The sequence below is a fragment of the Vigna umbellata genome, chromosome 6, assembly GCF_029865625.1.
Source record: "Vigna umbellata cultivar VRB3 chromosome 6, Vumbellata_1.0, whole genome shotgun sequence".
Lineage (NCBI taxonomy): Eukaryota > Viridiplantae > Streptophyta > Magnoliopsida > Fabales > Fabaceae > Vigna > Vigna umbellata.
In genome coordinates this window covers 6884641-7028819 of record NC_142170.1, presented here as the reverse complement: position 1 = coordinate 7028819, position 144179 = coordinate 6884641, and the positions used below count along the sequence as shown (strand labels likewise).

Below are 144179 nucleotides of genomic sequence, written 5' to 3'. Positions count from 1 at the left end.
AACTCCACTTTACAAACTAGCTAGGTTAAGCTTAGAGTCCATTTTCATGTGCTCATCTTCTCTTCATTGGAATATTGCTGTTGATAATGCAGATAGTTTTATTGCCACATTGATTAACAAGACTATTCTCAAATATTATGACATTTTATGGTGTATTTAAATCAACTTCTCACTTTAAACAATAATTCTTTTTCTCACCCTTTTAATCAATTTTTTGCAGAAAAACATCATTGATGGGGTGAGGGTCCTTGACCACATGCCATGTGCTGATATAAAACCGGATTCATAGAGCTCAGCTACCTAATTAGAAACTCTGAACATGAAGAGGATAGAGTAAATGTAAGTTATGTTTAATAGCCACATAATAGATTCTTACATCTATATCTGAATGAAGAATGAATTCATCTCTTCCGTTTTGACCATTTTATGATCTTTTATCCACCATGTCACCAAAAGTTTATAGTTATTTCTTCAATTGTTACTTCTGATATTAACTTAGACTTCGCAAAAGTTGAGTTATATTGAGCACACACTTATACCCTCATCTCAGAAGAACCAATACTGTTCAAAAGAAATTGCATCTTGTATTGATGTTTTTATTAACTGTGTTTCAAGTTCTTGTTTTTACACACTACCAAGTTAATATTTTGAATCTTAGCATGCATTCCTCTATGTATACTGTTGCTCCCTGTATTTATTTATGCTAATGTTGTGATGCTACGTTGTAATATTTTTGGGTTTACATAAATACAGTTTCCAAAAACTGAATTATGTAATCAAGATATGCTACACTATAATGTTGTGAAAGCTTGTAATTTTATTGTGATCGTATAAATCCTTAACGTTACAGGTGAGCTTAAATCCATTGATACCGCAGAACAGCTTGAATCAAGTCAAGGCTATTCTTATCTTATCTGAGTACTTAGGCCACATGGGCAATTGTCTGAGGCTCTTGTTATTTATGGGGAAATCAACCAAGCTGGACGCAATCTGGAGGCAAAAGATGTTCAGTCTCATTGTAAGGTTTTGAATTCATCAGTAATTTATGTAATTTTTAAATTGCAAGCCTTCATAATCAAGCCATTGGACATTCCCTGGAGCACACTCATTCCGAGGTGAGTTGATAGGTTGCGTCCTTCTACTTGAGGAATTAGGTGATTCATACAGACAATTGAAAAGATGTTTGCTGCAGAATCATCTTTGTATTCTATTTCGAATAAGTATTTATTTCTTTTCCTTCACTTTATTGAATTTCTAAGACTAAAATGTATTGGGCAATTTACTTTATGTTCATTGTATTTTGTGTCAGTTTTGCAGTGAAGTTGTGCAATCTGGCCAAGGATAAGTTCCAAAATGATGAGCAAGTTATGGAAGCTCTCTATTATAATGTTGGCTATGACTTCCTTTTCACTTAATTTGTACAATTCAATGATACAAGAAACATAGTTGACTATGTTGAGTTATTGTTGTAGTTTGTGCAAGTCTGAAACTCTTTCAAGCAGCTATGTTGTGTTTGGACCTTGAAGTATTGTAAGTAGGTTGTGGAAAGATTTTCAGGGTTTTCCACCTTCATTATGATGCTTGTTCCATTAGTCCACATTTGTATTGATAACATTTGTCTTTAAGTGTGTAGGTATTTTCTCTGATTGAAGAGTTAGACTCCAGTCATTTGCACACTTTTAGGTTTCAAGGATAAGTTTTGGCTTTTGCCTTAACAGAAATGTCATGATGATTCTTTTTTAAGTGCCTGACAGTGATTTACATAATGCTGACAGTAGAAGCATGTTTGGTGCTTTTCAACAAGTTTGCTTCTAGTACAGAGGTTGAAGGTTTTAGCAAATATATATATATATATATATATATATATATATATATATATATATATATATATATATATATATATATATATGCATGTGTCTGTGTAAAAGTATGTAGACAGGGAGAGAAGGGTGCAAGAAACAGAGACTTTTTTTATGAAAATATAAATGTTCATATTGAAAACCTTGATAGTAGATGCATGCTCAATTCCATCCACAAATGACAGATTCGTCAGAATTTCGGTCCCTAATTCTTCTATATGCTGAGATTAATTAGAAGACCACGTGATCTCTACTGAAATGGATTTTTATAATATTTATAATTTGAAATTTGCTTAGAATAACAAGGCAAATATTGGCCGGGAAATTGCAGTTACCTGTATACTAATTAGACATTTACAATTTTTTCAGTTTTAAAATAAAAACTTTTCTGAATCGTTTATTAAAATAAAATTTATTGACTTCCGTAATTTTGATATTGATTCACTTATCTCGTTTTTAATAAAAAAAATTTTAATTTTATATTAAGTTACATTCAATATGTTATTTTTGTATAAAATAGGAGAAGTGAAATTTAAAAAAAATATACGATACATTAGTGAAATTTATCAAAAATTAAAAAATATGAATGTCTATTTTAAAATTAAAAATATAAGTGTTAATCATCAGAATATATGTTAGGTAGGAGCAATTTTTCCGATTTTATTTATTTACTCATGTACTTTTACTACTAATAAAAAGAAACGAATTAAACAGTTGGCATTGATTCATAATTAAACATTGAAATAGTTTCATAATTAAAAAGAAACTAAAAACTGTTAATAATGGCGATTAAATCATCCTTATCACCTCATTTAAAATGAGGATTTATTTTTGTCAACAAAAATGGATTCAGTAATCCAAACACACACCTGACATCTTTGTGTTAAAAGAATGTGATTGGTATTAAAATTTCAATGGGGGCAGAATCGAAGAAAAGAAATATATATGATTTGTTTGAAGTTGTTCAGCACTGTAACGCTGTGTATCTCTAATGTGACAGAATCCCCATGAAAGAGTTCAAAAGGAATAAGCAACAAGTATGGCTTGCCTGCACCTTGCCTTGGCCTGCTCAAGCCTTTCTTCCAATGTTTCCTCCTTGACAGCAGCCTTAACCATAGCCAAATCCATCTCCATCAGCTTCAACACTCTGAACAGTTCTGTCACCATTCTCTCCTCTACTTTCCCTTCATCCATCAGAACCTCAGCCTCTTCTCTTGCCCTCTCAGCCACAATTTCTCCCACCTTTACCAGCAGTTCTGTTGATCCAAACTGCTTCCCCATGAGGGTCTCTAGCTTCTCCAAGAAGTCAGCTATGACATACCCAACTGGCACCTCTTGCTTTATCTCTTTCGTCCTCTTCCATCCGATTTCAAAGTTTGGAGGCTCAGGCTGCACAAGTTTCTTTCCCCTTCTCTCCCTCACTATCTCTGACCTCCTTCTCTTCTCAATGGGAAAAGACTCTTCACTGTTCACTGTGCTGAAGGAAGGGTCCGGGGTTAGAAAATCATCCTCAGGAGGACTGGATTCCAGAGATGTGCATCTAATGGAAAACTGCTTTCTGGGTTGGCTGTGGATGGAAAACTCTGATGGATTTGATGCTTTTTGTGAGTGGATGTGAAGCTGAAGAGAAGGATATGTGAACACTGTGGAAGCCATGCCAGTTTGAAACTGAAGAAGAATGAAGATAAGGCTTTGTTTGGATTATGGTTGGTTTGGCGTATATACATGCACAGAAAGTAATCACTTTTGAGATAACAGAGTTCAGTTTACTGTCCAATAAGCAAATGATATCTATAAACTAGAAATATCTAATGAGGAGTCAGCTGTAAAATACAAAACACCTGTTATTATTATGTAGCTGGCTGGAAGGGTTGAATCCTATTGTCAAAATGCTTCGAATTTTACACATTAAAGTTGTCATAAATCTAATATTTTGATACAAAGTTTATTAACACGGCAGTACGAAATCAAACAACAAAGAAAACTTTTATAAATCTAGTTTTTCTTTTTTTTGAAAAAATAAAATTAAAATTTCAATGAATAATATTTACAAAAAATAAAAATCTAGAGTCTAAATTTAAAAATTTTAAATGTAAATTTTACTTTATCGATATATATATATATATATATATATATATATATATATATATATATATATATATATAAATGAAATTACAACGTTATATTAAAAGCGTAAAATATACTATTAATACTTATCTTACATTATAGTCAAAGTTATGTTGTATAAATATTGGTATATTATATTAAATTTGTAACTTCTCATTTAGTAATATAATTACTATACAAAACATTATAGATATAAAGAAAACTTTGATATAACTACTATATTACAATTATCTATAGAGTACATAGTGCATATAAATAGTGATATAACTAAATTAATAAAATTAAAGTTTTTTAAAAAGAAAAAGATTATACATAACAAGATTGTAAGGGCCTGAAAAGTGTAGGACTATTGGGCTTTAGGTTGAGATAGCTAGGTCCGTAGAAACTAAGGGCATCATGATCTTAGAAGGGACCTTTCAAAATCTGAGTTCATTAGCCAACTTTCTCTTCTCTCTAGAACTCTTATTTTCCCTAACCTTGCTCTGTCTTCTCTCTACATTTCCAGCTCATTGAATCGTAGGATTTTGATTTAGGTGCTGCCCAAGCGTCCGCGGCATAGAGGGCTCCATTTCTACCGAACGTTTTCTTCATTCCGACTGGTAAGTCGTTTTCCCCTTCTCCTCCACTGTCTTTGAATCTAGGGCATGCCACTTTACTGGTTGCATGCAGCTGATAGCTTTTCCCTTTTTTTTCCTTGTTCATTCTAGCTTTAAGAGCTGTACTCTACCCCAATTTGGTGGTTTTGTAGGTCCTGTTGAGCTTGTTTCTGTGCGAGGGTTATTGTTTTGGGGCTTCTTCTAAAGTGTTGTGATTATAACCACCAAGGTAAAGGGAGCTAGGCTACGTTTATATAATTTTCTATATGTTAAGATGTATGGACTGATTTATGCTTTATTTTGCTATTTGGGCTGCATTTGAGTTGTGAGTGTATGGCATGTTTGTACTGTACTGTTCATATGTGAATCTGTGAAATTGAGGCTCGTGAACTGTTGTAAATGGGATGGTCGTAAACTATTTTGGACTCTTTAATTTCCGTAAATAATCATGTTGGGAGTGCCTTGGGTGAGAATCTGTGGTAATACTGATAAAATAGAAAACTTAGTGTTCTGGTAGTGTTTGGGTCACTTGAGAGGAAGTGAGGTAGTGATTTTTGGAAGTAGGGGTTTTGGGCACAATTGGGCTGTTGGGACATCTTAGACAAGTCAATTGTGACTTGATAGGATCATAAAACTGGACTAGAACATGTCAAAAGTGGAAAAATCAAAATTGGGTCCTTAAGTTGTGGAAAATGATGTTTCAAAAGATAAAATTGATCTTAATCACTTTAGATTAGTAATAGGAAGAGTTAGGATCATCTAGGTAGGTGTAATTGAGCTTAATACACGAATTGGAGGTCGTAGAAGTTGGCCAAGAGGCCTAGAAACGGTAAGGGCTGGAGTGAGTGTGTGATTCTGCAGATGATGCAGAGTCGCTATGCGAGCTGTCTCGCATAGTGAGACCCTATAGAGGGTGCTCACTGTCTAGGTAATTCGTTGTGCGAGCTGGTGCACTGTGCGAATTACCAGAGGGTGTTGCTCTCTGTTTGTGGATTCGCCTGGCGAATCCTGTCGCTATGCGACTGGTGATGGTCTGGAACCACTGCCCATTTATTTCGAAAGGCGAGTGGGGCGCATAGCGAGAGTTTTAGGGGGATTGGTCTCTGTCTGGGCTCTTGCATAGCGACCTGGGTGCGCTATGCGAGAGGTTTGAAGTCTGATGCATGCTACGAGTTAATTCGCTATGCGAATTAAGGGGTGCACTGTGCGAGATCCTCTTGTCTCGCCTTGCGAACAGGGTGCGCGGTGCGAACCCTTTGAGTCCAGTCTTCTATTTTGCTCTCTTTTTGGGTTGAATCAAGTGTGTGGAATGGTTGAAATGCATAGTATGATGTGGTAAGGTGATTATATTGAAAGTATGTTTTTCTTTTGCAATGATCATCCACTTGGATGTGAGCAGAGGCGAATGAGGTGCCTCTAGAGCAGGCTTTGGAGGAAGACGATGTTGTTGCTTAGTCTCCTTAGGATTCTCTTAGTATTTCTTGTATTTTAAATTACTATTTAGTTGTTGAGGATTTCCCTGTGATTCCTATCCTTTTGAAATACTCTATTTGCGTTTAAGTTTTAAATTACGACTCATTTTGAGATGACTGTAAGCTTAACTACCTTATTTACAGTCTACTCTAACTGTTCTCTTTTATTTAAATGTGGACTTACTATATTATATGCTTCTATATAATCTGGGATGTTACAAAGATCATCTAGAACTATATAATTGCACTATCATTGTTCTGCATTAGACCATTTGCTCACACCATTAAGGTGATTATTACAAACAAAAAAAACACACAAACAAAACAAACATAGAAGAAAAAAAGGTAAGCTAATGTGCAAAAAGAACAATCATAAAACAAGTATAGATGTTGGAAAAAATGCACTAATTTCATATGATTGTTGGTAATATTAAACTTGTTCAATGAAAAGACAAGAAATGAGTGAACTGATAAAATTTTCACAAAATTGGTTAAGTTGCTTAATGACATGCTTCCTTATAAGGTAATACATTAACGACATTTGATTATAATACGAAAGAGATGTGGTGTCCAATGTATACCGAGTATAAAAAACTCATGCATGTATAAATAACTACATGATGAAAGGAAGGAATTTAAAAAATTTCATTAGCATCCACAACGTAGGATATCACGATATAAGCAAAAAAATGGTGACTATCAATATGACATTAGGAAAGGTCTTCCCGCAAAGGTGTTGTCGTGTCTTCTTATAGTTCCAAGGTTCAAACATTGCTCACTAATGCAAAACTCATTAGGTGGCATGCAGATGGACGTAAAAAAGATTATCATTTAAAACATGATAAATGGTTTGCAATAGAAGAAAATTGATTTCATGTTCCCAATTTTTTGAAGAGGTCTAAGAAATGTTAGGTTGGACTTCTTATAGATAAGATGAATTCATATGGTAACTTGCCCATTAAACACAATTCATAACCTATGTTGTTTGTGATTTATATCTTAACTTTGTGGTTATGCATAGAACAAATATGCATGATCTTATCTTTGAAGATCTCAAATATAAGACGATAAAAAATGACATTGATATTTGTTTAAGCCTACTGGTTGAAGATTTAAAGATATTATGAGATAAATGAATTGATGAGTTTGACAAGTAGCATTTGACTCTATTAAGTTAAGTGTCATTCTATTTTGTATAATCAATAACTTTTTAACATATGATAACTTGAGTAGATACAACATAAAATGATACAAAGTAGGCCTTATATGTAAAGCAGTCAAATGTCACCATCAACTATAACATGGAAGGAAGATAATCTATCCTAGACATCAAATATTTTTTTAATTTTAATAATCATTTCATAAATTGAAGAAGACATTTAATTGATGTTAGAATATGAAATAACTCTATTTAATATGTCATAGTGTGACTATCAAACACCATTAACTCTAATTTAATGGAATAGAATAATTTAATATTTTTAAATAAAAACGGGATCAAATTGAAACCTTTAGAAATAGTGTGACTAAGTTAAATAAATTTGAAAACAAAGGGACAAAAAATATATCATTTTGCAATTTGGAGGGTATGAAAAGTTCTTAATATGAGACATTGTATATATGTCATGTAGAGAAAAAAATATATAACAATATTATAAAAAAACTTCTCAATTTTCAAGGCTAGACAAAACGTTGTATCAATGCTTATTTGCACTAGGGCTGGGAAAAATTTACTGAACTGTACTAAACTATAGTTATCTATACTCTATTATACTGAAAAAAAAAACTAAACTAAAATATACTTAAAATAATTAACCTATTCTTTAGTTCAGTTTTAAAAAACTGAACTTTATGCAGTTAACTGTTTGTACTACAATTAACTAGTTAACTGTGGTTTAGGTTTCTTATTCTCGGTCTCTCGTTACATTCCATTCTCACTGTGTCAAAGGCTCGCTAATGTTGAAGCATCGCCGCCCTTGAAGGCTCACCGCCGTCGAAGGCTTTGCCGCACTCAGCCGTAGCCAAACTGTCGAAGGCTCTACTACCATCATCGAAGGTTCTGAGAACACTTGGAAACAGAAGCAAAGGCATAACACTCTGCAACCTAAAGGTACAAATCTTTTCCTTTTTCCCTTTCAAAAAGGAAAAATAAGATTGGAAAATGATGTACTGGAGGTGTATTCATCTGGATGATCCAGTGGGGGTAACAGTTGATTTTCTTTTGAGTAACAGTTGATTTTCTTTTTGGATTTTGTGGGAGCTGTTTAGGAAGATTTGATTTTATTTGTTTTTTTTTATAAGGGTAGATTTTATTTGTTTAATTGTCAATTTGTTCTTATCTGACATTCGTTTATTCGCCTACGATTAGGTAGGGTTTCTTCATTTTTCATTGATTTTATTTAATTTTCGTTTTCAATTTCATTTTCACTTTGATTTTATTTGGTTTTCAATCAGGTGTAGATCTTTGATTTTATTTGTATCATCATTATTATCATGATCTGAGCTAACTTCTTTGCCAATAATTAAGCAATTTGAATGAATAGAAACAAGAGAATTAGTTATTTGTAATTCAATCCAGAAAAAACCTTAGAGTCCAAAGCAACCTTCCTTTTTGTAGTGAGCTTTAGGTCATTGTATTTCTTCTTCATAGCATCATATATTTACTCCTAAAATCATCATTCTCAAAGAGTTAAAGAACTCAATCTTGAATTTCATAATCTAGGAATCTTTAGCTTTTATTTCCTTTTGGATTTTTAGCTACTTCATCTTTCAACCCTTGAATAATGGATGAAGTTAAACTGTTGTGCAAAATTCTTTTATGTTGTTGTTAGCTGTATAGGTCACAAGAATTTGGCACTTGTTTACAGGGAAAATTATATTTTAACATTAGAATTTTGTAATTAAAATGATATTTCCAGAATAGTAATCAATAGGTTGTGTGAACTTGGATGATTAGGTTACTCTATTTTCTAGAGGCAAAATAAATCATAGTTTTGAATGAAATCTGAAGGGAATTGGTTTTGCTGTTCAGAATTGTAATAAAACAAAATTTTGGTTCTTGGAAAACTTGGAGTCAGGTGACATTTGTTCCTAAAGAGTAAAAGTCACTCTTATTGTCCTGAAAAGATGAATAATTTTGAAGCACTTTTTCTATAAGCATTTGATAATTCTTACTTTTGCTTTATCAGAGGTCAAGTTATGGTTACTCTCACGGAAGTATACTCATTTGTAACTATTTAGCTAATGGGACATTACAGGTCCATTATTTATTTCCTTTGATTTTCCTTATTTACTTCAATGTCATTTGGTGTTAATCTTCAACTGAAAATACTATGCAGGATGTGGTGAACTCATATCTGGTCTTAGGAAAATCCATGGAAGAAGTGTTATGCATTTATTACACTATTGAAATTTTATACATGGTTGAAACTTTGGATGGTGTTGGCTTGATCCATGGTGATTTCAAGGACATGTTGTTTAATGTACTTGAGAGAAAATAAAATGAGATTGATGCGATTTTTCTATGTTTAGGTTGAGTTCTTGAGTTTGTAAAGACGTGATGTTATTCAACATGTTAGATCTGTTTTATCACTTCTGCTATGCTTTTAATTATTGTGTCTTTCATTGGCTTTGTAAATGTTCTTTCTGAAGAAATTGATTTTCTAATTTTGGAAGTTTGGTGACTTTTTTTCCTGTTCTGGAGTGTGATTACTGGATTTTTATATTAGTGAAATTCATTTCAGATGAATGTGATGTCAACAAATGGGCATTGGGAAGGGATATTTAAAGTCACTAGCAAGGGAGAAGAATCGATGCGATATTGTATTAGAGTTTTTAGTGCAGTTCAGTTACTTTGAACTAAAAAATAGTTCAGTTCAGTTACTCTAAACTATTTTTTAGTTCAGTGCAGTTTTCTTGAAGTAGTTTATAGTTAACTATAAACTTTTACAGTGAATAGTTTGCCCACCCCTAATTTGCACATGGTTAAAATGGGTACAAGAAAACAATTAGTTCTATAATCTCATGGTAAGTGATTGTACTTGTCACATATAATCTAAATAAGAGAAAATCATTCTGTATGTTTTTATGAGACATGATATGAGGTTACTTTTTTATTATCAATAGACGTGTATCCATGAAAGATTTGAAATTATATGACTTAAAATATCATGATTGTTATATTATAATGCAACAACTTCTATCCATAGTTATTTTTTAGGACAATGCATAAGAATGTTGCCTTGACTTGACTATGTCACTTTTCTAATACAATATTTAGTAAGTTATTTACCTTGAGAAGTTGGATAAGTTCAAGAATGAGGTTGTGGTTATATTGTGTCAATTGGAGATGTATTTTCTTTTTGTTGAGACAAGATCGTCTGAGCGGTGGCGTGTGATGTGTCAAAATTTGCCTGTTTAATCAAGTTCTCTTGAAGCAAATCGGGTCTTTGGTGCTTTGGAGGCACAATTTCATTACTTAGGGCTTATGAGGGCTGATTGGGGCTTATGGGAACATCTTCTTCCTCCTTGTGTCTCCTTCTTCTTTCATCTTCCATTTTGTAAGTTTGACGCTCTCCATGAAAATGGAAAGTCAAATCCATCTTGTTAGCAGTATTTTGTAGCCACTGAACTCTCTTGTACTATGTAAATGATTCGAATATATATATGCCTCTTCCATTGATTAAATAAATGCATTGCTTATGTTTTCAACAACTTTAATGAATCATATCTTTAATATCTGACATTGTTTGTTGAGATTTATTATATGAGCGTCTTACTCTCTTCGAGAATCAAGAATTCATACATTTTTTGGATATTTTCATCAAGATTCTTTGAAGAATTGAAGGGCTTACATTGGTTGATCACTTTATGCACATCAAGGTGTACTGTACCAGATTAGTTTTCTTTTGCAATCAAGTATGATTGTTGTTCCCTGTTGTTGTTGGCCAAGAATAAGGACTTAAAGGAGTTCTTGTGACTTAGAGTGGGGTATCTCGAAGGGTTGACAGCAAGAGGATTGTTCTTTATGGGTGTGTCGCAACCGGAATCGCGACGGGACGACGATCCAAAAAGAAATCGCGGTTTAGAAAAGAGATTTGGAGTCGCCACCATAGTTTATTATGGAAAACTACGGAAAAACCATAAAACGATAAAGCACGGTCCACGAAAACCAAAGATTGGGTTCGGGAGTCGGTTACGCGTGGGGAAGGTGTTAGCACCCCACAACGCCTGCCCTAAGGCAGTACCTTTAACTAAATGCACGAATATGATGTGATTTTCAAAATGTTTAACTATCCCCTAAAATAAAATTCTAAAATAAACTAAACATATTTTTTTAGTTTTTTGGGCCCGACAAGGATTGACCTTGCTCCTACGTATTCTCATTCAAAATGAGAAATCAGGGTTACGTAGTTCTTTTAGAAAACTGCTTGAAAATTTGCTTGAAAATTGTTTAGAAAATTTTGTTTGGAAAATGATTATGCATAAATTTGGATTTTTGGGAAAGTGAACCTGACAAGGGCTAGCCTTGCTCCTACGTATCTCCACTTTTGATGGAGAATCAAGGATCACGTAGTTCTGGGTGAAAGATTACTTGTAGCTGGGAATATTTTAGTATTTTTAATAAAGAAGGAAAAGGTTTTCTAGCACAAGGCCTACGCGAGCGGTCGCACGTGTGCTTAAACCTTTTCAAATATTTTTATTTGATTTTGAACTTTTGTAAAAGGAAAAGGTTTTTTAGCACAAGGCCTACGCGAGCGGTCGCACGTGTGCTTAAAACCTTTTCAAATATTTTTATTTGATTTTTAACCTTTGTAAAAGAAAAGGAAAAGATTTTCAGCACAAGGCCTACGCGAGCGGTCGCACGTGTGCTTAAACCTTTTCAAAATATATTTATTTGATTTTTACTTTTTGTAAAAGAAAAGGAAAAGATTTTCAGCACAAGGCCTACGCGAGCGGTCGCACGTGTGCTTAAAACCTTTTCAAAATATATTTATTTGATTTTTCACTTTTTTGTAAAAGAAAAGGAAAAGATTCTCAGCACAAGGCCTACGCGAGCGGTCGCACGTGTGCTTAAACCTTTTCAAAATATTTTTATTTGATTTTTAACTTTTTTGTAAAAGAAAAGGAAAAGATTTTCAGCACAAGGCCTACGCGAGCGGTCGCACGTGTGCTTAAACCTTTTCAAAATATTTTTATTTGATTTTTAACTTTTGTAAAAGAAAAGGAAAAGATTTTCAGCACAAGGCCTACGCGAGCGGTCGCACGTGTGCTTAAACCTTTTCAAAATACTTTTATTTGATTTTATTATTTATATATAATTTTCCTTCTTCTTTTTTATTTAAAGTGCAGTAAATAACCGAGATAAAAATAAAAGACAAGATCTAGGAGTGGGGTTATCATACAAGGGGTTACATACAGTAAAGACTAATAACTAAACAAATACTAATAAAAATAAAGAAACAAAAGCATAAAAATGAAGCAAGAGAAACAGCCCAACAAGAATAGGGGTGTAGAGATTAAAAACCAGGGGTGCGAAGAAATGAGGCTCCTTTGCTTGGGCCAATGCTGTCAGGAGTGTAAGAATGAGAAATAGGAGGTGCATCCCGAAATATATGTTCAAGCCCAATTCTCTTTGTTTTGTTTGCAAAAACAGAATGGGCTTAAGCCCAAATGGAATGAGGGTGTGAATGGAGTTATGCGTGGTGGCAGGCAGAGAGAATGTGGCCCAAAAGCTAGGTCCAAAGCCCTTTAACCCAAATCAGGAACATTAGGGGTTCTACACAATTCCCCCATTTCAACATCTGCACTCAATGCTCCATGGCCTCCTTCTCTGATCAAAAGAAACCAGAGACACTCACTTCCGCCGCTCACGGGCACGACCCAGCCTCCACCTAATAGGCCACCGTTAGCTGCGGTCTACAGCGTCGGTAGTGAAGACACTCGCCGCAGAAGCCATCGCCAGCCACGGCACCAGGCTCCCTTTCGTCTTCTTCTCTTCGCGTGAGCGAGAGAAGTAAGCTCCGACACCGTGAAGCGATGCCAGCGACACAGTTGCTCGCGCCTCTGTTGCTCCTCGCCGCAACGACCTGGACCGGTGAAGTTGCCGGCGTCGTCAATGTCGCTGTCCTGCGCAAGTCGCCGCTGCGACCAAGCTGGGGCCGTCGCTTTTCCTCACCGGCTAGGAGCGCCGCCGCGGACCACCATCTTCGTCTTCTCTCGCTCAGACCTTGCCTACCCCAAACCAAACACCACGGCGATCTTCAAGCTCAGCTAAAAGATGTTGCCACGGGTCGTCGCCAAGACCATCGGCGACGTTACTCACGACAAGAGCGTCGTCCCTCTTCGTAGCGTTCCAAACCTTTCATTCTTCCTCAGTTTCTCTTCTCCCTCTGTTTGGTTGCTATGGACGCAAGGATGGTTCGAAGAGGAGGATGAGGATGGTCTGGCGAAATTGAAAAAGAATTGAAGGGTTCACAGTGGTTTAGTCATTTCTGGTTTTGTGATTTTCTTCTTGCAGGTTTAAGTGGATAAACAAAGATGCCTGTGAAGTGATGGTAGGGAGGTATGATTGATCTCGAGTGTTGAAGATGAAAAGGAAGAAGAAAGGGATGAAGATGATAGGTGCTGGCCGTGGGTGAGACAAAGGTTGGAGTGGACAGTGATTCTGGAGATTGAATCTGGTTTGGTGAGGAATTATGAGGGGTGACAATGAAGACGCTGTGTGAAAAGAATAGAGGTGTTCCTCCACTGAGGCCTGGGATGAAGGTGATGTGTATTGGAGGTAATGGAGGATCGTCCCCAGTGAATGATAGATCTGTTGGAGGTAATGGAGGATCGTCCCCCGTGAATGATAGATCTGTTGGAGGTAATGGAGTTGGGAGTGAAAAAGAAAAGTGGTTAGGTGGTTACGGGTGTGTGAATGATGGTGCTGTTAGAAAACGTGGTGGAGGCAGAGGTGTTTCGTTAGAGGTGAATCATGGATCCTTCTCAATGGAGATGAGGAATTGGGAGTAAAATGGAAAAGTTGTTGGGGTGGTTACGGGTGTCCGGAGCAGAGGGTGGTCGAGAGCAAAAGGGCAGTCCGTGTGCGTGAGGGAGTAACCGTTTTTTCCTTTTCTCTTTTTTTTTCTTTTTTTTTTTTTTTTCTTTTTTTTTTTGCTTTCTTTTTACAATACTTATATGAAAAATCAAATGAAATAAAAAAACAAAATAAAATAATAAAATTCATAAAAAACATAAAATAAAATAAGATGCAATAAAAAAAAACGAAAGACCTATATTATTTAGTCATCCGGACGAAATTGGGTGTTGACAGCTGCCCCTCTTTACTTAGATTTTACTAGATAATATGAAAAGTTGATATTTTTGTATTATCAGAGTAAAAGCTAAGTAAAGAAAGAAACACTAATTTCGTCTGGATTTCCAAAAGAGAAAGATGGAAGAAAAAAAAATTATCCAAGCAGATACGATAATTGAATTCAAAGAAAAGTGTCTCGATGCAACACAGAGAGTTCGACCATTGCCTCGCAGAGGGCCAAACTTCACAAAATAGAAATTTAAAAAACTGACCATTGCCATGCAGAGGGCCGATAACAGAAAACTAAAACCTGGATTTGACCATTGCCTCGCAGAGGGCCAAACTCACAGAACAGAAATTTAAATCCGACCATTGCCTCGCAGAGGGCCGTTACAAAAAACTAAAACCTGGATTTGACCATTGCCTCGCAGAGGGCCAAACTCACAGAACAGAAATTTAAATCCGACCATTGCCAAGCAGAGGGCCGTTACAAAAAACTAAAACCTGGATTTGACCATTGCCTCGCAGAGGGCCAAACTCACAGAACAGAAATTTAAAATCTGACCATTGCCATGCAGAGGGTCAATAACAGAAAACTAAAACCTGGATTTGACCATTGCCTCGCAGAGGGCCAAACTCACAGAACAGAAATTTAAATCCGACCATTGCCATGCAGAGGGTCGATAACAGAAAACTAAAACCTGGATTTGACCATTGCCTCGCAGAGGGCCAAACTCACAGAACAGAAATTTAAAATCTGACCATTGCCATGCAGAGGGTCAATAACAGAAAACTAAAACCTGGATTTGACCATTGCCTCGCAGAGGGCCAAACTCACAGAACAGAAATTTAAATCCGACCATTGCCAAGCAGAGGGCCGTTACAAAAAGAAAAAACATGAGTTTAGGGTGCCAGGCGAAACTGGGCTTATGGGCCAGTATGGGGACCGGGCTGTGTGGGCCAATGTGAAAATTGGGCTTTTGGGCCAGTGTGGAAACTGGGCTTTTGAGGGCCAGTGTAGAAACTGGGCTTTGAGGGCCAGTGTGAAAACTGGGCTTTGGGACCAGTGTGGAAACTGGGCTTTTGGGGCCAGTGTGGAAACTGGGCTTTTGGGGCCAGTGTGGAAACTGGGCTTTTGGGGCTAGTGTGGAAACTGGACTTGGGGGCCAATATGAAAATTGGGCTTTTGGGCCAGTGTGGAAACTGGGCTTGGGGGCCAATGTGAAAATTGGGCTTTTGGGCCAGTGTGGAAACTGGGCTTGGGGACCAATGTGAAAATTGGGCTTTTGGGCCAATGTGGAAACTGGGCTTAGGGGCCAGTGTGAAAACTGGGCTTTTGGGCCAGTGTGGAAACTGGGCTTGTGGGCCAGTGTGAAAACTGGGCTTTTGGGATTTGGAAATTCTTGAAACTTGTAGTTTTGTGAAATGGTTTTTTTTTTTTTTTTTTTTTTGACAAAATTTTGATTTTTGAAAAGGTATCAGTGACCATTTCCAAAGAGAAGGTCCTAATATGAGGATAAGAGAAACAAAGTATAAAGACCATGGTAGAATGTTGAAACACTAACTTAAAGGCGGTGAATAGAGTGTAAAGATGTGGGTGTCAACCCTAAAATGAGAGAAAAAACAATGATCAACATGAAACAACATGACTTGAAAGAGAAAACCATAATGTTATTCTTTTTGTATTTTCGAAGAAGGATTCGACAACCATTCATATGAATGAAGAGGGTTTCGATTTGAAAGATTTTCTTTTGATGGATGAATGCACACATATGGAAAACATTTGCTTTATTTTGTGTTTTGTCTCTCTTTTTTGCTTGAGTCATTCATCTTACTTGCAATCATCATCAAACTGATCTTTATTTTCAGTGTTTTGTGAAATTGAGGAATGTCATACATTCAAGGTCTAATGTTTGATATGATTACATTTTGACTTTTTCTTTCGTGACATCAGTGCACGCATGCTTGAATTTACTGGCAAGTGAAGAATAATGACAGATGTTTAGGATGGTTTGGAGAAGACTAGGACAACCACGTGGGCACATTATTCCCCATATACTCCTCGCCGGAGATGTGATATGTGAATGTTAAAGTGAAACGGGATATCCCGAAAGTTGCCCCAGTTCGGTGCTTGGGAAAATGAGCATGGGGTATGGATCTTTGAAAATTCGGGTGAAAAATTCAAGTGAGATTCGCAAAGCTGCCCCAGTCTTGAAATTATGGGTTGATAAAAAAAACTCTTGGGAGACTCACAAAGCTGCCCCAGTTTTTGGCATGGGATTATGTTTGGAAGAGGTAGTGGGCATGAAAAGGATCGGTTAAAAGGATGACCCCAATTGGTTTGATTTTCTTTTGCATGCTGCTGGCTGGTTGGCAAAGAGATCCCTTCTTCATGAGACATTACTTTTTCTTTTTTTTTTCTTTTTCATTAATTTTCAAATTTTTTGTTTTTGTTTTTTTTTTGTTTTGTTTTTTTTTTTGGACACATTGCAAGTCATTTAGTCTTATAGCAAAATTAAGCTTTATGAAAATTTGAGCAAATATCATTCAATCTGTGTGGACTTTATTAGGTTTGTAATGTGGCTAGGGCTAGAAGGTATTGAAAGAAAGGGTTAAAGGCCCAAATGAATGTTTGTCGGTTATTATTTTTTTGAAACGAGGGTTATCATCTGGCATAGTGTCAACTATTTGATCTTTTGAGCACTCTTCTTTTTTCTTGAACTTCGTTTTTTCATTCTTTTCATCATCACTTTGTGATTTTTTTTTGTTCTTTTTGTTTTTTCTTTGTTCACTCCTCCTGATGAAATTTCTTCGTTTGATCATTGAGTGCTCTTCATTTACATCATGAGTTGACTTCTACCTGGTGACAACCCTTGCTTGGGGATAATTTGAAAAGGAATTTGTTTTTTGCTCAAACGGGGTAACAATGGTTATATTTTGTGTTTTTTTTTTTTGGATAAAGAAAGGAGGCCACACATCATTTCGAACTCTGATTGCTTTATTTTCCAAAGATTAACTCTACGATTAGATGACCTCAACATGATTTGTTTTTTTCTTTACAGACTGCCCTTTCGGGTTTTCAATCTAGTGGACTTATTCTCTTTTTGGAAGTTCTTTTGTTTGTCTCAATGGATTCAGGGATCACCCAACTAGCGCCAGCAAGGAAAATTTTGGCCAGGCCAATCTGCCCCAGTGTAAAGGCTTACATCATTACTAAGGGCAGTGACAGTGTTTATTGGGGAACATCCTGTATTTTGGAACAATGAAGAGTGAAGGTTTTCAAGCAAAATGCGCATAAACGTCTCGGGAGAAAGCATCAAATTGTTATTTTTTGATTAAACACTTGACCTTAGAAAAACTTGACATCCCAATTTTCCTTTTGATTATTCATCATTTTTTTGCTCTTTTCTATTTTCGAAAAAACAAAAGTTTGACGATTTGCAAGAAAGATAAGTGACTCAAGATTGACTTTATTTCATTTTTTTTTCAATTTTGTTTTCTTTTTTTTTTTTTTTTTTTTTTTTTTTTTTCGATACCCTCTCAGGACTCGATTTCCAGCACTACTTGGAGAAACCCTGTAGTGAATGCTCGCATCCAAAGTCATGGATGAAGACGTGATACCAATGAGCATACTTCCCCGTAGCAAGACACCCCACAACATCAAATTCACTTGTACAATGACTTATGATTTCTTGTGTGGTCTTAAAGCCCACTTCATTTCCTCATGGCATTTGTAGAGGCATTCTCAAGCCCTGCCTCAATGTTGGATTGACTTTCTTCACAATTTAATCATCTTGAATGAATCAAAGTTTGCCTTTGCGCTTGAACCACCAGCATTTTTGGTGGAATGACCGATAGCCACTCCATGGTAATCACCTTTTGTGTATGATGTATCACGAGTCTTGTGGAAATGAGGCTTTACAGGCTTCATGTAACAAGTAAAGACCAAGCTTTTTATGCAGAAGACTTGGAAGAAATGTTGCATAAGTCAGAAGGTTAGGAGTGAAACTCATAAGCCCTTTGTCTTGATCAGCATGTTTGCCTAACAGTTTGGTGGGAAATTGAGTTTGGGTCGAGTCCATTTTTGTCTCAGAGCAGTTTCAAAGGGTAGGCCAATGGTATTTGAGCAGTGGGATGTGATTGAGCTCTTTCTTCTCTCCTTATCCCAGGCTTAGACCAAACTTGTTCACATTTGTTGTCATAGTAGAACCTTGTGCGATCTTTTCAGTCTTCACACCAATTTCACTTCTTTCTTGAATTATCACCAAGTTTGAGAAGTTTAGGGAAACACTGCTCATCATGGTCTCACAGAAGGGTGATTGCAGAGTATTTAGGAATGTGTCAACCATCTCGTTATCACTCATAAGAGACTTTCCTTGAGCAACAATCTCTTTCCACCTTTGGGCGTATCCTTTGTATAATTCATACTCCTTCTTCACCATGCTTCGTGGTTGTAATCAATGAGATGTCCCGTCCATGTGGTATTTGTACTACCTCAAGAGAGCATCCACCAAATCTCCCCAAGACCGGATGCACGAAGATTCAAGATGAGTGCCCCAGTTTGGTGTCATGCCAGCTAATCTACCTTAGAAAAACGAATTGACCACTTTTCATCATAGGAACGCACAACTATTTTCTTTCTGTACATCATGAGATGGCTCTTGGACAAGTGGTGCCTCCGGGTAATTTAAAATTTGGGAGGTATCAGCATATCATCTGAGACTAAGCATAACCCTGCAACATTTGCAAACTTAGAGCTTCCTCCCCCTTCCATGACTCTTATCCTTTTTCCAGTATTTCAAATTTAAGCTTGTCAGCATCAACATCCACTGGTGCAACAACAATGAGGGAAAGATTTCAACTCGGGTTGCTTCGTCATTATCTTGCTCACAAGGCGTGGCTGAATCATCTCCTAGGGGACCATGAAAGTGGTTGCCCCAAGCTTGTTTCTTCCTTCAACTACGGTATTTTCTGCCTTTTAAGTGTGAACATGCCTCAATTCCTCTCCCAAGGGTGAAGTGTAATGTAGGGGAAGACCATATGAGGAGAAAATTTAGGCCTCTCGAACTCTGTATTGTAGTCGTGGTGCACACGAATCTTCAGGGCTTTGTAAGGCATTCAGAGCCTCTAGGATTTGGCTCATTTATCCCTTCAGTTGTTGGATATCGACTTTCATCCCATCTTGAATTTCTCCTTGGTTCTCCAAGATTTATTAACTGGTTCAAGTCCTTTAGGGTATCTTGGATGTTTAGGTATATTATTTTTTTTAGATGAAACAATTTAAGAAAATGAAAATGAAAATGAAAAGAAAAAGAAGAGACAATGTAGTTTAAATACTCTAGTCGGAAATTATAAAGTTGCGAAAATATTGCCCCGGTGTAATTCGGAAATTAACATGAAACAAAGTCAATAAGGTGGTTCATCATTCAGAAGTTCCCAAGACGTGAGACATAGGACGTATTGGTCAACCATCTCGGGCTTTAGCCACAACATTCTTCATTTCTCTGATAAGTTCCCTGCAGCAATTGAGGAATGTTTCAATCCCCTTAAGCGGGTTGATGATTGACATTACAGACTCAGCATCAGCTAAGAACTTAGGGACGTTTTCAATGGCTCCATTGGCAAGGGAAGCTAGCTATGAGAGACTTCTCTTCCACTTCTTTGTAAGTTGTCCTTGTTCCACGAAATACTCTTATATAGATCATTATTTACAGATGTCTCCTTTTTAACTTGATGCTACATTTTTCCAACTTCTCAACCGCTGATTCCATCCGCTGCTCAGCACTACGAAGTTTTTTTTTTTTTTGCTTCGGTAAGGAGGGATCGACTTGAATGGTAACTTGATTGTCCTAACCCTCTCTACGATTCATTGGCCAAGGGAATCTTTATTAACCCCAGTGAAATGGTGTTTTAGCTACACATATACAACATAGAAGAGAGAAATGATGGATTGGGTGGTGGAAATTGGATTTTTTCCACCATGGAAGCCCCTTGGAGCAGCTGCAGCAGCGTCCCTGGTCTCCTCCCCGTTCTAGATCCCCCTTTCCAATTGCCTCTGGATTCTGATATAAAGAAGGGTACAAGAATTGAGTCACGGGTCATCTCTGGACGAGCGTCCAAATTCTCGACAAGCGGCCCAATTCTGGACGAGCGTCCAATTTTCTGGACGAGCGATACAATTCTGGACGAGCGTCCAATTTTTTGGACGAGCGACCCAATTCTGGACGAGCGTCCTTGGACGAGCGTTGGATTCTGGACGAGCGTTCCTGGACGAGCGTCCCATTTCTGGACGAACGTGCAGACGAATGTGGACGAACGTCCTCTTCTGGACGAGCGCTGTGTTCGGCGAGCGTCCGTGTGCGAGCGTTGGATGTCTGGACGAGCGTCCACTATCTGATCGAACGTTTTCTGCTACACGAGCGTCCACTTTCATTGTCAACGAGCGTCCGCTCGCCATGAAACGAGCGTGCGCTCGCTAAGTGACGAGCGTCCTGCACGAGCTCCCTTTCTGAACGAGCGTTAACATGTCTGGACGAGCGTCTAGGACGAGCGTCCACTTGTGCGAGATGTCTGGTCGAGCGGCCACTCTTGCGACGAGCGTCCTGTGCTTCTTCTGCCGTTCGTTCTCTGTCAACGAGCGTCCGCGATACTTGTGTGCGCTCGCTATGTGACGAGCGTCCATTTCTACCTCGACGATCGTCCTCTCTAAGAGTCCTGGACGAACGTCCTCTTCTCACGTCATCTGGACGAACGTCTCCTTCAAAACGAGCGTCCTCTTCTGCTTCAGGACGAGCGTTGTCTTTTGAGAGCTGGACGAACGTTCACTTGGCGTCACCCTTGCGCCAAGCGTTTCTGCATGTGTGACGAGCGTTTCTGCGTGCCTTGTTGATTCATCTCTATAATTTTGTTGGAGACTCTTCCAAGCTCATTTTTAACTCCTGCAAATGATATATAATTTGCGATCTATGCTGCCAAGGGACACACCATTTAAATTGTTCTTTGTTTTAAACTTGTACAAAGTTGCGCCCATTCATCTGCCCCTTTCACATTTGGTTTATACTGCCATAGCTCAAACATGGGACAGGTGGCCTTTAAGGCGTCCTCAGTCACACGGGAGATGAACACAACATAACACTTTCCCTCCCTTCAACTCATAACAATGATTAAGGGTCCCATGAACTTCAGCCAAGATGGTAGCGACTGGATTCTCACAGCGCTCTTCGTATCCCACGAATGCATTCATAGCGGCATAGTCGACGAGGTTCTTGACATTTAGGAGAAAGCGTGACACCATGGAGGAGAAGAGCTAATACATTCGTAAACATTTCCCAATTTTCCTCTTAAGCCAAATGATGTAGGTATTCCTATAAGTATCTTTGAGGAAGGCCCCTCACTTTGCCCTTGATTGAACTCGCTTTCCAACTTCATTATGTGTATTTTCCTGATCCTCGCTCACTGCAAGACAAGGATATACTGCTCAAAGTAGTTGTATGGAGTTTTTTCCAAATTTAAGACTTGCTCGAATTCTTCCACTGATGGCACTAGTTGGAAATCTTGGAAAGTGAAACACCTCAATGGTGGTTCATAAGACTGGGCTAAAAGAGTAATGGCCAGTGTTTGAACTTCCACCTCTAACAGGCTCAACAAATTCCCATACTCCTTCCTGAATGCATCCTTTTGGGTTGTCTCCATTTTCTTCAGCGGTTCTCTCAGGCCATCCATATTACCCTCCTTTACTTCAATGGCTATCCTTTTCTTTAAAATGTCTGAACTTGAACCCCCCTTGACTTCAGATCTCATGTTAATTTCCATTTTATCTCAAAGGCTTAATCACAAATTTATAATTTTTGACTAGAATCCACAAGGTGCGTGATTTTTATTAAGCAAACATGAGGGTTATAAGAATACACATTTCTCCCTTTTGTGCCTTATCAAAGGTTGAATGAGTAAAGTTCTAAGACCAAATATATGCACTCACAAGGATAGCTTCCTAATACTTAAATCAGGCCACCAGAGCTATAGCTCTTTTCACTGTTCATCCACAACAGTCAGAGTAATCAACTAGATGTGGAGACACAAATGAAGAGAACAGACTCTGGCTGGGGTTCTCACGATAGCCAAACAGGAAGTACATCCCAGAGTGACACCGCTACACAACCCCTCTATTTCTAAGTTGCGCTCAGACCCGGGTATAGGGCCTCACTCATGATATGCATATTGTGTGTGTGTGAAGGGAGAATGCAATTGTACACCCCAAACCCTCACCTGCAAAACAACCAGAAAGATTCCAGGCAGATATAAACATGTTTCCTACCATACAACAATTTTTTTCAAAGAATAATCAAAACAACTCACACGCAATTATTAAAATGTCAAACATAGATAAAGAAAAAGGAGAGGAAAACATAAAGAAACCACATCGAATTCGCATATCTAATTAAATGGCTTGACTCTCTGGCTAGTCCCCAGTGGAGTCGCCATCTGTCGCAACCGGAATCGCGACGGGACGACGATCCAAAAAAGAAACGCGGTTTAGAAAAGAGATTTGGAGTCGCCACCATAGTTTATTATGGAAAACTACGGAAAAACCATAAAACGATAAAGCACGGTCCACGAAAACCAAAGATTGGGTTCGGGAGTCGGTTACGCGTGGGGAAGGTGTTAGCACCCCACAACGCCTGCCCTAAGGCAGTACCTTTAACTAAATGCACGAATATGATGTGATTTTCAAAATGTTTAACTATCCCCTAAAATAAAATTCTAAAATAAACAAAACATATTTTTTTAGTTTTTTGGGCCCGACAAGGATTGACCTTGCTCCTACGTATTCTCATTCAAAATGAGAAATCAGGGTTACGTAGTTCTTTTAGAAAACTGCTTGAAAATTTGCTTGAAAATTGTTTAGAAAATTTTGTTTGGAAAATGATTATGCATAAATTTGGATTTTTGGGAAAGTGAACCTGACAAGGGCTAGCCTTGCTCCTACGTATCTCCACTTTTGATGGAGAATCAAGGATCACGTAGTTCTGGGTGAAAGATTACTTGTAGCTGGGAATATTTTAGTATTTTTAATAAAGAAGGAAAAGGTTTTCTAGCACAAGGCCTACGCGAGCGGTCGCACGTGTGCTTAAACCTTTTCAAATATTTTTATTTGATTTTGAACTTTTGTAAAAGGAAAAGGTTTTTTAGCACAAGGCCTACGCGAGCGGTCGCACGTGTGCTTAAAACCTTTTCAAATATTTTTATTTGATTTTTAACCTTTGTAAAAGAAAAGGAAAAGATTTTCAGCACAAGGCCTACGCGAGCGGTCGCACGTGTGCTTAAACCTTTTCAAAATATATTTATTTGATTTTTACTTTTTGTAAAAGAAAAGGAAAAGATTTTCAGCACAAGGCCTACGCGAGCGGTCGCACGTGTGCTTAAAACCTTTTCAAAATATATTTATTTGATTTTTCACTTTTTTGTAAAAGAAAAGGAAAAGATTCTCAGCACAAGGCCTACGCGAGCGGTCGCACGTGTGCTTAAACCTTTTCAAAATATTTTTATTTGATTTTTAACTTTTTTGTAAAAGAAAAGGAAAAGATTTTCAGCACAAGGCCTACGCGAGCGGTCGCACGTGTGCTTAAACCTTTTCAAAATATTTTTATTTGATTTTTAACTTTTGTAAAAGAAAAGGAAAAGATTTTCAGCACAAGGCCTACGCGAGCGGTCGCACGTGTGCTTAAACCTTTTCAAAATACTTTTATTTGATTTTATTATTTATATATAATTTTCCTTCTTCTTTTTTATTTAAAGTGCAGTAAATAACCGAGATAAAAATAAAAGACAAGATCTAGGAGTGGGGTTATCATACAAGGGGTTACATACAGTAAAGACTAATAACTAAACAAATACTAATAAAAATAAAGAAACAAAAGCATAAAAATGAAGCAAGAGAAACAGCCCAACAAGAATAGGGGTGTAGAGATTAAAAACCAGGGGTGCGAAGAAATGAGGCTCCTTTGCTTGGGCCAATGCTGTCAGGAGTGTAAGAATGAGAAATAGGAGGTGCATCCCGAAATATATGTTCAAGCCCAATTCTCTTTGTTTTGTTTGCAAAAACAGAATGGGCTTAAGCCCAAATGGAATGAGGGTGTGAATGGAGTTATGCGTGGTGGCAGGCAGAGAGAATGTGGCCCAAAAGCTAGGTCCAAAGCCCTTTAACCCAAATCAGGAACATTAGGGGTTCTACACAATTCCCCCATTTCAACATCTGCACTCAATGCTCCATGGCCTCCTTCTCTGATCAAAAGAAACCAGAGACACTCACTTCCGCCGCTCACGGGCACGACCCAGCCTCCACCTAATAGGCCACCGTTAGCTGCGGTCTACAGCGTCGGTAGTGAAGACACTCGCCGCAGAAGCCATCGCCAGCCACGGCACCAGGCTCCCTTTCGTCTTCTTCTCTTCGCGTGAGCGAGAGAAGTAAGCTCCGACACCGTGAAGCGATGCCAGCGACACAGTTGCTCGCGCCTCTGTTGCTCCTCGCCGCAACGACCTGGACCGGTGAAGTTGCCGGCGTCGTCAATGTCGCTGTCCTGCGCAAGTCGCCGCTGCGACCAAGCTGGGGCCGTCGCTTTTCCTCACCGGCTAGGAGCGCCGCCGCGGACCACCATCTTCGTCTTCTCTCGCTCAGACCTTGCCTACCCCAAACCAAACACCACGGCGATCTTCAAGCTCAGCTAAAAGATGTTGCCACGGGTCGTCGCCAAGACCATCGGCGACGTTACTCACGACAAGAGCGTCGTCCCTCTTCGTAGCGTTCCAAACCTTTCATTCTTCCTCAGTTTCTCTTCTCCCTCTGTTTGGTTGCTATGGACGCAAGGATGGTTCGAAGAGGAGGATGAGGATGGTCTGGCGAAATTGAAAAAGAATTGAAGGGTTCACAGTGGTTTAGTCATTTCTGGTTTTGTGATTTTCTTCTTGCAGGTTTAAGTGGATAAACAAAGATGCCTGTGAAGTGATGGTAGGGAGGTATGATTGATCTCGAGTGTTGAAGATGAAAAGGAAGAAGAAAGGGATGAAGATGATAGGTGCTGGCCGTGGGTGAGACAAAGGTTGGAGTGGACAGTGATTCTGGAGATTGAATCTGGTTTGGTGAGGAATTATGAGGGGTGACAATGAAGACGCTGTGTGAAAAGAATAGAGGTGTTCCTCCACTGAGGCCTGGGATGAAGGTGATGTGTATTGGAGGTAATGGAGGATCGTCCCCAGTGAATGATAGATCTGTTGGAGGTAATGGAGGATCGTCCCCCATGAATGATAGATCTGTTGGAGGTAATGGAGTTGGGAGTGAAAAAGAAAAGTGGTTAGGTGGTTACGGGTGTGTGAATGATGGTGCTGTTAGAAAACGTGGTGGAGGCAGAGGTGTTTCGTTAGAGGTGAATCATGGATCCTTCTCAATGGAGATGAGGAATTGGGAGTAAAATGGAAAAGTTGTTGGGGTGGTTACGGGTGTCCGGAGCAGAGGGTGGTCGAGAGCAAAAGGGCAGTCCGTGTGCGTGAGGGAGTAACCGTTTTTTCCTTTTCTCTTTTTTTTTCTTTTTTTTTTTTTTTCTTTTTTTTTTTGCTTTCTTTTTACAATACTTATATGAAAAATCAAATGAAATAAAAAAACAAAATAAAATAATAAAATTCATAAAAAACATAAAATAAAATAAGATGCAATAAAAAAAAACGAAAGACCTATATTATTTAGTCATCCGGACGAAATTGGGTGTTGACAGGGTGTATTTGCTATAAGTGATTTGGAGTTGTAAGGAGAGTACATTGAGAAGGTTGCCTCTATATCTTGCTTGTAAGAACTCAATCATTATAGTGCAATCCTTTTAATTTAAGGTTGATTGAAAGAAGACTGGATGTAGGCTTTGCCGAACTAGTATATATCCTTGTGTGAATTCTTTCTTTCCCTACACTCTTACTTTGATTTCATTCTTTATTGATTGCATTCCAAGAAAGATCAAAAGATTTGAAAAAGAGTTTTAAAAGAAATTATTTTTACAAGGGAAACCAATTCACCTCCCTTCTTGGTTGAGAAACTTGGCCTATTTATTTTTATAGCGGAGAACTCTAAAACTATGCACTACATTAGTTATTTATTCATAATTTCTTTTTACAATAATTCCATTGGCTCATTTTTATGATTATATATATCTTCGTGTTTCATATATTTGGCTTAATAATTTAGTTGCATTCATTCAATCCAATGATGATGACTTATGGAAGTCATAAATTATTTGTATCATATTTAACTGATGAATATTAATGCTTTAATGCCATAATATGTCATGTGTTTGAATGTCTGAATGTTGTGATGAAAATAGACTATAGTATGTCATGCGATTGAATGCATGAATGTTGTGATGAAAATAAACTATCATATTCATGGGAGCACATTCCTTAAATCCTACAAATACTGTTTTAATATATAAATATTCGAGATTGAAATATCCATGTCTCATAACATGTTCTAATATAACATCTACGCTCTGATGAACATCAAGTAACTATATTTTACTCTGATACATGAATGAATAATCATTTCATTTATGCTCTGAATCAATGATTTGATATTTACACCTTAAAGCCATGATATAAATTTTTACATAGAAACACTTTGAAGGAAGTTGTTCAAAAGCTCTCATTTGCTCTAATACTTTTTACAAAAATATTCTTTCTTTGATAAAAAGGTCAAACAATTCAGGGGAGCTAGGAGTAAGGGGGGAGCACACCTAAAATACACATTGTTTAGTAAGATAGAAAAACCTTGACAATTTTCAAACATTTTCAAAATCATTATGAAAGATATTTCATTTACCATGTGCATTTGTTAAACATCAAAACGCGGGGAGAATGATGAGACAAGATTGTCTAGAGAGACTAGACCGTCTAGAATCTCTAGTTTTGAAGTTTAACAATAAGCATTAAACAATATATCTTTTCAGAAAGAGAATTGCCCACTTGACCTAAAGCATTAAAGGTTTTCAAAATGAAAACATAAGGTTTTACACGAGAGGCTACGCAAATCATCCAAGTGTTCCAAAATAAGAACATGTAAAACAATGTTTCCCTGAATTGTATATTGTCTAACATGTTGGTCACAGGAAGCTTTTGATCAATAAAAGAAGCCTATATGAATCTCTTATATCAATATGTTTAAGGATTTCTATTTATGTGAGAATTTCTTTTGTTGGAAAGAGTAGTCAAGCAAATTGTAACAAGGAAATTTTTTCTTACTTACTTTAATTGTGTCTTTTTCTTCTTTTTTTTATGTTACAATGAACTAAGCTATACTACATTATATTTTCAACATGTGCTGGATGATTCTAAAGATAAAAAAGTTACTATTTTTTCCAAAATCACAATTGTGAAGTTATAGAAAATTGATATCATCCTTTTTTTTCTTGTACCGAAGGTTAGTAATCCTTGATATTGTTGTCATTTAGAACAAAGAAAAATAAAGGTACAAACATAGTACTTGATATATAAATACTTTATATGAACATTTACGAAATATAAGAAAAGAAATATCTAACACTTTATTTACATAATTAAGTGTATCATTTTTAAATTGATGCAAAACTTAATTGTTTTTAATATTATTATAACTTAGGATAAGTGACAACTATTATTAATTATTTCTTACAAATTTGTTGTGGTTATTTTATGTTGATTGCAAAGGAAAAGAATACTTTGACAAATGAAAATATATTTAACGCTAAGTGTCCAAATTCTTATATTTTATATTCTAATAAATTTAATGATTGATATCATTTAGCTTACATTGTTTTTATACAGCTAGGTAAACTCATTTGAGGTTAATATGACTTCTCATGTTCATAGGAATAAACTAGCTACTACAATACATTTAATATATGTTATTTGTTTAACTACTAGTGAATTGTATTATATAAAATACTTTTCATTATTTATCTAACCATAAGTGTCAATGTAATGAAACACATACACAATCATATTTACAAATATTATTAATTTATGGAGGAATGTAATATAGAATTGACCCAAACAACTTAAATAACTAAATATGAGTTTTAATTTACATTGTTCAAATACAATTTTGAATATGTAGATTTTGAGTGATCTATCTTCATTGAAAAATGAAGTATTAAACATTCAAGAGTGATAAACATAAACTTTTGAAGAATGTTTTATAACTTGTAAATTTATGTAGTTTTATTTATTATAATAACTTGTATATTTGTTTATATTTGTATTAATATTAAGATTATGATATTTGTATACTTAAACATTTGTTTATTTACTTGAATACATTATTAACTTTTTAGTAAACTAAGCTAAAATGATAACATTCATAGAAATTTAAAAATCTTTATTTATGAATTGTGTTTGTAATATCTGCATGAAAATATATTAATATATAAAGAGAATAATAACTAAAACAAATCAGATATTAAAAAGATAAATTTTTTATGTCAATCAAGATTATAATTAACCAGGAAATTGGTTGTAGCTAAGATTTAATCATAGTAGAAATTGAGAAAAAATATATATTACAACATTTTGAGGTCTTTTATTGACCATTCTTTCAATTTACATGGTAAGGAAATTATTTTTGTCAAAAATTTAATTGATATGAAAAATTCACGCTTTCTATATAACTAACATAAAAAGGTACAACGTAACTAATATTATTAAAAATGCTTAATTATTTAATTAGTCCTCAAATTCAATAGTTAGTGTCTAGTTGGTACCGACTTTTAAAAACACCCTCAATTGCCTCTTCATGTGATATAATTGCACAAATCAAGTTTCTCCTTTTAAATATGCAGAAAGGAAGTTAATTTTGTGGTAATGTAGCAATGAAAATCATATTTTCATATTATGAATAAACAATGCAAACAAATATAATTACACCAAGTTCACCACTAACACAAACTTTTGACAAAAGTAGGTTATTACTTGTGGCTTTTGACTCCTGCACCACCACGACATGCTTCTTGTACCTCCTCAAATTCTTCTATTTTCAAAATTATCCTTAGCTACAAGTAAGTAGAAAAAGATTGAGTTGATATGGGGTGGGGTGCAGCTGATGCGTTTAGAGAATATGAATAAGGTAAAATTAGAGTTTGGGAAATAAATTAAAAATTCGTGGTAGAAGTAAAAAAGTTTTAACCTTTAACCTAAGGATAGTTTTGAAAATAAAAGAATTTGAGGAGGTGCATGGAGCATGATGACGTGGTGGTGAAGGGAGCAACGCTCTTGACCCTAACCCCTTATAAAATTAAGCTCCATTTTTTTAACTCACTTAATAGGATTTTTTTTAAAGTCTCAACTCCCAAAGCCCCACATAAAGTGGATTGGGGTAGGGTTAGAATGGGACTAGCCCCAAACTAAATTAATTTTTTTTTAATACATTTCTATTTTTTTTCTTTTATATGTTCCAGGTTCAATAATTTCCAAATTTTGCATGATATTTTACTAATATTCTTTTTAATTAAATACAAATATATAAATATTGATTTTATAAAAAATTATTCAAAATAAAATTTTAATTGTAATTATATTTTAAATATATAATTTCATTATTTTGAAAAGTTAAAAATATAATATATATTGAGTTTGTTTAAGTTTAAGTGAAGTAATTTTTTACTTATATCATTTTTCTTTCAATATAAATATATAAATGTTAGTGTTATAAAAAGTTATCTTAAATGATTTTTTAATTGTAATTATATCTTAGATATATAATTTTATTATTTTTGCTTGTATAAAAAACATCGTTAGTAAAGTTATTCAGAAAATTTCAATAAAACTGTTGCTATCAAATCTAAAAGTGTAGTTTTCTTTTTTCCTCTAAAGTTTTCCATATAATTTAAGCAATGTGTTTGTTTATTTTTTAAGGAGTGGAAATTGAATTTTTTATTTTTATTTTGTAAGAGTGGCAATTGAATAATGCTTGAAAAAACTAAAAATACTTTGATTTTAAAAAATACTTATCTTCTTTACCTAAATAATACTTATATAATATTTAAAATAATAATGAAATCATTCAAAAGTTTATTGTAAAAAAAATCTAAACAAACTCGTGTTTAGTAAATGAATATAAAACAAAACAAATGTTTATTACATGTTAACTTAATTGAAAACTAATAGACTTATTTTAGTGTGTCTGAAAATTGTTTTAAAGTTTAATTCTACTACACTTATACGATATTCATATTTATTAAAACATGGTAATAAATTTGTATTGATTGAGAAAACTTATAAATTTTTATTTAATATAAATTATGGAAAACCTTAATAATTTATTAGTTATTGATTACTAATTGTAAAAGTAACAAATAATTTTCATTTTAATTATAAAGACATTAGGAAAATCTAAATTCTCTAGTAGTGTCTCACGTAGTATTTGAGGATATCATATTCAAACAAATATAAAATAACCTAAATTTTTAATTATGATACAAGTAAATAGTGTGAATTTTTAACATGAATAAGGTTGTATTGACTATTAATCGGATAATTAAGGTAAGTTTGAATTTGAATAACATTTAAAATTATCTATTTAATATGAATCATATAAAAAAATCTTTAATTAGTAATTGATCACCAACTATAAAATTTTAATAAATATTTTTGACGATATCAAAATCCAAATTTTATAATTGTGACTTAAGTAATATTTAACTTCACATCTAGGTTGAGACAAACTTATAAATGTAAAACCTAATTATTTAATTTTGATACAAACTAAGATATAAACTTTTTTAACATGAGTAAGATTTTATTGAGTCTTGACAAGATAACATATAAAATTATCTATTTAATGTACATTATGAAAGTAGTAAATAATTTTCATTTTAATCATAAAAATATTATGAAAATCAAAATTTTATAGTAGTGTGTGACATGGTATCTAACGTTAGGTCTGACGTAATATCTAGCATCACGTCTAACATCAGATTCAAACAAATGTAAAATAACCTAAATTTTTAATCATGATACAAGTAAAGATTGAGAATTTTTAACATGAATCAGGTTTGATTGAGTATTAATGGATAAATCAGGGGAGTTTGAATTTGGATAACATTTAAAATTATCTATTTAATGTAAATTATGTAAAATGTAATCTTTAATTAGTCATTGGTTATCCATATAATAAATATTTTTCACCATATCAAAATCCAATTTTTATAATCATGACTTAAGTAATATTTAACATCACTTCTAATCTTAGATTCAGACCTAATATTAGATTAAGACAAACTTATAAATATAAAACTTAATTATTTAATTATGATACAAATTAAGATATACACTTTTTTATCATGAGTAAGATTCAATTTAGTCTTAACCAGATAACCTATAAAATTATTTAGTGTAAATTATGAAAAACCATAATAATTTATTACTCATTACTTACCAACTATAAAAGTAATACATAACTGTTAATGGATCATAAAGACATTATAATTTCATAACAGTGTCTGACATGATATCTGACGTCACGTCTGACATAACATCTGACGTCAGATTCAGACATATAAAATAATCTAAAATTTTAACCTAAAATGGAGAACTTTTAGCATGAGTCGGGTCAGATTGAATGTTAATCGGATGTCCGTAAAATTATCTATTTATTTAATTTTTTGTGTGAGAAATTGAAAAATTACATCTTTCTCTCTCATCTTTCTTTGTGTGAAACCCTAAGAGAGAGAATACTGAGAAATACAAAAGATGACGGGGGAAGAGGCTAAAAAGGGAAAAACATTTGGCTTAGGGTGTGAGCCTGTGGTGGGATCGTTGGCTCCGGCCAAAAAGAAAGAATACAGAATCACCAATCGCCTCGAAGAGGGGAAACGCCCTATATACGCTGTCGTTTTCAACTTCCTTGACTCTCGTTACTTCAATGTTTTCGTCACTGTTGGTGGCAACAGAGTACACCCTCTATTTTTTTTTTCTCCACTGTCCTTTTTCATTTCATTCCAGAAGTTTCAATTTTTAATGTTTTTTTCCCCTTCTTAGATTACTGTTTATCAATGCCTTGAAGGAGGGGTTATAGCTGTTTTGCAGTCTTATGTGGACGAGGATGTAAGTGAACATTGACTCTTCAGTCTCTATTTTCTCTAACTTTGTTTTTTTGTATATGTATGTGTTCTAAAGTTTGTTTCACTTTTTATGTTTTTATGTGGACCAGAAGGATGAGGCTTTTTACACTGTGGGTTGGACATGCAGTGATGATGGGAGTCCATATATTGTGGCTGGTGGAAGCAAGGGGATAATCCGAATCATTGATGCTGGCCGTGAGAGCATATACAGGGTATTTTGGTTACAGTAATGAACTCGTGATAATCTGCATGAAGCTTTTGAACATGTGATTATAGATTTTTTATATTTCGGTGGCGTTTGTAAGAGATTATATGGAGCTTATGTCGGTTTATTTTATATAAAAGCATTTCAAGGTGGTCTTTGATTAATGGTAGCTCTGTTTACTTTTAATTTTTATGGTTAAGTACTTTTTCTGAATTTTGTTTTCGTAGAAAAAAATATTGGTGTCCTTGTTGGAGTTTGGTTTGAGCTTATTAAAGTGGTTCATGTCTTCACTATTCATTCTTCTTCGCTTATTTTAAGAAGCTTAACCGAAAAGTGATTCACAGTTAACTTCATGGATAAGCTTTTTATTGTTGAACCAGTGCTTAAGTTCTTACTGAATCAAAGCTTAATAAGTTATTCACTCATATGTGCCTGCCCTTAGTGTTGATTGTTAGTTGGGATTTTTGAGAGCATTACTGCAGGCTAAATGCCTTTGAATGTATTTTTTTTGTCAATAATGTTGAAAATGTATTGGTTGTGCTCTAATCCCTTCTGCCACATAACATGACATCTCCTCTCTGCAGAGTTTTATTGGCCATGGGAATTCTATAAATGAAGTCAGAACCCAAACATTAAAACCATCACTTGTGATATCTGCAAGCAAAGTAATTGGCTTCTCCACATTTTAACTATTTAAAGAATCTTTTGTTTCTCATTAATGACATTTAATGTTGATCAGGATGAATCTCTTCGGTTGTGGAATACTCAAACTGGAATATGTATCCTGATATTTTCAGGAGCTGGAGGACACCGCAATGAAATCCTAAGTGTTGTAAGTCTACTCTCCATCCAGTGTATCTTGTCCTTTTTCTTGTTTACATGCCTACCTATTCGTAGCTATAATATATATAATATCTGGATTTTGGAGATTAGCCCAACTAATTTTATGTTTCTTTCTGTAGGACTTTCATCCTTCGGATATATATCGTATTTGTAGTTGTGGCATGGATAATACCGTAAAAATATGGTCTATAAAGGGTAAGATATTTTGTTTTATGGTAGCTTCTTTATGCTACCTGACTAAAGATTGGCAGAGTGAAACAAAACTGAAGTAATGGTTGATTGATATTTAGATTGTTAAGAGAGCAGAGTGAAAAAAATCAGCTCTTTCGTCAGTTATAACGAAAATGAAGAAATAAGATAAAATTGATACTTTTTCCACTAGGTGGAGTTGACTACACGGCACGGATTAAATGTCACCATTGTGTCAATATTTTTAGGAAAGCTATTGAGGGTTCCTTGATCTTCCATGTCCTCTGTTTATACATCTATCCTTCTTACATATAATCAATTATTCTTAATGGATTTGATATACATTTTTTATTGTATCTCTGATATTTGTTTCATAACAAAATATGCTGCAAGTAGCAATTATTTTTGTAATTTGTAAAAAGTTCTTGTGCGGAACATTACACCTGTTTCTGTTTACACATTCAGTCAATTGTAATGTACCAACTCTATAATTATCCGCTTCATTTTATTCCATCATGTTCCTTGCGTTTATGCAGATTTCTGGACATATGTAGAAAAATCATTCACATGGACAGATCTTCCTTCAAAGTTCCCAACAAAATTTGTCCAACGTCCTGTTAGTAACAATTTATTTTTGGTACATATCGTTGATCTTAGTATAATTCCTAATTCTAGTGATACCTATTCTCAGGTATACACTGCTTCGGTTCATGTAAATTATGTTGACTGTACTAGGTGGTTGGGTGATTTTATCCTTTCAAAGGTGAGTGATTGCTCAGTGTCAGACTACTCTTCCTGGTTGAATTTAAATGTTATTTTTGTTGTGGAAATAGTATTATCAGCTTCACGTATCTTATGTAAAACAGCTGTTTCTGATACTATTTTATTAAAACAACAAATTAATTTTTGAAAATTTTTATGGTAAAACTTTGGTGTAAGTTTGTATGGTATAAATATTAACGACTTTCTTTGGTAGACAAGCTGAGGTAGCTTTACTGAATTTGATGTTTCTACACTTATCCTTGATGCTCATTTTAAGTGGGAAATATGTTTCAGTGAAGTTTCTTTGTCTAAAAAAGTTTAATAATTGGGAGACGAGAAGTTAGGAAGGTTTTTGGGCAAGTCCTCATTTTGGGCACTCCACAATGAATCATAGTATCGAGTTTTCAACGAGTTTTCCTCCTATTGATATAGTTAATTTGCCAATTCCTTGAGTAATGGATCATTTTACGTTTCCAGAGTGTTGATGATGAAATTATGTTGTGGGAACCTAAAGTGAAGGAAGAAATTACAGGAACGGTTAGTTATAATTATTTATTATTATTATTATCTGTTTTCATTTGTTTTTATGATATGTAAGTTTTAATCAGCTTCATATTATTTTTTGTGCTCTGTGTGGATTTTTAGGGTGCAGTTGATGTCCTTCAGAAATACCCCATTCCTGAATGTGATATCTGGTTCATCAAGTTTTCATGTGATTTCCATTTCAACATAGCTACAGTAGGTAAGAATGATTGCTTATTTTTTAAAATTTATTATTTTCTCTAGTATCTACTGCAGTTCCAGTCATATAGTGTGATAGGAACTATGGATAATTGGACAATTTGTTGAATACATATTTCTGACAATTTGGACTGGTGCTTTTTTATGGCAAGTCTGAGGAAATTTTAAGATTTTACTTTTGTTTTATGTTCATTTTTTATTTTCTGGGTCTTTCAGGTAACAGGGAAGGCAAGATTTATGTTTGGGAATTGCAGTCATGTCCTCCTGTACTTGCTACAAAGTATGTTGTCTATCAACTGATTATTTCAAGAACAAAACTTAGAGAAAGTTCTATTGATGGTTTGTGTAGTTTTCAATCAGAATTTAAGTTTCATCTCCACAATCTGCAAATAAATATTTGCCTTAAAAAGATTATGCAAATTTCTGAGATGAACTCCAATTCTGATTGTAAAAACCAGTTCAAACAAGACTTTAAAAAATTTGACCTAAGTTTTATAGTTATTTCAATTCAAAGGTCTTCTACTGTATAAAGTTCTTATGCTTAGTCACCTTGTTCAGGTTGTCACATCCTCAATCAATCTCTCCGATCAGGCAGACTGCTACTTCCTTTGATGGAAGGTAATGCTTGATATATTGATGATCATTCTCATATTTTTGATGCAATATTCTTGTAGTTTTTAACTATAGTCTTCTGTTGTTTATGTTTTAGTACTATATTGAGTTGCTGTGAGGATGGGACAATATGGCGCTGGGATGATGTTTCAAACTCTTCAACCTAACTTGCATACATGCAATACCAATCTGACGTGCATGTCAAAAAATCAGGAACTTGGTTTATTGCGTGTTTCTTTGTCTGTTTGGTTATTTTGGTTCGATAATCCTTATAATGTAAAAGGTTCAACTGAGAACTCATTAGAACTTTGACGTTGTTTAAATAAAATTGAGCCATGCATGTTTCCGGTTTATACAATTTAGAGTTCTTCAGTTCGAATGGTTCTTTCCCCTTTAATATATTATTTAATAGAAAATATTTTCGAAATGAATTAGGGTTTTGCGTGTGAAGCTTGTAATTATCTTCTATGGTGCGAGATGATTTGTTAAGGGTGTTTGAGTTAAATTCTTTAGTAGCGTAGATCTTAAGCGTTGGTTCTATATATGTGGTCAATGTTTTCTACATTCGAAATATGCAGTGAGTAGTTGGTCAATCGTTTTCTCTGTTTTTCAGATTAAGTTATCTTTTTAGAATGGAAATCAGAGAAGTGTATATTGACGTATTTGTTGCGATATTTTCCGATTTTCCATAAAAGTAGTAACATTATGTTGTATTATTTTTCAAGTGTTTTTATTCCCATGTTAAAGGGTGTTAAGGTTGTTTTTTCATCGGACGTGAAAAATCATATTCTGATCTCATTTGAAGTTTTTACTTTTTTTCATTTTTAAAATATTTCTAAAAACATTATTTAAAGGTTACCCAATATATTTTATTTAAGAATGACTTTTCTGATTGCAGTATTTCTGATGTGCTTCAAGAAAATCTAACACCGTTCCTTAAAACAAGCTCCTGAATACCTTGATATGCTCTCGCACATCTTTCAAGTGTTCTGTTTTTTGGTAAGATTGAAATTTTGAAGTGTTCTGTTTTTGGGTAATAAAGAACTGCCATCTATTTTTTACTCTATGACTTTTTTTTAACAATTGTAATCTAATTAATTTTAAATATTATTTTATTTAATCACTATTGTATCGTCTTAAGTTTATTTGAACTTTAAAAACATTGGATAATGTTTTTTATCTCCTTTTTTAAAGGAGTTAAAACCTAATAGAATATATTTGATTACCGTTTTTTAAGATTTTAGCATGATTTTTGGTTTTGCGCCGTTAAAGTCGCTAATTTTTTTCTACTCTGTATGTTGTGAGTGTTTAGTAATTTCTTCCATGGCAGAGTAACTATGATTTCTTTCAGAATTAATTAATCACAATGGGGAAGATTTTTTGTTGGTAGCAAAATATTCAGAAAATCAGGATATTAAACTCCCAGAGATATCTCAACCATTTGATTACGTTGTTTGGTGAAGGGAACAAAATTTGTTACATCAATGAAGAGCCATGGCGGCGGCCTAGCTTGTACAACACTCAACAAAGATTTATATCCTATATACACAATACTGTAATCTATAATGTGAATGAAAATAATTTGACTATAAATATACAGCAAAAAATGGCAGAGAGAGGAACCTTAAAGTTGATGCCGTAATTGCATCAGTAAGTCATGCATAGTCTCTATCTTTTGACTCAGTTGGAGTACGGTAAGGTGTTGAGAGGAAGACTCTGAAGTACCAGTATCACTGATTAAATCATTAAGTTTAGCCTGTGATTCCAGAAGTGCTTCCTCAAGCAAAGTTAATGTTTGTTCCGAAGTTCTGTGTGATTCCTCATTTATGAGAATTGGCAATGGAGAAATTCCTCTACTGCCAACACTTCCGTCTCTACTAACCTTTTCCGGAGAGAAAATCTTATCAATGCCTTCACTTCCTGCAGATAATCAAACCGTCATTAGAAGATTACGAAAATATATAAACTGAGGTTCTGTTTTGTCTGAGAACGAGTTCCCATATAAAATCACATTTTCCTACTCAAATTTTGTCAAAGCAAAATTTTTTTGGAGTTTGAAATTTGAATGCAAACAGGCATTAGGTGCTTCAGCTTGGAAGCTCCTCGAAATCAGGAAAAATAGTAGTCTACCAAAGCCATGTGATTTGCTCGAATAGTAACCACACTTAAGTCTCCTATTCATGAGAAAGTCCAGACAATTACTATCACATGTATCATTTACTGTACATGTATGAATTCAAATTTGTTCAAGTCACACCATCTCCAACCTTAGACTTCTGGTATTAGCTCCCTTAAACATAAGTTTTTTGAGGGTTAACAGAGTCAGAGTGTACTTTGTATTACTATTATATGTTGTAATCGGATAAGGTTTTCATTAATATTACAGCCCCTTGGATTCGATATAAAGCATTATCCATTTCCTATTCTAGTCCTGCGCATTTCCTCTCTTTGATCTATATGCCATACCAGTTAGTTAAGCATATCATACCTCACGTCTTAAATCCATCTTCTGCGCTGTATGAAAATGCAGTTTTGGGAAGATAAAATCACTTCCCAACTTCAGGAAAAACTAAGGTTCCATTAATGCAGCTTATAATAATGAGATTTTATGTCTGATGAGAAACAATTCAATGCATAATTTGACAACTTACCTAGGTGCCCAAGTTGATCAATTACTGACTGGCCAATAGAACCTTCTAACTTCAGCAACCGTATAATTCCAGCAGTTATCCGGCCAATTGAGTCAATTTCAGATTTGCACAGAAAAGTTAGGTGCTGAACCTCATCCTTGGTTACAACTGCCTCAATCTGCATGAAGAAAGCATCTCAGAACCTTCATATAAAAAAAAGACAACGTGTCATAAATATGAAATTCTTATTACCGGTTGTTTGACAGAGAATTTTAGGTTTTCCACTTCCCAATTAACCATTTCATCATCAACATTCTCCCCACCTAAAATCAAGCGAACTTCAACACCAATTCCTCCAACTGCGTTGGTGGATTCTTTACCCCCATTTGCAATTAGCATTGATGCAGGAATGCCCTTTTGTAAATGAGGCTTCAAGATTTGCAGACCTTGAACTCCAACCTGCAAGTGTAGCCTCACGATGTAAGAGGAGTGATAGGAATAGAACACATCTTAAAGAACAAGAAACAGAATATTCCGATTTTAAACCTAGTAGTTACTAGCCAACAGAAAAATGTAACTGATATAATTATCCATCTAGGCTATCCCCCACCGTCCCAATGACAAAAGTAGAGTGTTTTTCAAGTTTTACAATCCCTACTGGATGTGATGCCTGACAAAATGTTGAGCTATTTTGTTTAGCAAGTGCTAATTTTGCTTTATCTCCTTTATAGAGTCAACCAAAATATATTATTCTTGAAAGCGAAAAGCAAATCTTTGATTCTACAGAAGGTTGGAGAAGAAATTTACAAACATAAACATTACATCTTAAAAACAGAAAGAAACATATTTCTTTACCGTAATCAATTCTACTGGATGTTGTTTTATTCTTTGCACTTGTATTTTTCCATCTGGAACATTTGGTGGGCTACTTTTTGCATTTACTCGTAAACCATGGAAAGATGCATGCCAACTCCTCTCTTCTCTTTCTTCATCTTCATGGCTGGAGAACCACCATCTTTCAGCTGTCTCTTGTGTATCTTCAAGGGCAAATAACCAGTCTCTCAATTCTATAGTTACATCCACATCATCAGGCTTCTTCAATTGGGGAAAAGCGGCTTCTTTCCCTTCTAGCATACTTCCAACTGGTGAAAAATAGGAAGGAAAGCTATTTAAATAGAGCGTACAAACATGCCCAAGATGAATTAAGAAACAAACTTTTTATGTATTAAGCACATTAACCAACTACAGAAATTTAGATAACATAGTTTGCTTCATACCATCTTCTGAATCATCAACAAGGAGAGGAGTTGCCTTAAAAAGTTTTGACAACGGTCCTTTCTGCAAGTTTTCCAATCCTTTACAAAGACCCATTCCGGGAGCTCCATCAGGCCCGAGTATTCCAAACCTATGCAGGAGGGCTTCAGCATAGTTCATTCCACCACCAAGACGAACACCAGATACCGAAGCTGAGACATTTAAACTATGAGATTCCACGTCTTGTTCATACAATGGTATTACATGCACCATGCTTATATCTAGAAAAGGGACTGAATGAGCATTTCCATTCAATAGATGCTTCTCATTCTTATGCACCCAAAAAACAGTTCTTAGCTGAGGATATCCATTATCACTCAGAGAGGTAGCATTTTCCTTAGAACACAAGAATGAGGCCTTTTCACATGGCAAGAGTCCCTCAGCATCTACACAACTTATCTCAACACTCTCCCAACGTAAAATAGATGAAACAATAATAGCACCTCCAAGGGTTCTATGAGTGGCACTGGTAGATAGATCATCTCCAAGAAACTGCACTAAAGGCAGCCCCTCAATATTAACAGAAGATGACTCCAGAAATCGAAGTTGGAGATTTTTCACTGATAAACTGACAGCAGCATCACTAGGAACCTTGTCCATCAGCTTTCCACCAAAGGATTTGTCCCTAATGTCCTCCAATTGTTTCCTTTTTCCAGCCATTGCTATCTTTTCACTAACTCTCCCAAAATAACCATAGAGATCCAGGACAAAAAACAATTGTTCAACAGAAGTGTTGGACAGATACTGTTCACAAGCAACTCCAACCCTGACAATACCCCCAGGCGGGGGAACTTGTAACAAGGGACTGCCATCAGCAGTTGCCATAGCCACTTCTATGCAAGCATCTTTCAGATCAACACATCTCCACAATCCTGCCGTCTGTCCAAGAGAACTTTGACATCCAGGTCCATCAATGCATGCTTCCAGAGACAAAGTAAGCTGGGATGCTCTAGCAGTCCATTTCTCCTGGCTAGCATCAATTGGTTGACCTTCCCAAAGACTAAAGCAAGCAGGATCCTTCTCCAGGTTCAGCATTCTCAGTTTCAGTGAGGGTGAATTTAGAAAGAAAAGCCTTTCAATATGAAGTCTTGCTCCAGAAAAGGAGGTCTGGACTGTATTGTCCATGTCATTTTTGGAAATATCCAATTTGGTCTTGTCAAAAGGAACTGTAATATCCAGTCCCTTGAGATTGAAAATAAAAGATTTCACCGAGAAATCTGGTAAAATATCACCAGGGTTGACAACAATACCGTCAGCTAATAAAGAGGATATCCTCAGACATGATTCTTCCTGGAGATGAATCTAAAAATATGGAAAGATTATTAAATTATAACATTGGCAAAAGTACAGAATTGATTCACTTTTTAAGTTTATAACAGGCCATTTATTGAAAGATCCTGCACATACCACGAGTGGCTGGCAGTCAATAACAGTTTCAGAAGCAAAGGATGGTGGAAGTGGAGAGGGCATGATCTTAAGAGCATGAAGGCATATTAGAGGGGTTCCCTCATTCAATTGCCACTGCTGTTCTTGTAAAGGATATATTTGAGGGCAAAAGCTTCTGGCTGAAAAAGAAAGGAGAGAAGGTAAGTGAACAAATAATATATTCATAGCCTGGGTAATTATTACTACTTTTCAAGAATGTGTTGACAATTAATACCAAATTCTGGCACACGGAAAGCATCTCTAGTGCCAGCTTGCATTGATGGTTGCACTAAGATACATGGAGGGCTACAAAAGGTGTCCCTGCATTTCAATATGTACCGAGTACAGATTAGTTCCATAGTAACAATTAGTCCAGTCAGCACAAAAAAATGGTTGTTAAACAAGTGCAACCAAATTGATTAATAAGTGGGGCATATTGCTAAGAATTTCTTATCATTTTTATTTTCTCATTTTCAATTGCAATAACTTCTCCCAATTCAACCAAGGTATTGCCAATATATTCAGACGAGTACACTCCCACTCCCAGCTTTTAATCAAATCATATGAGCATGAAATAGATTGACATACACACTAACACCTGCCCACACACTCAGGCAAAGCTTGCTGAATTCTTTTAATAGCTATTATTCAGGGAGGGAACAGAAACACAAACCTTAAAAATAAGCCACCAACTGTAATTCTTGTCAAGTTATTATCATTATCTCCTTCAGAAAGACTGGCCTGCAAGGATAGTCAATCAACTATATAACTCTATTGGCTGAAGGTCTGATAACATAGCACATTAGACGGTCACAAACATGAAGATATGACATTGTAAAGTGAGGAAGATATGAATATTTGTAAATGGCGTTCCAATGAACCAACAATCCCAAAAGGATAAGCTATTGGATGAAAACACATACATGGTTTTATATTGTTTTTCTGAGACAACCATTGTGCAGGAGCTCTTTGGGGTTGAAGCATGAAAAAATTGCACAGACTATATAGTCTAGCCTTCAGTTCTTATTGCCTCAGTCAACAATTAGACATTTGCACTATCCAAGCTTCAAGCCCAAAGGATTCCCGCTTAAGGAGGTAAGTTGGATATAATATTATTCATGTGCCTTCACCTAATAGCTTAAGCTTTCCAAATAATTGGCTCATAAATAGCACTATAAGTACTTAGTTGCTATTAAAAAAAAATAACTTATCATGCCAAAATCACATATACTGCATATATTTATTGTTTACAATTTTTTTCTTATTTCTGAATTATTCATATCAGATGTGAAAATGACATGTACACACCCACTACAGAGGGTTACCATCAACATCTTGTTACTCTTCGAGCATCCAAAGGACCCAAATAAACTAAACTATATATAAGGTGTCTTAAGGCCCCAAAGAGAGTCTTAAAGGAAAATATAAGCCTCTATATGATTTTCTTTTTGGCTCAAGGTATTCCATTCTACCTATTAGATAAGGCCAAGGTAACCAGCATCACTGTCGAGATTAATATGGACAAGTAGCCAAGAAAAAAAATGTGAGAAAAAAGTGTAAGATGGTCTCAGAAAATAAAACATAAAGACATACCCGAGAGAAAAAGAGAGACTGCATCAAAAGCTCAAGTTGGAATTCTGTAAATTAATGATAATAGTTAGATCATTGTGCTAGCAATGATATACCCAAAGCTGGATTTTAATAATAATTCAAGAAGACAAAGATTAACATAAAAAGACTGTGCAAGCTAACGACAAACCAGTATCTTTAATACAAAGAAATATATGATCTACGACAATTGAGACAAGAGAACGCCCAGCTGCTTCAGTGGATCGCTGTCATGGTACAGTTACATACATATTTAGAGAAATCCGAAAATGAAATATGATAATATTGAGCTTAACAAACTACTGAGGTGTTCTCAAAGGTGAGAAAAGTTAAGATAATGTGAAAAATGCTGACCTTGGAATCAACATCACCCCTGTTTAGACAAACATAAACCCCCGTCATAAAGCGGAGAAGTGCACGTAGTCCTGATCATATTTGTAGCATTCCCATGTCATATCTCGCCATTTGTTTATCAATTCAATATTCAAGAAACTCAAAATGTGCCCTTTTACTAACCTGGTTCACTTAGTGCAGGGCAAACAGCTTCGTTGATGTGCAATTGAACTTCAAGCCCGAGCGGACTATTTAACTCGGTTCTCTGAATTGTGATCTGGTAATGATAAAGTTAAGCTATATTTCATGATTCACAAAATACTGTAATAAAACAGATGATTAAAACATGTAGGGGAAACTGCATTAATTACATATGCTTCTCCTGATATTCCTTCTATAAAACGCTCTCCTCCAAAGAATACACGCTTTGCGCCATCATCATCCCTAAGGTTTGACCCCTCCTCAGAGAGGTCTAGTGTAGCTTCTGTGAACATGTCGGGATGAGGCAAAAGATCAATAGACAAAGATTGCCATTCCAGTTTCTGGGCAGAACATAAAAACGTGAGAATAGTTATATGGTAATACACATAGGCAACACAGTATCATCAACATTGAGAATATAGCACAAAATATTTTTTGTGAAATCTTGTAATGAAATCACACCTATATAGATCAAATACTGGTAATATAGAAGAGAGATGTGAAAGGACAAAATCACACCAATATAGATTAAATACTGATAGATTAAAACTAGTGAAGGGGAAGATATATTACTTTGAAGACATATATGCACTTCTTGTTATTGGAGAATTCCCGCGCTTCCTTAAGATTTACAACCTGGTAGTAAAAGTTCTTCAATGAAGTGCTATAGGCAAGTAGAATCAGAAAGCGTGAGTTTTGAAATAATTACCTGCCAGTTTTCATTTGTAGTATACAACAAAAGGTTGCGTATGGTGATAGATGCCATAGGTGGTGCCCTGCGACAAGAGGTAGTGAATGGGGATATTATAAAAAGATTTGGGGCAGAACCAGATTGAGTCACACAAAGTTTCATTTATAAATTGTCTATGAAACAAACACAGCAAACTCTATCACCCGTCAGGTCTATGCTAAAGAATTAAGACTGTCCCCTCTGACTGACCCACTATATTCTAACGCCATTGCAAGAAACACAGTTTAGATATTGCATCAATCCCAGCCGGGAACAAGATGCTAGTATCAAAACTTGATAGGGTTGGTAAAACATAAATTATTAAATACTAAAGAAGATATTGAGTAGAGAGCATGGTTCAGAGCACGGGCTGGTATCAAGAACTTACCATGTTGCTCCCCCTTGGCGACGAGAACCACCACAAGTTTCAAGCAATAGATTGACTGTTTGAATTTGTATAGTCATGCCATCTGCAATCTGACAATCACCCCCAGTCAGTAAGAACTAGTAACAATCAAACAAGATAATTGCATTCATGGACAATTGATCAGCCTAGGAATTTCAAGCCAATAGGAAGGATAAAATTATTAGGCTGAACAGCACTACAATGTTGCAACCTTTCACTGCATCCTTTTCCTCTATTAGGCTCGATAATAGACTAAAATTAGTAATCTCTCCTTATAATCAATAAATTATCTTTGTCTACATCTTTACTATGTTATTAAGAATTGTTCCCCACAATATAAATGTTCAAATTCAAATCCCACAAACTTTGTTAAAATTGGTTACAAAATCAACCGAAGCATGATTTGACTACGAACACCCCGTTATCAGCATGCGCATATATGAACTCATGCTTAGATAAACAAACAGCAGAATCAAGCTCGAACCTTATCAGCGAAACCATAACCACTTCCCTTGGCAGAGGCAGCCGACGGCGCGGAACTGCAGTAATCGACAAAAGGAAAAAAAAAACGTGAAACAAACGGCAGCAAAAGCATAAAGCATCACCAGCCTCGTTTCATTATTTACCAGTTCGAACTAAGCGATGCATCAAAATCAGAATTCTCCTCGAGAACCAGATCGAGTCTATCAATATGCACGACGATTGGCTCCGTCTGCACATTGCTCACAGACGGAAGCTGCAAAAAAGCCACAAAGAGCAAATCACAATTCACGATCGGAAACACAGCGAAGAAGTGAAAGATAATCAGTTACCGTAAGCAACTCAACTGTTATCTCTAGTTTGCCGACTTTGGCAGTGGCAACGTTGAGCGCCGGCGGCAATCCGACACTGGAATGCAAGGCGTCGCCGTCGATATCTGAGAGCGAGAATCGAATCAAAGTCGGTGAAATGAAATTTGAGTTCGAAATTTGGATTTGAATGTACCTAAATTGGAGAGGTGAACGGTGCGTCCCTGCAACTTGAACTGGTCTCGGGAGAAGGATTTGAGCCAGTACTTGAGAGTGTACTCGAGAGCCCGACCCAGTATTGACTCCATTTGCTGAGAGTACCCTGGTTCGGATCCTGATGTTCGGGTCGGGCTTTGCCGTGAGTTGATTTAAGGCTTTCCTTTCTTCGTCTGAGGCAGCGATCTCTGGTATTATTATAGAGGAATTAAACGGAATTTAGATTGCGGCGAGGCACGTGCGGCACGTGTGAGAGAGATGGCGCTGTTTTTATGAGTCAGGAGAAGAGGACCTCGCGGTGTTTGCAGTTTGTCTATTACTGTGTGTATGAAGGAAAAACTATGATGCATACCATCAATTTTTTATTTTATTTTTCAATCTATTTTCAACTTTTCAGCCAAATTTTCCTAACTTATGTATAGTTACAAAAGATAAGAAAAGCGAAAAGGAAAAGCTAAATTAACGATAAGATGACACATATTTAAATTTATCTGATATATATATTATAAAGATAAAAAATTATAAAAAATAATTTTTTATAATTTTTAAAAGGAAAGAAAGTTAAAAATAAAAAGAGATAGTAATAAATTTGTAAGTGTCAAAATATTATTTCTTTTCCATATATTGTATGGTGAAAAGGGAGTAAATTTAGTAAAAAACATGTGATATTTATAGAATTTTATCTATTATAAAAGTTAATTGTGTAAATATATTTAACAGTCACATAACTACATGTCATTTAGTACAACACTTCTGTGACCCATTAATCCAAGATTACACACAAAAATTAGACTAGTTTTATCTTTAAGCACTCAATTAAAAATTATAATTATTTACACACTAATTGTCATACAAATTCAACATAAAAAAAGTAGTTTAGGAAAAAAAAACTTAAATTTAAGATAAAAAAGACTTTAGTAAGATACTTAAAAAGAATCATATGAAAATATTAGAAAACTAAAAAACATAAATAACTAGCAAAAAAAATTTGTTTACAGCTGATAAAATATGTCTTTATGTTTTTGGAGCCTTTTTCTGTTTTTTCCTTTTCCTATGTTAAAATCTCCTTGTATCAAATACAATAATAAGCAATATACTTTGTTCTCTGTTTTTTTTTCTTCTCTTGCTCACTTCTTTTTTTTCCTTGTTCCGTTTTTGTTGTCTTGTCTTTCTTTGTTTGTTCTTTATCTTAATAACAGTAACTCAGCATTAATGTAATAGATATCAATTAAGTTAAAGATGGTTGACAAAATTACATAAGAATGAAATTTTTTATCAAGAACAATTGAAAAGCTTGTGATGAAAATAAGTTAGTTAGAAAGCATTTTATGATGGAATCCAGTTAACGATTGAATCTGACAATTTTTTATGTTCTTATATTTTTGAAACTGAGATAAGAAAACTTGGGAGTGAACTTGCTTTTATTAAGATTCCATTCAAGAAATCCTAAATTAGATCTTGTCACTTGTTTCACAACTCAAAATATAAAATAAGAAAAAAAAGAATAAGAACAACCACCTAGTTTGAGTTGCTGTAGGTGATTTATTGTGTGGTTTTTGGCTTAGGTATGTTGCGCTTTGAATGCTTATGAAAAAGTAAGTACATGGTTTGTCATGCAAAATCAACTAACAATGCAAAATATTAATATATTATGCATGCAACTTCAAAATTATTTAAGTGTTAGATTATAGAAATATCTCATTAAATAATGGAGAGTGTTATTTATTAATGAAACATTTTATGAAGTAATTCTCTCGTAAAGATTTTTTATTTATATATCCTGAGACAATTATCTTTATAATATTATAAACAATTATCTTTATTTATCTAAAGTGATGATTAAGGAATATTACGAAAGTTAGAAGTGAGTTGTGAAAAAAAAAATAGGTTTAATGATTCTAACAGTTTTTATTTTTGGTGATTTTTTTTAAATAGGTCCCCATTTTTTTGTCTCAATTGGGTTTCTATTTTTGAAAAATCGAATCAATTGAGACAAAATAAAAATACATGGACCAAATTGAGGCAAAATAAAAATACAAAAACCAAATTGACACAAATGCAATGACAAGTAGCCTAACAGTGACATGTGGCACTGACAGTGCCATGTCACATTATCATTACCACGTAGCATAATGTCATTTTGACATATGGCAAATTTTTTTATTTTCCAAAAAAATAATAAAAATAAAAATAATTTAAAAAAATATTTAAAAAATTCAAAAAATCATGAGTTAACACATGACACCTCTTTAATCGTATAGTACGGAACTATCGACAAGGAACTATTTTCTTCGATTTTTCAAAAATAAGAATCCAATTGAGACAAAAAAAGGTGAAGAACTTATTTGATAAAAGTCACCAAAAATAGGAATTATCAAAATAATTAAACAAAAAATATATAAAGAAGATAAAAAAGACAATAAAGAATGATTCTATATACTTTTTGTAAGTTTGAAATGAGAATGAAAATACTTATAATCATTTATTGATTATGGAATCATTTACAATCTAGAAAGAAGAATGAAATGTAGTTCTAGGTGAACTAATAATATAAAAGTTAAATTTTTTTTTTTTCATCTATCACACTTGTATTAGTATCTAGGATGTGTTAGATTTGAAAGTAAAGTAAGAGAAAATTATAAGATATGACAAATTAAAAAAATATTTTAATTGACAAAAAATCATAGATTACTAAAATATCTTTAATAATAAAAATAATATACAATAATATTTATTAATAATATATTTATTGATAAAAAATATTATAAGGAGAAAAAAAATAAAAAATATTAAAATAAAATAAATTTGTATTTAAGTTTTAAAATTTATTTTTTTAGAATATAATTTACTATCCTAGATTAACTTTAACCAATTATATCACAATCTCTCTTTGTTTCTCACAGTGTCACCACTGCAACTCTCTCTTTCTCTTTTCCTATTAGAAAATACCAACTCCACGTCTCATAAAGTGGGACATGCTTTACCTAAAGATATGTTCATTCGGAGTAAAAAAGACATTTTAAATACAATCTCTTCAAATCGCAGCACATACGAGGAGATGAAAAAAATATCAATCTCACAATCACTTATTTTTTCATCTCAAAATCATTCAAACGAATATATCATTTATTTTTCAAATCCATCCGCGCAAATTAATGTAAATAGTAAATTCACTCCAACCGAACATAGTCTTAGTGTTCCTTACAAGCCATTGCAAATATCATTTTTCTATTATTATTAGATCATCCCAAAACCATCTAATCATCATCATCATCTTACAAAAAAAATTTAAGTTATATTCAATCTATCCTCTTTAAATAAACCTATTACTTTTTACACACTTTCCTACAAAGTATGTAGATCTATCTTGCAAGAATTTGTGGCATGTATCCTTGGAAACACTTTCGGAACCATAGTATGGCATTTTTCTAAAATTAGTTTCAACCTTGACAAGCCATAAAAATTTGTTAAAGCTTTAATTAATAATTTTAATTAAACTAACGATAAAGTTAAAACTGTACAAATAAGCAATCTAGACCGAATGGTTTACAAAAGGCCTATACCGAACGGTCATACAAAAGAAAAAGGTAAAAAATGATCGAACAGTTACAATTAAACTGACTACTAATCGAACGGTTCTACTGTTCGGTCTTAACTTCTACTTCGACCAAACTTTCTTCTTCTAGCGCTTCTTCCAGTAGCTATTCTCCTTCTGCTCACATCCACACGGATGATCATTACGACAGGACAATAACCGAACGTACAAAACGGACAAGATAGGAAAATAGGGTAAGCTTATGTAATTTAATTCATGTATCAGCATATATTTCACACAATCAATTAAACCAGATAAAATCATTAACTCTTTCATGCAAAGCCTAATACTAGACTCTGACTGTACGGACGGTATGAATTTTGTGTAGCTACGACGTTCGTGCACCCGAGTGATGTAGTAACTAGGATATCCTCAACAGCTGCCACCCGAGGTTAGTCTTATCTGTCCAAATTAACCATAAGGACTAGGACCTCCTGTCATTTCCACACATGACTTACCCTTCTCTACGTGAGAAACGAGTAATCACGGAATATCAGGATGAATTGTCAGCTTAGCTTTATCCACATTCATACTTTACCAATTTCCAATATCCATTCATGAGATATTCCTCCCTGGAATACTCTTTTATAATCAAAGTCATTTCATCTATATCATATTCCATCATCTTTCATCATTAAAACTTTAACTTAACCAATTTGAATAAAGATCCCGTAGGATACCAAATACCGAACGTTAGTTTTTAACCCAGAACGAGACTGAAAACTTGGAGTGAGACCGAGATGTCTCCAACTCAAAACTAATCAAATCGAGAGAGTTACTCACTTGTTGTGAAAGGGACCGAATACAATAATACTTCTCAGAGACCAATAGAATCGAACGTTATTTTCCAAGTGAGCCAATTTAATGAACTGACTCTTGAGATTTCAAACCGAACACCGTAAAGCCTAGGCCGAGTACTAAGACTCTAGGCCGAAACCAATTAAGATAGATACTATAGGACATCAAATAATAGCACTTGACGGAATCATATGAAGAAACCGAACGCCAATAAATACTTAGCTTCTTAATGAGTTAAACATCAAGGAAATCGAATGACAGTCAAAGACCGGGCACTGTAGAGAGCGAACGCTATTGAGTTTGGACGAACACTCTTATTATAAAGATAGATTACGAAAAGGAGAACTAGCGCCTGGTGTAAGACCGAGCACTTACTTAGTACAAGCGCTTGGTGTAAGACCGAGCACTACTTAGTACGAGCGCTTGGTGTAAGATCGAGCACTACTTAATTTATAGAATAAAGGCTTGATAAATATAAGATATCATTTAACTAATGTTCAAGAACGAATGAAATATACAAATACATATAGATATACTGAAGTTTATAATCAAATACCAAGGAACGAATATCCTTGGTTGAACGCTTAAGTACAAATATTACAAAACGAAACGAAGACGCTAGTCTTCAACTGGAACTCTCTCCAAATGAAAGAATCCAGTTCCAACCGAGTCCACAAGAAAATCGAACACTATATCGAACGAGCGTTGGTCTAATACCAAACACTTATTAAGAACGAACACTACTGAGAACGAACGCTTGTATAATTGAATGGTCAATACTGACTCTCGACAACATCCCTACCCATTTCATGTATTTCATTAATCATCAATACTTTTAAACAACATACCATATTTCATCATCAACCAAATCATCAAACACAATCTCATTCCATTTTCTCATACAGTCAACAATGCAGTAACAACCATTTTTCATATTCATTCAGCAATCAACGAACATGCATCCATTCAAAGTAAGAAACTAAATCAAATTATATAAGTTTCTCTTACCTCTTAACGTGACCGAACGCTCATAGATATGGTTACTGGTTCACCTCTACCAATCCTTCTACCCTCAACGCTCGACAACTTCCAAAACTAAATCAAGTAAAGATCAAAACACTATCAGAATCACTCTTTTTAGAAGAGTGATCAACACATGAAACCAGAACTTGGGTTGCATGTCCAGGAAACCACACGGCTGAGGGAGAGATGAACTTACCTGCTCGGAATCGAAAACTGATTGGTTCAAACGAACGTCCTCGATGCCGGGAATGTTCAGGTGTGGTCTGTTTGATGATCGGAGGAAGAAAAGAGTAAGATTTCGTAGAGAGAAGACGAAGAAATCTTAAAGAGAAGGAGGAGAAGAATGGAGTTTCAGAAGGTTGAAGAAGATGGTTGCATGCAGAGAGTGGCGTGAATTTTTGAAAACTTAGAGTTTTACTCCTACCGTCAAAATCGAACGACCACTCCACTGCTCACACCTATCTTCCACTTTTTGTTTTCCAGCTCCCCTTCCTCAACACTTATCTTCCACTCAGCTGAGTTTTGGGTGGATTTTTATTGGGTCTGACAGAACGCGTCTTTTGTTATTTGAATGTCTTCTAGTATTTAGTTTTAGTGGTTGAGACGAATTTGTTATAGTTTATATAAAAACATATTTCCGTTTTATTCATTTTGTTTTAGCTTAAACTTTTGTTATTAGACTTATGGACTTAATTAGAGCTAATATTTATATCTATGCATTCAAATGATTAAAGCTTATATATATAACTTAAATGTGCTAGAGTAAAATAGATTGAATTTGTTTAGTTTTTCAATTTTAGAAATTATTCTTTTCTTTTCTTACTTTCTATTTATCTTTTTTTTTCTCTTCGTGTTCTTCTTTTTCATTCATGGAGAACTAATTCTTAACATTCAATTTACAAAATTAAGATTTCACAGTTTGAATTGAGTTTTGGACCAATTATTTAATACCTTTTGTTATTCTTCTCTCTAATTTCACTTTATTATAGTAATTTGTGTTAATCACTAATTAGAATTACTATACTTACAATTTTCACTATGCACTATAATGAAATTATCAAGAACAATTAATTAGTTTTAAGCAGTAGCAATTAAACACATGTAATTAATTGAACCAGACTCTATTACTAAAATAACTTTATGAAAACTTTCTTGAAAGGGTGGATAACATAATTATATAGTGTGAAAATCCTCTTCTAATCAAGTTACACTTGATAATGAAACTTTACAACGATATGGAGAACCACACAAGAAGATATCAACGGTAACTTTTAAAGAACATGCCTTAAACTTTAGAAACGAAATTGAAGAGATATTGTTAAGTACCAAAATTTTCAACAAAATATCTACATTCTTTTTAAATAATTTGAGAATCTATATGACTTACTCGTCAACAAATATGAACATTAAGATGAAACACGGTAATGAGCTACAACATTAATACAATGCAATATTTTGAGCTTTAGACACGAGTTTGAGATAAAATTTATGTTTTTAGAAAACTTAAAGAATTATCTATAAATTTGATGAAAGAGATTGTGTACTAATTAGGTACATTATTTATAGGATACGTTGATTTACAAAGGTCAAAATCACATTAAACAAATTCGTAATGTTTAAGGAAAAAAATATCCATAAATTTTAAGAAGATATCAACAATTAATTTGATCAATTTATAAACCAAACTATTCAATTACAAAAAGTTTTACTTTATATCAAATTTAATTATTAAATTTTAAATAATTCAATATAAAAGAAAATTATCTAAGTAGAAAACAGAGAAAAAGGACTCCATCTTACAAGAAGGACGTGAATATGATTAATATAAACCTACAAATATTATACTAAAAAATTTAGTACTTGAAGGATAAAACCTTGCACTTTTGGAAGATTATTGGTAAGTTCTTAGATAGTTTACATGGCAGGTGAAGATTAAATTATAAGGTTCTTGAAGATATGAAAGGATGGCATTAATTGGGTTGGTTCTTGAATTATTCTTGCATGAATCTTGAGGTAGAATATGTAAGGAAGGTTGTAGAGGTTTTTGATGAAATTTGGTATGAACTTGGTTGAATCTTGATGAATTTTTGGTTTACTTTTGGAGGGCTATGTTAATAAGTTACATACGAAGGTTTGGGTATGGTGGATTTTAATTATGGTAGGATGCTAGATGCAAGGTTTCAAGAAGATTAAATTCAAGAAAGGTTAAGAAGGGGTAAAGAAGATTAAGATTAAAATATTATCTATGAAACAAAAAATAAACTTCAAGATTGAAACGCAAGCTGATCTTTCACTTAACAAAGTGTCACTCGCAAAGTGATAAATCAAGGATGAAGTCTCTTTACTTTAGTCTTATTCTTAAGATAAGACTCAAAAGAAGAAAATTCACCATCATTATAAAAAATAATTATATGATTTTGTGTTTTACTATTTCAAAGATCCTTAGAACTTCTTTATCTCTACTTCTAGTCAAATTTTTCAATTTTTTCCCAAGTGCTAAGACCCGAACAATCTCTAAACAATAAAAAAAATATCAAATGTTTTTATAATAAAGAGAGTTTTGTATGAGAATAAATATGATTAACATGCTCATTCTCTATTACAAAATATCTTATACATAATCACATTTATATGCATATATATTAATTGTTGGTAAACATACATCGTCAATGAAGAACATTTGCTAATACAAGAAATAAATTTGATATAAGTTATTTTTGGAGTTCTACTTCGGTTCTACAATTTAATCATATCAAAGACGAGTTAAAAAATGGAGGTTTTAGGCTTTTGATCTTAACCAAAGCACAACTAAAGTCTATATAGGACATAAAAAACAATTATTTAAATGCAGAAATGGGAGCATACTTTGAACAATGGAATGCACAATGAACAATGCTTGGACAATGGAACGATAAGTAAGGTGTGACCTTGATGAATTTGCGACAAAGACCAAAATGTGTCATTGTCTCCTTAATGAAAACAAACATTAAACAAATAAAAACAAATTTAAGAAAGGAAAATGAACCTCCATGAAATAAAAGATGGTTCCTAGCAACCAAGAATGAAAATGGAGAAGAGAGGAGAACAAGATTTTTTTAGAGGAGAGAAGACGAGAACAAGAATTTTCACAGTGACCAACAATGACAATGGAGAAGGGCTTCACGTGGAGAAGAGACCAACAATGGCCTATTCAATTGCAATGGAGAAGGGATAATGTGAGTTTTCAAAATTGCAATGGAAAAGGTTCTATAGCGGTGTAATGTTGTGTGTGGTAGGGAAGTAACTTTTCTAAAAATTTAACCCTAGATAGAAGAATAGGCTCCGATTCTTTAAAGAACCTAAGCTTACCCATATATGTTTTGGTCATTTTAGAACCGAAGCCTAAAATTGTACAAATAATTTCAAAAATATCATTATGTTTTGAAAGACTTATTTTTCTTAAAACTAAAGCCTGTTAGGTTATTTTGAATGTGTTTTCTAAACTAGTGATTACCGTTTTTATCCTCAAGGATCACATTGCTAATAGAGAAATAAGACGAACACAAGGATCACCTTGATAACCATGAAGAGAATGTAGAGGAGGTGAACGGTGAAGGCAACTAAGAGAGGAGAGAACATGACAATGACAACAATCAATATAGAACGACAACAACACCTCAAAAATCAATATATTTAATTTTGATAAAAAAAATATAATTTTTTATCATTAATGTGAGTCTGAATTTGGATAATATTTCAAATTATCTATTTAATATGAATTATATAAATATTTAATCTTTAATTAAACATTGTTTACCAAGTTTAAAAATTTAATAAATATTTCTGACAATATCAAAATCAAAATTTTATAACCGTAACTTAAATAATATTTAACGTCAAGTATATAATATAGGTTTCAGATAAACTTATAAATATAAAACTTAATTTTTAATTATGAAATAAGATAAGATAGAGACTTTTTTAACATGAGTAGTTGAGCTTGACCATATAAAATTATTTATTTAATATAAATTATGTAAAACCATAATATTTTTTAGTCATTACTTACTAATTATAAAAGTAGTAAATAATTTTCATTTTAACCATAGAGACATTATCAAAATCTAAATTTTATAGCAGTGTCTAACATGGTATCACATTTGACAAGTATCTAACGTTACGTCTCACATAAGATTAAGACAAATATGAACTAACCTAAATTTTTAATCATGATACTAGTAAATATTAAATTTTTTTAATATGAGTCAGGTTGAATTGAGTATTAATCGGATAATTAAGGTGAGTTTGAATTTGAATAACATTTAAAATTTTCTCTTTAATGTGAATTATAAAAAAAATCTTTAATTAGTTTTTGGTTACCAATTATAAAAATATAATAAATATTTTTGACAATATCAAAATCTAAAATTTTATAACATTGACTTAAGTAATATTTAAGATCAAGTCTAATATTAGGTTCATACAAACTTATAAATGTAAAACTTAATTATTTAATTATGATACAAATTAAGATATAGACTATTTTAACATGAGTGAGATTCAATGGAGTTTTGATCAAATAACTGATATAACTATCTATTTAATGTAAATTATGAAAAACCATAATAATTTATTAGTCATTACTTACTAACTATAAAAGTAATAAATAATTTTCATTTTAATCATAAAGACATTATGAAAATCTAAATTTCATCGCAGTATCTGGTATCTGACATAGCATCTGATGTCACATTTGACAAGTACCTAACCTCACCGTCTGACATAAGATTCAGACAAATATAAAATAAACTAAATTTTGAATCATGATACAAGCAAAGATTAAGAATTTTTAACATGAGTCGGGTTGGATTGAGTATTAATCCGATAATTAAGGTGAGTTTGAATTTAGATAACATTTAAAATTATTTATTTAATGTGAATTATAAAAAAAGTAATCTTTAATTAGTAATTGGTCACCAATTATAAAAATATCATAAATATTTTTGACAATATCTCCAAATTCAAAATTTATAAATGTAACTTAAGTAATATTTAACGTCTAATATTAGGTTCAGACAAACTTATAAATTTACAACTTAATTATTTAATTATGATACAAGTTAAGATATAGACCTTCTTAACATGAATAAAATTCAATTGAGTTTTGATTAGATAACTTATATAATTGTTTATTTAATGCAAATTATGAAAAATCATAATAATTTATCAGTTATTACTTACTAATTATAAAAGTAATAAATAATTTTCATTATAATCATAAAGACATTATGAAAATCTATATTGTATAGTAGTGCCTAACGTAATATCTAACGTTACGTTTGACATAAGATTCAAACAAATATAAAATAATTTAAATTTTTAATCATGATACAAGTAAATAGTGAGAATTTTTAATGAGTCAGATTGGATTGAGTATTAATAGGATAATTAAGGTGAGTTTGAATTTGGATAACATTTAAAATTATCTTTTTAATATCAATTATATAAAAAAAATCTTTAGTTAGTAATTGGTTACCAATTATAAAAATGTAATAAATATTTTTGGCAATATCAAAATCCAAATTTTATAATTGTGACTTAAGCAATATTTAAATTCACATCTAGGTTGAGACAAACTTATAAATGTAAAACCTAATTATTTTATTATGATACAAGCTAAGACATAAACTTTTTTAACATGAGTAAGATTATATTGAGTCTTGACCAAATAACCTATAAAATTATCTATTTAATGTAAATTATGAAAAATTCTATTGTTTTTATTAGTCATTACTTACTAATTATAAAAGTAGTACATAATTTTCATTTTAATCATAAAAACATTATGAAAATTTAAATTATACAATAGTGTCTGACATGGTATCTAACGTCAAGTATCACGTCTGACATCAGATTCAAACAAATATATAATAACCTAAATTTTTAATCATGATAAAAGTAAAGATTGGAAATTTTTAACTTGAGTTGGGTTTGATTGAGTATTAATTGGATAATTCATGAGAGTTTGAATTTGAATAACATTTAAAACTATCTATTTAATTGAATATAATATTTTATCTTTAATTAGTCATTGGTTACCAATATAATAAATATTTTTGACAATATCAAAATTCAAATTTTATAACATTGATTTCAGTAATATTTAACGTCACGTCTAATATTAGGTTCATACAAACTTATAAAGGTAAAACTTAACTATTTAATTATGATACAAATTAAGATATATTTTTTTTTTAACATGAGTGAGATTGAATTGATTCTTAACCAGATAATCTATAAAATTATCTATTTAATGTAAATTATGGAAAACCTTAATCATGTATTAGTCATTACTTATTAAGTATAAAAGTAGTACATAATTATTATTTTAATCATAAAGATGTTGACATATTGTCTGATATAACATCATCTGACGTCAAATTCAGATAAATATAAAATAATCTAAATTTTTAATCTAACATAAATAAAAATTGAGAACTTTTAATATGAGTTGAGTTGGATTGAAGGTTAATCGAATAACCCGTAAAATTATCTATTTATTTAATTTTTGGGTTAGAAATTGAAAATTTACATCTTTCTCTCTCATCTCTTTGTGTGAAACCTAAGAGAGAGAATACTGAGAAATACAAAAGATGGGAAGAGGTTAAAAAGGGAAAAATATTTGGCATAGGGTGTGAGCCAGTGGTGGGATGGTTGGCTCCGGCAAAAAAGAAAGAATACAGAATCACCAATAGCCTCCAAGAGGGGAAACGCCCTATATATGCTGTCGTTTTCAACTTCCTTGATTCTCGTTACCTCAACGTTTTCATCACTGTTGGTGGCAACAGAGTAAACCCTCTATTTTTTTTCTCCACTGCCCTTATAAAATTAAATCTTAATCACCTTACTTAATTTAATCTATTGTTTGAAAACAATATCCAAAAGACTAAGGTTGAATTGAGTATTAATTAGATAATTAAGATGAGTTTTAATTGAATAATATTTAAAATTATCTATTTATGTGAATTATAAAAAAAAAGTTAATTTTTAATTAGTTTTTGGTTATCAATTATAAAAATATAATAAATATTTTTGACAATATCAAGATTCAAATTTTATAACATTGATCTAAGTAATATTTAACTGTCACGTCTAATATTAAGTTCATACAAACTTATAAATGTAAAACTTTAATTATGATACAAGTTAAGATATAGACTATTTTAACATGAGTATGATTCAATTGAGGTTTGATCAGATAATTGATATAGTTATTTATTTAATATAAATTATGGAAAACCGTAATAATTTATTAGGCATTACTTACTAATTATAAAAGTAATAAATAATTTTCATTTTAAACATAAAGACATTATGAAAATCTAAATTTCATAGTCGTGTTTCACATAGTATCTGCGGTGTGATATCAGATTCAAACAAATATAAAATAATCTAAATTTTTAATAATGATAAAAGTAAATAGTGAGAAGTTTTAATGAGTCAGAATGGATTGGATATTAATAGGATAATTAAGGTGAGTTTAAATTTGGATAACATTTAAAATTATCTATTTAATATGAATTATATAAAAAAAACTTTAATTAGTAATTGGTTACCAATTATAAAAATATACTAAATATTTTTGGCAATATCAAAATCCAAATTTTATAATTATGATTTAAATAATATTTAACTTTACATCTGGGTTGAGACAAACTTATAAATGTAAAACCTAATTATTTAATTATGACACAAGCTAAGACAAACTTTGTTAACATGAATAAGATTCTATTGAGTCTTGACTAGATAACTTATAAGTTATCTAGTTAATGTAAATTATGAAAAACCTTAACGTTTTTATTAGTCATTACTTACTAATTATAAAAGTAGTAGATAATTTTCATTTTAATCATAAAAGCATTATGAAAATTTATATTTTATAGTAATGTCTGAAATGGTATATGACGTCACATTTGATGTTCACATCTAATGTAGCATCTGGCATCACATCTAACATCAGATTTAAACAAATATAAAATAATCTAAGTTTTTAATCATGATACAAGTAAAGATTGAGAGTTTTTAACATGAATCGGGTTTGATTGAGTATTAATCAAATAATTTAGGAGAATTTGAATTTGGATTATATTTAAAATTATCTATTTAATTGAATTATATAAAATTTTATCTTTAATTAGTCATTAGTTACCAATATAATAAATATTTTTGACAATATCAAAATCCAAATTTTATATTCATGACTTAAGTAATATTTAACGTCACTTCTAATATGAGGTTCAGATAAACAATTATAAATGTAAAACTTAATTATTTAATTATGATACAAGTTAAGATGTAGATTTTTTTAACATGAGTGAGATTCAATTGAAAATCTTAGTTATTTATTAGTCATTACTTACTAATTATAAAAGTATGTTATTTTGATCATAAAGACATCATAATTTCATAGAAGTGTCTGTCATGATATCTGACGTCATGTCTGACATAACGTCATCTAACGTCAGATTCAGACAAATATAAAATAATCTAAACTTTTAACCTAATATAAGTAAAGATAGAGAACTTTTAACACGAGTCAGGTCAGATTGAATGTTAATTGGATAACTCGTAAAATTATCTTTTTATTTAATTTTTTGTGTGAGAAATTGAAAAATTACATATTTCTCCACTGCCCTTATAAAATTAACTCTTAATCACATTACTTAATTTAATCTATTCTTTGAAAACAATATCCAAAAGTGGAACCTCATAATAAATTGATTATATTCACACACATACGAAAAAATGGAAAATGACACTTGAACAACCATTTTTGACAACATTTAGACACGCGCACACGTGTCTAAATTTGAGTGGTCCATTTTCATTTAATTTTTCCAACTGGACCACTCAAATTTAGACACGTGTGCGCGTGTCTAAATGTTGTCAAAAATGGTTGTTCAAGTATCATTTTCCCGAAAAAATATATGTTTACACACACAAAGTAATAAAAAAGAAAGATGTTATATCTAACGTTATATCGTGTGCCTTTATGTTGACAACAAAAACAATGAGACACACCGTTCCATAAGAAAAAATAAACAGGAACATTCTAGTATATTTTAATAATTATGCATCTGAGATTGAAGGGAACTATTTGATATTGAATGAAGTGACAAATAATGAATTGAATATTGAGTGGGGAAAGAAAAAGAGAGACGAAGCTCTATAATAAATATTACGGACTTGATTCTTGTCTTGTCCCTTTTTCAACATTGTCTTCAAGAATTGGTATATAAACTTTTTCGCTAAGTGAACAGTGTAAAAGAAAAATTATACTAACTCTTTGTTACAATATAAAAAAGGTAATGTTTCGATAGATATTTTTGTGGGACCGATTCTGACTTCTGAATCTTTTGCTCCAAGTTCTTCAAGTCCGGGTTGAGGAGAGAGTACCTGCAAAAGACACTCCGACACTCAAGTTAGACGTATGTTGAAGGAGCTGTTGCTCACAAAATGGATATTATGGTAATTGAGTATTATGAACTCAGTAGAGCATGAGTAGAATGTAATAGGAATGTTTTGGAGTGTGAATTGAGCCTATACCTAGTTGATATCCCTGACCTTGTATTTATAAGTTGTCACAAACCAAACAGACTTACCTTGAAATCCGGGCGGTTGAATACAGATTTCCCTTAAAATCCGGGCAGTTGTCTCATAAACACCTTTATGAATATATTTGACTATTTCAATCTGATAATGTATACTGTTGGATGGGCCTTCTGGCTCACGGCCCATCTCGTTTTCCTTTTTCTCTTTTTATTTCTTTCTTTTGTACTAACTGAAGACACATCACATTAATAACAGTTTTCATTTCTCTGGATAGTTCTCTTGCACTTTACTCTCTCCTTCTCTGTAATTCATTTTTCATTGTGTGCATATCTTTTATCCTTCCATCCTTCCGCATCACCGTGCTAGGGAAGATCTGCAGAAGCTCTCCTGTCAGGTATGGCACCTTTACTTCTCTCGATGGATAATTGGTATAGTATAGTTATCGAGTCTTCTCTGTCTGGTATATATTTCATCTACTGTTTCAATATGGTATCAGAGCTCTTCTTTTGAAGAGCTCTGCTGCGTTACTCTGTTCCCCTTTCTTGTACCTCTTCTTTTCTTCCTTCAGTCATGGCGGAAGACAGCTTCATCAGCAGTTACCTGTATCTCCATCCCGGCGAAAACCCAGCGACAGCTCTTGTTTCACCGGTTCTTGATGATAACAATTACCATTCTTGGAGTCGCTCCATGTTAACGGCACTTAGTGCCAAGAACAAGATCGAGTTCGTTCTTGGTAATGTTCGCCCACCTAACGAAGACAAGCCGGAGTATGCCGCTTGGATTCGCGGAAATAATATGGTCGTGTCTTGGATCGTTCATTCGGTTTCCGTCTCCATCAGACAAAGCATTATTTGGATGAGTAAAGCCGCAGAGATCTGGAACGATCTTAAGAATAGATTTTCCCAAGGAAGTCTCTCTCGGATCTCTAGCCTTCAACTTGAGATTGCTACCCTTCATCAAGGTGATCTTACTGTTTCAGAATATTTCACTAAACTTCGCGTTCTTTGGGATGAGATTGAGAATTTCCGACCTGAACCCCTTTGCACATGTGAACCCAAATGCGATTGTCAAGTCTTAACTGTTGTGAAACAAAGGAGGCAAGAAGACAAGGTTATGCAATTTTTACGTGGTCTGAATGATCAATTCGGCAATGTCACCTCACACGTGCTTCTTCTGGATCCTATTCCTGACATCACTAAAGTGTTTTCTTTGGTGGCACAACAAGAAAGACAATTATCTAGTGGAAATTTAATTGCTGCTGTCAAGACTCAGGAAACTGCCACCGCTTGCGCCGCTTCCACCTCTTCCATCGTCTGTAACTATTGTGGAAAGCATGGGCATATTGAAGCTGTCTGCTATCGCAAGAATGGGTTCCCAAATCAAGACAGAGGATTCAAAAGCGCACCGAATGGCAGAAAGCATTGCACTCATTGCAACAGAAGTGGCCATACTATTGAGGTTTGCTATAAGAAGCACGGCTATCCCCCAGGACATAAGCTTCATAACAAGCAAGTCCAGATTCACCATACGTCTGCTCAAGAAGACAATGCGAATGTCAAAAGTAATAATCTTGGCACTGCTGATGACATACGCCTCACATCTCAACAATTTCAAATCCTGGCAGAGCTCTTCAAAAACCACAATTTAAATGATGCTTCTACTGCTCAAATTCATCACATTGGCTCTGCCTCGGTCAACCAATCTTTTCTAGGTAATATCAATCCTACTTTTACTCCTAAACATACTAAGCTCAATTGGATTCTTGACTCTGGAGCAACAGACCACATCAGTATTTCTCTTCAAAATTTTTCATCATATAAAAGAATCACACCAATTTCGATTGTTTTACCTAATGGTGAAATTGTCTGTTCTGAGTATTCTGGAACCGTTGTTCTTAACAACAATATTCACCTTCAGAATGTCCTTTATGTTCCACAATTTTCTTTTAATCTCGTCTCTATATCTCAGTTGGTTTCTTTTAACAATTATGAATTAACCTTTTCCTCTCATGGCTGTACCATACAGGACACCCAAACCAGAAAGAAGACTTTTATAGCTAAACTCATCGGTGGCTTGTACATTTTAGACTGTTCTCTCAATATACTTTCCTCTGCTACTCAGATTGCAAATACTGTTGTAAATACAACTGGTCTATGGCATCTTAGACTAGGACATCCTTCAGATATTAGACTGAATTCTTTGAAACTTAAATATCCATTCATTGTTCACAATTCTACATACATATGTGATGTCTGTCATCGTGCTAAACAAAGAAAGTTACCTTTTCCTAACAGTACTTCTAAAAGTTTAAAAATCTTTGATCTCATTCACATTGATATATGGGGTCCCTGCAGCATTCTTTCTATGCGTGGTTTCAAGTACTTTCTCACTATTGTTGATGACTTTTCTCGTTACACCTGGTTAATACCTATGACTGATAAATCTGCTGTTAGGAAAATAATCATTGATTTCATTACAAACATAGAAAACCAGTTTTCTACTACTATCAAAACCATACGTACCGATAATGGTATTGAGTTTGCTATGCACGAATTTTTCTCCATTAAAGGTATCAACCATCAAACAACTTGTAATGAAACCCCTCAACAAAATGGCATAGTTGAACGTAAACACCAACATTTATTAAATGTTACTCGCTCTCTCTTGTTTCAAGCTAATTTGCCCACTATTTTTTGGTGTTTTGCTGCTGAACATGCTACCTTATTGATTAATTGCATGGCTACTCCCTTACTTGATGATGCTACTCCACATGAAAAATTATTTGGAAATCTCTATGATATTTCTATTCTGCGTGTTTTTGGTTGTTTATGCTACATTAGCACTTTAACTGCTCACAGGAAGAAATTTGATGCAAGGGCTGTCCCTGGCATTTTCCTCGGCTTCCCACAACACACCAAAGGTTATCGGTTTCTTAACTTACAAAACCATAAGATTGATATGTCCCGCAATGTATTGTTCCATGAAAACTGTTTTCCTTATACTTCTGTCAATAAATCTGGTTCTAACTCTCTTTCTTTGCCTATTCCTCACAATTATAGTCATAATTATGATGATATTACTTTTCCTGATCATAATGCTTATGTGCCTGTTGTTACTGAAACTAACGTTGCTAGTGATATTGTCACCAGCACCAACGACACCACTCGTCTTCCCAACACTGCTAATACTCCTTTAACCGGGACTCACATTGATAGTGACTCCAATATCGATGAGCATATTGTCACTGTTAGGCGTTCTACTAGACCCAAACGCCCTCCTGCATATCTTTCCGACTTTCACGCAAATCACATTAGTAAATACCCTATTACTAATTTTCTTTCTTATGACAGGTTATCTTCTGATTTCAGGCACACCATCCTCTCTATTTCGTCTACCACTGAACCTCGCACCTACAAGGAAGCATCTAAAATACTACAGTGGACGCAAGCTATGCAAGATGAACTCCACGCCTTAACCAGCAACAACACCTGGATCATCACTGACCTTCCCCCTGGCAAAACTGCTATAGGATGCCGTTGGATATACAAAGTCAAACATAAGTCTGATGGATCTATTGATCGTTTTAAAGCCCGCCTTGTTGCTAAGGGATACACCCAACTTGAAGGCTTAGACTACCTCGAAACCTTTGCTCCTGTTGCAAAATTAACTACCTTACGTCTTCTTCTCGCCATTGCTGCCTCGCATCACTGGATTCTAAAACAACTTGATGTCAACAACGCTTTTCTTCATGGTGACCTACAAGAAGAAGTTTATATGCAAATTCCTCCTGGATTCAACCATCACAACCCCAATCAGGTATGTAAACTTCAACGCTCTCTATATGGGCTCAAACAAGCTGGACGACAATGGTATGATAAACTTTCCACTTTTCTTCTATCTAACCAATACACTAGATCTACTGCTGATCATTCCCTTTTCTTGAAACATGATACTTGCTACACCACTGCCATTCTTATCTATGTTGACGACATTGTCCTTGCGGGAAACAACGCCACCGAGATACAACAAATCGCTGCTTCTCTAGATAGCCTTTTTCACATCAAAAACTTGGGTGATCTCACCTATTTTCTCGGGATAGAAGTCGCTAGAAACAATTCTGGAATCCACCTTTGTCAACGCAAGTACACTCTCGATCTCCTCACAGAAGCTGGAATGATCAACTGTGCCCCTATGCCTACTCCTATGGCCCATTCTTCACGTCTTACTAGTCAAGGCGATCTCCTTAATGATGCAGATGCCTCCTCCTACCGACGACTGATTGGTCGCCTCATCTACCTCACCACTACTAGACCCGACATCACCTTCTCTGTCAATAACCTTAGCCAATTTGTTTCCTCTCCTACCACCTTACATCAACAAGCTGCTCACCGCATCCTCCGATACCTCAAAGGAAGCCCTGGCCATGGCATATTCCTCCAAAGCAACAACAACTCTCAGCTTAAAGCCTACAGTGATTCAGACTGGGCCACATGTCCCGAATCCAGAAAATCTGTCACTGGTTACTCCATTTATTATGGCAATTCTATCATTTCATGGAAATCAAAAAAGCAGCAAACTGTTTCCAGAAGCTCTTCCGAAGCTGAATACCGGGCTTTAGCTGCTGTCACTTGTGAACTACAATGGTTGACCTATATTCTCCATGATCTTCGCATTGTCACCACTCAACCTGCCATAGTCTATTGTGACAATCGCTCAGCTATCCAGATTGCTTCTAATCAAGTCTTCCATGAACGTACCAAACATATTGAAATCGACTGTCACATTGTTCGGGACAAACTCAACACTGGCCTCCTCAAGCTGCTCCCAATATCAACCACTGAACAAGCTGCCGACCTCTTCACTAAACCTCTTGCCCCTGCCGTTTTCAAGTATCTTCACACCAAGCTGGGCATGACAAACATCTACTCCCAGCTTGAGGGGGGATGATAATGTATACTGTTGGATGGGCCTTCTGGCTCACGGCCCATCTCGTTTTCCTTTTTCTCTTTTTATTTCTTTCTTTTGTACTAACTGAAGACACATCACATTAATAACAGTTTTCATTTCTCTGGATAGTTCTCTTGCACTTTACTCTCTCCTTCTCTGTAATTCATTTTTCATTGTGTGCATATCTTTTATCCTTCCATCCTTCCGCATCACCGTGCTAGGGAAGATCTGCAGAAGCTCTCCTGTCAGGTATGGCACCTTTACTTCTCTCGATGGATAATTGGTATAGTATAGTTATCGAGTCTTCTCTGTCTGGTATATATTTCATCTACTGTTTCAATACAATCATCCAGTGGACACTTGGCCCAATAAAGGCTAGTCCAATTGTGGCTGAGCTTTAATAAAACCGATCGTCCTTATTGGCTATAGTGGTGACCGAACGGTGCTGAGTGTATGACCGTTCAATATCTACTAGGTATAATACATAATTGTATAATATATAATTGACGAGCGCTGATGGGGTTTAACCTGGCTGACGAGCGCTGACTGGTTGACTGGCGAGCGTTGACTGGTTGACGAGCGCTGTTGTGGTTTGATCTGACTGACGAGCATTGTGGGATGACGAACGCTGTTACAAAAGATAGACCGATCGATCTTGGATGTTAACCGTTCGACCTAGATACGATACTATACAAGTAATTTTCTTCATTATAAATCAATATAAAAAAAGTAATCTCGTCCATTAATTGCAATAACCAGATAAAAAGTCCATTTTGTTAAACAGTAATTCAACTGCTTTGCATCCATGTGCACTACTTTGCTGACTAAATTTGGTATGGATCATCTACCATAATATATCAAACCAAACTTTTTCAGCTTAACCAAGATAGTAAAAAAGATTAAAAAATTGTAAATCTGAATTTATATATTGAACGTGTATTATTCTGAAATCTTAACCACGTAATCATCGACCCACATGGGGTTCTTAATAAAGGTTGTCGATGATTTTACACCCTGGAAAGCCTATCTATTTGTTGTTGAAGAAAGATAAATAAATGAAGAAGAGTAAAATAACATTGTTTAATTGGAATAAAATAAAGTGAAAAAAAATGAAAATTAGTTTTCTAATAAACAGCGAATATATATGTTTCGAAAGAAATTTACTGTTTACTTTTTGATTTTTTATATTTATTTTATTTAAATATATTAAATTATTATGATACGATAATTTATCTGTCAATCGCATGAATAACATACTATTATAAAACTCACACTCAATTATCAATCAAACACCAGGTATAAAGGTGTTCACCTTCACATGCATATTTTGTGACACCCAGACACTGACAAGGGCAGGGAATGATCGCCGGTACAAGAGGCATGGTGCAAGGGACACTGATAAGGAGCGATTCCTGGCAGGCTTTCAGTGGAAGGAACACAAGGACGAATCGAACATACACCGGAATGAGAAGGATCTAGAGACTATATAGGTATGAGACTATACAGGATAGCTTAAAGGGATTGATTTGGCTACTCATATCACCAAATAGATTTGTTTTTCGTCATAAGAATTTCATGATTAAACACATTGAAAAGCCTCGTGGTAATGTGTGGGTACAAATATCTATTTACTATTTGACCCACAACAAAATATTTGTGATTATCCAAATATGGGTTTAAACAATATTAACAATTTTTTTAAAATCTTCTGATATTTATGGATATCTTAGGTATTTAAAAAATAATAATTTATACTTTTAGAATAAAATATAAATAAATTACAAAAAATACAAAATATAATATAAATTAAATTAAATATAAATTAAATTTAACTTAATAAAAAATATATATTTTTTAAAATTAAATATTCATATTATTAAATAATATGATATTCATATTTCTAAATATATATTAAATTATCCGCACTTATAAATGTCAGTTTAAAAAATCATTTACTTAACGAATTTTATCTACTAATACTTACTTACACACGTAATTTTGCAATCCCTTTATATTAAAGACGAGCTCAAAAAACTTGCGAAACCAGTTAGAAGTCAAATCGTGACTTTAATATAATTTCGTCATTGTTTTACTAATTCATTTAGTTTATGACTGACTAGTCCGATCTATAAGCTTATGACCTAATCAGCTTTTATAAATTAACAATAATAATTTTGAAAAAAAGAATAGCATGATCTACATATGAATTATTATATTTAACATTAAAATTAATTTAATTAATATGGCTTAAGTTTATTTGTTTTTATTTGAAATTATTTTTTATTACTTTTATAAAATAGACCATAATGACTCATTAGCCCATTAGTCAATATAGGATAAAATAAAACCAAAATAATCACAGTATATTTAAAATACCGGTTAAATTGCCGTTTTGTCGTCTATAATAATAAGTATAATTTATAGATAATTAAAGGGGTGAAAATAATAATAAAAAAGGTAAATCGTAAAGGTATTTAATTAAAATAACATAAATAAGCAATACATAAATTTTTATCAAACAGCTTCTGGAAATTATTTATATTTGCTTAACCAAACAAAATTAAAGTCCTGATAATAGAAAAAGTAGTTCAACAACTGTTCTTAAATAAATGATAAAAATTCACTATATTATAAATAATAACATTGACTTAAGGTTATATAAATATAAAATGCTAAAATAAGGTAAATGAAAGTCAATTGGGTTAAAATTATGTTTTACAAAAGTTGTTGATAAGGTAAATGAAAGTCAAATTTTAACTAAAAATGATAAATTAGCTAATTAAATTCAAACTATTTAGTTAAAGTGAGTTAAATGGCATACTAAACATATTCACGTAAATATTTTAAAATAATTATGATTTATTTTGTACACACAGATATATTTTTAGTATGATTTTATATTTTTCGATTAATTTTTTTAAATGAAAGTTACCATGTTTTTGTTAGAATTAAAATAGCACTTTAATATTAAAAGATTAAATTTTTTTTTTACTAAACTATGAGGCTAAATGACAATAACAGTAAGTTGTAATAATAAACAAGATGCTATTTGAAGTCATCCATGAAAAAGTTTTTAATGTATATTAAATGTTTTTAACTTTGACTAGACAAACTAATAAATCAATAAAATAAGGTATAGACTAATTGTGTATTTAGTTTAATTTAATCTGGTCAAGTAATAACTTATTTTTATCATATTTTGAAATTATTTATTAGAGTAAATAATTATTTAAGTGCAATTAAACTAAACAAAAAATCATAAAATAACTTGAGAAGCAAGTTTAAAAAATTTCCTTGTGAAATGAAAGATTCCCATTGACTTGATGAAGAAGTGAGGTTAGCTTTTGAGGTTTCTTGTTGCATTAGGTTACCATTAGCGACCCTTGCAAACATCTCATTCTTCAACCTTTGCTATCAATCACTGTATATTCTTATTAGTCTAAATCTCATTTTCATGAATTTCAAATATTGGAACATATTCAAACCGAAACATTTCTCAATAATTATTTTTTTTTCTAAAATTTTATTATAATGGTATACATGTCATCAGTTTACAAAATTTGGATAATATATTATTCACACTTTTCATTAAATTTAGATTAATTTTATGTTTTGATAACTTTTAATACAATGTTTTATTACTTCACTAATTTAAGTGAAATTTCAATTTCAATAGAGAAACATGACCAAACAACATGTGAAATTGGTAGATATTCGAACTACCATTTATTACTTTCATTTATAAACTGATTAGTTTCGGTCTTTTAAGAAAAAAAAAAAACTAATTAAGTTTCAATTATTCTTATAAGTATTTTCATAATTTCTTTATTTATCAAGTATTCAATATTTTTTTATTTTTCAATTGAGTATCCTTCGTTTAGTTTTTTTATTAGTGACATGATTGGATGTTATCTTATCTTTTTAATTATTTGTTTTTACACATTAAAAAAATAAGATTTTGTAATTAATTTTAAATGATATAGCATGTAAAGTAATAAATAACTTTTATTGCTTTAAATAAAAATAATTAAGAAATTATTATCGTTGCCTTCATTGGTGTAGATTATGACCATGATTCTTATTATTCAATTTTCATTAATGAAATTAATAAAAGTTATTTATGATTTAACATTAATTATAATACTATTTATATTAATTACAAAATTTTATATTTTGAAATACGTTAAGAAGAGTAAATAAGATAACAAAATAAAATAAGAGGATGACAATGATCAGGTTTAAGTATACAAACAGTGTCTTTCCGCAGTTCAAATTAAAAATTCAACTTTCAATCTGTCCGTTATATGTGTGGGTATCCGTTTAAAAAAACATATAGATATTTTAAAACCTGTAAGTACCTGCAAATATTAAAAAATATATTTTTATACATTTTAAAATAAAATTAAAAAATATATGTAAATTTTAATATAAATTAAAATTTAATTTTAATATAATAAAATATAAATTAATTTTATTTAAAATTGAATTAAATTAAATTAAATATAAATTAAGTTATTATTTTTATTTTTTGCGAGTAACGAGTACCCGCGAGTTGTGTAGGTCGTGTAGTATAATACCCACATTTGACCCGTTTATAAACAGGTATTAAAATATTCGTTACTGTAATAAAAACTCATGTACCAACTATCTGTCACAGATACCTTCCACGCGAATTTTTTTGCCATCCCAAGTCATATTATCCGATTAAGGAAAATAATAAAAAATATAACTTATTTGAAAAATATATAATTTTTTAATATCTAATAGACAAAAAATAAATAAAAAAATTTCAATTAAAAATACCTAAATATATATAAAAAACTTAAAATTTAAAATAAAAAAATTGATTAATACTTTTTTGAGAAGAAAATGTTAATTTAGTTTGTCTTCAAATAAATCATATATATATATATATATATATATATATATATATATATATATATATATTTAAAAAAAACAATACAATTAATTTATCAAAGAGCAAAATCAATTTAATTAAATTATTTCAACAAAAGAACATTTATCTTTATTCTTGACATGTATAAAAACCAATATACTACAATAAAGATAGTAAAATTTATCAAAGAAACAGATCAATATACGATAACAAGTCATGTTGTTATGATACATTATTTAATTTTGTTTGGATCTTATGATATCACATTATTTTCAAAAAGTGTCTTATAACATCTAAATCTTGAAAATTATAACCCTTCAAATAATTGAGTGGAATATTAGAAACCACGAGAAAGAAAAATTCCCACTGCTAATATAAACATAATTGCATGATGAGATAGAATGAGCTACATCACAGCTAGCAAGAAATATGAAAAGGGTGATTTGAGTGAGGCATACGATGATAGTTAATCTATTTTATAATATTCCTTGTTTTGTGTGTGCTTGTTCTTCCATAAGAAGTGAGTTGAAAAGAATGGCATTGGATATTTTGAGAGGTGTGATTTTGTTTGGAGGTTTGCATGACACAAAAAGGATCACAACATTTGTTTGATACTAAAAGAATGAGCAATGATTTGTTGGTGAAGATGGACCATTCCCCTATTTGGGTGGCCTAAATTGTTTGGTCCCCACACAAACTCTTCATTTTATTTTTCAAAAAAAAGTTACTTGAAAATAACCAAATGGAGACAACAAACATTAGTGGAAACAAAATCCATAGTAACATATGTAAGCTTTGTGCACCATTTTGGGTATCTTCATTTCCCTTCTTCATGGTTCATCTTTTTCAACCCTTAAAAGGAAGAAAAGAGAGCAAGGTTGTTGGAAAAGTGCAATTTTGATTTTTGGTAGCATAATTCAGTGATAGAGGTCATTTTTTCTTTTTTTTCTTTTTAAATTAAAATCAAAAATATTTGGTCAGTTTCCTAACTCACGAGTTTCATACAATCATTAAACTACCCATGTTTGACTAATTTCAACTTCCATTTATTATTATATCTATTTTACAAGGAAACATCTCATGATGTTCAAAGTTAATAGTACTTTTTTTTCACTTTTTATCCATTGTTTTTTTATTCTAAATAACACCAACTCATAAAGCAAAAGTGCTTCGGGTTATTGGAAGAGTTTATTGGGAAGCTGAAAAGTGAACGCAAAGAATTTATTGCTTTCCATTATGAAAAAAAATATAGGTATAATATATTATATGATATGATATAATAAAAAAATGATTAGTTTGTGATTAGTAAACTAAAAAAAAAATCTTTGTAAAATATAACATAGTTACCATCTTGATCTTGTGTATGTGAATAATTTTTTTCTTTAATTCTTTGTGTGAATAAATGTTTTAAACTATGTAGGAGTATAAGTTCGATTGATAAAGATTATGTTTTTCAAATAATTTCAATAGAACTGATGATGATAAATACACAGGAATTAAAACATGTGTTTTCACAATGTATATCCAAAACAAAAAAGAAAGGTATTTAGCTAGTTGAAATGGATTAAAAATTATTAAATGTATTTAGAACTCTTAAATTTTAAAATATTATTCTCAAGTTTTTAAAAATTTCCTTTACTATATATACAGTTTAATTATTTTTCAACGTCTCGTTAATTTAAATATATTAATAATTCTAATGCAATTAATTATTATTAACAGTATTACTTTATTTAGATTTGTAAACACGTTGTTTACGATGTCATCTTATCATACATATATCACATACATAATCATAATAAAATATTTTAAAGCTATTAACTTTTATAATAAATACTTTAAAACTTATATCTACAGTATTCATAAAGTAACAACCTCTAAATTTATGTTTTAGAATTAAAAAATATATTTTAAATAATAAAACTCAATTATTTTAATATTAAAATTTTAAAATATAAATAGATTTTTATAAATAAGTTTTATTATTTTGAAATCATATTATCATCTAAGTTATCTTATTTCTTTCTAGAGTTTATTACGATTTATTTATTTATTTCTAAAGTTTATTACGATTTATTTATTTATTTGAAGATCGAAGACTACTAAGATTATTTTGAAAGTAAGTTTTTTATTTTTATTTGTTTATGCAAAAAAGAGAAAGTAAGTTGGTTTTATGCTCTTTTGTTAGTCTATATATTTTTTGTGTGCATAATGGACTATTCTAGATTACATGTGGAGTTTGAACTTTCTTTAAGAGTCTTTGCTCGTTAATAGTCCATATGGTGTACCCATATCATGTTTGTGTTGTTCATAGAAACATATAAAGCTTTATCTGGGTTTGGAGTTATTCTTAGGTCTATCGAGTTGTTTAGTCATTTCTTAGGTAATGGAAACTATTTGTAGTGTTTCTAAGTCATTGATGTTTTGAGATGTGTAATTTGATTGTTGAGTGGTATGAAATAGTTTGATTTGCTGAGCTTGATTATGCTGATTGGTGTATGTTGAATTGCTTGGTTGAGTTAAGTTGAATTGGGAAAATGAGAATTTGATCAATTGAGCCAATTAATATGTGTTTTGACATTAAAAACAACTTTTGAACCAAGTGCTAAGTAAGAAATACCAAATTGATCGTTTGAACAAGTTCCTTTTCCCCAAATAGCAGTTTTAAGTCTGTTGATTTATGGTATGACATTGAGCAATGACAAGCTGGCGTTGAGCTAGTTCATTGTGCAGGTCTAAGAGCATTTTAGCTTTAGATCGTTGAATGCTAGACTTGTAGCGCAAAATATACGAATGTTATGGTGTTGAACGGTGGCGAGGCATGGCTGAGTGTCATTTTTCACTACAAGTCTAAAATAATTTAATTATAGGTCGTTGAGCAGTAAATGGGTGTCGATGAGCATGCCTTTTTTGTGAGAAAAATGACACTGAGAGACATGATTGTCAATGAACTCCATATTTTGCGAAAGGTATTGGATTTAATTTATTTTCCGTTCATATCTGTGCATTTATCTTCATATATTTATATTCTATTTTTATATTTATATTCCGTTTATATATTGTTTCAAACAATTATATATATGTAAAATTGTACTCTCTTCTCATGGAATAAGAAATACAATTCCTATCCTTTCTTTTCTCATAACAAAAGGTTTGGCGTTGAAGGCCATCTCTGGATGCTAATGTGTATGTTGTGCTTTTCTTATGGTGTGACTTATTTGAGATTGATATATTATGGTTCTTATGTATGTTTAAGACGTATGATGATGTATATTTTGATGGATAATATTGTTGAGAATATGATTTGAAATGTTGTTAAGAGAATTTAAAGGAGAATTGTTGTGATGTGGTGAAGTTTAATGTATGCATTGACATCAGGGGATCATAAAGGAGAATCATGAACTCTAATAACTATTCATGCTCAAATAAAGTAAAATGAATTATGTGGTGAGAGTCACAAAAGGTCTTAACCATTAGACTGTTGGTTCTAGACGTAAAGGGGACTAACCTTATAGGTGGTAATGTGATAACCACTTTGTTTATGACTATGCAAAACATAGATATCAATACATACCTACGTTAAAGCCCTATATTAAAGACATATATATAGATAATTGAATTTAGTGTCAATTGTTTATGTAAATAAATGAGTTGTGGTATGTTATACATGTCTAGTGATAAACTAATGTATTATGACTATTCTTTTTTAGATCAAATCTTTTGCACATTAACTTACCTTTTCCCATGTATTTGTTTGTCAGTGTGTTCATTTTGTGTGCGATAATCACCTTAATGACGTGAGTAGAAAATGATATCTCAAGTGATATAATGCAGAATGAAAATGATTCAAAGACTGAATTTTGTTTTGTATAATCTCTTCTTCACCAAAAATTATAATTGTAGTTAGTTTATATATATATATATATATATATATATATATACTTTTTATATTCAGTATATGATTTATAAATGACATTAATATAATAATTGTATAATTATATTATTTATTTGTTGATTATCATATTGATAATATTTTGTTTAATAAAAAATACTCATATTTTGTATAAAATATGACCAAATACATGATCAAACTTAAAATATAAAAATATGATAGAAAGTAAAACTGTAGTTTTCTTATAATAACTTCAGTAATTTGTAACGATTTTTTTAACCATAATAGTAATATATAGGAAAAATTAAAAAGTGAAAATAATGTAAGGATGGATTATTATGAGAAAAAAGTTATAAGTTTGGAAAAACAGAAAAAAATAACATTATGGGAAAAATTACCTATATTTAGGTCACACTTGTAACGAGTAATAGTATCATTCATTGTTCTTGCCATAAATGAAGCTGCTTAGTTGGAAAGTGTTAAAAGGGATAATGGGAACTGGAACAGTCACCCACTAATTTAATTGTTCAATCATTTTAATCCAAAACTTAGTTAATTAATAGTTAATTAGGGAGATGAAACTTAGAGAGAAAGAGGTGAAAAGAAGAAGAAAACTGTTTGACAGCGTTGGATACTGAGAAGACGTGGGAGAGAGAGAGAGATTATAACTATGAAGGTGAAGAAGAGGTTAGTTTTTTGTTGAACTGCTTGGAAGGAACAGCTTTGAATTCCAACACAACACAACACAACCAACAACAAACACACGAAAAGAAGAAACACCTTTGAAAAAATTAATAAAAACCTTTTGGAGAGAGAAACTCAAGAGACGTGAGCCTTGAGTTCTTTCTTTTATTTTTCTTTTCCACCATTTGGTTTTGCTTCTTCCTTCCTTTGTTATCCAATCACCAATCACCTTCTCTCTCTCCGTCTCTCCATCTCTATCTTCCTTCTTCCTATCTACAGTTATTCTCTCTCTAGCTTTTGATTTTCTCTCTCATCAGATCTCGTCCATGGTTCTCCGCTGGTTTTTGGAACACCCTTTTTCTTAATCCTCTCTGATCAATCATATCTAGCATTTTTAGACCGTGAAGTTTCATTTTTTTTATTTTATTTGGTGTAATTAGTTGAATCCTTTATTCTTTTTCATTTCTTATAGGGAATAATATTAACGAAAATAATAATTGATTGTGGTTTGAAGAAAAAGAAAAATCCCAACTTTTTTTGTCTTCTTTGTCGTTTGCGGTGTTTTGGAACAGAACCCAGAAAAAAAGATTTTTATATTATTTGAGGTGGTTGTACTTTGTGGTGGGTGTGATTGAAGATTTGCTGTGATTGTGGATGCTTGGAGAGGGTAAAGAACGGGGAGGGAAGTTGGGGGGTTATGATTGAGGGTGAATTTGGGGAATCATTGATTTTTGTGTTGTGGTTAGGATCTATTTTGGTGTATTTGGTGATGGGGATGAGGAATGATGCACAGAAGCAACAGCTTCTTCATCAGGGTAATGGTGGTGGCAAAACCAGCGGCTTCATTCCTAGTTCTTTTCGTGCTCTTTCTAGCTACCTCAGGATTGTTTCCTCTGGTGCTTCCACAGTTGCACGTTCTGCTGCATCTGTTGTAGCTTCATCCGTTGTGGACAGAGATGACTTTCCCGACCATGATAAGGTATGTGTCCGTTTTTTTGATTGGTGATTTAAGACCAATTTCTTGATTGGTCATCGCGGTGAACTTGTGGTCTGTATTGATTTAAATTGTAAAGGTGGTTTGTTTGCATTTATAGGGTGTTTATTTTTGGTTTATGTATAATTGCTTATTTACTTGATCATGTTTCTGAACGGCTTGAATGACTTCTAATATTAGAGGGCAGGTTTAGATTCATTGATTGTTTAAAAACTCTTTGTTTTTGTTATAGAGATAAACCTATAGATTGTTTATCCAAATGGTTTATATTTTCTTCTAATTTTAGAGTATAGGTTTAACTTGCGAATCCAGTGTGATTGCCGCTGCTTGTTCATACTCAGTCATTATTACATAGTTCAAAATTCTATACTTGAATTTGTCGCGTGCAAGGTTTAATAAAAAAAGGTGTGGTGCTTTTTATTTGGGGCCATGCTTATTGTATTCAATCAATGTGTGATTTGGGGATAAAAATTCAAACAATATCGATTGCTCTTGCTGGGTTCAATCAGTGGCTTCCTTTGTTTTTAAATTTCTTATTTTGTTTGTATTGTTTGTTACGAAACGATGCTTTGTTGAACAGACTGTTATATTTCTGGCCTCTGAAAGAGTATACAATTCCATAGGCACATTTGTAAACCTTATGTCGGAAAAATGGCTGGGTAAACACCTCTATAGTTTGGGATTGAACACCTGATACTGTTCCTTAACTTTGCCTAGGGTTATACTGTACTTTGACTGCGATCAACCACTATCTGGTACAGTAATGCATGCATTCTTGCAATTTTAATTTTGCAGGTGTCTTGACACTAAAAAATTTGAAAATTTGGTGGTTTGATTTTTTTAGGTTTCTATTTTATTATTCTGCTAATCTCTTTCACACGTGTCTAGCTCTCTCTGATTGTTTTATATGACATTTTTATAAAGTTTTATCAATTTTGGCTAGAAACTTGGACACTATTCGGATTTAAGCATCCTGTCTAGTAGGAAAATATGTCATTTATTAGATATAACAAGGAGTGTGTCGTTTTGCATAGTGTTATGGATTAAGAGTTTTTGTTTTGATTTTATGGACACTTTCAACTGATATCAAGGTAAAAATTGAAAGTTATAACTATTTTTCAAGATGTAATTCTTTTATTGGTCTCTTTCATGATGATGGAATTAATGGACTTCTTTGTATGAAAAAGAGATCTAATCTGTTTTTATTGAGTGTGAGAACAGATAAATTTCTAGCTATGTGCTTTTCTAGAGATAATCAGGTTGTTTCATGAATGTGCTTATCTAGTTGTGATTTGTTGTAAGGGGACTGTGTATTTTAAATTTCTTAAGTCTTTATATGAATATCCAGAGAATCGCTTTTAAATACTCAAATCCACATCATGTTCTTGAGTTTTTCTTTGCCTTGCTTAATCTGATTTTTTCTGGAATTTTATATTCCTTTTAGTTTCGTTTTTTGTACTGAGTAATTGATACTTTATCCTAGGTACATTTTTTTAAATTTTGTGTAGACACAATGACTTATTTCAATCATAAATTTATATAGGTTATTTGGGCTGGGTTTGACGAGTTAGAGGGTGAGGGTGAAGTTATTCAGCAAGTACTTCTTCTAGGCTATCGATCTGGCTTCCAGGTTTGGCATGTCGATGAATCAAATAATGTCCGTGACCTTGTATCCAGACTTGATGGTCCTGTTTCTTTTATGCAAATGGTACCTAATCCAATTGCATCAAAGAGATCTGAAGACAACTATGCAAACAGTCGGCAGCTGTTGGTTGTTTGTACTGATGGATTCTTTGTAGGAGGGAGCAATGTTCAGGATGGGTTGGCCACCCCTAATAATGGAAGCACTTTAAACTCACATGAACAAATGAATGGAAACTATTTGCCTACTACTGTTAGGTTTTATTCTATGAAATCTCAATCATATGTTCATGTGCTGAAGTTTAGATCAGTTGTTTATTCTGTGAGGTGCAGTTCTCGAGTAGTTGCTATCTCTCAGTCCACTCAGGTATACCTTCTAACATATATTCTATATTAAAACTTTAAAATATGTTGTCTTGGAATATTTGATGGAATCATTCTTTTGCAGATTCACTGTTTTGAAGCTACCACATTAATAAGGGCGTATATTTTACTTACCAATCCTATAGTCATGAGTGTCCCTGGTTCTGGAGGCATAGGTTATGGACCTCTTGCGGTGGGACCAAGATGGTTGGCATATAGCGGAAGTCCAGTTGCTGTTTCCAATTCAGGACATGTCAGTGGACAACATTTGATGCCTTCTGCAAGTTTTTCTGGTTTTTCTTCTAATGGCAGTTTGCTTGCTCATTATGCCAAAGAGTCCAGCAAGCATATTGCTACTGGTATTGTATCCCTCGGAGACATGGGGTATAAGAAACTTTCCAGATACTGCTCTGATACCAATGGTTCATTACAATCTGTAAATTCTGTCTCTAAGGGCACCGGAACCATTAATGGCCATTCAACAGATGCAGATAACATTGGGATGGTGAAATACTGTTCTTGATTCTGTTTACTTGAATATATATATTGAACTGTATATATATATATGTGTGTGTGTGTGTGTGTCTTTGCTCAAAATAGATTATAAAGCAGTCAATTTTAGGTTGTACATGTTTTGTACAGATGCATGGATAAAAAATATTATAATGTTACCAGTATTACATTCATTTTCTTCTAGCATTGTTCGTACAAATATTGTTTTGGACATATTAATGTCTTTCTTAGAATATATATCAGGTTGAGAATATCGATATTGTTGCTGCTGTATCATTTTATTCTGTCTTTTACATAGGGTAACATTGTTTTTGTTCTCTTTCAGGTTATTGTTAAAGATATTGTCTCCAGAAACGTTATTGCCCAATTCCGGGCCCACAAGAGTCCTATTTCAGCATTAAGCTTTGATCCTAGTGGCACCATTTTAGTGACAGCTTCCATTCAGGGTCATAACATAAATGTTTTTAAGATCATGCCTGTACAGGACAATTTTTCTGCTTCTGATACTGGCCCCTCTTATGTTCATTTGTACAAGCTGCAACGTGGCTTTACAAATGCGGTGAGTGCATGGTTTTTCTTTTTTTTGATGAATTATCATTTTCTTTATGACAATTCATCAACACAAGCAACATGGAGTTATAATAATATGTATTGGGATTTTCAGGTTATTCAAGATATCAGTTTCAGTGATGACAGCAAGTGGATTATGATCAGTTCCTCTAGGGGCACTAGCCATCTATTTGCCATAAATCCTCAAGGAGGACATGTAAATATTCAGTCCTATGATGATAGTTTTACTATAAGAAATAGTGGATTAGGCTCTACAGCTAATCACCCCCAGGGATGGTCTCATGGTTCTGCCATGCAAAAGCCTAAACAAAAGAGTTTGGTTGTGGCCGGCCCACCAATCACTCTTTCCGTGGTAAGCCGGATCAGGAATGGAGCCAATGGCTGGAGGGGCAGTGTAACTGGTGCTGCTGCTGCTGCAACTGGTAGGAAAACTCACCTTTCTGGGGCTATAGCTTCATCTTTTCGGAAGTTTAAAAGTTCTGAAATGAACTATTCAAAGTATCACCTGCTGGTCTTTTCACCAACTGGTTCTATGATACAATATGCTCTGCAAATGTTAAGCAGTCAAGATTCAGGTGTTGGCTCTGTGTTGGCTCCTGCATATGAATCCCTTCCACAGGATGATGCAAGATTAGTAGTTGAGGCTATCCAAAAATGGAATATATGTCAGAGTCATAGTCGAAGAGAGCGAGAAGATAACATAGATATATATGGCGAGAATGGAATTGCAGATGCCAATAAAATATATCCGGAGGAAGTGGGGGAGGAGTACACCATTAGCCCGAAAGTCTGGAATGGAGCTATGAAAGTAAATCCTTCTCTTGAGGGGAAGAGTCAGTTGTATATTTCAGAAGCTGAACTTCAAATGCATCAAGCTCAGACTTCATTATGGGCAAAACCAGAGGTATGCTATTTTAAATCAAACTGTGGTGGTTTTAGTCTCTTGTGTTATGCCCTTTGTTTGATATTTATATGCACAATGCTTTTCCAACCAGATATATTTTCATTCAATGTTGCAAGAGCCTAACTTAATGGGTGAAGAAGCTGCTTCGAGTGGCGAATTTGAGATTGAAAGGATTCCTACATGCGTAGTTGAAGCTAGATCAAAAGACTTGGTTCCGATTTTTGACTATTTTCAGACTCCAAAGTTGCAGCAAGCAAGGTTTGATGACAAATTAATTGAATGATTTTCTTCCATATTCTTTGACTTTGTATTGAACATTGTGCTTATAAATATTGGTTACTTTGTTTGTTGATGTTAAATTTTCTTTGGATTCTTTCTTGCTTTATTATTTCCCCCTTTGTATACATGGAGATATCTTGCATATTCATGAATTTGAAATTTTATGATTGTGTTACAGGACTTCTATGGATAGCAAAAAAGATGACCAACTGTCACATTACAGTTTGCAGTCATCTGGAAATGGCAGGATTTCTTCTAGGAGTGATGATGGTGATGCTGTTTCTGAGTTAAGAAATGGGATTGAAGGAACTGAATTGGATAATCATGTGGTGGCTTCTGGAACTGTGAGCTTTGTAAATAACAATGACACCTTTAAACCAAATACTCAGCATGAGATTGTAAATAATAGAAGGGAGCACTTAGACACCGAGGCTCAACTCATGTTTGTAAATAGTGACAGAAAGCTTGAAAATGAAGAATCATTTTGAAGAAAAATGGTGATGAATTTGAATCTAAGGTAATTTGTTTGCATCTGCTTTATTCATTGATTATAGTTTCTTGGTATGCATTGTTTACAACACAATCCTTGTAAGTCTGGCAACAACCCAAAAGAAACCTTGGATATATTAAAATAATAATGAAAAAGACAACAAAGTTATCATTGATGTTATCACTTGTGTTTTTTTATTAGTTCTGTGTAAGCATTGTGTTTGTTAATCATTCATATATTTGGAAATGCTTGATATATTTATAGTATTATTAATGTATACAATTTTCATTGGCTTTTCTCTTTTCTGGGTTTTCAATTCAGGCATGGAAATATTCTTTGATTTGGCAATGGAGGCTTAATTAACAATGTTAATATAAAATGTTGGGAGAGAGAGAGAAGCATGAGGAGTAGCTTCACTAGCTTGACTATGATGCAAAATTGTGGATACTACTAAGGATTTCTTTCTGTTAAATTGTAAATAACAGATTCATGTATATCAATAATTAGTTTTAATGTGTAAATAATAGAATCACTCTGTCCCTTCACTCCCACCTTTTCTTTTCATTCTATTAATTAGATTATTATTCTTCTTCTTATTATCATTATTAAAATTATTATCAGATAATTTAGTTTGTAAGAAGATAAGGTGAAAATATATATTTATTGTACAGGAAATAAATCTTTGTAATTTGTAAAGTCTATTATTTATTATCCAATATGATCTCTATCTGGTAAGAGCATGTTAAATATCAAGTTCAAATTAAAATACCCTATTAAATATATTAGTGCTATAACAAAAGGATTCATGAAAAAGTCAACTTTTATTACACATTGTTCTTAATAATTTGACTTAATTTCATTTCACTCAAATAGCAATAAGAACATTTGATCTAATATGTGGTTCATTAATTCTTAGGGATAAGAAGGTTGATACCTGATAAGGTAATGATTCATTGGACCAAGAAATGAAATGTGATGTGACTAAAAAGGTAGAAGGAGGAAGAAGAATATGTATATAAGAATAAGAAAAGTATTACCAAACTATAGAAGTGATTAATTTGTAGTAATATAATAATTTGTAATTGAGTGAAGTAAACTAATAAGTTGAATTAATTTATGTTTCTTAATTTATTGGTGCTAGTTTATTTTGATTTATGCGAACAAAATAATATTAATTATCAAATGAAAATGATAATGTTATGTGATTATTTTAATTAATTATATTTGATTAGATCGTGACCTATCTGAGCTCTTTTTTTGTAATACAAAGTGTACCTTCTTCTCGTTGCACTTTGAGTTTATATTATACTATTCATGTCCCTAAATATAACAATAATTTATGCTTTTGTAATATTTATTTTATGATTGTTGTAAATATATGATTTATTATATAAATATTATTAATATTTTTCAAAATAATAAGTGCAGAATTCGATCCTAGAAATCGGTTTTTGCTTAAAAATTTATTTCTGTATGTAAATTTAAACAGTTGTTTCTGTAAATGTTTTTGTAAATGTGATTTTTTAATAAAAAATTCAAAATTTTAAAACAGTGTCTCAATAGTATCACTATTAAAAACTTAAAAGAATAAAAAATAAGAGTATTATGTTATCAATAATATACTATAGTTTTTAATAAAAAAAAATGTTATAATTTTTATATAAATATATATAAAGTAGCCATTTGTTGAACTAAAGAAACAAATTGAAGTTTAGGAGAATAAAATATCACGGAAGTGGTTGATTACGTCAACTTCCATTATATGTAAGACATAAAAGTAGGCATGAAATGAAGGTTTTCATCAATTCATTATATTTTTCAATACAAGAAATTAAGGGAGTTGTAGAAGGATTCAACTGAAATTTTTTTAATTAAAGATACCAATTTTGTTAGGATGACTAATTAAACCCTCAAATCAAATTTAATAAAATCAAGATCTTTAATAGTATTTATCGATCAGAAAATAGGGCAGATATATAAAGTGCTTTGAAAAATAGTAAAAAAGTGGTCCTAAATTATTGAGAATAAAAATTTCTCATTATTTTTCATGGAAAATCTAGAATCTCAAATACTATAATTTACTTGTCAGAATGAAAATGTTGTCTTTTCAATTGCGTGCAATACAATAATTACTAATGTTTGTTTTCGTAGAATGTTAGGAACTATGTGTGAACCTGTTTATTACCTAAAACAATCTCACATGCTAATTTATAATACATAATTCAAGATTAATTTACCAAACATTCTAATACTGTTCACAGTTAAAAATTAAATAAAATAATTAAAATCAATTCTAGCGATTTTTTAGTTCCACCCACTATAATTATTTATTTATTCTGTAGTGCATGTAACATCCCAAAAAAAAATATAGTTGTAAACTATATTTAAGAGTTCTTACATTTAAAAAAAAATGGAACAATTATAGAAAATAAAATTAACTTACATTTGTTATGAAATTACCATAATTTTAAAACTTACTAAAATCCTAATTTGAATACAAATCATAAGAACCGATCGGTCATACAAGAGATGTATCAACCGAACGGTTTTATCCTAAGGGATTGAAGACTCCTCGCTCAGCACCTGCTCCAGAGAAACCTCTCCGCACTCTGCTCACACCCACCGGGTGATCATTGCAAGGACGTAGACGACCGAACAGACAACATGACAAGACAGGAAAATAAGGGTAAGCTAATGTAATTTAATTAACCAAACATACATACATTTCTTACAAGTACAACCAATGCATAACCGAAAACTCCAACATACCAAAACAAATACATATATGCATATACAAATGAACACTATACTTCATGCATAAACCGTACACCTGACTTGACCATCCGGATTGTATGAATATGTAGCTTGAGACCGTTCATGCACTCAGGTGGTGTAGTAACTAGAAAACCATCAGCTGCCACCCAAGGTTAGTCTGTTATAACTCACCCAAGAACCTATGGGTTAGGACCTCCTGCCATTCTCACACAATGCCTTACCCATCTCTACTTGAGAATTGGTAATCATCAGAATATCATGATGAACTCCGTGAATTTCATTATCCATATTCATACTATAACACCACTTTGATACACTTTTCACTTGAGACCTTTACCACTTCAATACACTTGTTACTGAGACATTCCTCCTTGGAATTCTCTTCCACAGTACTTGAAACATATGCCTTGTTTGAAATATCAATACAATTTCCCATACTTACTAGATCAATACAACTATCTCAACCCATCAAAGTCATACAGTGATAATAGCATTTAAAGACCAAATATTCATTCATAGCAGAAAACCGAACGTCACCAACACAAACTCCTAGTACGACCGAACGAAAAGATCAACCAATCTTATGAACAAGACCGGACGCACTGTAAATGGTGGAGACCGAACGGTTTCTCACTTCCCAATGGACATGACCGAACGGTCCATAACATATAAGACTGAAGAAGTGGCCGAACACTATTAAGGACCGACCACTAAGAGAGACCGAATACTTTATAGTAAGGTCAAACCGAATAGTAAAACCACCAATACCCTTTAACACAACCGAACGAAAAAACACCCCTAACATGTAAATATGACCGAACGGTCATTTAAAGAGTGAGGCTCAAACGTGAGAAGGATCACTAGTACGAGACCGAGCGCTATCAAGAACGATCACTAGTACAAGACCAAGCGCACACACTAGCATAACTACTAGTATAAGACCGAGCGCTTCTGAAACCTAGTGCTGGTAAATGGCTGAGCACTATCAAGACAGTACATGACCGAACGATCATTAATAGTTAAGACCTATAAGAGACCGAACGCTATTACGAAACCTAGCACTACCAAGAGACCAACCACCTAAGACCGAACGGTCATGAACTGGAAAGACTAGAGACTGCATCCAGCTAAAGACCGAGTACTTGAACATGGCCGAGCGACCAATAGCGCATGACCGAGCGGTCAACAACGCTATCAACGTTCTGCATAATTATGCAGAATAGCTGCATAATTATGAACAACACCTAATTTTACCAAAACTGATTATTTTTCTCAACTTCTAATTCACCAAAATTGAATCATATACCAATTTACATTATTCCTCGGATGTCTAAACCTTTATAAACACTTTCTAAAGAGTTTGCTAAATATGAAAATCTTGTTATCCTAAATGTGTTATCGTGAAGTTTTCTTAATGCATTTGAGAAACTATTTTTCTTAACATGTGAAAAGATTTTAAAAGGGTATTTTGGCCCATTAATTATATATTATGGGTTAAAAGAGAAAAAAAAGAAAAAAAAAAGAAATTTGTAGAAGATGGGCATTTATGTTATCGGTAAAAAAGTGTTGTTAGATGTTTACGCTGGTTGAGAAAAATAAAATTAATGTAAGGGTTCCTTAGTATGAAGGAGACATGTGAACAAAGTATTTGAAACCATAACCAAAGTGTGGTTGACATGGTCAACAAAGTTAGAAGGTTCTTTGTTTTGGAGTGTAAAATTACCATAAATTGGTCAGCTTTGGCTGCTACAACTGTCAACAAAAACTGTCTTCAAAGGTTCAAGAGAATGCATACATATATCTATTCAATCTTACAATCCAACACCATCATCTTCTTACGTTACTCTATTTTTCACACAAAAACAACTACAAAAACATTTTAATTGTCTTTTATATTACTCATCATCATTTTCTTCATCCCCATTTTCAATAAATATTTTTTAATATCAAAATTTTATTTGTAAATATATATATATATATATATATATATATATATATATATATATATATATATATTATTTTTTCTCTTGTGGTGACAACTAAGATTCAATCACTTTTTTTATCCAATAGTTAGATTATCAAGTATGATTTACCTTTATTAATAGGTCTGTGTAACTAAATTTCACACAACAATTGTTCAATGCTACATTTTTTTTAATGTTGACATAATATTAATCATAGTATTCTAATTTTCAGGAGTATAAAGTGTTTTTTTTTCATGTATTTTTTTAATTATTATTATCAAAGTCAATACTTACATAATATTGAGTTATTGTCATTTGTGAGTTAGCACATCAACTTTGATGGGGAGATATATCAGCCCTTAATTTCATGTACAATAATATAAGGTTAGTTGTTGCACGTGTCGTTTATCTTTCACATCTCCTAACTATACTATATATCGGAGTACACCTTTTCTACTATTTCTCATTTTTAAAGCAAATTCCTTTTTATTATTCATCTGATTTTTAGAATTATAGTTTATTATACATTAAAAAGGTTTATTTACTATAATTTCTAATTATACTGTATTTTATGTACGTTAAAAATGTATTTATTTATTTATTATGAACTTTAATTGTATAAAAATAAATTCCATCTTGTGAAATACACAAGTTCATACACCAATTTGTAAAATATTAAAAGGAAAATAAAAATGAAAAAGTATTGAGATGATTTTTTTTTTGGTAATGTAAACCAAATTTTCCATAAATTATATGCAATGAGCATTAATGATAAATGAAAATGCAGATCAAATTATAAGATCAACTCAAAATATATGTAGAAGAATATTATTTGTTTTATTAAAATTTTGTAATAAATAATTGTTGTATAAAAATGATATCTTCTATAGTTTTAAAATCTTAAATATTTGGCTCTCTTATTTTTTATTTTTAATTATTTGACACTCATAATTTGGTGATTAATGGGATTAGAGAAGAAAGGAGTTTTGATCTGAAAGCTTAGCTTAATGGGCTTCCCTTTCTTCACTTCAAAAACCAAACAACACTTTCCATAAGGGCCAATCATATTAGTTTCACTACCTAAATCCATCTAACCAAATTCATTTTCTTTTTAAATATATATAATAATAGATAATAGATTTCTACATATGATATTACAAATTCAAGTAAGAATTAAAAACCACTGTAAACGAAAGAGTTTAACAATAAATAAGAAAAATAAATAAATAAATTTTAAGTTTTAAGCTAAAGATAGTGTTGTAATCTCTTATGCTCAGTTAACTCAAGATTTATATTTTTTAAGATAGAATCCAAGAAAGTTTTATTTTATAATGTTTGATCATTTAATTCATTTTTAATTTAGTCTTACGTAAATATTTGGCAAACAAGAAAAAAAAATCGCTTTGATTTCATGCATTGTGTGATTGCATGGACTTTATGTGAAAAAATATTATAAAATTTTATGAATAAAAAGTTCGTAAGAAGAGAATAATATATTTTTCAGATTCTCCTGCAACCGATTTTATGACTTAAACATATCAAGAAAATTGAGTAGTAGGTTTGTAAAGCTTACAAGTTTATTTAGAAAGAAATTATTCTAATTGGGCAAGAAACCATCTTGATTATAGTAATCTTAAAACCATTACATTGTTATTTTTTATGTGGGTATTAACTTTTTAAATTTTAAAATTCAATATGATTACAATTATATAAAGTTAATTTGTAAGTGTTTTTTCTCTTTTCTCTAAAAAATTATATATGTATATATAAGAAAGAAAGAAAGAAAATAATTAGTAAAGTATGTAATGTGATTCAAGAGATAAAGAAAAAGTAAATACATAAAAAAAATTAGAGACTTTTAAAACTTTGTAATGAATTTTTTTAAAATACATTTTTAAAAAAAAAAATTGGAAACTATAACGAAATTTATCCTAAATTGCATAATATTATCCTACGAAAAACATTAGTCGAAATGAAGTATTAAAATCACACAATACCATTTCCTTAGTTTTTATGCATTGGTACCTTCTCTTATCTTTCTATTGTAGTTGTTCTAGCGCATGTTTGGATGCAAATTAAGATTCACTTAGGTTTTTCAGTAGTTGTTGTTCTTTTGTGAAAAGAAATGAAAGATTTTGTGTGTATTACTTAGGACCATGAATCATTTCTGTCGTGTTCTGCAGATAGAATTGCTGATAATCAACTTGAAAATGATGAGACAATTTGACACTATTTGAACCCAACAGCTCAAGGTATTGAGTTTATGTTATTATAGTTCTGATACAACAATTTCTTGCACCAAATGCAAATTCCAAATTATTCTCCGTACACCATTTATTACAGACAAATCAACAACATTGAATCAGGTCAAAAGGAGGTTTTTCCAATTGCCAATAACCCCTTTTCTAACAAAAGCATAACAAGGGTTTGAACTACCATGAATTTCCACATGCTTCCAAGAGAAATATAAATAAGGTTTACTGAATTTTCACTCAAACAACCAACCCCACCTCTCAGAGAGAGAGAGAATTAGTCATTTTCTATATACAAGTCCTTTTTTTTCTGTCACAGTCCAAACTCCAAACTCTATACACTAATTAAAAAGCTTCATGTGGAGGCAAAGCCAAAACATAAACTATACACCAAACAAACAAACAAACAAACACATTGTTCAAATTCAATTTTCTTTTCTTCCTCAAACTTCCCTCCTTCAAAACCAAGCCAGTACCCAAAACTTGAACCAAACAACACCTCTTTATTAGTCCCATGTCTCTTTCTCCTTAACAACCACCTCAGTTCTCACCTCATAAAGATAAAATATTTTACCTTCAAACACCATTGATATCCCTGGCCCAAATGCTAAGCAAGGTTAGGTGGAGGATAGCAACCTTAAGCACTACCAAAGCCTTTCCTTTTACACCATAACCTCACAAGCCTTCTTCCAGTTTTCCTCTGCTGTTGAATTGTCAAATGAAATAAGGAATATAGTAGCTCAATAGGAGGAACTCAAGGCCCCCTTTGGTGTTGCCTTGCCTCATTCTGTTGTTGTTGGTATTTTCTTCTTCTGTATTAGGACAATATGCAGCTGCACATATCTCCAAGTTTGAGGCATGTCACTGTGTTTCCAAGCAAAGGGTTCAAGGAGTTTATCAAAGTGAAGGTTGCATCAAGGCGTGTCTCTTATCGGATGCTCTTCTACTTTCTCTTGTTCTTCACTTTTCTTCTTCGGTTTGTGTTTGTCTTAACAGCAGTGGATGGCATTGATGGAGAAAACAAATGCTCTACCATAGGTACACTATCAGCTCCTCCTTCTCTGTCACATGCACTCATATAAGATCACAAAGATAAACAAACACATGCAGGCATGGACAGAAAGACACAACCAGATGCACTTACAAGGGTGGATAGGGCATGAGTTTCACACACATCAAAGCATGTTATTGTTTTTCAAAGCTTTGAAATATAATAATTTTAAATCTTTATTGGTGTCCACATCAGAAATATTTATCTGTCTATGTATTATCTTACCCAGCCTACTACAGATCCATGTGGAAACTGTATCTCTGATAAGAGATGCATTAGACTATTAAGTAAGTCTAGTACTATTTGAGTTTCTTTATATCACCCCTTTTGTGAGATTTGGCCCTTATCTATCTTGTATTGTATTGGCGGATAGAATTTGTTAACAGTTGTTGTCGGGGTAAATCTGACCCTCCATTTAGATTTCCATTTTAAAGTGTAGATAAGGTAGATTACAGTACCAGTTCACGTGCACACTTAATAGCTTCCTGATATCTTCAAGACACAATGAAAAAGGATGATCTTCAGAATTAGGAAACCATATAGATTCGTGACTTTCTTTTTCTATTAAAAGAGAAGAAAACCTGATTTTTTCAACCATGTACATGAATTTTACGGCTAGAAATTACGAGTTCAGAAAATATGTTTATCATATCATTATATTTGACATTTTGATTTACTTTCAAATCATATTTGTAGGTTGCCTAGGAAAAAAACTAGGACCAAGGATTTTGGGGAGACAGTCTGAATCAACTGTAATCTCCTAAACTCTTCTAGTTATATTCTTCACCTTCTTAATGCATTTTACTTTTTACAGACGTTAATTTCCATTGGTGACTGAGAATAATTACATGGCTTTTGATAGGTCCCAGAAGTGATATACCAGACATTAGATGAACCTCTTGGCAAACATGAACTTCAGGGTAGGTTTGATATTCCACAAACCTTGGAAGAGTTCATGACTGAAATGAAAAAAGGTGGACATGATGCCAAGACATTTGCTGTTAAGCTTCGAGAAATGGTACCATTCTCCAATTCTCTTAAAAAGGAAGAAAGTTCATCACATGCATTTATTAGAGTTTTCTAAGTTGAACTCTCCATTAACCACAAATCTAAACATTTCTAGGTGACCCTTATGGAAGAAAGGACCAGAATGGCGAAGATCCAAGAATATCTGTATCGACATGTAGCATCAAGCAGTATACCAAAACAACTTCACTGCCTTTCCTTGAGTTTAGCCAATGAACACACCAACAATGCCGCAGCACGCCTTCAATTACCCTCTGCAGAACTAGTCCCTGCCCTGGTTGACAATTCCTACTTCCATTTTGTCCTTGCCTCAGACAATGTACTGGCTGCATCAGTGGTTGCAACATCGCTTGTTCACAATTTTTTGAGACCTCAGAAGGTTGTTCTGCACATAATTACAGACAGGAAGACTTATTACCCCATGCAGGCTTGGTTCTCATTGCATTCTTTGTCACCTGCTATAATTGAGGTGAAGGCATTGCACCATTTTGATTGGTTTACAAAGGGAAAGGTGCCTGTTCTGGAGGCTATGGAGAAGGATCAAAAGGTGAGGTCACAGTTTAGAGGGGGTTCATCAGCTATAGTTGCAAATACAACCGAGAAGCCAAAAGTTATTGCAGCAAAACTGCAAGCACTTAGTCCCAAGTATAATTCAGTGATGAACCACATCCGGATACATCTCCCAGAGGTAAAAAAAAAAAAAGAATAGCACACCAAGTAAAGATTTTATACATTAGCTCATCATAATCAGGTAAGTCTTTGGTGACTGTGATGCTTACTTACCACAATGTTTTTTTCTCAACAGTTGTTTCCAAGTCTTAACAAGGTTGTCTTCCTCGATGATGACATCGTGGTACAAACTGACCTTTCACCTCTTTGGGACATTGAAATGAATGGAAAAGTGAATGGAGCTGTAGAAACATGTACTGGAGAAGACAAGTTTGTGATGTCAAAGAAGTTGAAAAGCTATTTAAACTTCTCCCACCCTCTAATATCCAAAAATTTTAATCCCAATGAATGTGCCTGGGCCTATGGCATGAACATTTTCGATTTGGAGGCTTGGCGGAAGACTAATATAAGCAATATTTACCATTACTGGGTTGAGCAGGTATATATATATATAATGAAACAGAAAAAACTCAAATTAGGATATGTTAAATGTGTCATTAAAATTGACTTTCCATAAGAGTGATACTGATATTTCTGTTTTTGCTTCATGTAGAATATCAAATCAGACCTGAGTTTGTGGCAGCTAGGAACATTACCTCCTGGATTGATAGCCTTTCATGGCTATGTCCACGTTATTGATCCTTTCTGGCATATGCTGGGATTGGGATATCAGGAAAATACAAGTTTTGTTGATGCTGAGAGTGCTGGTGTCGTCCATTACAATGGCAGGGCAAAGCCATGGCTAGAAATAGCTTTTCCACAACTGAGGAAATTGTGGACAAAGTATGTTGACTTCTCAGATAAGTTCATCAAAAGTTGTCACATTAGGGCATCATAGCTAATATCTTAAGAAAACGTGAACTCGTTGATGAGTATAAGAAATGGAATTTGCATCCGGGGGAAAAGGAAAACGAGAGAGTTCTTTCAAGCATCAGGCCTTCCACGACATGAAAGAGACAAAAAATGATGACCATGATGCTCCTTTCTTGCTTTGAAAATTTATTTTTTAACTCTGTCTTCAATTGAAATTCTCGGATTCTTTTCTCTTCAATCCATATTGTAAGTATGAGTATTTTGTAGATCATATACATGTATTAAAACAACACTGTTATTCTTTTGCTTTTTATGAGAAAACAAACCTTCGAGCTCAAGGTTTTCAAGAGTACGCTTTTGTAAGATGACATTTATAAAGTTCAGGGCAAACGATAGATCAAAGGACCATTTTATCCTATTTCATTTAAATCCACATATAATACAAGCTAACGCAGAGCTTCTTGCATGCAATTCATGTTCAGGCAGTGGTATCTTTCACGCACATTATCAATAACTTCAGGCATAGTCCTCGTAAATAATATGAATTCTCCTTCAAAATCGGTTTGTGCTACAATATGTTTACTTCATACAATGGTCATACTAGTGCACTTCCAATCACTGAAACATGTTTGCTGATGTGTTCTTCAAATTCATGTGAGTAGAGATCTTGAAGACCAACGCTTCTGATCCAGTTACTTTCTCCCTGTCACATTTGATACCAATCCCTTGATGAACTTTGCAGACTTTGTAATGGGCGAATTGATAGCCATCAGATTGTACAATACATTTTCAACTTCACCAATATTTGGTCTGGACTTGAATGAGGAAACCACTTTCAATTCTTCTCCTTCTTCTACAAAAACATTCCATCTCTCTCCACTCAGAACCCCATCTCTGGCACACTTAAAAATCACCCCTTTTCTTTTGCTCAAGATCCCTCTCACCTCCAACCCCATAAAAGAATAAACCACTTCAAAAGAACCAACAAAGCCACTCAGATCACCAAATTTGCTCTCTTCCTCAAATGCCCATTTTGGGTTAAAAAAAACCACTGGCTTTGGATAAAAGGCTTCACTAATTCTTTTTATCAAAGCCAATTGGGAGCTATCGGGCGCCAAAAATATTGCGACTTCTGCAGAATTCAAGATTCTGGGGTCTGTTTTGGCCACCGAAGGAATGTCAATGTGTTCAATAGTTGAATGAGACTGAAAGGCAACAGTGGCAGATTCCTTAAAGCTGGCATCAGGCCATAGGATTAAGATCTTAGTGGGAGAACCTTTTCTTTTGATAAGTAAGTCACCAAAAAAATCAAGGGCAAGTTGGGACAGTGAATCCGGTGAGTCATCAATGACTGGAATTTCAACCCGGAGCTTAGGTTGCCTTAGTTTCTTGAACTTGCCTATCAGTTTGGGATTGTTGAGGGGTTTCTCTAAGGTTGTTGAAAGGGATGTTTTGGCCTGAAGTATGGCCTCCTCCTTTGAGATAGGCGGTTTAGGGGAGGAAAGAGAGGAATGGATGGAAGTGGATGTAGCTTTGAGGGAAACAAAGGATCTTGGGTTGATGCAGGAGCTGTGGCAGTGGTTGTACAGAAATTGAGCAGGAAATGAAATTGATGTGATTTGAGTATTGGAGTGTGGAGGCGGACATGATGATGGCTTGGAAATTTGGATAGATTGGAAATGAGTTGTGTGGAGATAGGAGGATGCCATTTAAGGTTTTACAGAATGGTAAGATGTTAGACTTCTGATATGAAAGGGTTGTTTCAATCTACAAAACTCTATCCGGATAAGATAATAGCATGCACCGGTTGTTCCCAACCACACAATAGTACAACATGGGGTAGAGGATAACAGATATAACGTACAAACCTCCTGCTATGGGAGGTTAAGTAAATAAAGACAACTTTTACTTCAAATCTTTGTTGAGTTGAAATTCCAAGACACCTGAAAATAAAATCTTGCTTTAACGCATTGCTTTATTCGCAAGCATCTCGATTGACATCCATTGTTAGATGGATAGCTCCCACTAATCGGAACTTATTCCCCTTTCTTTTCTCCTAAAATTGTGGCTTGTGGCAGTAGCAAATTTAAAACTAAAGCAGCATTCATGCTTTTACTGTTTTTGCAGCATAAATAGAGTACGAAAACAAGTTGTGTTTGACCTTTTATTTTTATTGTTATATTATCATTTTGGATCCGCCCTTGGTTTATCAAAACCAGTAACAAAGATTAGAGACCCGGCGAAGACAGCCAGAGAAGCTTATTAAAATTTACATGCAAATACCAGCGATTACTTCATAGTAGTATCAGATGCCAAATACAGTCAAAGTCACCTCTGAATCCAGTTACATGGAATACTTATAAGCTATAGTAAAATGAATACAACTTTTGGGCAAAAAATGGAAACCCAAATAATTGTACAAATGCCAACTTAGGCAACTGGTGGACGGAGTACATGATCTTGTGATGTATCCACTGCGGCAGGAGGCATAAATTGCCACATGGCAACACCCGGATAACTGATGAAAGGCACCAACTTGTTGCCCGGGGCTTGACCTTGTGGAGCAAACGCGGCTGGAATTGCGGGAGGGGGTGGCAAGAAAGCAGGTTGGGCACTCATTGATTTTACTTGTAGCTCCAGCTTCTCTTTCTCCACCTTGAGCCTCTGTTTCTCATCACGAAGTTCATTCTTCTCAGCCTGCATAGTAAATGGGAATTCAACAATTAGTGTCTTGTAAGGTTTGGTTTGCATGTTTTCCATCACGGCTACTACTTACTACTATAACAACAAAGTCCTATACTAGCTAGATGAGTCCGGCTACAAAATTCAACATAGCCTTACCCACTGGGCAATGTACTACTGTTATGGCAAAAAATTTAACGAAATCAAATGACCTAGAATAAGGACCTCCCAAACAAGTCCTCCAATCTTAAAAAGAAATGCATTGAATATAAATTGAGGTCTCACCTTCAACTCTTTAATCTTCTCTTGAAGACTCGTAGTTGACTCTTTCAACTTCTGGGCTTCATCCCGGAGCTGCGTCACCATTCGGACAGCATCCATAAGAATGGCAGCCTTGTCTGTTTTGGGAGGCCTTCCGGGCTCCAAGATGGAGCCCAATTCAACAAACCTATGCATGTCAATCGTTTTAAATACAAGCCCTCAAAACAGTTACAAACAGGAAGATGGCAAGGATTCAAAAGGTTACTTGTCATTAAGTCTATCCCTTCGCAACTTCTCCCGACACGCCTTGGAGCTAGAAGCAGTACATGAATCAGATCTACCCCTACAACAGGAATAAACAAGAGATATAGCATAACTTCATCCAAGAATAAGTATCTGAATAGGATCCAATAATCTTTAAGCTCTTGTCAGTGAGAGTGGCCAGAGAAAACATCGCAATATCATACTTAAGCAACATAAGCCTTTAAGCTATACGAAATAGTATAGTCGTGGCAATTTCTTCATTGATGTTGCTGAACTAATGCTGACGAACTTATCATCTTCATATCAGAAACATCGTTGAATCGCCATTTCACTTAATTATATTACTTCACAACCGTGAGTTAATCGATGACCAACCTATGAATAACATAGTTTGTCTTTTTAAATCATTAAAGAAATTCATGCAACCGTTTTCATTTCAGTCTTCAATTGTTACTTCAAAGCTAAAAGAAAAAAAAAATCGCAAAGTAAATAAGCTGGACTCTACCACACGCCAAACAGCAGAAATTGAGAAATAAAAGAAATAAAGTGCAAACTGGCGATTAAGTTTTCCTCTCTTTGGATTGACAACATAACTGGCTTATACCAAAAACAATCCAACTAATTCAGGAATCAGCCTTGAAATTAATACCACACACTATTGATCCAATTGCATGGTGTTATTTATGAGTTATATTATTTCTTTCTTTAACTTTAAATAATTCGAAAGAAAATGTGGGGGGAATTGTGTACCTCTTCTTCAAAGCAGGGTCTTTGAGGCCATCAGAATCAACGAGTGAAGCATCAATTTCAACACTAGAAGCAGACAGCATCACCAGAACACGAATTAGAGAAAGTGAAAATGAATCAGAAACCCTAATTAGGGGAATGAAATAGTACCTGACATTGGAGGGAGGCGGGGGCCATGAGAAGGCGGAAGCGGAGACGGTGAAGGAGCCGTCTCCGACAGTAATGTCATCGTCGATCAACGGGTAGTCGAAGAGCCAATTGCTGTTTTCCGGGGAAACCATGGCGTGTAGGGATTTTCCCGGAGAATTGTGAATTTGGAGTATTTATTCGTTTCTTGTTCCTTTGAAGTGATTGTAAGGGAGAGTGTGGGTTGAGGAGATATGGTGAAAGAGAGAAGGAATTGAAATGGGTGCTGTGCAGTGTTGAAGAGAGCACGTTGGAGGGTAGAGAGAAAAAGAGAGCCTTCTGCGAAAAGGAGAATCTATGGCTATGCTTCTACAGTGACCCATGATGTGACCATAATGACACATCAATGAACCAATTACACCATCAAAATTCTAACTTCAACCACTTCCCACTCTTATAAAACCCAAATTTCCTAAATATTGTTCTAATCATCAACTACCAAATTATTAAATCTGTAAGGATGTACACTTTAATTGTTTTTTTTTTCATGGAAGGCTATATCTTTCATATATATACATTTCTTTTTCTAAATTTTTCTAATAGATATAAGTTAACCTTAAAACATCAAAAATATATTTTTATTACATATATGTTTTTAGTTTTCAAATTATAACGTAAAATTAGAATTCGTTTTTTATTATTTTAAAAGTATTTAATTTTTAAACTTAAAAAATAAAAAAACTAAATGAATATAGTATTCTTCTTGAATGATATTAAAGATTTATAAATCTGTATATATATATATATATATATATATATATATATATATATATATATATATATATTATTAAAATTATGAAAAATTGTATTCATTGGTTGATGTAAAAGAACCTTAAATGATACCTAAAAAATGTAGCTTTAATCACATTGAATTTATTTTCCTTATTTATTTGTATCAAATATTATGAATGTGTTTTATTTTCAGTCATCTTTATATAAAATTTAAATAAAATAAATATAATTAATGTTTTAAAATATAAAATGTATTTTGTATCTATCTTGTAAGGAAAGTAAGAGAAATAAAAAGAAAAAATTGTAAGAAGATTTCGAAGCAACAAAGCGGCACCTAAAGTGTGTATAATGATATTATTATTTATGAATATTTGTGATATATTTTTTAAGTCCTTTTCTAAATATAATGGATGGTAGTTGTTGCGTGAAAAAATACTTAGAAGATTACTTGACTAAATGTCAAACATTAAACCCATTTTAATTTATAAATAATTATATGAATTTAAGAGTTAATAATCAATATTTCATTGCATCATTTTAGTAAATATAAAAAATATTCATTTAAATTATATATATATATATATATATATATATATATATATATATATATATATGAAACTAATTAATATATTTTAACGTTAGATTAAGTATGCATAAAAGTTAAACATATATTCACCATTATATTAATTAATTGAGTTAAATATATTTTTAATTTTTAATTTATTATGCAAAATTAAATTTCATTTCTAACTTTGATTGTTTTATCTTAATTTTTATAAATGAATAGACGTAGTTTTTATTATTAAATTTCATTACAAATTTATTGATGTGACAAATAACATGATACATTGTAATGACCTGAATATACATATGTCAACATATGAACACATACATATCAACATAGACACATACACATAGCAATACTATTAACTAAGTCGATAAATTCTTAATCTGTTTAATAACTATGAATATATTTATTTATTTTTAAAAGTAAAAGATTAAACACTATCAAAGTTTGGGACTGGAAACGAAATTTAATTTTGTATTATAATATAAAAACTAAAAATATATTTAATATTTTTTATTAAGTTCAAGTGTCCATCTCATTTGAATCTAAGATTATTAATTCAGTATAATTTAAATTTAATATTTTAAAATTATAACTAACTTATTTTTTATGTGTTATTTAAATAGTGGGTTAATTTGACAAAAAATTCAAGTTTATATTCGGTTAAATTTAAAATACTAATACTTTTTAGTAAAATATATCATAGGCCTGATTTTAATAATTCATTTTATAATAAATTATAAATGTTTTACTACTAAATCTTAAAAAAATATCATACTAAAAATAAAATCTAATATGCAAAATATATCACCAAATTTATAGATATTAAAAGTATACATGAGTATTGGTCAGATTTGATTTTGAATTTAATCTGACTAACCCATTATGACTTAAATTTAATATTTTAATTTTTATATTTGATTACTTGACTTAGTGAGATGCAAATTATTTAAGTCACGACTTAATTTAAATAAAAAGGATATTTTAATATAGATTTTTTTTTGCAATACTTTATATAATATATGTATACTTTTTTTACAAATTCATTATTTATTTGTTAATGGATTGACATAATTTAAATTTAATAAAAAAAATATAAATATCCTATATCAAAATTGTCAAAAAATTTGTATTAATATATTATTATTTTAATTTAAATATATTATTTCGATAAGGAATATTGAATCAATTTTCTAAAAAATAATTCTATTTTACTTTTAAATAAATGAAATAAATATATCAAACTTTTTTAAGAAAATCACATGATAATTTTAATAATATGTTCATAATAAACTATAATTTTATATAACTTATTATTAAATTTTAATTGTAAAATCTCATATAGAAACATAGTAAGTCCACATTTTAATATAAGAAAAAAATGAGAAGTAGACTGTAAGTAAAATATTGAAGTTACCGTCATCCCAAAATAAGTCTTAATTTAAAACTTTAAGTACTAAAGAATAATTCAAAATACATGAAATAACTAAGAAAATTCTAAGGAGACTAGGCTGCAACATCATCTTCCTCCAAAGCCTGCTCCAGAGGCACCTCATCCATCTCTGCTCACATCTAAGTGGATGATCATTGTAAAAGAAAAACATACCCAAACAAAACACAACACAGAAGCAAGGGTGAGCAGGTATAAAAATCATGTTATACAATCACACACAACATGCAAATCAAAGCATATATATATTAGACTACACCCTCAAGACTTGTTTCACTTTAAACTTGACTCGTCCAGACTTCGAATGATTGTCGAGCTATGGCGGGTCATGCACTTGTGGTGGCTTCTACTGCTTTGCAAAGTCGTTACCAATGGGTTTCACCCTACCACACTCACGAGGTTAGTCCATCATCACTCACCTTGGACCATACTGGAAGCACCCAAGACTAGGACCTCCTGCTACTACTCACGACATGGTTCAATCCTCTCTACTTGAGAATGATTGACCATTGTAGTTTCAGGATAATGCCCAAGACTGAGCTTCCATGCAAATCATTCTAAACACACTAAAAGGGCACCACCATGTATCCTTCCCTTGAGGATCATGGAATTACGTCCAATACTGATACTTTTCACTTTCAACACAAAAATTCATCATACCTTCACATACTTTCAATTTAACCACATTACAACAATCATACTTTACATGGAAATCATCACACACACTTAATTTACCCAAAACAATAGCTAAAGAACTTGAACCGAACGCTAGGAGCTTTGGCCGAGCACTCAGAGCTTTGGCCGAACGCTATGAGCTTTGGCCAAGCACTTAGAGCTTTGGCCGAATGCTATGAGCTTTGGCCAAGCACTTAGAGCTTTGGCCGAACGCTATGAGCTTTGGCCGAGCACTTAGAGCTTTGGCCGAACACTTAGAGCTTTGGTCGAACGCTATGAGCTTTGGCCGAGAACTTAGAGCTTTGAGACCGAGTGCCAGTACAAGACCGAACACTCATTAAGAGACCGAGTGCTAGTACAAGACCGAACATTCTTTAAGAGACCGAGTGGCAGTACAAGACCGAACACTCTTTAAGAAACCGAGTGCCAGTACAAGACCGAACACTTTTTAGGAGACCGAGCAGTCATGAACTGGTAAGACTTAAAAGAGACCAACCCAGTTATGACCGAGAGTAGCACAAGACCGAACGGTCAACTGCAGCGTTCTGCATAGTTCTGCAGAATTCTGCATAATTGCGAACAGAACCCAACATGACCATTTCTAACCAGTTTTACTAACTTCTAACACCCTTAATTCTTGTTTTATACTTAATTAAACTTATCTAAATGATTCTAAACATTCCTACTACCATTCTAAAGTGATTAAGACTCAATTTCAACTCTAAAACACCAATTTTCCCAACTTAAGGATCCAAAACCCAATCCTACTGCTTTGCACCTATTTTGATCAATTTAGTGACTCAAACAAGTCACAATACACTAGCTAAGATTTCCCCAACAACCCAATTGCGCTTTAGGCCCCAAATGTCCAAAATCACTACCTCACTTCCCCCAATTTGCCCTAGAACACCAAGATTTCACTTAACTTTCCATTTCATTCAAGCTATAACAAATTTATCACTCCAAGCACTTCCAACACGCCCAATTATAGCAGCTAGATTCAACCAATGCAGTTTACAGACCTTACGCTACAATTTCATACATCACACGCATCAACATGTATGACCAACTTACTTTAGAGCTTAAACAAGCAAACCAAACAACATACCCATTAAGGAATTTAACATACATACAAATACTACAAGCAAATTGGAAACAATATCTAGCTCCCCTTACCTTAGGGTTTCACAGCTAAGCTCACAACTTGGTTCAATAGTGCTTGACTCCACAAGAACTCAACCAAACCCGGTCTGAATGAAGGAAGTAATCGGTTCAAAATAGAGCCCTTTACGCTGTGGACGCTTGGGCACCACCTAGACGGACATGCACTGAGTCAGTGAGAGTGAAGGTTAGAGAGAAGGCAGAGGAACTTGGAGTTCTGAGTTTTAGAGAGGTTCGGTATTTATGCTAATGAACCAGGATATATTTAAAATCCATTTATATTAAAATAAAATCTAGCCTCATTAGTATAATACACATATTTACTCTTTTAACCCATTTTCCAGGTTCTCACATTAATAAAAAAAATCACATAAAATATAAAATTTAAAATATATTAACAAATTTATAAATATAAAAACTTTATTTTCGAATTAAATCAAATACCCATAACATTTTAATGACTTTCCAAACTCAATCATTATTATCATTTTATTAACTTTATTTATTCAATATTATTTCCTGATCAAATCTAAACCAACTGTACCCTTAATTTTGTTTAAAATTTCTTCAAATAACCATTAGATGCCAATGTACTCAAATTTCAGTCTCAAGTATTTATAGCATTAGATGCCAATGTACTTAAATTGATCAAATTCTAATTTTACGTTAACTCACGAATTTTAGAGGTTGTAACAAATTAAATAATTTGTGTTTATTCGGAATTTTATACCCTTATAAATAAAATATTTTAACTCTGTCACATCCAAATCTAATATGTCTAATATATATATATATATATATATATATATATATATATGTATATATATTTTTTCTATCCAACCCTAATAAAAAGTGGATGTTTAGTTAGTTGCATTTGCACGTTGTAATGGAGGATTCAATTGGACGTCAATTTCCACGCACCAACAAACAGCAACAATGTCACCATCTTCTTCTTCTCCACTCTCCATCTCTTTGTTTGGCCATAAAAATTGAATCAAACGATCTTTGCATAGGTCAAATGTTGAATAAACAACCATAATGTTTAATGCACCTAACCTTTTCAAGGTTCACACCTACTTTTTTTTTCTTAGAACCCTTTCACGTGCTTTAAAAACTTTTATCTACATCTGCTTTATTATAACATTATATAATTTTCAGTTGTGAATTTCATTCCTTAAAGTTTCCGAGTCTTTCTAAAAATATGTTATGCAAAAATTAAATTCAAATATTCACTTTGCTTTCTCAAGATATATAGTGAAGTTAGTCATGTTTATTAGAAAATTTTCACCCGGTTATTCTTTATACGTATACTTTTTAAAAATTCACTCGATTGTTTATAAAAAGAACGTAAGAACTTAAAAAATAGAGAATTAAAGTCGATAAACTTATTAAAATAATGAGACCGAATATTTTATAATAAAATTTTCTAAACTCGTTTCATTATTTAAAAATATTTTATCTCTCTAAAACTCTTATTCTTTGTTTTCTTTCACTTCTCTCTAAGTGTTTAGACGACCACGACATCAAGGTCTACCTTTCTAACCAATCAGTTTGTTGTTTAGAGAAAGTATGTTTTCATCTCCTTTTCTTGGTATTTCTTGACTCTCGATCATGCAAAGGAAATTTGTTTTGCATGTGTTAAGAGTTCCTCTTCTTTGATTCCTAGTTTAATTTATGTTCTAAGGTTTGTCTCTAATCGCCAATCGATAATTTGTAAGTTTTTCTAGAGGTTCCTTGAGGTGGAAGCAATTGTCAGGGTTTCCTAGAACGGTGGAATTTTATAGAGGTAAGGGAAATATGTATAGGGGCAATATTTCGATGCAAACTTCTTAACTATAATGTCACTTAAGATAAAATTTTCAAAGATAAAATTAACAAAATTGATGTACAATTATCAATGTTAATAAATGAGTTGATAATTTTATCTATTCATGTAGTTTTGATGTTCAAACATATCTTGACTACAATGATATATATTTTATTTCTAACTGAATACATATCGGTCTACTAAGTCAATATGTATCTAATCCATATTTGCTTGACCAAATTGAATTATGTCAGGGTAATTGACAATTAAATTATTCAAATTCATCCATGTAAAATTTAATAAATAATAATATAAATAACAAAAAATTTATTTATTGTACAACATAAATAGAATGACTACTTAAAAAACTATCGAAAAAGGTTGTTGAGTTCTTCTAAAAATATTCTTAATCCTATAAGAACAATTATAGATAATCAAAGTTGATGTTATTATTTTGTGGTTTCACTTTTAGAAATGTCAAAGTAATAATTTGTGTTTTGTCTTATAAGTGGACAATATCACAACTTTTAATAAATAATTTTGTTCATGACTGAAGATAACGTACTAATAATTTGAAAAATATCTTAAAAAGTTAATTTCGAACAACTAAAATGTTTTTTTATTACAAGTATTTCATATTTACATTTCAATATCAAAGTTTTCTTTTAAATTATTGCTTCTAAATGCTTATCATATTTATTTATTTTTATTTGTAATGCTCATTGCATAAATAGTTATTTTTAAAAATACTGTAAATTTCTTATTTGAAACTAATATTTTAAGCATAAGTTGCACATGGGAAAAGGAAAAAATAGGACGACAAAGCTTGAGTCATAATTACAATAAGTAGTACATATCACATACACGTGTCTCTGCATTGTTGTCACGCTGTCAAATGTCGGATTTTGTCCTTTTTTCTCTTTTGAAACATAAATTAAAACGTGTTTCAATTAAAATATAATGAATAACTACCTTTTAAATTTATTAATCAAGTGTAAATCTAAATAAAAAAAAGTTTAAATTTACTTTGATAAAAAATGTGACAAATAATTACATGGTATGAACAGCAACGATTTTTTTTTATCAGTTATGTTTAACTTCATCCATTATTTAGTTGGTTGTTTGCTCTCTTCAATTATAATGTAACATAGTATAAATATAAATAAACTAATAAAAGTTTCTAAATAGATTAAGCGTTTTCATCTATATGTTAGAGACACAAATTTTGGTATCTTCTACCTCATTCAAACAACCAATTTAAATAAAATGTGTAAACCTTAAAAGATATTCGGTTGTGGTAGTTTTTGAGTTTTAAAGTTAAATTAATTTAACTTATGTACGTCGTCACCTAAAAAATTGTCTAAAGTTACAGGATGACATTGATACAAATCTCCGTTATTTATATTATTTTTCTAAATTATATAAATTTTTTTATTTGTTGGGATTAAGAAAAATTAAAGAACATATAATAGAGAGGTTTTCGAATACGTTTTCCAATCTCTAATTTCAATTTTGATACACTCATAAGTAATTTTTAAATGTCACATATTTTTTTCAATTTTTATCCCGATTTTATAAAATTGAATTAGGCTTAAAATCCACTTCTAATATGATATCAGTTATCAGAGTCAGATTAAAATCTTTTACACCTTAATTTGATCTTATCTCTATCCGTGACTTTCTACCATTATTTCAAGAAACGAGTAAGGAAAACTATTTGAAGCAGTGTTCAATTTTTTTATCCTCTTTTCTCTGTTATTTTTGTTTTCTTTAATTATATTATTCTTTTTTATTTTTTCCTATTGTTAGTTTATTTTCTTTTTATTTTTAAAGAAAGAACAATATTTTATTCACTCTCAACCATCATATCGAATTTTCTAATTGAAACCCAAAACTTTAATTCATTTTTAAAAAATATTCAACAAATTGATTATACTCCTCCTTAAACTTATGTTAGCTTATAGGACAAAAATACAAGATGATACTGTAATTTTTGTTAAAAAGAAATTTTACGAATTTTTATTTTAAAGTGGAAGTATCTTTATTGAAAATTTATGAGACTTAAATTCGTGTGTACTCAAATTTATAATATTAACTCTTTTTTTTCCTTTTGTTTATACGAATTAATCTCATGATAATGAGCGATTTCTAGAGAGAGAAATAAGTGTTTATTTCTTTTTTTCATAACTAATGATGATAATAGAAGATAGATAGACATTAGATCCTAAATCACAATGGTCATATGATTTCTCTGTCTTGTGAAAGAAATTAGAATATCTATTCGTTCATTCACTCAATGAAAATAAATAAGTTGAATCCTAAAACAGTGGTATATTTGGTTTATTTATATACTAATTTACGATTTTTTGTTTTAAAAAATTAATAATATAACTAAAAATACTAAAATGTGAGACATCAGTGGAGATTATGAAGTGATTTTAATGATATTAAAAATCTTAAATTAATAATATTATCTCTCCATGAATCAAATATATATTTTTCTATTTACAAATAATGATGAAGGAGGGGATAAGGTTGATATTATTTCAATTTTAAGGAAATATCCATTAAGTGGTGATATAGTTTATAATTTATATTTAATAAAGTTTAAGAATAGAATTTATCATTCTAGTTCATATATTCATTTGACTGTAGTATATTTAATATGTTTAATTTAGATAATATTTACTAATGTTTACTATTTTAGTATAATTTAAGGAAAGTATAATAACATTTATTTTATCTTATAAATTATATCATACATATTCCAAACATATCTTAGCATATTATATTCTTCTATTTTTAAGATAAAACAAATCCTGGTATCCAATATTCTTGTTGTATCTTTGGCATTATGTTGTGTGCCCCTTTAATTTTTTCTTTAATAATTATAAAAAAAATTAATTAGCATTTTTTTTCCTAAAGTACTCTTTTTTTTTTCAATGAGAGAAGTTGGAGGCCATTGCCTAGTGTTAACTATAACTTCATAAATTAGGCACTCCACTTCAACCACATAGGCTTCCCAACACCATTTTTGTTTTTTGTATTTTAATATCAAATATTAATTGACATTTCAATGTAAAACAATGCCCATCACATTCACATCTAGTTATATAATAATAAGTGAAAAAAAACACTAAAATATAATACATCTCAAATCTCAAATCTCAAATATGAAAACTCTCCTACTTTAAGAAGAATTTTCAAATAAGTAATGTTATTTTTACAATATGTAAATTAACAATTTGTACCTTTTTTTTATCTTTCTCTTTTTTCATATTATCTCATTCTTTTTTTTTTTGGTGAAATATTACAAATTTCCTTTTTCTTTTTATATGATTGAAGATTTAAGGGGAGGGCATGTGATGTTTGAGTGATGCTAATTATATAAGGAATGTTTTAAGTTGACGAGTAAACAAAGAAAAGGAATAGTACAAGTTTGAATCCAATCATATGGTTCACTTGGAATGTTAAGACAAGAAAGAATATTATAAGAGAATGATGTGATCATGATGAAATTTCAATACATACTAAAATACCATTCACACTCCACTGACTTTCCATGGCTCACCAAACATATACAAACATGCACAGAACAACTTTATCATTTACTAAGAATATAAAACCATACATGAAACGATTCCTAGTACAGTGAACATTGTTCACCATGTGCCTTGTTCACTCAGATTTGTAGGAAAGTCTTGACTGAACAAAATGATCAATCATTTTCCTTATTTCATCAGGGTTTGCACCCACAATTTTCTCCACAGGAGTTCCTCCATTCAGCAACAGAAAAGTTGGCATGGCTTTGATCTCCATCTTGGAGGCAATTTCCTGAATTGAGGGTCCATGATTAATGCACATAAAGTAGAGCTCAAAAGGGGTTAAGAAAATATGAACAAAATTTCCACTTTCTGCATGAATTTATGATTAGGTTAGGATCCTTTCCTTCAATTTTAAAGAAAAGGAAGAATGGGATGAAGGAGTGGATAGATACTCTAGTTGCAAATTTGTTCACTATGCATCAGACAAAAAAAATTAAAGATTCTCTGAGAAAGGGATGCATTTAATATACTATAATAATGAGTTTCATTGGTGCAAGTTAAAGCAATTTGTGAATATTTTTATTGAAGATTAGATTATAGAGATAAGATTTAGTCATTATTCTATTATTGTTTATATAAAATGAGAATCATGTGAACTGAAAGTGGGTTTGAATCCTGGAATAAACAATTAGGAAGAATTCTTGTGGACCCCTTTACTCTATTCCCTTTGGATAACAATGCAGTTGCAGGCACAGCACAGTAATTAACGGATTGAAATTTGAGATATGTCTTAAAATAAGACCAAACCAAGCATGTATAGTTCTTGCAAACAAATTAAGTGTTGTGTGGGAATCAAATTACCTTAACCTCATCCACATCCAATGTCAGAAACAGAACATCTTGGTAAGTGGAGGCTAGTTCTTCAAAAACAGGATTCATTACTATAGAAGGCACACACCAGAAAGCAGAGAAATGAACCACAACCTGCTAAATTTAATGCACAAAAAAACATAGTTTAAACCCTCAATGATCTTTGAATGATTGAATCTGGTTTTTCTTAGCTGACTTACCATAATGATGAGTAAAAAAGCAAACAGATTTATGCTAAATGAATTCACCAAAACAAAGGAGACTCACAGAGTACTTTTGATTGGTGGCATGAGAGATGTAGTGTTCCCATGATTTTTGAGAGTCTATTTTGATAACCTTGGACTTTTTGAGCTTTTCTGTGTCCTCCATTTCTCTCTGCTTCTGTTGCTTCTTCAGAATGGTTTATACAAATAAAAATGTTCTTAAAATATAAGAACAACACTGCGAAAGAAAATGTTGATTTATCCTTATCTTATAATTAAACGTTTTTGTTCTGTTGAATACGACATTTTTCTGATTGATGTCTATGGGATACAACAAAAATAGTCAAGCTGGGGCCTATGGATTAGCCAATTCTGTGGTCATGATCATGTGCGTATGGTTCATGCATTGAATTAAAATATACCACGAGTCTCATTTTGAATTTCTGAGAAAGAATTGTGATGAATAATGTCGAGAAATTTTCCAGATCAGCTTCTCTTGATGCCTGTGTAGGTTGACACGAATATAAGCAATAAAATCAATGTTGTTATGGCTCAGCATCAGAGCACAGAATAATGGACCATATACAGTATGAGTAATGAATGAAGTGTTCGGTAGCATGTAAAATCATAGTAAAGTAAAACCAGTACAAAAATAATTATAGTTGAATGTAAATCACATGTTTCTAAAGACATTATAAACATAAAAATGTAATTGGAACAAGAAATATTAATGGCCCACATCGCTGAAATACTAAAACTAACAGCTTGTCCTTTTGGTCAAAGCTATAAGGTGTTTCTAACCTTTTATGGTTCGTTTGGAGGTTTAAGGGTAGAAAATAGAAAAGAAAAGCATAAATTTTTGTGGGTTTTCACTATTGCAATTTATGATGTCCTTTTAGCATTGACTATATAAAGAATCTTATCAGTTGTCATTGTTAACCTTATTTGATGAAATACAAGTTGCGTATTTTGTATATGCACCAAATATGTCAACAAAACTTGGGTTTGAAGCTTTTGTGACTCCTTGGACATGAAAATTATTGGGTATCAACCTTATCAAGCATTTGTAGGTGATTAGGTAACTTAACCTATTTTATTAGAGCCAATTATTGAATTATACATAAGTTTATTAATTCCACAATGTGTTTACACCTGCACTAAACATGATTACCATGACATAAATGTATGACAATACCTTTTGAATATTGTAATGAAAAGTTTGATTATTAAAATATTCTATCTAAGGCGTGTCTTTTTTTTTTCTTCTCTCTCTACAATCTCTTTTCTTTCTTTTTCTATGTTTTTTCTTCAACGCTTTATCTTTTTTAGAATCTGATTACGGTAATTGAGGAGTTAAGAAATGTTTTTATATAATTATTTTAAATTTGTATTTATCTTATAAATTCTTTTCCCAATCTTCTTACCATTTTGTAATCAATTTTGGTGAAGTTATTTGATAAAAGTGATCTTCTTAATAGTATATATTAAAATTTGTCATATATGGACCTTGTTGGAGGTCTCTAAATTTTGAGTAATTTCCTACTGATCAAAAACATTTTTTAGGATGAGAAATTATAGGTTAGGGAAGCTATTATGCCTTTTTATAGAATCTTAAGATAGATGTGTATACGAAAGTAACTTAATCATTAAATTTTGGTTCCTATATAGTAATTGTGATTTGTTGAAAAATTGTGTGAATGTTTAAACTTTAGTGTTAGTTGAGTTTTGTTTGATGATGAAAATTTTTAAATTGTTTGAATTGGATAGTCTAGTCGATAGGTTGATATGAAAACTAAATTATGCATATTAATTAGTGAGTTTTCTTAATTTGAGTTTTGAATATAGTTTAGGTAAGTAGGGTAAATTTCTGTCTTTTCTTATTATAGTTTATGAAATTGATATGAGCAAATTGGAACATGCAAACTTTGAGTTAAGAAACTAAGATTGAATTGATTATGTAAAAGATGATGTTAGAGCAAATTATTATTTGGATTAATCAATTGAATTATTTACAAGTTGTATTATTCAAATACTTTTGGAATTATCTTTGAAAATTGGTTTGACTCTGTTGTTGAGATTAATGTTTCTGATATTTTCATAACAAAGAATTTTCGTTTGAGAAAAATAAAATAGAAACTCAAATCTTACTTTTTCTTTTTCTATTTCTCAAGCAAAAAGATTCCTTGCTTAAACGAAAATATAGCTCAAAGTTAACATTGTTCTCAATCTTATTTTTACTTAAGAGAAATGTTTTCTTCTTATTTTTTTTATCAAACGAAAATAATATTGCAACTATAATGCTAGTTTTATCCAAAATTTTGCTCAAAATTTTTCTTTCTTGTTTTTGTAAATCTATGTTTTGGATTATATCACATGTTAATTTTTGGTACGATTTATAGAATAAGAATCTTCTGAAAGACGTAAGTCGATGTTTTGCTTGATAAACATATAAATTTTATTCTTTTTAGAGTAGGTGTGTTGATTTTAATTAAACCATTTTTTGTTATTTAATTACAATGTTTCTTTTATATATTTTTTCTTACGTAAATAACTATTCAAATTGTTTACTCTTTTATGTGTTTATTTCATTTTTGTGAACTGCAAAAATTGTATTATTTATACGAAGAGATATAAATACACGTGTAAGAAAAATGTCAGTAAACGAATATAGTTTTTATTTTATTTTTATATTTTTATATAAAAAAATATTTGTATTTTATATATTGTTTTAATGTATATTTAGGTTGTATCGGGTATTATGAAGAGTCTACAAGCCCTTTTATAAGTTTATTATATATTTAATATAGAATGTTATAATCTTAGTAAGTAAAACCTTATTTGTGTACATGCTTTGTTTGAATGAAGCTGCAAGAAAAAGTTTTTTTAACCTAAATTATAATCTTAACCCTTATTTTATTTTTTATATACGATTTTGGATTTTCTATTTTTTCTGTAATTTTAATATTGTAAAACTATTTTAATTCTAGTGTTATTTCCACCTTAAATATTAACATCTTATCACATGAAAAATATTATCTAATGTTTCATGTTTCAGGTCTCTTTCAGGTTTATAATGGCGCATACTCAACATTTACCTAATTCAAAACATTTCATATTATCAATTATTTCTAAATGATGTAGAATGTAAGGTCCTGAAAATTATGGGCTAGGAGGTCCTATTTTTTGAGGCAGCCAGGCCCAAAGGGCTAAAGGCACCATGACCTTAGGAGGGGTTTCCTCTTTTTCTCAACTCTGAACCTATTTCCAGTTTCCCTTTCTCTCTCTAAAACTCAGTTCCACTTCTCTTCTCCTTGCTCTGACTTCTCTCTACTTTTCCACCACTTTTCACCGTTTAAATTTCAAATAGGTGGTGTCCTTTCGCTCACGGAGTTGAGAGCTTCCATCCTATCCGATTAGATTTTCATTTGGACGGGTAAGTCAAATTCTCAACTTTCTGGATATTAGGGCATGTAACTTTACTGGTTGCATGGAGCTCATTTTGATTCTCTGTTTATTCGAGCTCTAAGAGCTATGTTGTATCACCAATTTGGTGATCTGTAGGTTCTGTCAAGTTCCGCTCTGTGTGGAAGATACTGTTAGGGCATTTTATTGAGCTGTACTGTTTGACTTCCAGGTAAGGGGAGCTAGCTAATTTTCTTCTCTGTGTTGTTGAAAGTATGATGTATATGTTGATAAATTAGTTTTATTGTTATCGTATTGTTAAGTGTATTTTGATGATGAGCATGTTGATTGAAATTTCTTGAATGTATGAAAGTGTGTATCTATGGTGTATTGAACCTTGTTTGACTGGGATGACTGTGTGTTGGCTATGCTGGATTTCTGGAGTGGAGTAAGAACTGTATAAAATAGTTAAATGGATAGTGAGGGGGTACAGGTACTGGTCTATCTTACTATGAATGGAAATTAGATAGGGAAATGGGGAAATTGGAGTCTCAAACACCCTAGGATAGTTTGAATGAATTAGATAAATCACATAGGACTTGTTGAGAGCACTGTGTTGGTAGGATAGAAGGATCTTAAAAACCTGAGTTGGCACATCCCTGATCATAGAGCAGCCCTGGCCTGGTCCAGTCAGTTGTGACTAGTCATATGTGTTGGCGTCGAAGGTGAGACTGATGCGTTCAGACATCTGATTCTTCTCCGGTGACCAATTGGGCAGTTGGGATAATTAGAGGAGTCAATGGAACTGGTGAGGGGTCAGAGAACTGAGTAAGTCTTGAGAAAATGGTTGAAATGAGATTTTGTCCACAAGTTACAGGAATTGATGTTTTCAAAGGTAAAACTGAATTTAATCAACGTAGATTAGTACTGGGGAGGAATTGAATCATCTAGACAAGGATAATTACACTTAATAATCGGATTTGAGGTCTTAGAAGTTAGCCAAGAGTTCTAGAATTGGTAAAGAGTAGTGTAAGTGAGTAATTATGCAGAATTTGTATTCTGCCAATTATGCAGAGTCGCTATGCGAGTTATCTCGCATAGCGAGGTCCTGAGAGGGGAGCTCACTGTCTTGGAAATTCGCTGTGCGAGTTGGTGCGCTGTGCGAATTTCCAGAGGGTGATGCTCACTGTCTTGGACTCGCCATGGCGAATCCTATCGCTATGCGACTGGTGGTGGTCTGGGATCACTGCCCATTTAATTCGAAGGGCGAGTGGGGCGCATGGCGAGCGCTTTGGGGAGGTTGGTCTCTGTCTGAGTTCTCGCATAGCGACCTGAGTACGCTATGCGAGAGGTTTGAGGTCTGATACATTATGCGACTTAATTCGCTATGCGAGACAATCCTAGTTCGCCTTGCGAATGGGATGCGCTGTGCGACTCTCGTTGGGTCAAGTTCTCATTTTAATATCTTTGCTTGGATCAATGGTTTGGAATGCATAATATGAGGTGATTGATGTGGAAAGTGTGTGAAAGCATGAGAATAATCATCATGTGATGTGTTGTTAAAGAAAAAGGATATGTGATTAATGGTATAGTAGTCGACGTAATTCCATGGTCTTCAAGGAGAAGATTCATGGTGGTGCAGTAGTGTTTAGAATGATCTACAGGGAAGCTCAGTATTGGGGGTTATCCTGACGCTCCAATGGCTAATCATACTCAAGTAGAGGGATTAATCCATGTGGTGAGGAGTAGCAGGAGGTCTTAGTCTTGGGGGCTTCCAGTATGCCTCAAGGCCCGGAACAGGCTAACCTCGTGAGTGTGGTAGGGTGGGGAACCCAAGTTTCATAAGCCACCACGAGTGCATGACCTGCCATAGCTCGGTAATCATTCTAAGTCCGAACGAGTCAGGTCTAGTTCATGACATGTTTCTTGATATGATTTAACTTCCTTTGCTTAAAGTATGTATTAGATGGATTGGTTAATTAATATAATATGCATTGTTTGAAAAACTAGCTCACCCTTGCTTGTTTGTGCACTTGTTGTATGTGTTTTCTTTTGCAATGATCATCCACTTGGATGTGAGCAGATGAAGAGGAGGTATCCGTGGAGCAAGTGTTGGAAGACGGCGAGGCTGCAGTTTAATATGCTTAGAGTTTTGATTAATAGACTGTTATGGAGAAAATTTCCAGTGGTCCTCTGTGTTTAAGGGACCAACTCTGATCTTATTTTTGGATAACTGTAACTCTTATAGTTTACCTGATGCCTCTAACTGCTTTCCAATATTATGACCGAATGACGTCCTTATTATATATGCCTACCGTATATTTTAGGATGTCACATAGAACTTTTAAATATTTGCATCAATTTTATATTTTAATTAATTAAATATTTTTATAATATCTTAAACGAGTAAAGTTCAATTAAAGAAATCAATAATATAAAATGCGTACAGAATAAATATTAGAGCAACATAATAAATTTTCTCAGTTATGCAAAATAAAATTGTAAATAGAATACTATATATAAGAACAAATAAAAGATTTATAAAGCTTAAGATTACGATTTAACCTTTTTTTCCTTCGTGTAATAAATACAAAATAGTTATCAATTATTTATATTATTAATTTTTAAGTTCATTTTTTCATATTTAAAATTTAAACACTGGAATTTTAGTTAATATATTTATTTAACTCTTACTTTTATTCATTTTAACATAAGGTTGATATTGTGCGTGCTAATTTAATTTCTGACTACAAGCTTATAATAAAGTTTTGTATGAATTAAAAAAATAGGGACTAAGAACATTTTATTCACAAATAAATTAATTTATTTAATTATAAATTCAAATAATGAAATTTTAAGATAAAAGGTTAAAAAAATAGTTTGGAAATAGAGTCAATTTAATTTACTAAGCTTTATTTTTTCCTCGAAAAATAATGTTTAAGTCCAAAATCCAAATAAGCTAAGAATGAAACAATTAGAAGGAAGAATATTAGTTTTTAATCCAAACTTTGCCAAAAATGAATGGACACATGTGAAGACTTTGTTAAAATAATAATATTAAATCAAAAGAATGTCATAATTTTTTATTGTTTTCTGTAAAAAATTGAAAAATCGAACTAAAATTCCCCAGCATCTTTTTTAATTATTAGTAGTTTAGCACACACAAAAATAAATTATTTTACATTTTCATGAGATCTGTATTAGAAGAATAATAAAGTCATAATAAATTCAGGCCAATTAAAAATGTATTTAAATTTAAATAGATCTAAAAAGAAAATATATTTTTTTCTTCCTACATCTCATATTAATACTAAAAATATTAACATACTTATTATTACAGAGTGCAGTTAGCAGTTAGTATTTAGTAGTTAAAAAAAACATACTCATTATTATGGAGTGCAGTTAGTAATTATGGGGTACCAAAAGAAAACTTTGAAAAAAATAACTCGGGAGGCCCAGAAAGCCCATACGTACATGAGATAGAAGGAAATTACTATAGAATCCTTCATGAGGATAACCATTTTATTGGCACACATTGGATATATATCAGTTGGCAACGGATATGAGTGATATAACATAGATTTTGTTTTTCCAAGGTTTGATGAAGAATCTCTCTGTTTCACACTTCACTCATTTGAGCTCCTTAAGGATCATGCCTCCTTTCACAAACTTGCATGGAATCTCCAAAACCTTAATTCCCCTGAAATGCCTTCCAAATGCACACGATACCATAAAAAGAGGACAAGTGGTTGGATTTCTTGGAAGCAAAACACAAGAGGAACCATCAGAATGTTCAGTTCAGACCACAAGAAGAACAGCAGCAATAGGGCTTACCACTCTAGTCCTCACATGGCCATTCCATGACAAGATTTCATCAGCCAAAGATAATGGTTTCTGGGTTGAAGATCACCCTCTTCCTCGATTAACCGTCGCAAACAGTAAGCTATCTTGTAACTAGTTTGGTTTATTTTGTTCATTTTACAGTGACTGTCTTAAAAATGATGTGAATGTTTGTTATTTGGTTAGATATTGCAAATGAGAAAACGGGGACACGTTCTTTTCTTAAAAGGGGACTGTTCATGCCAGATATTGGACTGAAAGGAAGTGTGCAAAGGATTAAGAGATATTCCTTTGATCTTCTAGCGATGGCAGATTTGGTACATGCAGACACACTCAACTATGTGAGGAAGTACCTAAGACTCAAGTCTACCATCATATACTATGATTTTGACAAGCTTATCTCTGCCACTCCAGTGGATGATGAAAAGCAGCAACTTACTGATATGGCTAACAAGTTGTTTGATAATTTTGAAAGGGTAAATACTCTCTCTTTCTCTTTCCTCCCTTCAAAATTACATGTTTTGTCAGTTAGTATTATGCTATAGGAAAATGACACTTGAACAACCATTTTTGACAACATTTAGACACGCGCACACGTGTCAAAATCTGAGTGGTCCATTTTCATTTAATTTTTCCAACTGGACCACTCAGATTTTGACACGTATGCGCGTGTCTAAATGTTGTCAAAAATAGTTGTTCAAGTATCATTTTCCTATGCTATAATAGTGGCTGGACTAATTGTTGAAGCGCATTTGTGATTCAATGACAGCTTGAAGAAGCTTCAAGAAAGAAAAGTCTACCCGAAACAAAATCATGCTATCAGGAAACTGAAGTTTTGCTTAAAGATGTCATGGACCGGATGGATGTATTGTACGAAACAATTTAATCAAGCTGTTACTATTTCTCTTGTCAAAAATCAATTATACGTGTTTGATGTACAATACTGATTCCAAGAGATGGGGTGCTCTTCAAGAACATAGGAGGATGTTATGTCAGAAGAATTGCAAATGTATGATAGTGTCAACTACTATTATAGTGATTTCAATTATTGATGGATATGTATCACCACCCTGGCTATTATATGATGTATGTATTCCACTTTAGAAACATGCTAATGCTACCTTACAGCCAAATGCTTCTGAGTGAAAATCAATCCAACCATTCTTTTAAAAACAGAAAAGTACAGAAGCACGTGACTAGCTCCACAGTAGAGAACGTCATAACAATTTGGAGATTGAATTTAATGTCTGATGTATGAAACATTCTCAGGATAACAATGATTATTACTTTGATTCTAACACGTTTGACAAAAATAATTATTCCAAAAATGTCTGAGACTGACACATGTTTCATGATTAAAAAAGAAGAGTAACAAGAAATGGTGAATATAAAATCAAGCTGAATTGCAAAAAAAACTACCGCAATGAGAAATCTCTTTTTAGCTAAATGAATACTTAATAACTTGTTCACTATACATTACAATCTATAGACGTGATGTAATGTAACATCACTGATGTTAGAATTGGAGTTATTTTTGCTGTAGTAGCCATTACACAAATAGGTTAAACAATATATTCATTCATTCATTGATGTATGTAAAGATTAGAAATAGGTCAAGCGAGATTCTATAGGTCGTCCATTGGTGTGACGGCGTGGTGTTCCAATTTCACATGCATTAACTCTTGATGCAAACCGGAGTGAGCACAGTGACTCTCCTGCTGAAGCTTGGTCAGGAGAGATGTTGACAAACATCAATGTTTTTGAGTCTCCACCAAGACAAGGCTGTTCAACATTGTATCCAACACAACAAATCAGATCACCTCAAATGATTACAAGACAACAACAAAGAAGCATTCAATGCAGTAAAATTGTCAAAACTGCTGCATTGAAATTTTTGTTTATCAATCAACTGATTTCTGTCTAATATCCCAGCTACATGACATGATTTCTTTGGTTTCCTATAGTTGAAATATATTTTAGTTATGAAATAGTTTCTTACATAGAAATTACAATAAAGGGATTCTCACAATGTATACCATGGAAGTCCCTCATGAGATTGTGTTGAATTTAATGTACAGTATATAACTATGTACTACAGATTATTTTGAAGTATGAACAAAGAATAATCACCTGAAGTAGGTATGTTAGCTTTGAGTTTCTGAATGGGATATGATCCTCTTTCTTGGCCAAGGAAAATATGACATCACTTAATGATGACAGACTTTTATTTATTGCCTAATTACAATACAAAGAAAGTTTAGATTAATAGAAAGAAAATAAGTGATGCTATTTGAAATAGAAAACATCATGAGTTTACTTACTTGAGTTTCTTTCAATCGGTCCCCGGTTGACCCACTCCTCGAAAGACGCTCACTTCCAGCAAGATCAATGAGATTTAGAATGCCTTGTACTTGTTGATCAGTGCTCTAGAAATACAACATAGGTTGCAATGTGAAAACATGTTAGAATGTTACGGAGTTTATGAAATGGTTCAACTTTTATCAGAGGAGAAACAACCATACCTCATTCACACCATAGATTCGAAGAGTGAATACAAAATGACTTCTAGAAGATTGTTCATTCATCTGAGTTTTGCCCACAGATCTAAAAGAAAAACCAATACAGTTAAATTCAACATCCAAAGGCAAAGGATTTTAACTTCTAGGAGTAAATGTATCAAAGTATTTTGTTGCACTAGAACTATGTCATGTTATTTTTTCCAAAATTAGTAGCTCATTTCTCTTGATCCTATACTATGAATAACTGGGATATGCAATATAACATGGCCACAATAGCTACATTGAAAAAGGGCACTAGAAACCAATAAAAGAACATTATGAAGTAATTACCTGCTGTTAGCAGCTTGACTTAAAAGAAATGCAACCTCTTTTACACTTTGAACATCCACTACCGTTAGATCAGAAACATGTGTATTTCCATTGGCATCATGTTTGATGGAGTATTGCTTCCCAGGAGTACCATTTTCCACACGTGTTGGTGTTCCATCAGATGATGACTTATTTGTAGATAACAAATCACGAATGGTTTCATTGTATATTTCCAACATAGAGACCTGTCAAATTTTAAGAAGCATAAACCTTCTTAGACGTCAACATTGAAATTCATGATCCATTACATGAATAACTAAAAACTGTACTTTATATCACCTGCATTTCATATTTCCAGCCTTGGGGTTTCTGAGACTGTTTTGCTTGAAATATTTGTTCTAGTGAACGAGGGATCAAGCCCTTCTCTTCTGGATGTCCAGGCCTGCCCATCATTGTATAAGTTTTCCCTGATCCTGTCTGACCATAGGCAAAAATACAAACCTGGAAAAGAAAATGTCCATTATAACACATTATCAATCAAAACTCAAAAGTCTTTCTGATTATAGAACAAAAATAATAAAAAAGGCAGTTATGCCTTTTTAGCAGTTAATCTGACTAGCAATTACTCAATTGTTAGCAGTTATGCAATGCATATAATATGATTTGAAATAACATAGAAGGAATAAGAGACAAACTTTAAGAGATTACCTTATAACCATCAAGAGCACTCTGCACAAGCTGTGAAATTTCAATAAAAACTTCTTCTTGTAACGCATCAGGTGCAAAAACTTTATCAAATGTGAAAGAATGTTTTTGGCCTAAAATAGAAATAGCAATATATGTTACAACATTGTTAAATTATAGTATGTAATAAACATACATCAAATAGATAAAAGAGCAACTTCAAGTTCAGTATCATGAGACTTACCACTTTGTGTCAATTCGATGCCCCGTCCAGAAGCTTCCATCGACGTGGGATAAGATATAACCTTTCCTTCTGTGCTACAAGCCTCATCAGGTAACAAAGGCCGTACTCTACAGAACACACGGATGTTCCCTTTCAGTTCCTGTAAAATCAGAGATTAGTATGATGTGCATATTGTTTTATTTTTTTCCAATGAAATTTGGCTCAGGGAATTACCAAAATCGTATTGTGCAATTCTTTCCTCAGTTTCTCCCCTACTATAACTTTATATTCTGCATCTTCCAAACGCCTTTGCAACTCATGTACAAGCTTTTGTTGACCTTCAAATTCTGTTCTTGTCTCATTTGCAGATATGTCAGAAACCTAATAAGGAACAAAAATCCAATGTATCATATCACAAGTCCAATGGGACTTCATTTTCTTTTAACTTTATGCCTCATTCATTACCTGTAGTTTCTCCTCTGCAGTGGTGAGCTTCTCTTGCAGCACCTTTATCCGCTCATCTTGCAAAGCACATTTTGCCTGTGCAGGAAAATCATCACATTTCTACAATAACAACAATAGGATGTGACATTTACCAAAAAGAACAAGATTAAACCAACCTCCAATTCATTTGTTCTTATGGTCAAGTTGTTCAGTTCAGAGCAAGACTTCTCCGTAGAATCTTTCGACTTCTCTAATTCAGTAGTCAAAGTTTGCACTTGAGATAGTTGGCGGTCCCGCTCATCCCTCACTTGTTGCAGCTCAACACGAAGTGATCCAACTTCACTGGCCAAGGCATCCTTCTGTTTTGTGGCCTCTTCTTGAGAAGACTAGTAAACCAACCAATGAAACTATTTAAGATACTAGTTGCATGATAAGTAAAACAGGCTTCTGGAATTCCAAGGAAGGATAGTAATAACATATCCACATTTACGTACGTCAGAATACATAAATAAGAACATGCTGAAGAAAGATAAAACGCAGATCACATCAACTCTTAAAACTCCACATCTTTTTCAATAAATTAAATCCAGTGAGAAAAAAGCTTTCAAATATTTATCAATCTCTAGTTCTTCACACTAAGGACTATTATGAGATCTTTCAGAGCACTCTGATAAACACACGTGCACACACACCTCAGCAGATATCCGTAAGATCATATGGTTCCTGCTTTGTGTCAATGTACAAATGAAAAACCACACAGCATCCGGTTTTGTATGCAAGGACTTCTGCGATGATTGAATGCATTTATGCCAGGTTCAAGGAGGGATATAGGGCCAGCTTGGATTACATTCAGATGAAATTGGCATTTATAAAATTCTCTCTTAACCGTTTAAGGTAATTGGTATGTGTGTCCAAATTAATTACCACCATAGATTTTTACATTGGAATATGTCACAGTGGAGGAATTGATTCCAGAGGTTTGTAAAACAGGCAACAAGAAAATTTGAGTTTACGACAAAATTAATTCGACTTTTACACAAACTGCCACTCTATATGGTCATTCAGCTGAGCAATCAGTTGAAAAGGTAAACCCCTTTTTTTCTGCGTTCTTTTACTTGAAAAGACTTTAGCAACGTAGTAATGTGTTAATGTTTTAGGAGGAAGAAATTCCCCCACAGAAAATCTACCAGTGAAGGCTAATTATCATTAGAAGAACCATAGAAATTTGTTTAACAGCAAACGTTTACCTAGAGAGTTTAGTTAAACTACAAACCATTCTAAACCAAACCAAAAATACACCTTATTCTTGTGTGAAGAGCTCAAGAACTCTACAAGAGTCATTCTAGCAAACCCAGAAATTAAGTTAAATAAGATCAACCCTCGTGAAATAGCAACATGAAAAAGGAAAGAAAAAGCACGGCCAGGAAGACATGTAGTTAAGTCATTAAAAACAAGGTTTTTCAAAAATCTATGGCATTCAATGCATCCTAGAATTGTCATTTTCATCTAAACATGGCCATTAGCAAAAAATCAAGAATAAATTAGTTATTGGATTCTTCCCAACCATCTCTACCAACAAAAAAATGCCCTTTACACATTCCAGTGCTCATTTTAAGAGAGTTGCAGACTTGTAGGTATCAACTATATTTCTCTCACACATGACTACTAGACTTTTAATTGAAACAGTTCACACTTCAGAGCAGCAGACTCACCATAGACAAAGTAAGCTGGCCCTTTAACATAGTAAGGTTCTCCACTACAGCAGATTTTTCTTTCTCCACGCGCTTAAGTTCAGTTTCAACTGTAGAAAGCTCTGAATGAAGTTTTCCATTATACTGCTGCAAGCTGGTTATGTAATCTTGTAACCGCTTATACATGTCATTAAGTGATGATATCTGTAGAAATTCATTAATACAGACATTTAGATATAAGAATAATTCCTGACACAGCTAACAGCATCAGATAAGAAGCATAAAAAATATTGAATCGAGACTGATATTATTTTACCTTCTGATTTGCGCTTTGGAGATCCCGTTGTGCTCTTCCAAGATCTTCCTCAAGTGTATTCTGTGACCTCTCAAAGTTAAGCCTGGCCTCTCTCTCCTTAACAAGAGATTCTGCTGCTGCCTAGAGTTTTCAAAGATAATAAGTATGAATTATTATCAAATATTAACCTTTACGTAGCATTTTGCTCCAAAAGATTCACCCATGAAATTCCACTGACTTGACTTGAAAATCTCACTTACTGTTTTTTCTGATTCTTCCTTCACTAATTTCTCCTGTAAAGAAGTGCAATTCCGTCTCATTTCAACAATAATTGAGTTTAGTTCATCTTCCTTGATTTTGAGTAACAACTCTGAAATTAAATGAATCTAACGGCATTAGTTCAGAAACTTGATAATGATTTTCCAAACAAGGAAAGGAGAATCAAACTCAACCTATCTCCATGCATCTTTGCTGAGCTAATTCCAATGAACTCTTCAATTTTTCTTGTTCTAGTGAGTAGCTAATCTCAAGGTCTTGGAACCACCTGATGCAAACCTTCAGCCTTTTTATGTAATCCATCATATTTTCACATCTTTCCTAAGAGCACAAAACCTGATGTTAACATAAGATAATGATAACTAACCAAGAAATAATTCAAGTAGCACTACTATATATAGAAGCATACACTAATTAAGGACCAAAACCTTGACACCCCTTGGATCTCAAACATAAATAGCCAAAACAAGCAACCTAGAAATAAAACAGATATCACACGAACTCAATGACCATCAAGCCACAGACTTCAACTAACCTTATAATTAAATCTGTCTTTCCTTTTGGCCTTTTCATTCAGCAGGGCCTCCACATCCTCCCTGGTGAACTCTATAACGCCATAATCTGAACCAGCATTGCTTGGTGGAGCACTACTGGGGCCAAGATCATGGCCACCATTTACAACACCATAAGCTGGCCTTGTTCTTCCGTTAATAGGTGTTCCCACCATCTCTTCTCTCTGCCCCAGCTCACTGGTCCTTGTCTATGAGGAGTTCATCACCCATAAACTGGGCAAAACACAACAAAAAGATAACTTTTTTAACCGTGACATTTCACTTGCACTGAGGATGTGTTAAGGGAAACAAACAAACAAACCCGTGACTGAAAAAGAGGTGCAAAAGGGGAAAACAAATCATGGGCATGAGAAAGAAAGTACCTTTGAACCTTGAAGAGGTTGAAGGAGTGAATGTGAATAATGGTTTACACCAGTTCTAGTTCATGGTCTCCATTTTGAAGCTCACCACTCCACAAACTGCAGTAAAAAGAAAAGAGAGAGAGAGAGAGAACTAGCGTTGTGGGGTCATGTCATGGATTGTGTTGAAAGCTAACAACAGATGAAAGGAAGTTGCTTTTGCAAGAAGAGATTGGTGATAATCCACACACACACACAAACACAAAAGAGCATAAAGAGAGAGAAGATAGAGAAATGGGGGTGGATCCTTAAAAAGAAGAAAAGAGGTGAAAAAGTGTAAATGGATTATTGTTCTTGTTGTGTTGGTAAGAGGACTTCCAATAGATTGTAGATCTGTGTTGTGTTGTGTTTGGTACTGTTTGTCAGTCCGGACTTAGTTTAGATTTTTACTGCCTCCCATTTTCAACTTTTTAAATCACCTCCTGCCCATCACGTGTAAGATTCGTTTTTCCATGCACTTCATTAACTACCCCAAGAAATTTAAATTTAAATATTTACTAAAGTTTATCTCTTTCACTGATTTTAAATAGTTTTATGTAACTTATTTTTTTCTACCATACCACCGCAACCGTTTTAAGTTTAATATTTACTTTCAAATATTTAACACAACTGCATATTATCTGTTAACTTGTAAGAATCTTATACAAACCACACGTATTGCCTTTGTTGTATTGTTATAATGAGGGTTAGACTGAAAATTATAAAATACCTGTTGATGAAGACTTCAACAAATTGAAAAGGATGTGTAATATTTGCATGAAAGTGATGGTTTGGTAGCACTTAAATTACCTTCAAGAATACGAAACGCATCCATTTACCTTAAATTCATATACAGTCTTTTACAAAACATATAGGTAAACCATATAAACCCTCTTGTTATTTTCATTTCATTATCTAAGAAAATGGCACTGGGTGAATTTTTTTCTGTACCTATAATTTTTTTCTCAGCATTTTAACTAAACTTGAAAAGCATAAATAATTTCTTGTATGTGTTTTTTTTTTCAGCACAGTAAAATGATTTGGAGAAAGAAACATTTTCTTGACAGTAAAATGTAAAATCAGAGAGATCCCAGAATTAATTTTATTCCCAAACTGCAGGAGCAACAGGCCTATAGACTAGTGACAAAAATAAATGAATAAAATCCATTTGAACAGTGTTTAAACCAATAAAAAATAAGGAATAGATTAATTACCATTATTAGTTCATTCCACTGCTGTAGCAGGATCCAACAGAACTTCATCCAAATCCTAATTAATTAAATATAATTTTTTGCAAACTTCTTCTTAGAGCACTAAAGAAATATTTGAGTTGCGTGAGAAGAGAGTTAAGAATTTTGAGTTTGATTTGCCAAAAGGGGTTAATAAGGCAGGAAAATCTGTGAAAGTGGCAAGTTATGAAAAAGGGAAACAGTGAAGAAGGTACAATAGATGATTCAACACAAGTAGTTGTTTGTTGGTGTTTCCATTCAGTTCTTGGTACTGAGCTGCATTCCTTGTCCTTTTCCTATGACCCCTCTTTTCTTTGAGGCTTCTTCTTCAACTATGCCTCTTGAATTGACTTATCCTCCTCTCTCTATGCACCAAAATAAAGTTTTGTCCTAAGCGTGTTGATTGCATTGCATTGCATTGCATTGCATTGCATTGCTACAATAATAATATAGTAGTGGACATCATTGTCCATGTTAAGTAGAATAAAGCTCAAAATTCTTTGTGTCACAATCTCACTCTAGATGTTCGGATCTTGCCCTTTCACATTGTCGGCAAAATTACAAGGGAATAATACATAAATCACACACCATTTCTTGCTCTTGCTTTGCATAAATTCTTATCAAGTATTGGTCTGTGTTACCAATAATCACAGTGTTAGTGTGTGTTTGTTGTAATGAATTCACAGAGACTATTTCAACCACAATTTAAAATCTTATACTTTTAGCTAAATATGAAAAAAAGAAGTGTAATTTTGCTTTGCTAGTTAAGCAATTTCGTGCTTGATTCTTAAGTATGTGGAAAGGTTAATTTCTGAAAGCTGATTAGCAAGTCTTTGTTTGAAGCAGGAAGGAATATGAGTTAGGTGTGATGAGTAATAACTGCATGATTGTTTAGTAAGTATTGAATATTTAATGCTCCATGGACTCGTTCATCTTCCAATAATTATTGACATTGTAATTATCATTTGGGTGTATTATACAAAGCTTTGGTCACAAACAAATTAATTACTACATATAACAAAGTGTATATTTACCTTAAAATGTGTTGGTTTATAAATGGCATGGCATCATTTTTTTTATGTGTGGCCTTTGACTTTCACATGATTGAGTACATTGAGTTTGATTATTCAGTTTAGCTTTTGGGGTTAATGTTAGTTTAACAATTCCAAGGTAGTAATGGGACAAATTACTAGACAAATTAAAACCTAAATCAACTCGTGTAGAGATTTTTAGTTGCACTTGTTGGCCTGCAGTAATCTGCACAGTGGCTTCTCCAAGTGTCATGAACTGAAGATTATACTCAAATCTAGCTAGTAATTTAGAATGAAAGTTGAACCTTGGTTGACCTAACTGAAGAACATGTCTAAATGTTTTGTTCTGTTTGATTTTGTTTGAATCCAGGTTTTTTTTGGTATTGTACTCTATTGAGGATTAAGAATACACTATGTTAGTAAACTAAATTTCTTTCTAATTTATTTTAAAACATTAAAATAAAGTTTATTATATGTAAAATTATTAAAAAATAGACTTTAAATCTAATTTAATTTTACAAAACTGATTTATAAAGTAAATTTATATTTATTTATATATTTTAAATTAATTTTATTTATAAAGTAAAATTTACATTTATTTATATATTCTAAATTAATGTTATTTTTAATAATAGTAAACATTAGACTTCTGACAAAAGTATTTCACTTTTTAAATTTTAAACTTAATCTTAAGTTTTCTCTTAGTTTATAGTTTAGCATGATAAGAAAATTTTAAAAGGGTAATGAAAGCATCAAAAACAAAGAGACTTATAGTGTCATGATTGTCTTGCTCAATCATTTATGACTTTAGTTGCCTCAGTTCATAAATTCATTTCATTTTCTAAAAGTAAAAGACAAAATCTTATCATTTCATCCATGTTATTAAATTCTTATAGTTACCCCATTTAACTTTTTTTTTCCAATATTTTGTATATATAGAAAAGAAAAATTAAAGTTTTTTTTATAAATTATTGGTTGCAATGTTTAATAATGATTTCAATTACATTTTGTAATTTTGAAATATACAAACAACCGTTTTCACTATTCATAATAAACTAAATTTAGAGAGAGAGAAATGTGTTAAAAGATTAAACAAAAACAAGTTTGCAAACATAATCATAAACAAAAGAGTTCATTCATCACTCAAAAGCACTGAAAACCACAAAAACAAATGTAGAAAGAAACTACAAATTTGTCTTCATAGCTGGTTTAACATTTCAAAATTCAAAATTGATGACATTTACCCTGAAATTATCATTGGCTAATTAGTCTTAGAGGTTATTATAATAATTTCAAGCACTAATAACATGGGGATGTAGCTCAGATGGTAGAGCGCTCGCTTAGCATGCGAGAGGTACGGGGATCGATACCCCGCATCTCCATCTTTTGTTTTACTTTTTGAATATATTTGGTTTATTTTGGTGAAGAAAATAGTAACATTGCTTTTGCAAAGAGAATTCTACCTTTTGATTATTTTACACGAAACCGTTGAGTTGTCTCTGTCAGAGCGATTTCAAAAGCCGTTAATTGTGTGTTAGAAAGTTTAAAGCTTACACGAAACTGTATCCAATTAATGGCATTTACATGTTGGGCAAAAAATTGCCCATGGGACAGTTATATTTCATAAATCATACGCAACCAGGTTAATTTTGGGTCTCTTCACTCATAAGGTCGGAAGCATGGAACACGTCTCATATAAAGTTTTGACCTCATTTGCTATATTTTTCCCTTCTATTTCTTTGACCAATGCCCATGTAAGATATCCAATTTCACTCCCTTTTTAACGTTTTTGTGGGCTGTATTAGTGTCAGGTTTTAATTAATCTCCTCTTTTTAGGGTACATTTGTCCAAGTAACTACCCCTTTTCGTTACACACCACAATTACGTTGATGTGTGGTTCATCAATGTTCTTATATAAATACTTTAAACAGATTTACTTAGACTGGGTACAGCAAAACAAAAACAACAGTAATAGAAGAAATCCGCAAAAAATAGCTACGGAGAATTAAGGAAAAAAACACACAATGTTATCGTTAGTTACAAAATCAATATTACTCGCTTACGAAATTGTTAATAAAAAGGTCCTATTTATATAGAAATAACTGTTATATCTAATTTTCTTATATCACACTTAAATTAGTGAAGAAATCAAGTAGAGAAAATCTCTTATGACTGGCGAAGAAATTTATCATTTAATATAGAGGTGAAGATATGATGTCATTAGATGTTTAAAAGACAAACGAACTTGTCAAAACAGACTATATCTTGAACTATAAAACAATCTATAAGATCATACGTCCTACAAACCTTAACAAGATTTTTAATGAGTAAATTTTCAGATATGGAATGTGCTTTTCATATAACTTTTTGAAGTTGAGAATAGTATACTTTGTCGCAAAGTTATCTGGCTTTCATTAAGTCTGATGATTCTTTCAATTTCCATGTTGATTTATGCAATCCTTCGTCAAAGTCGTCATTATCATGCAATTTGTGAATGAGGTAAATTTGGAGGAGTAGTGCTTGTCATGGTGTTTTTGTATCTTGTTTTCTTTGTTGCCACATGCTTTGAGGGCACAATTTTCAATGCTTAATTGACCACCATAATGAATTATTGAACCCTGTTAAATGAGATGGAGCATGACACTGTTCAAGGTAAATCCATACAATATTGTACAACAACATTTCTTGTCTATTATATCATGTCAGTTAATACTAACAAAATAATGTTTCCTTTAAGTTGCAAGTGGATAAGTAAAAAACCGGGTGCCCCTGAAGACAATGCAAGAGATTTTTAGGAGTAGAAAACATACGTAACTTGTGGTGCCAAATCTTGTTGAATTTTCCCAGTGAAACAGCTGTCGGATTATAATGCCTTTAAATGTCATGAGGCTCTGGTTCAACCAACAATAAATTTTTTCAACCAACCCATTTACTCAAACGTGAATGTCTTTTGAAATATGCATGTACAATGGAGTTGTGATGGTTAATATATATGTTCATGGACTCAAGAATGAGAATTGCTGCTTTTAGTACATCTTCCAGTCATCTGATAGCAGCCACAACTTGTGACCAATTTTGATATTAGCGCGTGAAAACTATAGTTATGAATTTGTAACTTTGTTTTTAGATGATTCTTACCAGTTTGTGTTTCTATACAGCTCAATTTCTTACAAAATCATGAATTTTAAGACCAAGCAATGAAACAGTATTCTTTCATGTAGAATGAACATTTTCTGCTATTTTCTATGTATTTTATCAGAAAACTTGAAACTCTCTACAGGAATTTATGCTGATGGGGATCATGATATTGCATTGGCTATTCCTCATATTCCTCCCAACTTTACTGCAATAGTAAAGTCCTCTGTTCGTCTTTCAATGATCACTGTCAATCAAAATAATCATTAATAAACAACTCTAGTACTAAACAAGAAACAAATCATTGTGTTTTATACACCACAATTTCTTTTTATTCCCTTCTCCTGGCATATATATATATATATATGTGTATTATACATCATCAGAAGGCCTTCTCATGCTGGCTGACATTAGTTTGAGATTTGAGAGTTTTATAACTTTGTTAAATGTTTGGTATTAATTTGCATAGGAGCTGCTACTAGATTGTGAGAAACTCTGGTTGGTCTCCACCTGTTATTTCTTAAATTTACACTGATTCTGCATGTTCAAGCCACATCCTTTCCCTGAGGAAGATCACGACCCTGTTTGCTCTTTGGAATACGTATTTCTAAGTATATGTCATTATGTATGTATGCTTCTATATTCTTCCAATCTGCATCCTCTGGCATCTCAAGCCTTCTCACATATCCATGTTCCCACCAATGGCCACACCTCCAGTCATGGGCCTTTGAGTCTCTTTGCTGCTTCCACGGTCCACTAATTTCCACAACCTTCCCCTTATCAACAACGACTTGAATGTTATTTTTTCCAGTTCCTGTTTTGACAAACCACTGGTGTCACAGAAATTTTGTCTAGTTAAGCACTTTTCTTAATTGAATCTATGGAAACTTGGCCCCATCAACTCCAATCTGCTCAAGTTCATTTATTTCGTTATTTGGTATGATTTTAATAAACATATTGATATGAGTTGATATAAGTTTGTGATGGATCTTTTGAAGGAAAATTCATTGGAAAGTTTCAACACCAACAAAACCTGAGTTTAATCTCATAATAAAAGATTGACATCATCCTTAACTCAACTTTAAAAGATCCATCAGTTTGCACTATCAACTAATCGAAACCATACTCATACATGATAGTTTGTGATTAGATATAGTTAGGTGACAGTGTTACACTGTTAGAATCTATATTATTTATTCATAGGTTACTACCCATTGGTACAAGAAAAGAAAATTCTTGATGCAAGGTAAAGGCTCTCTCTCCTTAGGTGCTTGCAAATTTTATATAGTTCCTCCAGTTCTGAGATCCTATTTTGTCTTTCAGATCTATGAAATGATGGGGCAGTTTCATTGTAGCATAATTTGTTTAACATATATTCAGTTTACAATATAAGGGTAACTAAAAAGCTGTTTGCCTTACCCGGTATTTCTGCTTTTAATATGTAGCCTTCGGCTGTCTGACACCAATCGACAGTGCTTTGGCTGGAGCTCCTTAAATGAGATAACAATACATCTGACTCAAACTCCCATAGAGGGAAGGCATCAGAAGGATCAAAGAACTTGCCAAACAACAGTGGACTGAAAAGTGATCCATCACCAAAAACCTTGTGCACTGTTGGATTAGTCTGGCTGAAGAATCTTTTGAAAGGCTCTTCTCCCAGTGAAACACACCATTTATGTGGAGTTTGATCTTCTGTTTGAACCTCAAGCCTCTTGTTAGAACTAGTCATCTATGCTAGGAAAACTGAATAATTGTGAGTCTCTGGTGAAGAGAGAGTTTTGTTGCCTTTCTCTTATAGTGTAAGAGAAGCCATCTAATGAAACACAGAACAAATTCCTTTGGCATATTTGGGGGCTGTAAAGCAAGGAAGGAATATTTTCTTTTCTAAATTTTTCTTCCATCAAAAGAGAAACCATGTCAGGCATATTGCGTATAGCTAAAGGATATGTGGTATCCCTATGCATTTTGGCTGTCTAACACAAGATGTGAAAAATGGAAAGGGATACCAATCAAGTCAAAGTCCTCTGACAACTGATAGATGCTCTAGCAGAATCTGTGAACCCTTATAGGAATGATTTTTGGCTTAATTAAGTTCATTATAATATATAATGTTTATGCAACCTCAGTCATTCTTTTAAGTGGCTACTGAATTATTTACTACCCATCATTACTGGTTCTCTGAGCTTATTTCGAAGAAATAATCATTATCTTTTTCAACTTTTTAAGAAAAAGTAGTTCCCAAACATGCAATATCTTCAACCTTTCTGGTTGTTACATGAATGCAAGGGATTCAACTTTCATGTTCTATCTTAAGCTGTACAAATCATATTATTACTCTGGCAAGAGTTTTCCAATCACTGAGCTAGAGTGGGGCATGCTTTGATCTATTCAATGAATCATGAACGTATATGTACATTTTCTGTCCTGTGTAAACTCCAACTGAAGATTACTGAATACAAAGATTGAGCACCGACAAGCATAAACTTTCTTGCTCTTTTTCTCTGCCTAGATACTTTGCAACTGGCTTATTTACCTGTTTGTCACGTGCCAGGCATGAAGAATTGATGCTATCTTGTTGCAGAGTGCATGCATATGATAAAATCAAGACAAAGGACTTTGCCATGGTGACATGTTTTAACAACAGCAGATAAAGAAGCAGTTGCCATTTTTCTAGCTCATCATCACAAAGTTAAACTGTTGCAAGTGTCATTATGAAACTTTCTACTAATCCTATTCACTTGTTTAATCTTCTCAAAAGAAAATAAGTCCTTTCCAACCTCTCAATTGTGTTATCAACCAAATTCATAGCATTAACTTCAGATTCTTCATCCACACAGAAAAGTTGTGTGGAAGGAATCTTGATTTTTCATGCCTTGTTAGGAGTGGATGTGTGTTGTCTCGATGCACATCCTCAATCCATATGAGCATCTCTACAAAAAAAAAAAAAAAAGTGTATCAGAGAAAATTCCACAAACAGTTGGTGACATACCCTTTCATCCATTTTTCTTTGTTGAAGTACTTAAACCAACCACTCTTATATACATTTTAAGATAATTTCTAACTATATCTGTGAAACATAATTTAATAAAAAGAGGGTGTATATCAAAAATGTTATACATGCATATAAATATGATGCATTTTTGAAAACTTTTGACTTGTGGAGCATTGGTAATCATTCATGGGGCATCTGATGGAGTAGCTTTTTTGGCAAAGACAGTGTTGGAATCTACTTGATGGATGTTAGAATTTGCAGCACATCAGATAGTGAAGGCACTTTGGACGGTGGGGTCCTTAGGGCGGTGGTGATAACATTGTCAGTTATCATATTACCTTTTGAGTTAGGATAAACCAACTTCAACCAGCTACCTCAAAAATTCAGCATTTTGGAAACCAAGAACATGTTCAATCAGAGCATAGGATAAGAGAATTGTTTTGGTAGAGTGGTGCATTACCATTTTTAAGGAGATGTTTGACATTTATTATGTATGTATATGTTCAAATAAGATTGTTCTTTAAAAAATCATACCAGGGATAAAAGGGTTTGGTTTATTTGTCTCTTGTGGAACACTTTTTCTTCTTTTTTGTGTGTATTTCATAAATATTTCTAAATGCACTTTCTAAAGAATAATTATATATATATACACACACTTTTGTTTTATCTATATTTATTATTTACTTTTTTATTTTTTTTCTCTTATTATCTATTATTTTTACTTTTTTAAAATATATATTAACTATTATTCATGTGCATTTTTTTGTGTCATTAATGTTTTTCTTTTATAAATTGCATTCTTATTGAAGTTAGTTTTAACATACATTCATTTACATTTGAATAATGTTATTTAAAAAATAAGTTGTTAGTGATATTTAGTATAAAAATTTATTCAGCTTAAATGTTATTGAAGGTTGTTTTAACTTAAAAGTAACCCTGAACTTAAAAATCAATTTTTCGCAATGAAATTAAATATCATTTATTTAAAATTACATTAATTAAAATTTTAATTTAATCTGCACTAAATCAAACACACATTTACACTTACTTGAGATATATAATTTATGGTACTGTGACAGTTCCCATATTAATCCGTATGGAACTAACAAACCCCTAAATATATTATTTAAGAAATCACAAAAAAATTATTGTTCAAATAACTCTTATTTTCCTTTATTACCTCCACAAAAATTAGTTAGTGAGGTCATTTTTCAGTCTAATACAAAAATATGTTTACATTTCATAGGAATTAAACAAATAAAAAATCGAATATATTTCTAGTACCCAAAACATAATTAATCAATTATATGATGAGTAAAAATTAATATAATTTAAAAGAATACATGTATAAGAATTTTTATAGCTTATATACAAAATAAATACATGATTCATATAATTTAGAAGTTAAACATTACAATTATACGATGACGATATCATATATTAAAAATAAAAATAAAATATTTTAAAACAATTATAACCATTTCACCCTATAAGGTGGTTAAATATTAAAGATATGCCACCACTTCATACTATCAATCCAGTTCTTGTTTTTTCATTTTTGTCTGACCTTTTAATTTTGAAATGTATTTCTTAATGCATTGTGAATTGCACATACACCAATTAAAAATATAAGGTTAATAAGGTATAAAGTTTATAGCTATAGCTAATCAATATTTATTTAATTTATGTATTCTATAGATTATTGTAAAATCAATAAGAAATGCGTGATTTTACAATGGCTCTTAAATTTTGATGTAATTTCCACAAAATTAGAAAATGGTAAGAACAAAAATTGGAAAAAAAAATGAAGAAGAAAAACAGAGAGAGAAAGAGAAAGAAACATAAAAAGGAGAATTTGTGTTGGACAGTAGGCGCCAATGTCCTAATCCAGAAAAATTGATAGGACGGCCCTTTGTGCTAGGGTTTCTGGCGCCAACAAATTTTTCATCATCGCATCGTAACCCAGAAAGCACAAAATCTCATTCATCAACTTCATACTATAACTCATCCTTATTACAGCAACAAAGGTTGTCGTTACATTCTCCCATGTTTCATTATCAACAATAACAAGAACACGGTCTATTTGCATTGATCTGCTAGCACGTGTTTTTTTTTGTTTGCTTTCCTTTGATTATCACACGCAAAGAATACAAACGATCATTTCTTAAATTTTCTTTTTCGTTTGTAATTGCGTTGAATTTGATGAATCAGCCATGTGCAAGATCCATTGCAGGATGTTGAATTTGCATTTCTTGTTATTATAATTATTATAACAAGCTGTTGAAGGTCCAATTTGATAAGAAATCGGGAATTTTTGAGAAGATAGAAAGAGGTGGATTTGCTTTGGTTCATTATGTATGATCCTAGAATTGTGCAAGTTACAACATATTTGGTTTGGAATTTGTGTTGACAAGGCAGTGATCATCGTAACGGGTTAACGGTGTATGATGAAAAATAATTTTGATTGCGAAAACAATGGAAACCTGCATACTTGTTGGTTTAGAGCTTGATGTGATACGAAGAAGATGAAGCACTTTGAAATGGGTATCATAAAGGTTATCTTTTGCAGCATTTTGGTTTTTCATATTTTGGTCGTAGTGAGCAGTGAAGAGAAAAAAACTGAAGAAGAATTCATCAGACAATTATTTGATCCTTCATCTGGACTGTTAACTGAGGATACGGTAAACCATCTGAAGGAAGAGGATGCCTCTAAGATCTGGCATTCAACATACATGCCGGCGTCACCTTCATCTAGAAGATATCTGGGTCAAATTTTTCCAAAGCAACTATCAGAAACAGCGAACAAGCAACACGAATTACATATAAGCATTAAAGTTAAAGAAGATACAAAAGCATCCGGAACTAGCATGGCAATACCTCTAGTGGTAGCAGTTGTAGCTGTGGTATTTGTCATTTTATGTTGTTATAGATGTTGTGGGAGTGGACAAGTTAGCCAAAATGATGAGAGACCCCTTCTAAGCATGAGCATGAATGACTACTCAGTTGGTAATACAAAAGTTTCATTCTTGAAGCGATATGTATATATATTTATATATATTACCTGCACTATAATCTTGACAATATGTAGTTGAATGTTACAGGTTCTTCTTCGAACAGTAATATTCAATTCAAAAGCTCAATGAAAGAAGGAGAAATCGGTATTCAGTCGTCGAGTATTCGATCAGTTGATGAGAAGAGAAACTCTGTGTCGTTGAATGAAAGTGAATCGGGAGAAGTTGGTAGTTGTTCTGTGAGAGCATCATTTGAACTAAAACCTCCTCCTGGGAGAGCAGTGTCAAATAATGGATTGCTTCCTTTGAAACCTCCTCCTGGAAGGCCTGATCTTCTTCCTCCTCCTCCTGGAAGGTCTGATCTTCTTCCTCTGAAACCTCCACCTGGAAGACCAGATCTTGCTCCTTCTCCACCTCCTCCACCTCCTCCACCTCCTCCACCTCCTCCATCTCCTCCTTCTACTTCTAATTCTGCACCACCTCCTCCTCCTCCTCCTCGTGCACCACCAAAGCCTACCGGTGCTGGTCCTCCACCTCCTCCACCTCCTGGCCACGGCCCTGGCCCTAGAGCACCACCCCCTCCTCCTGGAAAAGGCCCTAGAGCTCCACCACCACCTCCATTTAGAGCCAAGCCTGGTCCTCCTGGTGCTGGTCCTAGACCTCCTCCACCGCCAGGTGGTGGTGCAGGTCATGCAAGAGCTCCTTCCAATCCAAAGGTTGTCGAGGAAGCCGATTACGAAGGTGAAGGGTATGTTCCTAAAACTAAGTTAAAGCCTTTCTTCTGGGATAAGGTTCAAGCTAACGATCAAGCAATGGTATGGAATCAACTCAAAGCAGGATCGTTCCAGTGAGTAGTATACATCCCCAACATCTCTTTCTCCTAAACTTCAATTTCCTTTTTATTATTCATATTCTTAATGATGAATGTTTTATAGGTTTAATGAAGAAATGATCGAGACACTCTTTGGCTTTAATTCTGCGAGTACGGAAAAAGGAAAGGGCCAACCAAAAAAAGAGGCTTCCCCAACTCCCCAACTTATACAAATCGTTAACGCAAAGAAAGCACAGAATTTGTCTATTCTATTAAAAGCATTGAATGTCACCGCAGATGAAGTTTGTGATGCACTTCTTGAAGGTCACTCTTTTGTTACTTGCACTTTTTTCTACAATGATGATATTGATGTTAGATTCATCAAAGATGACAACAATAAAGAGAAATGAAAAACAAAAATAGTTTATTCTCGACAGTTTTACTAGCATAATATCTTTAAATCATTGTTTGGTTGATCAGGAAATGAGCTTCCCACAGAATTCCTTCAAACATTGTTGAAGATGGCACCGACGCAGGACGAAGAACTTAAGCTTAGAGTTTTCAGTGGTAATCTAGCCCAACTCACCCCTGCAGATAGGTTCCTTAAAGCCATAGTTGACATTCCTTGTTCTTTTAAACGAATGGAAGCATTAATTTACATGGGTACTCTTCAAGAGGATCTCACCAGTACACGAGATTCCTTTGCAATTTTAGAGGTATGATTTCCAGATTCCACCTTTTCCTCTACGAAAACCAAACCCCCTTCTGATTTTCCTTTAACTTTTCAAATGATGTTAGGTTGCTTGTAAAAAGCTGAGAAGTAGTCGATTATTCCTGAAACTTCTTGAAGCTGTTCTGAAAACTGGGAATCGTATGAACGATGGGACATTTCGTGGTGGTGCACAAGCATTCAAACTTGATACACTGTTGAAACTATCTGATGTGAAAGGAGTAGATGGGAAGACCACACTCTTGCACTTCGTTGTTCAAGAGATAGTACGCACTGAGGGCATAAGAGCAGCACGCATGGCAAAAGAGAATCACAGTTTCTCCAGCGTAAAAACAGATGACCTTCTTGAGGACGTCTCGATTGAATCAGATGACCACTATCGCGAACTTGGTCTTCAAGTGGTTTCATATTTAAGCACTGAACTTGAAAGCGTGAAGAAAGCAGCAGCTTTAGATGCTGATGGGTTGGTAGGAACAACTTCAAGAGTAGGGCATGGTCTGATAAAAACAAGAGACTTTGTAAACAAAGAGTTGAGCAATACGAAGGGTGATAAAGGGTTTTGTGAGACAGTGAAGAGCTTCGTAGAGAAAGCTGAGGCTGATGTCAAAAGTTTGCTAGAAGAGGAGAAGAAAATCATGGGTCTGGTGAAGAGCACTGGTGATTACTTTCATGGGGATACAGGGAAGGATGAAGGGTTGAGATTATTTAACATAGTACGCGATTTCTTAGTAATGTTGGATAAGGTGTGCAAGGAGATACAACTTGCACCACCAAAGAAGCCAGCACCAAAAAGTGCTAAGCAAGAAACACCTAATCATTCTAGAAAACCTTCTTCCTCTGATAATCTTCCTCCTGCTCATGATTTAATTCGTCAAAGAATTTCTCCAGTAATTGCAAATAGGAGGACAGATGATTTTAGTTCAGATGATGACAGTCCTTAATTAGGTTTAAGTTGGAAGTGCTATTTGTAAAACTCCTCCTTTCTTTGCCCGTGTCCTTGTTGTATAGCTTTAATGTTGTAATAGAGTCACCACTTGCTTACACTTGTCTAATTTTGAAGGGAAGATATTGTCTTGTTAATCATTTAAATGTAGATTCATCTTTTTATCAACATTCTTTTTGTAGAGATGCATGATTAGAATTTCAGTGTCCTTTCTATAAAATGATTCGATTCTAAAGAGATATACATTGTTCATGGAAAACAACATTCATGCTTATAAACATTCGTTTAGACGGAAGATGTTAAAAGCGTTACCTCTTTTGGTGCATAGCATACTCAAGAAACACACATCTTAAAGCTCGAGGTGCCAATTTGTTTGGATTCTTTTGAATGTGAATAAATGCTACGCAACCAAAAACATGGGAAGGAAAATCTATACTACCAAGGGTAACCACTTTGTTAATGAGAGCCTGTAGTGGCCTTTGAAACTCATCAGAGCTAGAAGGGATCTAATTTATGACATATGTTGTCACGGTAAGAGTTTCTTCCCAATAAGACAAAGGCATATGAGTCTCTAATAATAAAGAACGTATTACCTTTAGTAAGTGTCAATTTTTTCACTCAATAACACTGTTTTGTTGTTGTGTATTAGGACAAGTAGTTTGATGAATAATCCCATGTATTTTCAAGTATCTCTTGAGGCCTAGACTGTGGTATTCACCATCATTGTGACTACAAAGAACTTGAACCTTTGCATTGTATTGGGTTTCAATCATGTTGTGAAACTTTTGAAATATCAAAGTTCACTTCTCCTTTGGACTACATTAATCATAATCAAGTCATTCTTGTGCAGTCATCTATGAAAGTAACAAACCAACCAGATCCTCTTAAAGTAGAAATCTCATAAGGACTTCAAACATTTGAGTGTATAAGCATAAAAGGAACAAGACTTTTATTCAAACCGAGTGAAAAAGCAATAAGATGGTTTTTTGCTTGTTCACATACATCACAACGAAAAATGGAGACATCAATTGCAAATAATAAAGGAAACAATTTTTTCAAGTAACTAAATGAAGCATGTCCCAGGCGATGATGTCGTAGCCACATTTCATTTTCCTCTTTCTGTTTGGTAGAATTATACCATTAAAGCGTTTTTTAACTTTCCAAAATCTTTCTACAACAAGTCCAAGTAGTATAATCTTCCTTGTTTAACACCATAACCAATCGTCTGTGTGGTCTGATGTCCTTAAATAAAAATTAGGCTAAAAAATAAGAATACAATTTAAGGTTGTAATAATTTGAGAAACAAACAAAAGGTTATATTATAGAGATGGAACAACTAAATCAGAACTCAAAGTAAAATTATTAGTAAAAGTTAAGGATCTTTTTCCAACAACAGAGGTTGTGTCACCATTAGCAGTGGAAATCAATTCTTTTGAGGATGATTTTGTTAAGACAAGATTGTTTAGATAGATTATACTATCTAGCAACTCGAGTTTGAAGTTTAACATAGAACCCTTAACGAAATATCACTCAATGAGTAAAGCATCTAAGAGAAATGAATATTAAAACACATGTTATAAACACAAGGTAAACAATGATGTTTCTGAAGTTATAAAGGATAAAAATTATGTTTTAATAAAAAGTGCATCTAAAGACAAGCAATGTTAACCGTTGTGTATACACTATTTTAAAAGCACAGACTTATGCTAAACGCTTATACTATGAATCATGCCTAAATGCTCTCTAAACGTAAGCACATTAAATGCATGTACTTTACTTCTTTGTAGTTTTGCTTTTGTTCTCTTTATTTATGCATATAATGACAATACCAAGCTTTATTCAAAAGCTTTGCGCATGGATCAGAAAGACGTTAAGAAATAGGAAGACATTCTGGGAATGTTTCCTTAAAGCTTTATGCTTTTTCCAAAGTCGTACACACTTTTACTACTAAAGCAATGTTGTTCTTTCCAAGATGCATAATAGTACAAATTTTCATAATCGAAACCTACTCTCAAGGAGGTCAACTCTCTTTGACTAATGGATCTTTCTTGGCTATATAAAGAGCACTCGCTGAAGAGAAGAAAAGATGATAACAACAATTCTTTGAATCATTACGTTGCTATTCTTCTTCTAAGCTTACATCGTGTAAGTCTTTCTTTTAAAGAGAAAAAGTCTTTTGAAGTTTTCATATTTGATTGTATTGAATATATCCTCTCTTAGAGAGTTATTTAAATTTGTACTTATAAACCAAAAACACATTGATTGTGTTTGTAGATTTAGAAGTGAATTCAAACACGTGTATTGTTTAACTCAATGGAGTTAAATATTTTAGACAGTTTGTCTAGGGTTGTAACCAAGAATGGTTGATAATATTTGGTAAACCAGAAGTGGTTGAAAATACTTGTAAACCAGAAGTGATTGATATTTGTTATAACCTTTGTAAAAGATTAGTTGAACCTCTTAAGAGGTCTTAAGGAAGAACTAGACGAAACTCAAGTTGGAGCAAACCATACTTGTGTTATTGCTTTCTTTATTAAATGTTTTCCTAAACGCTCATTTGAAAACACAAACATCTAACAACTAGTGCAGTTTATCTAATCCCTATAAGTCTAGACAGCAGCTCTCAAGGCTATTTTAAGTCCCACATCTCTTAATTCTACAACTTCCTAATGATATATAACCTACCTAACTAGTCTAAATATCAAAACTAAAACTATACATAAGATAACTTGCAATACAAACAAATAAAATGAGAAGAGACTTATTTATTCTTCTTTTTCTTTCTTTTAAGTCCAAGCTATGTGAAGTCCCACATTGCTTTCACCTTAAAGAAAAGAAGAATATATAAGCTTCTTTATAATCAAACTAAGAGAAAAAAAACTAGAATAGGCAAAATGTAAGTATGAGAAAACCTTATGCTATTCCTTTTATGCTTCTTGTCACTCTTTAAACTCTTCATTATTATGATCATACCAAACCTCAAGGGTTAGTTCTTTGCGCTGGACTTGAGAAAAGGATCCTGATAGTAATGAATGAAAAGATTTTGATTAGGATCCACAGTAGCATTAGTATTTTGCTTGAAAATTTTTTAGGACAAGCTTTTTATTATGAAATTTTTAGTTTTATTTTAATGATAGTTTTGATAGCATTAGTGTTTGTAGTTACAATTTTTGTTAATAGCTTTAGTTTTGATATATAATATGTGTTGGAAATTTTCTAAGTTTTGATGGAATTTTTTTGTTTTTCATGTTTTAGTAAATGGTAAATATAAAAGAAATATTAAAAAAAAGCATTTGACGTCTGTTAGTTACGTCTGCTAGAGCACTAACAAACATTAAAGGACATCAGACAATACCATAGTTGACGTCTTCTGACATATCTCCCTAACAAGCGTCAAATCCTACCCAATTTCAGGTAGAAATGATGTCGGTCTGTTGTGATACCCTTTGATAAGGGATGTCAAACTCTCACATGACTATTGTTCTTGAATGTTCGTTGTCAATTTAACATCTTTAGCTAAGACATTAGAGTTTCCTTTAACATTAAAAGTCAAAAATATCAAAATTCGTTTTTAAGTAATGTTATTTAAGAGTTTCCTCTGAGATTTAAGTTAAAAATATCAAAATTTATTTTTAAGTAGTGTTATTTAAGAAAATGATGAGTCTTAAAGTATGATGAAATTATACAAAATTAAGAAATGAGTTAGTTCTTGAGAAAATAAGAAGAAAAATATATTTATTAATAAGTAAATGATAGAAAATATATAAAAAATATATAAGAAGAGTATATTTAACAATTAAAAATATATATGACGTATCAACATAATTCTGTATTTAAAAATATAATCTTTGAGTTTAGTTTAAAAATAGAAATTAAATAGAACGACTTTTTAGATAAAGGGTAAAGCATAAAACGTACATAAATTTATAACTTCAAAATGGGATAAATTAGTAAATAAAAAAATATATTCTCTTTATACAATATTTCTATGGTCAACTGCTATACAATGGGTTGTCAATCTATAAAATAATTGGAATTGCTCACACTAGATTAAAAATACATTATTGTCATAACAATTGAATGGTCAAGACTAAGTGGATTAACTCATAAAATTATTGTGGTTAACGACTCGTGATTAGTCATGTTTGGACCCTAATTAGGTCAACTTAATAAAAAAACTCATTATAAAATGAATGGGATGTAACACAAGTACCAAGAAGAATTAAAAAGCCTCTTTGTTGAAAACATAGTTATACGTCATAATTAATCACAAGTAGCAAACGCAAAAGACGTCACATAATATTGAGTAGTCAAAGTACAAACTCCTTCACAACTTATATGAGGCTCGAGCTTAGGAGCCTATGTATAGTATATCTCGTCGAGTCAACTAGTAGTTAGACAAAATCAATTGGATTTCCACCAGACTAGACAGTCAAAAGTGCATTAGTGTCATAATAACCAACTAGTCAAGGTAAAGCGGATTAACTCATAAAACTATGCTGGTTAACGGCTTAATCATTATTAGTTATATTTGAATCGTAATTAAGTCGTCATTAATAAAGAACCCATTAAAAAGTATAAATAGAGGTCAAAAAATAAAATAGTAGGTGATTCATTAATTAAATATTTATTACCTTTGCTTTCAAATTAAGTTTGTCATTATAAGACCTTTATCAGATACTCAATGATCATCATTGACAAACAAAAATTGATTTTGAAGATATGAAATGAACAATCACTCGTTAAAGAAGAAATTATGGATATAACTTACCATCCTTATTCATTAATTTATATCAAATATTTATTATTTAGATTTCTCTACTTTATATTTGTGCTTCAATTAATTGAAATATTTTCTTATTAGTTTATTAAATTATTATTTTTCTTACACTTCCCTTTCTTAAATTTACATTTTTTTGTCACTTTAATTACTTAAAATGTTAAGATTAAGAGTATGAGTTTTTCCTGTTGCACTTAATTTATTTTTTCGTCAGAGTTTAAAGTATTTCATTTCAACTAATTAAAGGTTCTGAACTTAAAAACTCTTAATATGTAACTATATTTTTATGTATTTAAAAATTTTAGATTCTTGTTAAAAAAAAGTATAAAAATATTTTACTTTTAAATGTATTATTTAATTGGATTTTATTATTTTGCATTAGATTATTTAATTGTTGATTTCACTTTCTTTCATTCAAATTGAAAAATTTTAGAATGGATAGTCTAAAATGACTCATAATTAATATTTATTTTATAATTAAGTAAGTTTAAAATATTTATTTTCCAGTTAAAACAGAAATAAAAGTATTCACCATGTATTCGTTCTCCTCTACTTGAAATAGAAATATGTATTCTCCTTTTCTATGTTTCAATTGCTGTATTTAAACAAATTAAGTTTGAAGGTAGTAGAAAAGAAAAATAAAAAATCAACAACTTGTATACAATTACAAAACTATCCTTTATTATGTTGATATTAAAATGAGTACTATAGGGACAGAGAAGAAAGTGTAAAAAAGATGGTATTAGTTTATAATGATATGAAAAAATATTCTGCCAGAATTTGCTAGAAGTTATCTAGCACATCCTCACTAATAAGAACAAAAAGAAGTATCAAAGAGAAGTAATATTTGATAATTTTACTTGTAATAGATTATGATATAATCGATTATATTCACTCTATATACCTAAACATAATCAATAATATAATTGATTATATTATATAATATAATATAATAAATTTATATAATAGTAATATTATTAATATAGAAAGATTAATAATAAAATAACTTATAAATTAATAATTATATATATATAATAATTAAATAAATATAAAAAATAATAATAATTAAAATAAAAAAATTGAAAGTAATTTGATTAGTTAATAAATTTTTTAAAGGAGTTATCTCAATTAAATCTGTAGCAAATTTTCATCAAAAACATTGTATTCTCCTTCATTCTTTATTTTCTCTCTTAATTTGAAAATTCAATTTTCACTTTATTTCTGTGGCCTTCTTTGCTGGGATACTTCAATGTCATTTTAAAGGCATTAATACAATAACACTGTACATTTTCTATATAATAATTTTAAATTAATAACGTTATTTAGAATTCATTACTTTTGCAAAAATTTTAATTTTCTAGAAAAATTACATATAACCTTCTGCTTATTGATTCATCTATTGAAGTAATTTGCCTCTGGGAATTATGGCCACAAACTTCCCGCCATAATCCTTTCCTTTCCCGCGAAGATGTTAACAAATCCTTTTCTAAGGAAATCACGCAATAGGAATTCCATTTTCCTTCCCTCGTAACCTCAGGAATTAGTTTCAATCACTTATTAAACTCCAAACAATTTTAAAACTTACTCAGATTCAAGAGTCGAATACTCAGAAACCTACAACTATTATTCATCCTTGGAAACAGTGTCACTGTGTAACAATTTCCAACAAACAATATTCCATATTTTAAAACTAAAAGTAGAACATTTCAATCGGCATATCAAATCTCCAAAACATGTCATTTATCTTTCAAAACCAAAAAGCATGTTCTTTATCTTTCAAAACCTACATGTTGGAATATTTCAAAACCCTTTCATCCGCCACAAAAGCATCAGTTTGTGTCTGAAACTATGTGTATAAAAGCAATCGAAGGGTGATCTCGCTTAATAGTGCGCAGACAGAATATAAAATATTAACAAACAAATTCATCAAACTCCAAGAAGCGATGTATAAGTCGCTAGATGAAATCGAGTTTTATGAATAACAATTATGTTAAAAACTTAATAACAAGACTTCACCGTGAAACATGAAAATAACCCACAATTTCATCAATATTTCTTCTAGCGTGAGACCGTTTTCTATAAACAACATCCCTAACAGAGCCACTAACTACAATTACAAATCACGGAAGATCAAAATCCTACGAAGCAGAGAACCGAGAGCCAATAAAATTAAATAAGGTTTTCTAAAAACGAAGCCAGATTTAAGAGTCATCGTCAGCTGCGCTACTTTTGGATGAAGCTCCGGCTTTCTTGGGAAGCAGAAGATTGTGAATGTTAGGCATAACACCACCGTTTGCAATGGTAACGTCACCTAGAAGCTTGCTCAACTCTTCATCATTCCTCACCGCCAATTGAATGTGGCGAGGGACAATCCTCGTCTTCTTGTTATCTCTAGCGGCATTTCCAGCCAACTCAAGAACCTGAAAACATCAAACTCCAAATTATTAATTGAAGCCAGAATGAAAAGGAATTTGAAATCATCCAATTGTTGATAATTATATGGTTATTCCCTAAAATAGAAGAAACGAACCTCATCAAATTTCAAACCCTAGATCTAACCACATCAAGCAATAATCTATATAGAGAATCCGAATAACACTAGGAATTACCTCAGCAGCAAGATACTCAAGGACAGCGGCGAGATAGACAGGAGCACCGGCGCCAACACGCTCGGCATACTTTCCAGCCTTGAGGAATCTGGCTATACGGCCGACTGGAAATTGGAGACCAGCTTTACTGCTCCTGGAGGTGGCCTTCTTAGCAGCGCTGGATCCTAAGGTTTTGCCTCGTCCTGCCATTGATGAACCGTTACTTAGTTGCCTGAACAAAAATGTTTGGGATGCTAGAAGTCTCCTTGCAAGCAAGTTCCACTGAGTCAGGTAACAGGAGGAAAGAGTGCATTTGAAAATGAAGTTCAGATGTTTATATAGTAGGTTGCCTGTAAATTCGGCCAATGACATTGAAAGACACGGATCGATGATTCCTACCGTTGGATTGCACTTTTACAAACGGTTCAGATCAAGGTGGGCTTCAGAGGTGGATGTTAATTAAGTGACCCACTGTAATAGTTTCCTAGCCCAATCCATATTCAATGGACATTTTAATCATCAAAATAATTTAAATTTAAATTTAATTCAATTTTAATTTTTTTGAAAAAAATCCTAACCTAATTTATCTAGTTAATTAAAATGGATATCAATTATATACATTCAATCCATTTTATTAGGTATAGATAGAATCTAAACTTACTTTTGAAAAATTCAACCTACATTTACCCTTTTGATCATATTAAGAGAGACTATTGCATGTTTTAAATAAAAACAAATACTAATTTTGCTTTATGTATTTGGTTAATCTAGTATTTTATTTTTCTGATGATAGTTGTAAAAATAGTTTAATGGTCCTAAATTTACATCACACATATTAAATGTTATTAATTTATGATATTTATGATAGATATAATGTCTCATATTAAAATGACTTAAGAAAACTAAACAATTGATGAATGAACAGTTTTAAATGGAAAGAAAAATTGAACAACTTGGAAGGACCCACTTTCATTTTAATTTTGTACAAAATTTGTATAATAAAAGCTCTAATTAATTAGGATATTCTATACCATTATATAAAAATACATAATTTGTTCCCATTTTACACTTTCAAAAAACTTTAATTAAAATAACTACTTTATCAATTAAATCTTTGATTTTTTTTAAATTGATTATTTTTTATTTGAACATTTTTTTAAATATAACTATATTTTAAAACTAAAATAATTATTTATTATAATAAAGTATAGTAATCACATATAATACACACACCCACACACACACACACATATATATATATATATATATATATATATATATATATATATATATATATATATATATATATATATATATATATATATATATATTAAACATTTTATGTTCTTTTACTTAAAGTCTGAAAATATTTTGATAAACTCATGTCAAATTAGATTCATTTCAGATATAAAATAAACATAACACATAACAGATATAACATCTATTTTATATCTTAAGACTATTCTACCAATATGCTTTAAAAATATGTATATTAAATTAAAATATGTTATAACTTTTATTGACCTTTGTTATTGACATATTTTTATAACTATTAAGTTATAAACTTTCAGTTATTGTACTTTACGAGGTCTCGTAATTGTCTTATTTAATATATAACGTTATTGTCAGAATATATTCTATATATATTGTGTGAGAAGTGTCTAAAAGATTTTAAAAACAAAATTTAAATTTAATACTTCATCACTGTGTTTTTTATTTTAATATAATTAGTATTGTATAAGTTTAAATTACACCCTTATTTCATATTATTATAGTTCATTATCAAATATTAAGAAAATTATAAAAACTTTAACTATTTTAAACTTTGTTTTCATTATATTCTATTAACTTATATTTATAATAACAAGTGGGATAGATTGGATTTAACTACTTCATGTTTCCAAAATAGAGAAACAGAAAAAATAAAATAT

The 144179-nt window shown here is 32.6% G+C and overlaps 14 protein-coding genes, 1 long non-coding RNA gene and 1 other non-coding gene across 22 annotated transcripts in view; 8 read left to right on the top strand and 8 right to left on the bottom strand.

The window, feature by feature from the left end:
- The window catches only part of LOC124847705 (pentatricopeptide repeat-containing protein At4g04790, mitochondrial-like), a 13420-nt gene extending 11654 nt beyond the window's left edge, over positions 1-1766 (top strand). Inside the window, exons 8-11 of one of the 3 annotated variants that reach the window (XM_088092637.1) lie at positions 221-339; positions 851-1018; positions 1310-1388; positions 1473-1766. In XM_088092637.1, coding sequence (XP_087948763.1) covers positions 221-289 — 69 coding nt within the window. In that variant the 3' untranslated portion in view covers positions 290-339; positions 851-1018; positions 1310-1388; positions 1473-1766. Of the gene's footprint in view, positions 1-220; positions 340-850; positions 1260-1309 lie in introns of those variants that run through there. The other 2 variants (XM_088092636.1, XM_088092638.1) reach the window with 2 other exon arrangements.
- Positions 1767-2785: 1019 nt separating this feature from the next.
- On the bottom strand, positions 2786-3618 carry CRR41 (potassium/sodium hyperpolarization-activated cyclic nucleotide-gated channel protein). Its single transcript, XM_047325887.2, has one exon. The coding sequence runs from the start codon at positions 3513-3515 to the stop codon at positions 2877-2879; it is 639 nt and encodes a 212-aa protein (XP_047181843.1). The 5' UTR covers positions 3516-3618; the 3' UTR covers positions 2786-2876.
- Positions 3619-7755: 4137 nt separating this feature from the next.
- Positions 7756-9747, top strand: LOC148196692 (uncharacterized). 2 transcript variants are annotated; one of them, XR_015780179.1, is made up of 3 exons: positions 7824-8164; positions 9243-9311; positions 9393-9747. It is a non-coding gene; the product is annotated as an uncharacterized LOC148196692 (long non-coding RNA). The 2 variants fall into 2 exon arrangements; XR_015780180.1 differs by lacking the exon at positions 9243-9311 and having other exon boundaries at positions 7756-8164.
- A 22320-nt stretch (positions 9748-32067) lies between these two features.
- On the top strand, positions 32068-36205 carry LOC124830496 (polycomb group protein FERTILIZATION-INDEPENDENT ENDOSPERM-like). Its single transcript, XM_047304230.2, has 13 exons — positions 32068-32311; positions 32399-32464; positions 32571-32693; positions 33271-33351; positions 33426-33518; positions 33649-33724; positions 34255-34334; positions 34410-34481; positions 34958-35017; positions 35126-35222; positions 35438-35501; positions 35780-35839; positions 35931-36205. Exons 1-13 carry the CDS (start codon positions 32111-32113, stop codon positions 35998-36000), a joined length of 1143 nt encoding a protein of 380 aa, XP_047160186.2. The 5' UTR covers positions 32068-32110; the 3' UTR covers positions 36001-36205.
- Positions 36206-37230: 1025 nt separating this feature from the next.
- Positions 37231-45773, bottom strand: LOC124833824 (amino-terminal region of chorein). The gene is made up of 20 exons (XM_047308380.2): positions 45465-45773; positions 45308-45396; positions 45107-45216; positions 44965-45019; positions 44463-44551; positions 44054-44120; positions 43918-43980; positions 43515-43685; positions 43327-43420; positions 43165-43235; positions 42962-43037; positions 42796-42839; positions 41876-41943; positions 41438-41523; positions 41185-41342; positions 39741-41079; positions 39319-39605; positions 38716-38922; positions 38485-38641; positions 37231-37753 (listed from the first exon to the last, which is right to left on the bottom strand). Exons 1-20 carry the CDS (start codon positions 45574-45576, stop codon positions 37458-37460), a joined length of 3639 nt encoding a protein of 1212 aa, XP_047164336.2. The 5' UTR covers positions 45577-45773; the 3' UTR covers positions 37231-37457.
- Positions 45774-74844: 29071 nt separating this feature from the next.
- LOC124841947 (autophagy-related protein 18f-like) lies at positions 74845-81261 on the top strand. 2 transcript variants are annotated; one of them, XM_047318330.2, is made up of 8 exons: positions 74879-75890; positions 77449-77913; positions 77995-78414; positions 78748-78981; positions 79087-79896; positions 79988-80154; positions 80354-80692; positions 80987-81261. In XM_047318330.2, exons 1-7 carry the CDS (start codon positions 75609-75611, stop codon positions 80661-80663), a joined length of 2688 nt encoding a protein of 895 aa, XP_047174286.2. In that variant the 5' UTR covers positions 74879-75608; the 3' UTR covers positions 80664-80692; positions 80987-81261. The 2 variants fall into 2 exon arrangements, with proteins under 2 accessions (XP_087949121.1, XP_047174286.2); XM_088092995.1 differs by lacking the exons at positions 80354-80692; positions 80987-81261 and having other exon boundaries at positions 74845-75890; positions 80013-80154.
- Positions 81262-87642: 6381 nt separating this feature from the next.
- On the top strand, positions 87643-91562 carry LOC124841948 (putative galacturonosyltransferase 12). The gene is made up of 6 exons (XM_047318332.2): positions 87643-88694; positions 89404-89459; positions 89570-89725; positions 89831-90421; positions 90539-90841; positions 90956-91562. Exons 1-6 carry the CDS (start codon positions 88484-88486, stop codon positions 91238-91240), a joined length of 1602 nt encoding a protein of 533 aa, XP_047174288.2. The 5' UTR covers positions 87643-88483; the 3' UTR covers positions 91241-91562.
- A 176-nt stretch (positions 91563-91738) lies between these two features.
- LOC124841949 (plant/protein (DUF1995)) lies at positions 91739-92949 on the bottom strand. Its single transcript, XM_047318333.2, has one exon. It carries the CDS (start codon positions 92922-92924, stop codon positions 91908-91910), a length of 1017 nt encoding a protein of 338 aa, XP_047174289.2. The 5' UTR covers positions 92925-92949; the 3' UTR covers positions 91739-91907.
- A 534-nt stretch (positions 92950-93483) lies between these two features.
- Positions 93484-95700, bottom strand: LOC124841950 (transcription factor ILR3). The gene is made up of 5 exons (XM_047318334.2): positions 95320-95700; positions 95173-95235; positions 94424-94501; positions 94183-94345; positions 93484-93912 (listed from the first exon to the last, which is right to left on the bottom strand). The coding sequence occupies exons 1-5, from the start codon at positions 95448-95450 to the stop codon at positions 93646-93648; spliced, it is 702 nt and encodes a 233-aa protein (XP_047174290.1). The 5' UTR covers positions 95451-95700; the 3' UTR covers positions 93484-93645.
- Positions 95701-105216: 9516 nt separating this feature from the next.
- Positions 105217-106610, bottom strand: LOC124841957 (thioredoxin-like protein CXXS1). Of its 2 annotated transcripts, none has more exons than XM_047318340.2 (3): positions 106431-106610; positions 106155-106280; positions 105217-105582 (listed from the first exon to the last, which is right to left on the bottom strand). In XM_047318340.2, the coding sequence occupies exons 1-3, from the start codon at positions 106530-106532 to the stop codon at positions 105427-105429; spliced, it is 384 nt and encodes a 127-aa protein (XP_047174296.2). In that variant the 5' UTR covers positions 106533-106610; the 3' UTR covers positions 105217-105426. The 2 variants fall into 2 exon arrangements, with proteins under 2 accessions (XP_047174296.2, XP_047174297.2); XM_047318341.2 differs by having other exon boundaries at positions 106155-106277; positions 106431-106605.
- A 6715-nt stretch (positions 106611-113325) lies between these two features.
- On the top strand, positions 113326-114717 carry PNSL3 (PsbQ-like 1). The gene is made up of 3 exons (XM_047318337.2): positions 113326-113706; positions 113795-114084; positions 114378-114717. Exons 1-3 carry the CDS (start codon positions 113370-113372, stop codon positions 114492-114494), a joined length of 744 nt encoding a protein of 247 aa, XP_047174293.1. The 5' UTR covers positions 113326-113369; the 3' UTR covers positions 114495-114717.
- Positions 114718-115024: 307 nt separating this feature from the next.
- On the bottom strand, positions 115025-121359 carry LOC124841952 (kinesin-like protein KIN-14N). The gene is made up of 17 exons (XM_047318336.2): positions 120984-121359; positions 120585-120834; positions 120226-120370; positions 120034-120143; positions 119795-119914; positions 119500-119682; positions 117964-118173; positions 117809-117883; positions 117578-117724; positions 117365-117503; positions 117145-117254; positions 116776-116937; positions 116458-116681; positions 116131-116212; positions 115930-116034; positions 115739-115843; positions 115025-115390 (listed from the first exon to the last, which is right to left on the bottom strand). The coding sequence occupies exons 2-17, from the start codon at positions 120774-120776 to the stop codon at positions 115211-115213; spliced, it is 2289 nt and encodes a 762-aa protein (XP_047174292.2). The 5' UTR covers positions 120777-120834; positions 120984-121359; the 3' UTR covers positions 115025-115210.
- Positions 121360-124567: 3208 nt separating this feature from the next.
- On the top strand, positions 124568-124640 carry TRNAA-AGC (transfer RNA alanine (anticodon AGC)). Its single transcript has one exon. It is a non-coding gene; the product is annotated as a tRNA-Ala (tRNA).
- Positions 124641-126679: 2039 nt separating this feature from the next.
- Positions 126680-128420, bottom strand: LOC124841959 (HSP20-like chaperones superfamily protein). Of its 2 annotated transcripts, none has more exons than XM_047318345.2 (2): positions 127813-128420; positions 126680-127207 (listed from the first exon to the last, which is right to left on the bottom strand). In XM_047318345.2, the coding sequence occupies exons 1-2, from the start codon at positions 128120-128122 to the stop codon at positions 126939-126941; spliced, it is 579 nt and encodes a 192-aa protein (XP_047174301.2). In that variant the 5' UTR covers positions 128123-128420; the 3' UTR covers positions 126680-126938. The 2 variants fall into 2 exon arrangements, 1 of the variants encoding a protein (XP_047174301.2); XR_015780507.1 differs by having other exon boundaries at positions 127064-127223; positions 127813-127954.
- Positions 128421-131113: 2693 nt separating this feature from the next.
- FH5 (formin homology5) lies at positions 131114-134993 on the top strand. Its single transcript, XM_088093187.1, has 5 exons — positions 131114-132391; positions 132487-133243; positions 133332-133531; positions 133688-133923; positions 134006-134993. Exons 1-5 carry the CDS (start codon positions 131911-131913, stop codon positions 134876-134878), a joined length of 2547 nt encoding a protein of 848 aa, XP_087949313.1. The 5' UTR covers positions 131114-131910; the 3' UTR covers positions 134879-134993.
- Positions 134994-141532: 6539 nt separating this feature from the next.
- On the bottom strand, positions 141533-142556 carry RAT5 (Histone superfamily protein). The gene is made up of 2 exons (XM_047318346.2): positions 142270-142556; positions 141533-142080 (listed from the first exon to the last, which is right to left on the bottom strand). The coding sequence occupies exons 1-2, from the start codon at positions 142456-142458 to the stop codon at positions 141862-141864; spliced, it is 408 nt and encodes a 135-aa protein (XP_047174302.1). The 5' UTR covers positions 142459-142556; the 3' UTR covers positions 141533-141861.
- Positions 142557-144179: the final 1623 nt, after the last annotated feature.

Bases quoted from the DNA above. Each gene is read 5' to 3' on its own strand.
- LOC124833824 (XM_047308380.2), bottom strand. From the start codon at position 45,576: ATGGAGTCAATACTGGGTCGGGCTCTCGAGTACACTCTCAAGTACTGG. The intron at 45,397-45,464 runs GTACATTCAAAT...TCTCGCTCTCAG, and splicing joins CGTTCACCTCTCCAATTTAG to ATATCGACGGCGACGCCTTG. The intron at 43,421-43,514 runs GTAATTAATGCA...TATCATTACCAG, and splicing joins GAATATCAGGAGAAGCATAT to ATCACAATTCAGAGAACCGA.
- LOC124841949 (XM_047318333.2), bottom strand. From the start codon at position 92,924: ATGGCATCCTCCTATCTCCACACAACTCATTTCCAATCTATCCAAATT.
- LOC124830496 (XM_047304230.2), top strand. From the start codon at position 32,111: ATGACGGGGGAAGAGGCTAAAAAGGGAAAAACATTTGGCTTAGGGTGT. The intron at 33,352-33,425 runs GTAATTGGCTTC...AATGTTGATCAG, and splicing joins TTGTGATATCTGCAAGCAAA to GATGAATCTCTTCGGTTGTG. The intron at 34,335-34,409 runs GTTAGTAACAAT...ACCTATTCTCAG, and splicing joins CAAAATTTGTCCAACGTCCT to GTATACACTGCTTCGGTTCA.
- FH5 (XM_088093187.1), top strand. From the start codon at position 131,911: ATGAAGCACTTTGAAATGGGTATCATAAAGGTTATCTTTTGCAGCATT. The intron at 132,392-132,486 runs GTAATACAAAAG...TGAATGTTACAG, and splicing joins CATGAATGACTACTCAGTTG to GTTCTTCTTCGAACAGTAAT. The intron at 133,244-133,331 runs GTGAGTAGTATA...AATGTTTTATAG, and splicing joins CTCAAAGCAGGATCGTTCCA to GTTTAATGAAGAAATGATCG.
- RAT5 (XM_047318346.2), bottom strand. From the start codon at position 142,458: ATGGCAGGACGAGGCAAAACCTTAGGATCCAGCGCTGCTAAGAAGGCC. The intron at 142,081-142,269 runs GTAATTCCTAGT...TGATGTTTTCAG, and splicing joins TTGAGTATCTTGCTGCTGAG to GTTCTTGAGTTGGCTGGAAA.
- LOC124841950 (XM_047318334.2), bottom strand. From the start codon at position 95,450: ATGGTTTCCCCGGAAAACAGCAATTGGCTCTTCGACTACCCGTTGATC. The intron at 95,236-95,319 runs GTACTATTTCAT...GTCTGCTTCTAG, and splicing joins CCGCCTCCCTCCAATGTCAG to TGTTGAAATTGATGCTTCAC. The intron at 93,913-94,182 runs GTGAGACCTCAA...TTTACTATGCAG, and splicing joins AGAAGATTAAAGAGTTGAAG to GCTGAGAAGAATGAACTTCG.
- CRR41 (XM_047325887.2), bottom strand. From the start codon at position 3,515: ATGGCTTCCACAGTGTTCACATATCCTTCTCTTCAGCTTCACATCCAC.
- LOC124841959 (XM_047318345.2), bottom strand. From the start codon at position 128,122: ATGACTAGTTCTAACAAGAGGCTTGAGGTTCAAACAGAAGATCAAACT. The intron at 127,208-127,812 runs GTAAGGCAAACA...TTGTCAAAACAG, and splicing joins ATTAAAAGCAGAAATACCGG to GAACTGGAAAAAATAACATT.
- LOC124841947 (XM_047318330.2), top strand. From the start codon at position 75,609: ATGATTGAGGGTGAATTTGGGGAATCATTGATTTTTGTGTTGTGGTTA. The intron at 78,415-78,747 runs GTGAAATACTGT...GTTCTCTTTCAG, and splicing joins ATGCAGATAACATTGGGATG to GTTATTGTTAAAGATATTGT. The intron at 79,897-79,987 runs GTATGCTATTTT...TTTTCCAACCAG, and splicing joins CATTATGGGCAAAACCAGAG to ATATATTTTCATTCAATGTT.
- LOC124841948 (XM_047318332.2), top strand. From the start codon at position 88,484: ATGCAGCTGCACATATCTCCAAGTTTGAGGCATGTCACTGTGTTTCCA. The intron at 90,422-90,538 runs GTAAAAAAAAAA...TTTTCTCAACAG, and splicing joins TCCGGATACATCTCCCAGAG to TTGTTTCCAAGTCTTAACAA. The intron at 90,842-90,955 runs GTATATATATAT...TGCTTCATGTAG, and splicing joins ACCATTACTGGGTTGAGCAG to AATATCAAATCAGACCTGAG.
- LOC124841952 (XM_047318336.2), bottom strand. From the start codon at position 120,776: ATGGTGGGAACACCTATTAACGGAAGAACAAGGCCAGCTTATGGTGTT. The intron at 119,683-119,794 runs GTAAAATAATAT...GAATTTCTACAG, and splicing joins TCCAAAGCGCAAATCAGAAG to ATATCATCACTTAATGACAT. The intron at 117,884-117,963 runs GTTGGTTTAATC...TTTCCTGCACAG, and splicing joins TAAGAACAAATGAATTGGAG to GCAAAATGTGCTTTGCAAGA.
- LOC124841957 (XM_047318340.2), bottom strand. From the start codon at position 106,532: ATGGAGGACACAGAAAAGCTCAAAAAGTCCAAGGTTATCAAAATAGAC. The intron at 106,281-106,430 runs GTGAGTCTCCTT...CATTAAATTTAG, and splicing joins CCACCAATCAAAAGTACTCT to CAGGTTGTGGTTCATTTCTC. The intron at 105,583-106,154 runs GTAATTTGATTC...CCCTCAATTCAG, and splicing joins TGGATGTGGATGAGGTTAAG to GAAATTGCCTCCAAGATGGA.
- PNSL3 (XM_047318337.2), top strand. From the start codon at position 113,370: ATGAAGAATCTCTCTGTTTCACACTTCACTCATTTGAGCTCCTTAAGG. The intron at 113,707-113,794 runs GTAAGCTATCTT...TTATTTGGTTAG, and splicing joins TCGATTAACCGTCGCAAACA to ATATTGCAAATGAGAAAACG. The intron at 114,085-114,377 runs GTAAATACTCTC...ATTCAATGACAG, and splicing joins TGTTTGATAATTTTGAAAGG to CTTGAAGAAGCTTCAAGAAA.